The sequence below is a fragment of the Erythrolamprus reginae genome, chromosome 1 (assembly GCF_031021105.1).
Source record: "Erythrolamprus reginae isolate rEryReg1 chromosome 1, rEryReg1.hap1, whole genome shotgun sequence".
NCBI classification, from domain to species: Eukaryota; Metazoa; Chordata; class Lepidosauria; order Squamata; family Dipsadidae; genus Erythrolamprus; species Erythrolamprus reginae.
Window position 1 is genome coordinate 392,911,099 of NC_091950.1, and position 144,179 is coordinate 393,055,277.

At 42.1% G+C, this 144,179-nt stretch overlaps 2 protein-coding genes across 12 annotated transcripts in view; both read left to right on the forward strand.

Moving 5' to 3' along the window:
- The first annotated feature begins 6,972 nt into the window (after window positions 1–6,972).
- Window positions 6,973–83,936, forward strand: ASXL2 (ASXL transcriptional regulator 2). Its single transcript, XM_070734930.1, has 12 exons — window positions 6,973–7,120; window positions 44,153–44,235; window positions 50,706–50,814; window positions 54,476–54,629; window positions 68,233–68,348; window positions 70,870–70,984; window positions 72,490–72,630; window positions 73,830–73,993; window positions 76,631–76,727; window positions 77,500–77,605; window positions 79,224–79,875; window positions 81,373–83,936. Exons 1-12 carry the CDS (start codon window positions 7,064–7,066, stop codon window positions 83,689–83,691), a joined length of 4,113 nt encoding a protein of 1,370 aa, XP_070591031.1. The 5' UTR covers window positions 6,973–7,063; the 3' UTR covers window positions 83,692–83,936.
- A 27,387-nt stretch (window positions 83,937–111,323) lies between these two features.
- The window catches only part of DTNB (dystrobrevin beta), a 193,838-nt gene continuing 160,982 nt past the window's right edge, over window positions 111,324–144,179 (forward strand). For all 11 annotated transcript variants that reach the window (XM_070734931.1, XM_070734933.1, XM_070734932.1 and 8 more), the window contains exons 1-6: window positions 111,324–111,463; window positions 131,590–131,657; window positions 132,227–132,307; window positions 139,296–139,509; window positions 143,503–143,588; window positions 144,095–144,179. The exon at window positions 144,095–144,179 is cut by the window's right edge and continues 70 nt beyond it. In XM_070734931.1, coding sequence (XP_070591032.1) covers window positions 131,591–131,657; window positions 132,227–132,307; window positions 139,296–139,509; window positions 143,503–143,588; window positions 144,095–144,179 — 533 coding nt within the window. In that variant the 5' untranslated portion in view covers window positions 111,324–111,463; window position 131,590. The remainder of the gene's footprint in view (window positions 111,464–131,589; window positions 131,658–132,226; window positions 132,308–139,295; window positions 139,510–143,502; window positions 143,589–144,094) is intronic.

The window sequence follows — 144,179 nt, forward strand, 5'->3', positions numbered from 1 at the left end:
TTCCCATTATTGCTCATAAAATATTTTGCAAGCACAGTATTTTCTTATGTCTATTGTCTTGACATTAAGGAATGTCCCTTTTAGTTGAGCCCCTTTCTGACTAACATAATAATATATGTTCAGCATATATTTTCTCCAACTACCGGTATCTTAAAGCAACTAATATTTAACAAGTTCAAGCTGCAAGGGACCCTGCAGGTCATCCAGTCTAACCCCACTGCCCAAGCATAATTAAATCTTCTACCTTTCTATATAATTTCTATATACTTTTTATTTTTGAATTTTATCTCCTTCACTAGCTCAGCCCAAGCACGGATGTGCGCACCGGCCAGCTGATTTTCAGCTGGCCTCACCCACAACACCCCTCCCCTCCCAGTAGTCTACACGCAGCCCATTTTGGATGTCAGGTAAGTACAGAGCTTGCTTGAAGGCTTTGGAGGGCGTTTTTGGCCTCCCAAGGGTTTCCGGGGGGAGGTGGGAGAGGCTATTTTCGCCAGGCTCCAAGAAAGTCTCTGGGGTCTGGGGAGGGCGAAAAACAGGCCAACCAGGCCCACTGCAAGTTGGGAAATGGGCTGTTTCCGGCCTCTGGAGGCTTCAAAGAGGCCTGCTAGGCCCAAAACATGGTGCAGGGGGTTGTGCGAGCATGTGTGGGGAGCATGGGAGTGGCACATGTATGCACAGGGGGTGGAGTAGCACAAGGGGGGTCACATGCACATGCGCAGGGACATGGCGCATACATTGAATTATGGGTGTGGGCAGACACATGCGGTATTGTGCATATGCTTTCAGTACTTGAAGGGAAAAGGGTTCGCCATCATTGTCCTAGATCAGGGGTTGGCCAGGTTGGCTGTTCTATGTCTTGTGGACTTCAACTCCCAGAATTCCTGAGCCAATCAGGCTAGTTGAGGAATTCTGGGAATTGAAGTCCACATGTCTTACAACAGTGTTTCCCAACCTTGGCAACTTGAAGATATTTAGACTTCAACTCCCAGAATTCCCCAGCCAGCAAATGCTGGCTGGGGAATTCTGGGAGTTGAAGTCCAAATATCTTCAAGTTCCCAAGGTTGGGAAACACTGTCTTAGAAGAGCCAACTTGGCCTACCCCTGCCCTAGATGGTAGTGAAAGATAAATAAGTAAACTTTATTAAGACTTAGACAAGAGTTTTCCTTATCTCTTTGCTCCCATCTAGTGGTCATTGAAGTTAAAGTAGCTCTGATTTTGAATCTGCTCAACCACATACAGTGGTACCTCTACTTAAGAACTTAATTCGTTCCGTAACCAGGTTCTTCAGTAGAAAAGTTTGTAAGTAGAAGCAATTTTTCCCATAGGAATCAATGTAAAAGCAAATAATGCATGCAAACCCATTAGGAAAGAAATAAAAGCTCGGAATTTGGGTGCGAGGAAGAGGAGGAAGAAGAGGAGGAGGAGGACAGCTGCTGACGAAAGAAGAAGGTGAGGTGAGGGGAATTTAAAAAATCCAAAACTTTAAGGCTTAAAAAAAAAAGAGGGACCCTGAGACGGCGAGGAGGAGCACGCGCCTCCCATACACTGCGCCAGAGAGAGAAACCTAGGGGGAATGGCAGGAAACTGGCCGGGTCTTCGTACCGCTCTCAAATTTCCTGGGAATTTTTTCTGGACTTGGGTTCTTAAGTAGAAAATGGTTCTTAAGAGGCAGAAAAATTTTGAACACCCAGTTCTTATCTAGAAAATTTCTTAACTAGAGGCGTTCTTAAGTATAGGTCCCACTGTATATCAAAATAGTTATACAGATATACAGGGTAAATACATGGGATAAATAAACTGGAATCTAGATTTATCAGAAGTCTGAATGGATGTTCATGCACTGCCATTTGACTCTCTTCCACCTCACTGATTAATAAGATGCGAGGTTTATTGGGCTAAAATGACCCATTTTAATTTGTTCAAAAACTTTCAATATAAAACCAGTGACATTTTTGAATGTGAATTATTAAACAAAACTCATTTTGCTAAATGCAACATGTTACAAAATGGTGGTCACCAAGAGAGCGCTTTTTAAGGTTTAAAGTGCTGTGCAAACACAAGTTAAAGAAATCCAATCCATTCTTCATTGCAGCTCTCCTATGCAAGAGTTGAAGTAGGTAGGCTTCTCAGATTTCTCGGAAAACTGATAAAGGAATGGAATCTCATCTATAACAGAGACACAGAGGTTGGCAGATTAGCTGCTAAAGAAATGTACCTAAGGAGACAGCTAAAATTAGACAAAGTCTAGCAGAGAACCTGGAGGAATAAAGGAGAATTTTCAGTTTAATTTGTACCACTGCTAGACCTACACAATAACCAAAATGTAGCTGTTCCTTCTTTGAAGGAGCCCAATGGTTACAAGAAATGTAGTTCCAAATTCAGTATCTTAATGATTATTGGTTAGAAATACCATTCCTCATCTGAAAAAAGGAGTAATTAACCCATTGTGTAGGAAAACACAGCAAAGATTGCATAAAGAGTGTAAGTGAAAATGAAGTTACCTACCTATTATCGATGTACAGTATCTATTTATGGAAGTAGTCATTGAAATTTTGTCCTACTGGGATTACAGCAAGAAAAAACCCTGCTGTGAATACATATGCAGAAACTCCCAGTTTTAACAGCTTCCATTATACACTGTAGGATAAATGTAAGGCAGCTGCTTATAGAAACCAGATTCTTACCTAGTGGTCTGTTCAAACAATACTGTATGCTCAACCCATTCAGGAAGAGCAACAGACTCTATAACACAGTGGGCCCACACCAACAAAATGATGTTTAACATTAACAAGAGCAAAGTCCTTCACTTAGGCAGAAAAAACCCTGGATACACATACATCCTTGGAGAAACCCCTCTTAGCAGTAGCGACTGCGAAAGAGACCTCGGAGTCTTGGTGGACAATCAACTAAACATGAGCCAACAATGTGCAGCAGCAGTTAAAAAAGCCAACACAATCCTAAGCTGCATCAACAGGGGAATACACTCCAAGACCAGGGAAGTCTTAATACCACTCTACTACGCCCTGGTCCGACCACACCTGGAGTACTGTATCCAGTTCTGGTCACCACACTTCAAAAGAGACATTGAAACTCTGGAGAAAGTGCAAAAAAGAGCAACCAAGATGATTAAGGGATTGGAAGGGATAAGACTCACGAAGAGAGACTGAGGGAACTGGGCATGGATAGCCTAGAGAAAAGGAGGGCCAGAGTGGACATGATAGCAGTCTACAAGTATACGAGGGGATGTCACAGAGAGGAGGGGATGACTTTATTCTTCAGGGCACCAGAGGGCCGGACGAGGAACGGCTGGAAGCTGACCAAGGAGAGATTCAACATGGAGATAAGGAGGAACTTCCTGACGGTCAGAGCAATCAACCAATGGAACAACCTACCAGCGGACGTTGTGAACTCCAACACTGGACATTTTTAAGAGAAGATTGAACTGCCATTTGTCTGGTGTACTATAGGTTTCCTGCTTGGGCTTGATGGCCTTCATGGTCCCTTTCAACTCTAACAATAAATTAAAAAAAATTATTCTAGCATTCATCTTGGTTTTTTACTTAAGTGTGTTGTGAAAACCAAACTGCTTGGTTCAATAGCTCACTTTATGGTGCAAGAAAGGTTGATGTAGTGGTTAAGGCACTGGGCTAAAAATCAGGCGATACAAAATACACTCAAAAGATTGATTCATTCACTTTTGTGGGATTCTGCTCCTGTTTCTAAGAGGGAAGAACTTGGAAATAGATAATAAGTTAGAATGTACCTAAATCTAACCCCCCCCCCCCACAAATGCATAATAAAAATGCATAAAAATAAATTTGCAAAATAAAAAAAATGAGAGTGACATGTTGGCTGCATTCGCAAAACATACTTAATCTTCTTATGGAATTATGTCATTTTTCTGGCTTTGCAAGTACAGCAATATTCTCCTGTCCTACCCCCTAAAACCTACCCTCACACAGGATCAGAACTACGACAAAGTCATGTCATCAACTCTAACATAGTTGATGGTATAAAAAATTGCTTGTGTTCCATTTAATAGCACAAACAAACATAGTTTTCCTGTCATGACTCCTTAGGAATCAATTCTTTGTTCTTTGTGCCAGGACTTAGCCTGCAGCCAGCGTGAAAGAGATGCAGAAAATCGGTTTCATCCAAGAACTGTTATCTCCCATAATATGTAGGTCACCTTGGCAAGAAAATTTGACATGCTAAAGCTATTTAATATGAAATAGAGTGCTGGATAAAAAAGAGGGACAATGGTAGAAAGACAAATAAGCACTCTGGCCACATCTTCAAGGTGCATAAAAGAAACTGAGGCAATAACACAAAATGATGCACAGCAATATTCTCAATTCACATCCAACCTCTGCACGGTTACTCTCTACCCTTCTTTTCTCGATCCACATTAAAGTAGCGTTTTCCTGCTGTGCTAAGCAGTCTGTCTGCCATGCTTCATTCCACTGTCGGCAATGTTTCTGCTCCAATTAGTTCATGTGCTCTGTGCTGGGAATGCCCTTCCCCTCTAGTTCTTGCTCTGCGTGGGCAGTTCATCCTGATAGTCTATCTGTCAAGTGTTGTAAGGAATATCTTTCTGGGTTCTTGCCTCCAGAAGCTATGAATGTTCCTACACTGGAAGTTTTTAAGAAGAGATTTTTTTGAAATGGTATAGTGCAGTAATGGCAAACCTATGGCACGGGCGCCACAGGTGGCACGTAGAGCCACATCTGCTGACATGAGCCATTGCCCTAGCTCAGCTCCAACGTGCATGTGTGTGTCTCTGGGATCCAAAAATGCCCTCCCAGAGCCTCTGTTTGAGCTAAATATCAGCTGGTCGGGCAAAACATGAACCTACTGGGTCCATCAGAAGTTGGGAAACAGGCCGTTTCCAACCCACAGAGGGCCTTGGGGGATAGGGGAAGCTGTTTTCACCCTCCATAGGCATTGAATTATGGTGTGGGCACTCACACACGCACAATAGTGTGCACACAGACTCATTTGGCACTCAAGGGAAAAAAGGTTCGCCATCACTGGCATAGTTTTTCAGGGTGTCCAGGGAGAAAGCATTTTGAAATTCCCTGACATTCCCTTGTAACTTGCGACCTAGTTAAGGCGTGGTCATGGATGATGTCATACCAAACGGCTAAGCCGTGGAGAAATATCGGTAGATGAGGAAGCAAGTTGTTGCCACAGTTATGCTCATTTTTCCTTGACTCTGCCCGGCAGCATGATCCGTTGGTTTTTTTACATTATTTTCCCCTGACTTTTACACATTTTAATGCAGTTTGTTTTTACCCCGATTTATTTTGTTTTTTTCACAAATTCCCTGATAATTCCCTGATATTTCCCGAACTGCTGATTTCCCTGATAATTCCCTAATTTCCCTGTTTTCCAGGTTGCTGGACACCCTGTGTTTCCTGCCTGTGTGGGGGGCTGGACTAGAAGACCTCCAAGGTCCCTTCTGTTGTGTTTGGGCTTGGGCCAACTGTTATTACATTATTTATTTATTCGATTGTGAAACATGTACAGGATAGCAGGTATGGGTATAAACATAAACATAATAAATACATGTGAAGGAGGACAATAGGACAGAGACGGTAGGCATGCTGGTGCGCTTATGCATTTATAGTTGTTCTGTTCTATTCTACTGTATTCCAAGAAGATATGAATACTTTAATAGAATTCTTTATTGGCCAAGTGTAATTGGAGACACAAGGAATTTGTCTTGGTACATATGCTCTCAGTGTACATTAAAAAAAATTAGATTTGTCAAGAATCATGTGGTACAACACTTAATGATTGTCATAGGGGTAAGATAAGCAATGAAGAAACAATCAATATTAATAAAAATCTTAGGATAGTTTAATTTTAGGGGTTTTAAATGATATATTATATTGTTAGATTTATTTCTAGTACCCCACCCAGAGTCTGTAAGGAGTTGGGCGGCCTATAAATGTAATTAATTAAATTATTCTATTCTGTTCTATTCTAATTCTACTGCAGTTGTTCTATTCCATTCTATTCTCTTCTATTCTCAATAAAGATTTATCTATTCCTATTCCACTCCTATTCCCTTGCCATGGCAAATCAGTAATCCGCATGGGCCGAATCAATCGAATAAGCCACGCCCCAGCGATGCCCTGACATAACTGCGCGAAAAATTGCTGAATTGAGAGTCGATACGGACAGCCTAGCAACTGGAGCGCAGCCAATATCGAAGCGCCTCATTTCTGCCACCAACAGGAGAAATGGCCGGGCACTGAAGAGACCCTAGTAGAGAGCTCGCACGTAACACACGAGAGGCTCCGTTACTTAGGTTGCCACTGGGGCACGGGTAGGCAAAGTTGGCTCTTCTATGACTTGTGGACTTCAACTCCCAGAATTCCTGAGCCAGCATGACTGGCTCGGGAATTCTGGGAGTTGAAGTCCACAAGTCATAGAAGAGCCAACTTTGCCTACCCCTGCATTGGGGGTCCGTGTGCAACGACGCCTCCCCAGACGGTTGAAACGCGGCACAGGACGGCGCGCATGCGTAATATTAGCGAACTACCCTTAGGCAAGCCAAACCCTACGACATTGGGGTGGAAGGCCACGACTATGGCGTGGTTTTTATTTTTTTCCCTGTCACCCACCATGACGCATGCGCGCTTCTGTCCCCTGAACGCCGCCTTCCCCCCTCCGCTGCAGGGCGGAGCCGCCTGTCACGAATCCCTTTTGGCTCCACCTCCGCCCCGTTTCCTTACACTGGCAGCGGGGCGGGATTACGCGGTCAGTTGGCGGGCAGGCCGATGAGCGGGGCGGGCGGGGGAGAGGAGAGGTGGTGGCCCTGTCACGTGATCACTGTAGGCTTCCCAACATGGCGGCCGGGGTAGCTGCGGGCGTTGCAAGACTCAGGATTTAACTGGCGGCAGAGGCCGAGCTTGCCTTCTCTCCCGCGCCCCCCTACCTGCCGCGGCAGAGACCCCGCACCGGCCTCGGACACGCCCCCTCCCCTCGTGCCTTCATTCATTCATTCATCCCTCCCGTCGGCGGTTCAGCTCCTGCCAGTAGCCAGCTGCCATGAGGGAAAAGGGCCGCAAGAAGAAGGGCAGGACCTGGGCAGAGGCCGCCAGGACGGTACGCGGGGTTGGGCTGGGCGCGGTGCGGGGGAAGTGGGGGGACGGACGGTACGGGTGGCACCAAGTTTACTTTTCTGTCTCTTTGAGCGCCTTCGTCACTGTTTGAGGCGGTCTCTCCTCCAAGGCAGAGTGGCCTCTGAAGCTGCTTGGGTTTCAATTCCCACCGTCCTTTTAGCCTCCATGTTTTAGGCGCGGGTGATGGGAGTTGTAGTCCAGCCATTCTGGACGGTTGGGAAGATCGCAGTTAAATACAAGGAAGTCTTTCTCTTCACCCCCACATACACACCCATCATCATAATCTCCGCGCGCCGTCCTCAACTCTTTGTACTTACAACGAGTTTTTGAAGTGTAAAACTCATTAAATCCCCGCCTCTTTATTTCTGTGAATCTGACAGTTGGGATGGGAAACAGCTGTTGCAAAATATTCCACCTTCTCTGTAGAAACGGGTTATCTGTGGCTCACTGGGATGAAGACCACTCTTGTAAAAAAGTCACATTAGAATAGAGTAGAATAGAAATAGAATTATTTATTGGCCAGGTGTGATTGGACACACAAGGAATTCGTCTTTGGTGCATATGTTTTCAGTGTACATAAAAGAAAATATACATTTGCCACAAATCATGAGGTACAATTCTTAATGATTGTCATAGTGGTCAAGTAAGCCATCAGGAAACAATATTAATAAAAATCTTAAGAATACAAACAAGAAGTTACAGTCATAGGTGGGAGGAGATGGATGATAGGAATGAGAGAAAAAACTAGTAGTAATAGTAGTGGAGACTTAGTAAATAGTTTGACAGTGTTGAGGGAATTATTTGTTTAGCAGAATGATGACGTTTGGGGAAACTGTTCTTGTGTCTAGTTGTCTTGGTGTGCAGTGCTCTATAGTGAAGTTTTGAGTGTAGCAGTTGAAACAGTTTATGTCCAGATGTGAAGAGTCAGTAAATATTTCCTCAGCCCTCTTTTTGAGTTGTGCAGTATACAGGTCCTCAATGGAAGGCGGGTTGGCAGCAATTGTTTTTTCTGCAGTTCGGCAGTTTTTTCTGCAGTTTGCTTTCAAGACTGGAAAACATCTCTTAGCATGTGTTCAAATGGCTAATCTTTTGTGTTGGATATACCCATATTTCTCATTGTTTTCAAGTAAACCAAAGGCTATCTTAGTTGAAGTAGTTGCTGGAGAGATTAATACCAAAGTTTTTGAACACCCCTTCCCACCCACTATCTAGTGCAGCGATGGCAAACTTATGGCATGGCTGCCACAGGTGGCACGCGAGCCGTTGCTCAGCTCCAACGTGCATGTACGTGCAGGGCAGCTGATTTTTTACTTGCATAGAGGCTCTGGGAGGGCATTTTTTGGCTGGGGGGGGGTGATGGGGAGGGCGTTTTTACCCTCCCCCAGCTCCAGGGAAGCCATTGGAGCCTGGAGAGGGCAAAACATGAGCCTACTGGGCTCACCAGAAATTGGGAAACAGGCCGTTTCCAGCATCTAGAGGGCCTCCAGGAGGTGGTGGTGGGAACTGTTTTTGCCTTCTCCAGGTATTGAATTATAGATATGGGCACTCATGCACACAAGATAGTGTGTGCGCATGTTCTTTCAGCACACAAGGAAAAAAAGGTTCGCCATCACTGTTCTAGTGTATGATGGTGTTCAATACTTAGATTGATCTGGCAAGGCAGCTGTTGACTCCCGTGTCATTGAGATTACATCTGAAAGTGTGTATGTGTCATTATAAATGTGCACTATAGTAAAAGAGATGCTGTTTTGTGACTATATAAGAACATTAGAAATTCAGATGGCATGCCTTCTGAAATTCTAAGTATTTTGTAATGAATCGAGCAAGTAAAGGTTTCCCCCCCCATCTGAATTCACTAAATTCATCAAATTGGGAATCAATTTGATTCCTGATTTTTAAAAACAAGACTTTATACTTATTTCTGCAATCTATACAAACTTTATTTTAAACTTTAATCCTTTTGGCATGTCTGTCTGTCTGTCTGTCTGTCTGTCTACCTATCTAAAATTTTATTTATTTATTAAATCCATATGCCATCAACCTCATAATCAAATGATTCTCTGCAGTGATTTGTAGTTAATTCTGGGTAAAATAACTTTTTTGTTTCCAGTCTTGTTGATAATATAAAATGTCACATAAATCTCATTTTAGTAAACAATTCTTAATCAAAGAGTTTACATATACAGTTGAGAGAACAGTAGCTCATTGGCAGAAGATTTGCATTGGGTAGGGAAAATCCCAGATTCTATCTTCCATTGGCTGTTTTAACAAGGAGTTCTAGTCTTGAATAGCTATTGTTAGCATACATTGTGCTAATCTAAGTGGAGTAATTTTCAGCTGGTCTGCAAGCTGTTTGGATTCATTATTTTCTCTGTTATTCAGTTATTAATGAAAAAATATTTTAGCCCTATGCTCGCATGGGCTAAAAATGTAGGGCACAATATTCATCTAGCGGAATGGGAGAAATCATGGAATATAATTAGCAAAATAACACTATCTGTAGCCTATAAATAAATTTTTTATAAATTATTTTATAGATGGCACCTCTCCCCATCAAGAATTGCTAAAATTGACCCGAAACTCAATCCAATGTATTGGAAATGCAATAAAGATGTTGGTTCTTTCTACCACATGTGGTGGACTTGTCCTAAAATTAGTGTTATGGAAGAACGTATATAGGTGGCTGATGGACATCACAGAGATGGAGATAGAACTTACTCCTGAAGGTTTTTTACTTGGAATCTGGAGTAGGAATTATCCAAGACAAACATTATACCTATAATTACTGCAACTAGAATAATCTTGCCCAAAATTGGAAAAATCAAAACATCCCTTCAGAAGGCCAAATTATTGAAAAAGTATACAGATGTGCAGAAATGGATGAGATGACAAGGGATATTAAGGGAATAAAAGACAACAAAACTAATAAAATATGGGGAGAATGGTACAAATGGATCCAAAAAAGAAATAAGATAGAATTACATCCAATACCTGATTATACCGGTAGGAGTAATGCATGACAAAGAGAGTGCAGATAGGAAACTTTAAAAATATTGATATTTACAGTGGTACCTTGTCTTACGAACTTAATTAGTTCCGTGACGAGGTTCGTAAGTAGAAAAGTTCGTAAGAGGAATCAATGTTTCCCATAGGAATCAATGTAAAAGCGAATAATGTGTGCAATCCCAAAACTCATCCCTTTTGCCTTGCGCCGCTGGGAATCCCCACCTCCGAACTTCCATTGCCAGCTGAAGCGCCCGTTCTTGCACTGCTGGGATTTCCTTGAGGCTCCCCTCACTGGGATTCAAAGCAGCGCTGACAAAAATGAAGGGAATACCAGTGAGGGGAGCCTCAGGGGAATTCCAGCAGTGCAACAACGGGCGCTTTGGCTGGCAACGGAAGTCCAGAGGCAGGGATTCCCAGCAGTCTGGATAGTAGGGCCAGTATGTCCATGGGTTGGGGAGGCATGCCCGTTTGGGAGGATGGTAGGCTCCAAGGCTGTTGAAAATGGCTATAAGGTGGAGCCCAGGTCTGCTTCTGAGCTTGCTCCATCATTTTTTCCAGAGCCTTAATCCTCTTCTCAGCCTCTTTAAGGGACACCGAGGACTGAGAGAGTTTAGACTTTGGCTTCGGAGTAGGAGCCTTGTCCTTGGGTTTAACCACGGCTGGGAGCGAAATAGCTTCCTCTGCCCCTTGTTGTTTCTCTTTAGCCTCAGCCAATCAGGTAGTCGGAAAAAAACGTTTGTAAAATGAATCAAAAGAGACCAGGAAGCCGGGATTCGCTTTAAAAAGTCTCCGGCGGCTTGCGCATGCGCCCTCTAGTAACCCAGGTTACGATGATGAGGGCTCTTAAAATGGCAGCTCCCAGGCAGGCGAGAGGGACGCCATTAATGGCGCCGGCTCAAGCCGAGGGCGTCGGGAGCGCCGAACATCTGATCAGCGCAACGAGGGGAGGCGCAGCGTGAAATTCAAAACTGACAAAGAAGACGAATGGCGCCGTGGAAGCCTGTTCCAGGGATTTTGGAGGAGCTGCTTTTTTTTGTGCAGCGGAGAGACGAACCCTCACGGCTGCCTCGGTAAGCCCAGAAACAAGCAGGTGTTTAGGGTGTCGGTAATGTCCCCTGAGGACAGGGCCTTCCCGATGCAAAAAGACCAATCCAGCATCCATGAGCATGGCCCCGGAGGGCTAGGCTCCCATGCAGTGTTAAACAAGCCAAGCTCCTGGGTAGTATCCACTAAGGAAAGGGACCCATACGTTCTGTTCAAGGCAGTTCTTGCCGGTGGACCAGCTAACCAGCCAATTATAAAAATATTATAATATAATAACTTACCTTATCAGTCTGTTAGGAGAGTCCAACATGTGTAATGGAAGTCAGTCGAAGAGGATAAAAATTAACGTCCCTACTCTACGACTGAGTTTTAAAAACTGAGCCCTCTGTGGCAGGCAGGGGGCGTTGCCGAATTAATTATTTAAATTCAAACTCAGTCCCTACCAATAAGACTAGAGTATAACCTATGTTGGACTCTCCTAAGCAGCGCATTGGAGAACAGAAATGTTTCGAATCGCAGTGAAAATACAAATTATAGTGGTATCTCTACTTAAGAACGCCTCTACCTACGAACCTTTCTAGATAAGAACTGGGTATTCAAGATTTTTTTGCCTCTTCTTTAGAACCATTTTCTACTTAAGAACCCGAGCCTGGAATAAATTCCCAGGAAATTTGAGAGCGGCATGAAGGCCCGGCCAGTTTCCTGCCATTCCCCCTTTAATCCTGGCCATGAATGAACATGAATGACTGAGCACAGGGACTCCTGATCCAGGAAAGGCTGCAACTAGTGCACAACTATAAGTTGTGTAAATGCTCTCTTAGTCATGACTGCCTTCCCCGCAGTCCCGCCAGTCAACATTGGTCGTTGGGACATGTGAGGCAGAAAACGGTCCCATGAATAATCCGGTCCTAAGCCATGTAGGGCTTTATAGGTGATAACCAACACCTTAAATTGTGTTCGGAGACCGATTGGAAGCCAGTGCATCTCGTGGAGTGATGGAGTTATACGGGGGTATCTGGGTATATCCATAACAGCTCGCACGGCTGCATTCTGGACTAATTGAAGTCTCCAAACATTTCTTTAAGGGTAGCCCCAAGTAGAGCGCATTTCAGTAATCGAGCCTTGAGATGATGAAGGCGTGAGTGACTGAGAAGAGATTCCCTATCCAGATAGGGCCGCAATTGTGCCCCAGGCGAACGTGTGCAAAAGTCCCCCTAGCCGAAGCTGAGAGGTTTGCTCTAGTCTCAGCTGCAGATCTAGGAGGACTCCCAAGTTGCAGACCCGTTCTGAGGGGGGGGTCAAAGTTTCCCCTCCCAGAGTCATGGATGGACAGAAGGAATAGTCCTTGGGAGGCAAAATCCACAGACATCTGTCTTGTTGGGGTTGAGCTTGAGCCTGTTGACACCCATCCAGATCCTCACAGCCTCCAGGCACCTGCACATCACTTTCACTGCTTCACTGAATAGTTTAGACATTTTGTTCTTACTTGTTTCCAGTGATAGCTACCCCCTTAACTTATATGATGACCGGGGTGGCGCAGCGGTTGAAACCTCATCACCGGTTCAAGAGTCGACTGACAATGAGTCAGTCGAGGTGACTGGGGCACGTACTTGTCCACCTGTCTGGGAAGAGTTTGATCTGGTGACACCTGATGAAGTGGACAAGGTCATTGGAGCTGTGAGTTCCGCCACCTGTCTACTGGATCCGTGTCCCTCCTGGTTGGTCTCGGCCAGCAGGGAGGTGACACGGAGCTGGGCCCAGGAGATCACCAACGCTTCCTTGGGGAGGGGAGTTTTTCCAACACTCTATAAAGAAGCGCTTGTGCGCCCCCTCCTCAAGAAGCCTTCCCTGGACCCAGCCGTACTTAACAACTATCGTCCAGTCTCCAACCTTCCCTTTATGGGGAAGGTTGTTGAGAAGGTGGTGGCACTCCAGCTCCAGCGGTCCTTGGAAGAAGCTGATTATCTAGGTCCCCAGCAGTCGGGTTTCAGGCCCGGTTACAGCACGGAAACCGCTTTGGTCGCGTTGATGGATGATCTCTGGCGGGCCCGGGACAGGGGTTTATCCTCTGTCCTGGTGCTCCTCGATCTCTCAGCGGCTTTCGATACCATCGACCATGGTATCCTTCTGCACCGGTTGGAGGGGTTGGGGGTGGGAGGCACTGTGCTTCAGTGGTTCTCCTCCTACCTCTCTGGCCGGTCGCAGTCGGTGTTAGTGGGGGGTCAGAGGTCGGCTCCGAGGTCTCTCCCTTGTGGAGTGCCTCAGGGGTCGGTCCTCTCCCCCTTGCTATTTAACATCTACAGTGATCCCCCGATCATTGCGAGGGTTCCGTTCCAGGACCCCCCGCAACGAGCGGGTTTTCGCGAAGTAGCGCTGCGGAAGTAAAAACACCATCTGCGCATGCGCAGATGGTGTTTTTACTTCCCAGCAGCGAGGAGCCGAAGATTGGGGTTTCCCCGCCGCCCACGCGAACTCCTCGCTGCTGCCGCGCCCGCCGCTCACCCGCCCTGAAAGGGAAAGCCCCCCCAGGCCGGCTCTGATCCCCCCAGGCCGGCTCCGATCCCCCAGGCCGGCTCCGATCGTTTTAAAACAGGCGCGCCGCTTCTCCGCTGACTCCTGGCGAACTTCCCCGCTTTAGGAGTCAGCGGAGAAGCGGCGCGCCTGTTTTAAAACGATCGGAGCCGGCCTGGGGGGGCTTTCCAGCAACCCACGAGCCCGGGTTGGGGGCTCGTGGGTTGCTGGAAAGCCCCCCCCAGGCCGGCTCCGATCTTTTTCTATCTCTCCCCCTCTTGCTCTCGAGCGGCCGCCTAGCAGCTGATCTGCTCGGCAGCGCAGCACCAGCGAGGAGCCAAAGATCCGGGTTTCCCCACCCGGATCTTCGGCTCCTCGCTGGTCCCCAATTCCGCCAACATCAGGCTCGCCACACGCCCTTTCGCCGTAACATGAGAGCCTTCCGAAAACTCTTTCTGAGCGCCTCAGAGCAGCACCCCCACCCCTCTTTGATTCCCTCAACCCGCCCGGCCCCTCGCTCCCCTTTTCCACACGCGCCACCCAAGAAACGGTTCATCCCGTCTGGGCTTCCCCCCCTCCTCTCGCTCGCTCGCGCTCTCCCCCCCATCTGTGTGTGTATGTGCGCGCGCGCGCACCCAGGCGCCTCCATCCCGGCGGGGACCGCAGCTGCGGGGCTACCCGTCGTCGACCCCCCTCCGGCAGCTTCCTCCTGAGCCCCCACACACATACGACGGAGAAAGCGGCCACTTCAGTCTTTTTCCCGGGGGGTCGTCGTCAAGCTCACCTCCAACCGAGAGAGGAGTCCGCGCTGCTCCGGCTGCCGTGTCTCCTTCTCCCTCCTCCTCCTCTTCTTCCCCGCTCTTCCATCCTCCACCGCCGAGGTCGCCAGGAAGGGAGAAGAAGAGTCAATGAACGGCGCCAGCCGCCGCCTCGCCCAACGCAAAGCGCAAGAGCCCAGACCCGGAGGCAACCTGCTCGCTGTCCGCGGTGCTTCGAGTTTCTCCTCCCTCCGGGTCTGGGCTCTTGCAGTTTGCGTTGGGCGAGGCGGCGGCTGGCGCCGTTTATTGACTCTTCTTCTCCCTTCCTGGCGACCTCGGCGGCGAAGGATGGAAGAGCGGGGAAGAAGAGGAGGAGGAGGGAGAAGGAGACACGCCAGCCGCCGCCTCGCCCAACGCAAAGCGCGAGAGCCCAGACCCGGAGGCAACCCGCTCGCTGTCCACAGCGCTTCGAGTTTCTCCTCCCGGAGGCGCGCTCGGCGCTCGCTGCAGCCGAAGATCCGGGTTTCCCCTTTCCATGGGCAGCGGACGAAGGAACCTTCCCTGGGTCTTCCCCCGCTGCAGCGAGCGCCGAGCGCGCCTCCGGGAGGAGAAACTCGAAGCGCCGCAGACAGCGAGCGGGTTGCCTCTGGGTCTGGGCTCTTGCCCTTTGCGTTGGGCGAGGCGGCGGCTGGCGCCGTTCATTGACTCTTCTTCTCCCTTCCTGGCGACCTCGGCGGCGAAGGATGGAAGAGCGGGGAAGAAGAGGAGGAGGAGGGAGAAGGTGACACGGCCTGGGGGATCGGAGCCGGCCTGGGGGGGCTTTCCAGCAACCCACGAGTCCCCAACCCGGGCTCGTGGGTTGCTGGAAAGCGCCCCCAGGCCGGCTCCGATCTTTTAAAACAGGCGCGCCGCTTCTCCGCTGACTCCTGGCGAACTTCCCCGCTTTAGGAGTCAGGAGAAGACCCAGGGAAGCCGCCCAGCAGCTGATTTGCCCGGCGCCATCTACGCATGCGTGCCCATAGAAAAAAGGGCACGCATGCGCAGATGGTGTTTTGACTTCCGGGTTGAAAAATCGCAAATTAGCCTGTTCGCAATGGTCGGTAGCGCAATAACCGGGGGATCACTGTACATGAAACCGCAGGGTGAGATCATCCAATGACATGGGGTGAGGTATCATCAATATGCCGATGATACCCAGCTTTACATCTCCACCCCATGCCCAGTCAACGAAGCGGTGGAAGTGATGTGCCGGTGCCTGGAGGCTGTTGGGGCCTGGATGGGTGTCAACAGACTCAAACTCAACCCGGATAAGACGGAGTGGCTGTGGGTTCTGCCTCCCAAGGACAATCCCATCTGTCCGTCCATTACCCTGGGGGGGGGGGAATTACTGACCCCCTCAGAGAGGGTCCGCAACTTGGGCGTCCTCCTCGATCCACAGCTCACATTAGAAAACCATCTCTCAGCTGTGGCGAGGGGGGCGTTTGCCCAGGTTCGCCTGGTGCACCAGTTGCGGCCCTATCTGGACCGGGACTCATTGCTCACAGTCACTCATGCCCTCATCACCTCGAGGTTCGACTACTGTAATGCTCTCTACATGGGGCTACCTTTGAAAAGTGTTCGGAAACTTCAGATCGTGCAGAATGCAGCTGCGAGAGCAGTCATGGGCTTACCCAGGTATGCCCATGTTTCACCATCACTCCGCAGTCTGCATTGGCTGCCGATCAGTTTCCGGTCACAATTCAAAGTGTTGGTTATGACCTTTAAAGCCCTTCATGGCATCGGACCAGAATACCTCCAAGACCGACTTCTGCCGCACGAATCCCAGCGACCGATTAGGTCCCACAGAGTGGGCCTCCTCCGGGTCCCGTCAACTAAACAATGTCGGTTGGCGGGCCCCAGGGGGAGAGCCTTCTCTGTGGCGGCACCGACTCTGGAACCAACTCCCCCCGGAGATCAGAACTGCCCCTACTCTTCCTGCCTTCCGTAAACTCCTTAAAACCCACCTTTGCCGTCAGGCATGGGGGAACTAAACATCTCCCCCTGGGCACATTTAATTTATACATGGTATGCCTGTGTGTGTGTCTGTTAGTGTATGGGGTTTTTTAAATCTTTAAATATTTTAATTAATTGAATTATTTATGATTTGTTTTACACTTGTTGTGAGCCGCCCCGAGTCTTCGGAGAGGGGCGGCATACAAATCCAAATAATAAATGAATGAATAAATAAATAAATAAATAAATAAATAAATGAAGGTTGACTCAGCCTTCCATCCTTCCGAGGTGGGTAAAATGAGGACCCGGATTGTGGGGGCAATAGCCTAGCTCTGTTAAAAAGTGCTATTGCTAACATGTTGTAAGCCGCCCTGAGTCTAAGGAGATGGGCGGCATAAAAATCGAATAAATAAAACAAACAAACAAACAAACAAACAAACAAATAAATAAATAAATATAGGAAGTGATTTGATATACTGATCTTTTAGAATTTGCCAGGATGATAAATTAATCAATTTATTCCTGCCTCAGAGCTCCTTTGACTCCCAACTGTTTCATTGGTAATTAACTTTTTGCTATTTTGACAGTAAAATATACAAATAGTCACTCGTTTTAGCTAAGTAAAGCATGCACAAGAAATTATAGTTACATTTTTAAAAAATGCCAGGTCCAGGAAATGTGTAAAATATTTTTCTCTTGCAGTAGCCAGGAAGCTTCTCAGCGCAAATTAGTTCTTGGAATTGAGAAACATCTTTTCCCAGAAGGTTTTGCTATAGAACTGTTAATAGATCAGGAGATCTGGCTGCGCACCTGAGTCATTCTGGAAATCAGTGGCAGTAGAAAACAAACCCCAAATCTTTTATTTTGATATCTTTTATATATTTAGTTACAGGTATAAACTTATTTTCAGAAGAGCTAATGAACACCCACACCATCAATATGCTTTTAATAAAAGAAATTATTAAAAACCTTACTAAGCTCATCATGTGAACCTGAGATAAGTCATTGCTAATTTTTATGTAACAACAGTCTAAAATTCTAATGTACAAGTTCCCTCTGCGGTTTGTCACTGCTTTTTTCCAGGAAGTTCTCTCTCCCCTCCCTCTCCCCTCGCCAATTTCCCAGTCTACCATGCAGGCTTAGTATTCCCTGGAGGTCTTCCATTCAAACCTAACAAGCCCCAGGCTTAGGTTTACAGCCCAAGCATTCAAGTGTTGCCATGTTCAAAGATGATCTTGAGTTGCTGTATTTCACATCTTTGTTGTAGGAGATTCAAATGATTGTAATATGATAAACCCTTGAATCTCAGTGTTGACATTTTGTCTTTTCAGACTTAATGTACAACAGTTTCTTCCTTCCTAGAATTTGTAGCATTAGACTACTGTACACAGGAAATACAGTACAGTGATATCTTGTCTTACGAATGCCTCTTCATACGAACTTTTCGAGATATAAACCCGGTGTTTAAGATTTTTTTGTCTCTTCTTCCAAACTATTTTCACCTTACGAACCCAAGCCGCCGCCGCTGGGATGCCCCACCTCCAGACCTCCATTGCCAGACAAAGGCTCCCCTCGCTGGGAAACCCCACCTCCAGACTTCTGTTGCCAGCAAAGCGCCCGTTTTTGCACTGCTGGGATTCCCCTGAGGCTCGCCTCCCTGGGAAACCCCACCTCCGGACTTCCGTGTTTTTGCGATGCTGCGATTTCTCTGAGGCTCCCCTTACTGAGATTCCCTTCATTTTTGGCGGTGCTGCTTTGAATCCCAGCGAGGGGAGCCTCAGCGAAATCGCAGCATCGTAAAAACACGGAAGTCCGGAGGTGGGGTTTCGTGGCGACAAAGGTGAGTTTTCAATAACTTAGGAAAGGCAAGTAGAGTGGGGGAGGTTCTGATCTCCAGGGGGAGTTGGTTCCAGAGGGCATACTGGAGATTTTAAGAAGAGATTGGACAGCCATTTTTCCGGAATAGTATAGGTCTCCTGCTTGGGCAGGGGTTTGAACTAGAAGACCTTCAAGCCAATGGTGGGATTCAGTTTTTTTACTACTGGTTCTGTGGTGTGGCTTGGTGGGCATGGTATGGTTTGGTGGGTGTGGCTTGGGCGTGGCATGGGAAGGTTACTATAAAATCTTCATTCCCTCCCCACTTCAGGAGAAGGTTACTGTAAAATTCCCATTTCCTCCTGATCAGCTGTGACTTGGGAGGCATAGAATAGATGCGGGCAGGGCCCGCCAGAGGTGGAATTTACCGGTTCTCGAAACTATTCAAAATGTCTGTTACCAGTTCTCCAGAACTGGTCAGAACCTGCTGAATCCCACCTCTGCCCTAAGGCCCCTTCCAACTCCATTCCCTGTATTCTGTAAATAAAAATCTGGCTCTTTCGTTTCCTGAAAGGCTCTGCTGAATTTTGGTCCCTTACGAATGTGAAAGGAATTCTTCAGTTTACAGAGGATTAATATTTGATATTGCATGATTCTGAGTCTTTTTTTTTCTCTATGTTGTGCTGAGACCATGAAATAATGGAAGTATTTTTAAACGGTGATGGTAGAAAAGACAAACAGTACAAGTAGAAATGGAAATAGCAAAAATATTTTAGCATTTTCAAAACTAAGTAAAATATTCCCAACCAACCAAATGCAGTCTTCCCCCCAACATTTCCTTTTATTTAGAATAAAGCAGGTGCCAGAGCTACATAGTTGGATTTTCCATGCATGACTGGTGTTAGCACATATTATCAAAATTTGAGTGTTTGTGCAGTTGTCATTAAGTTCAGTCTGCCTTGATGGAACTTGGAGTTCTGCCGCAGAAACTCTGTGCCTGATTATGAGGGATCAAGCTGCCAGGCATGAGGACTAAAGACTTTTTGTTGTTGTCTTCTACTTGTGGAACTTTTTTCCACTTGAAATACTGTACATTCTCATTGAAGATGTTCACAAATGGGGTTTCTTATTTCTGAATTATTAAATTTTAGATTACTCTGAATATATTTCTACTATGATTTGCACATATGATTTTATTTTTCTGATAATGTGAATATTGTGAATATAGATAAGGAAAGCTGTTGCTGAAGATGTTAAGAGGCTGTCTACACATAATAAATAAAGGTGTGCTTCTTTGAAATAAGTTATTACAGTGGTATGCAATCTTCATTCCACACATGTTCTCTGGAGTCTTGTTTGTAGCCCGCAGAGCTTCTGAAAATTAGTTGCACTAATTTTTCAGTGGTGGACATTATAGAAATAAATATCAAAATACACTTAGGACCGTGATTGCGAACCTATGGCACGTATGCTACAAATGGCACACGGAGCCATAACGGCGGACACACGAGCTCAGGTCCAGCTGATTTTCAGGCCTTCCCAACTTGAAGCATGCCATTTCTGGCCTCTGAAGGGTGCCTCCCCAGGCTGCTAGAAAGGCTCTGAAGCCTGGGGAAATTTTAAAAATGGAACTTCCAGTTCAACCAGAAGTTGGGACCTCTGGTGGGATGGGGAAGACTCTGGAGCTTGGGGAGAGCAAAAAAACAGGCCTTTCAGTTCAACCGGAAGTTGACAATTGGGCCATTTTCTGTCTTTGGAGAGATTTAGATTAGATTAGATTAGATTTATTGGATTTATATGCCGCCCCTCTCCGAAAACTCGGGGCGGCTCACAGCAAGACAAAAACAATACATAATGACAATCCAATACCCACCAATCCAATGACAATTTTAAGCTAAAATTCATAAAAAACAACCCCAGAGTATTAAAACAAATAAACAAAACACGCATACAATCAATCTAATACCAAAACAACATGGGAAAGGGGGAGATGTTTCAGTTCCCCCATGCCTGACGGCAGAGGTGGGTTTTAAGAAGTTTGCGAAAGGCAAGGAGGGTGGGGGCAATCCTAATCTCAGGGGGGAGCTGGTTCCAGAGGGTCGGAGCCGCCACAGAGAAGGCTCTTCCCCTGGGTCCCGCCAGACAACATTGTTTAGTCGACGGGACCCGGAGAAGGCCAACTCTGTGGGACTGAACCGGTCGCTGGGATTCGTGCGGCAGAAGGCGGTCCCGAAGGTATTCTGGTCCGGTGCCATGAAGGGCTTTATAGGTCATAACCAACACTTTGAATTGTGACCGGAAACTGATCGGCAACCAATGCAGACTGCGGAGTGTTGGAGTGATATGGGCATACTTAGAGAAGCCCATAATTGCTCTCGCAGCTGCATTCTGCACGATCTGAAGTTTCCGAACACTTTTCAAAGGTAGCCCCATGTAGAGAGCGTTACAGTAGTCGAACCTCGAGGTGATGAGGGCATGAGTGACTGTGAGCAATGACTCCCGGTCCAAATAGGGCCGCAACTGGCGCACCAGGCGAACCTGGGCAAACGCCCCCCTCGCCACAGCTGAAAGATGTTTCTCTAATGTGAGCTGTGGATCGAGGAGGACGCCCAAGTTGCGGACCCTCTCTGAGGGGGTCAATAATTCCCCCCCCAGGGTAATGGATGGACAGATCGAGTTGTCCTTGGGAGGCAAGACCCACAGCCACTTCGTCTTGTCTGGATTGAGTTTGAGTTTGTTGACACCCATCCAGGCCCCAAGAGCCTCCAGGCACCGGCACATCACTTCCACTGCTTCGTTGACTGGGCATGGGGTGGAGATGTACAGCTGGGTATCATCGGCATATCGATGATACCTCACCCCATGTCCTTGGATGATCTCGCCCAGCGGTTTCATGTAGATATTAAATAGCAGGGGGGAGAGGACCGACCCCTGAGGCACACCACAAGGGAGAGACCTCGAGGTCGACCTCTGACCCCCCACTAACACCGACTGCGACCGACCGGAGAGGTAGGAGGAGAACCACTGGAGAACAGTGCCTCCCACTCCCAACCCCTCCAGCCGGCGCAGAAGGATACCATGGTCGATGGTATCGAAAGCCGCTGAGAGGTCAAGGAGCACCAGGACAGAGGACAAGCCCCTGTCCCGGGCCCGCCAGAGATCATCCATCAACGCGACCAAAGCAGTTTCCGTGCTGTAGCCGGGCCTGAATCCAGACTGCTGAGGACCTAGATAATCGGCTTCTTCCCAGGACCGCTGGAGTTGGAGTGCCACCACCTTCTCAACAACCTTCCCCATAAAGGGAAGGTTGGAGACTGGATGGTAGTTATTAAGCACGGCTGGGTCCAGGGAAGGCTTCTTGAGGAGGGGGCGCACAAGTGCCTCCTTATAAAGGGCCGGGAAGGACCCCCTCCCCAAGGAGGCGTTGACAATCTCCTGGACCCAGCTCCGTGTCACCTCCTGACTGGCCGAAACCAGCCAAGAGGGACACGGATCCAGTAAACAGGTGGCGGAACTCACAGCTCCAATGGCCTTGTCCACTTCATCAGGTGACACCAAGTCAAACTCCGCCCAGACAGGTGGACAAAGACGTTTAGCCCCAGTCACCTCAACTGACTCGTTGTCAGTCGACTCTGTTTTACGATTGGAGTCGAGTTCCGCCCGGATCCGAGCGATTTTATCAGCGAAAAACGTGTTAAAATCCTCAGCGCTGCTCTGCAAGGGCTCCCCAACTCCCCCCTGATTAAGAAGGGAGCGGGTTACCCTGAACAGAGCGGCCGGGCGGGATTCCGCTGATGCAATCAAGGCGGCATGGTACGCGCATCTTGCCGCCTTGAGCGCCACTTTGTAAGTCTTAATATGAGCTCTTACAAGTGTTCGATCGGATTCAGACTTACTCTTCCTCCATCGCTTCTCCAGACATCTCTTCTGGCGCTTCAACTCCTGGAGCTCCTCGTTGTACCATGGGGCTCTACGGGGTCTAGTGCCGCGGAGAGGTCGCAACGGCGCAATCCGATCAAGAGCCCCTACTGCAGCCTTGTTCCAGGCCTCAGCAAGAGACTCTGCCGAACTGTGAATGAGTGTATCTGGAATGACCCCAAGCGCCGTCTGAAAACCTTCTGGATCCATCAGGCGTCTGGGGCGGAACAACTTAATTGGTTCCGCCTCCCTGCGGGGAAGGATTGGGGCCAGGAAGTTAAGCCGCAGTAGGAAATGGTCTGACCATGACAAAGGCAACACTTCTAAGCCCCTTAGTTTCAGACCATTACTCAATTGCTCAGAGAGGAATATCATATCGGGTGCGTGCCCACCCTCGTGGGTCGGACCCTGAACTACTTGAGTCAGGTCCATGGCTGTCATGGTGGCCATGAACTCCTGTGCCAGTCCAGAGGAACCGCCGAGTGACGGCAGGTTGAAGTTCCCCAGGACAATAAGTCCGGGGAACTCCACCGCCAACCCGGCCACCTCCTCGAGCAGCACAGGCAGGGCTGTTGACACGCAGCTGGGAGGCAGGTACGTGAGTAACAAGCCCACCTGAACCCCTAAGTCCAACTTCACCAGAAGGGACTCGCAACCCGCAACCTCTGGAGCAATGAGCCTACGCAGGACTCTCCCTGGCTATAATAGCCACTCCTCCCCCCCTTCCCTGGAGTCGAGGTTGATGCCACACCCGAAACCCAGCTGGACAGATTTCCGAGAGAGGAACTCCTCCCTCTGGGCCCAGCCAGGTTTCAGTTACACATGCCAGGTCGGCCTCCTCATCCAGGATTAAATCCCGGATGAGGAGAGCTTTATTTACCACCGACCTGGCATTGAGCAGCAGCAACTTGAGAGCCTCCAGGTGAGGTGGGGAAGACCATTTTCACCCTCCCCAGGCTCCTAGAAAAGTGCTGAAGTCGGCGGAGAGTGAAAAACGAGTGTGCCATCGTGTTCTGGGAGTGGGGGAGGCCATGCGAACATGGACAGGGGGTGCATGGAATTATGGATGTGGCCGTGCAAATGCATGACCCCCGCGCGCTCCCCCCCTTTGGCATGCAAACCAAAAAAGGTTCGCCATCACTGACCTAGGGCTTCCCCCCCTTTTAAAAGAGTAACCTCCTAAGAAAACACACCGCCTGTGACCTTTGAAAGTCCTCAGAATTGTATGCCACTAAGTTTTCCAGAATCAGTACTCACCATATTTGAACACTGCTATTCTTTTTTTTCCATTCCACCATATCCTGTAAGATAACTAATTAGGAAGGAGGAACACTTTCTTGAACTGTACCGAGACATACACAGTCTGTAACTACTTTACATCATCTTCCCTCTTCCAGATCTTGATTCTAATTAAAGCTTTGAACAACATTGCCTAATCACAGTACTCTAGGTAAAAATTTAGTGCAGCAACATAATGTGCTTCACTTGACGAAATTGTTTTCATGTGCAAGAATCCCTTCCACTAATCATCCATGCAATATAATATTGTTTCTGATCCATTCATCTTCCTTGTTCAAAGTAGTGGGAGTCACGCACCCAGGAAAGAACCTGTGCATTGTTCAGTGACTTGCCACAGCTGTTTTCGGAGAGGGGCAGCATACAAATCTAATAAATTATTATTATTATTATTTAGACAGTCATAATTATTAAATGTATGTCACAGAGCCAGATGGAGCTTCTTGTATGTATGTATGTATGTATGTATGTATTCATTCATTCATTCATTCATTCATTCATTCATTCATTCATTCATTCATTCACAGTGATCCCCCGATTATCGCGAGGGTTCCGTTCCAAGACCCCGCGCGATAATCGTAAACTCGCGATGTAGCGGCACGGAAGTAAAAACACCATCTGCGCATGCGCGTCCTGTTTTCCATGGCCGCACATGCGCAGATGGTGGAGTTTGCGTGTGGGCGGCGGGGAAGACCCCTTCGGCCGCCCAACAGCTGATCTGCTCCGCAGCGCGGCAGCAGCGAGGAGCCGAAGATGGGGTTTCCCCATTGCCCAGGCAACGGGGAAACCCCAAGATCGCTTGCCGCTTGCCCGTTCGCCCGCCCGCCCGGCTCCTCGCTTGCAGCGCCGCAGCAGCGAGGAGCCGAAGATGAGGTTTCCCCATCGCTGGAGAGCAAGAGGGGGAGAGATAGAGAAAGAGAGAGAAGGAAAGAAAGAGATGAGAGAGGGAGGAAGAGAGTGTGAGAGAGGAAGAAGCAAGATAGAGAAAGAGAGAGAGAAAGAAAGATGAGAAAGGAAGGGAGTGACGTCATCGGGTGGAAAAATCACGATATAGCGATTCGCAATGATCAGGATCGCGAAACTCGGGGGATCACTGTACTTATTTATTTATTTATATTTCTGTGCTGCTATTCTCAACTGACTCAGGGCAGCTTACAACAGAATAAATACAAATACAAAAAGTGTAAGAAATCCAATATTAAAAATTCTAAAAATCCCATTTTTCTTAAAAACACAATCATCCACATTCATCCAACTGAATTCAACCATTCATAGAATTGGCTGAAGTTAGTTCTTTTTTAAAAAAAAAATTAAAATATTTTTTACTTTTAAATGCACAATACAAAAACTAAAATCAAAAACAGATATAAACACATCCAAAGAAAGAGGAATGTGTGAATGTGAAGTTAGTTCTTAACACGGCCACCATGCCTCCCAGCAAAGATGGGTGTTCAGGGCCTTATGAAAGGCCAGGAGGGTGAGGGCGGTACAAATCTCCGGAGTGAGTTGGTTCCAAAGGGCCAGAGCCGCCACAGAGAAGGCTCTTCCCATAGGCCCCGCCAGATGACATTGATTGGCCGACAGGACCTGAAGAAGGCATACCCTGTGGGATTTGACCGGCCGCTGGGATACATGAGATAAAAGACAGCCCCTTAGGTATTCTGGTCCTAAGCCATGTAAGGCTTTATAGGTCATAACCAACAGTTTGAATTGTGTCTGGAGACCAATCGGCAACTAACGCAGCTCGCGGAGTGATGATGAGATGTAGGCAGATCTTGGAAGACCCACAATAGCTCGTACGGCTGCATTTTGCACTATTTGCAATCTCCGAACACTCTTCAAAGGTAGCCCCATGTAGAGAGCATTGCAGTAGTCAAACCTCAAGGTGATAAAGGCATGAGTGACTGAGAAGAGACTCCCTATAGGGCTGCAACGGGTGAATCAAACACACCTGTGTGAACACCCCCACTATAGCCGAGAGATGGTCTTCTAAGCTCAGCTGCGAATCAAGGAGGATGCTCAAGTTGCGGACCCTCTCTGAGGGGGCCAAAACCTCCCCCCCCTGGAGTAATGAACGAACAGGTGGATTATCCTTGGGAGGCCAAACCCACAGTCACTCCGTCTTGTCAGGGTTGACTCTGAGCCCATTAACGACCATCCAAATCCTCACAGCCTCCAGACACCAGCACATTACTTCCACTGCTTCACTGAATTTACATGGGGTGGAGATGTAAAGCTGAGTATCATCAGCATACTGATGATCACTCACCCGTGCCATCGGATGATCTCACCCAGAGGTTTCATGTGAATATTAAACAACGGGCAAGAAGACCGACCCCTGAGGAACCCGACAGAGGAGGGACCTAGGAGTCAACCTCTGGTCTCCTGCCAGCACCAACTGTGATCAACCGGAGAGGTAGGAGGCAAACCACCATAAAACGGTGCCTCGGACTCCCAGCCCCTCCAGCCAGTGCAGAAGGATACCATGTTTGATGGTATCGAAAGCCGCTGAGAGGTCAAGGAGCAACAGGATAAAGGGATGACCTCTATCCTAGGCCTGCCAGAGATCATCCGTCAACGCGACCAAAGCAGTTTCAGTGCTCTAGCTTGGCCTGATACCAGACTGCTGAGGGCCCAGGTAATCATTTTATCCAAAGACCGTTGGAGCTTGGGCAACATCATGTTCTCAACAGCCTTCCCTATAAAGGGAAGGTTGGAGACAGGACTATAGCTGTTTAGAACAGCTGGGTCCAAGGAAAGCTTCTTGGGGAGCAGGTAGCCAGAAAGGACCCCTCCCTTGGAGAAGCGTTGACAATCACCTGGATTCAGCCCCCATTTCACCTCCCTGCTGGCCAAAACCAGCCAGGAGGGACACGGGTCCAATAAACAGATGGCGAAGCTCACAGCTCCCATGGCCTTGTCCACTTCATCAGGCATCACAAGATCAAACTCCTCCCACACAACAGGACAAGGTGAGCCTCTAACCTAAGCCAATAACCTAAAAAAGCATTTGTATATGAAAGAGAAAGAATGCACATGTACTGTTACCTTGGTTTTTCACTTCCTACAACATGTATTGAGAATGTGGGAGCAATTACATGCTACTAATTAATTAGAAATGGTGATCTTTAGTAGATGCAAAGGCTTATAAGAAGAAGATAGGATACTAGGAACCTTGTTGAAGTTCACTTTGGTTGTGGTCCCACACTATTACAATATTCAGTGTAATAGTGTGGGACGAGTCTACGGAGAGGGGCGGCATGCAAATCTAATTAATAATAATAATAATAATAATATAATAATAATAATAATAATAAATAATATGGCAATAATTTTACTCTGGTTTTATTTACGCATTAATATGCTATCTTTCTGCTTGTGTAAGCCGTGTCCTACAATAATTATAACAAAATGGAAATAAAACCTGACAAATGATTTTAGCATTTGTTCAACCAGTACTTTAATGCAGTTAAAATTAATTAACAGAAGCTAGGTGAAAGAATGAATTTTTGTTGTATTTCCAAATGCTGAGAGATTTGTTCGGGTGAGCGCAGGGTCAAATCAATTTTACAATGGATTATATATCAGCAGATATATTTCACAGTAGAGGTTTTCTAAGCTTGCCACTTGAGCATTATATGTGAAAAAGGAAATATATTCATGGATTACAGTTTCTGAAATTCTAGTTATTACTGTTATTGCCAAGATTCAATGCTTCTGTTGCCAAGGGAATTTGAATCTTAAAACGTTTGAAGGTTGCCTTTGAGGGTTGAATCTTAAAATGTTTGAAGGTTGAAGGAAAAATATATGGTTATTGAATGGTTGTATAATGATATGCATATCAAAGTTTAATTTACACATTCTTCCTTCTGGAGTCCTTTCCTTTTGAATGAAATTCTGTTATTTTGAATAACATTTTGTTATTCTGTTAATTCCTTAATTTTTTAGGCAATATACTGTTTTTCAAACCCATCATACTATTCTAGCTATTAAAGTCTCCTTGTACTAATTTTTCATCACTGTGATTGAACAGGAATTTATTTTAAAAAGTACATTTTCTGAATGTACTCCTTTTAGCACCTGTTCATCCAATATGCCAAAGGAGCATAGTACCTGGAGTTGCAAGGTCTATATGCTTTGTCTCTATTTTTGCTTAAATTTATAATATTCCCTTAAATTTATAATATTTACGTTTAGGTTGTCCTTGACTTAGAATCATATGAACCGTAGTGGTGCAGTGGTTAGAGTGCAATACTACAGGCTATTTCTGCTGACTGCCAGCTGCCTGCAGTTTGGCAATTCAAATCTCACCAGGCTTAAGGTTGACTCAGACTTCCATCCTTCCAAGGTAGGTAAAATGAGGATTCAAATTGTTGGGGGCAATATGCTGACTCTGTAAACCACATAGAGCGGGCTGTGAACCACTGTAAAGTGATATATAAGTCTAAGTGCTATTGCTATTTGTTCAGTGACCGTTTGAAGCTACAGTGACACTGAAAAAAGTGATTTATGATTGGTTCTCACACAACCATTGCAACATCCCAATGGTCACTGTTGTGGTTGGCTCTGGCCCAGCTCCTGCCCCAAGGAATGTGGAGGTGGATGCAGGGGAAACATCAACATGTCATAGGCCTGTTTTATTGCCGACAGAGGCAGGTAGTGCAGTTTCCTTGGATGAAGAAGAAGGTAGGGGTGACTTGGAAGAGGGGGCTTCGCACACAGCCCAGGAAGTCAATCTCCATTATCTTCAGTTGATTTGGATGAGGAAGTATTAGACCCACGCATGCGCAGAATTATGCATAGAAGAGACCAAGCAGAAATATTACAGGAGATAAGAGAGGCCACCTGTGTTTGGGTGGGGCTCCAGTAATTAGAGCTGCATGGTTTGGCCGTTGTGGAAGATTATCTGATCGTTGTTCTTCAGGACTGTGCCTTGCTGTTTCCGGCCTTTGTCTGTTGATTTTTCACAACTTTGAAACCAAAGCAGAACAAAGTGTGTGTGTGTTTCACTTCGTGGAAGAAGGAGGGCTGTGAGGGTTCTTCACAGCTGCTAGCTAAGTACTTAAAGACGGATTAAGGGGATTGTACAGGCTACCAGGTTGTTTTGGGACGAGTGCTCTTTGCAATACAAAAAGGGTGGCTTTGTTTCTTTTGAATTTTTGTGATAAAGAACATCGTTTTTGAACTTTCAAGCGTGTGTGTCTGAAATTTGTACCCTTGAATTTTCGGGAGACTCTTACCATAGAGCCAGGCAGAACAGTTGCGTGATCACAATTCAGGTGATCACCATTTGTAACCTTCCCAGCTGGCTTCCGAGAAGCAGAATCAGTGAGGAAAGCTGAGTTCACTCAATGACAGTGTGATTCACTTAAAAAACGCAGGGATTTATTTGACAACTATGGCCAAAAAAAGATCATAAAATGCGACAAAACTCACTTAACAACTGCCTTGCTTAGCATTGGAAATTTTGGGCTCAATTGTGATTGTTAAATTGAGGATTACCTGTATCGAATCTTGACCAGAAGTTATCAGTGCAGTCTCTTCATATAGCATGAAGTGACTGTTATCAAATGTTTACAATCTTGATTTGTTTTTTATATTAAGATCCTTGAAAAAACAGTAAGTAGACACATTCTGCAAGTGATATTTATTTGAATTAGAGCACTTTTTCCCTCCAAGCTATCCATCTCTGCCTTGTTTTCCAGAATAGATAATAAGGGTAGGGCTGTTCTGCCACCTACTTTTACTCCCTCCTACATCTGACTTGTTGGTAATTGAAATCCTCAGAGGAATTGCTGTCCTACTTTGTTTTATATTGGAAGCATTTTTAGCTGTCTTGGCTTTTGCAAAGCACCCCCCCCCCCCCCGTAACTCTTTCCCCTGATTCCAAGTTCTCTTGCACAATGAGCGACTGAGGATTTTTGGAAAATGTTAGAAGATTGCAAATATCTATGCCAAGCAGCTGACCTGATTTTTTTTCTTTAGTCTTAGTGATGCTTCTAGTGCTACATGAAAGGTACTGTTAGAATAGGTAATCACAGGAAAGAGACAAACCGCCCAAAGTCAAAACAGAATAGAAAATGGAACGCCAAGGATATGTTTTGCTCACCAGGTGCAGAAATTCAAAACATACAAATTTTGCAAGTACATTGGGATATTCTTAGCTATTCTTTTGCAAGGCAGTATCAAGGATTTTAATAAGGCAATTATGAAAATAAATGACTGAGTTGCTACCTTTTAAAGAAGGGGGTGGTGAATGCAGAAAATGGAAGAAGTGCATAGCATATACTCTGGTAACTGGGAATAAGGAACTTTTTTTCAATTGTAGAATAATTTCTGAATATTTTTTGTTGCTAAGGGTTTATTGGAGAATTCAGCACAGCTTTTGACTAGAGTTGACTCTCAGGATAAGCACATTTTTAGAGGGGGGTTTTCCAGGTATTCTTTATAATTGACAAAATTATTTTATAGGTGCATTAATTCCAGAGAGAAACATGGCAAATTATACTAAAAATCCAGTGTATTTGAAAGGAATGTTTATTTTTAGAAGGATAAATGTTTCTACCCATTCCCTTCTTTTTTTCCTTTTTCATTCTGGTTTTCTATGCCATCACTATTTTTTTATTATTGTGAGGGATAATGCCTTGGGGTGGTGGTGGAATGTGATAGACTACAGTGATCCCCCGCTCGTTGCGAGGGTTCCGTTCCAGGAGCCCCCGCAACGAGCGGGTTTTCGCGAAGTAGCGATGCGGAAGTAAAAACACCATCTGCGCATGTGCAGATGCTGTTTTTACTCCCACAGCGCTAGCGAGGAGCCGAAGATTGGGGGCGGCGCGGCTGTTTGCCGCCGGCATGGGGGGCTTCCTAGCAGCCCCCCAAACCCGGGTTGGGGGTCCGGGGGGCGCTGTCTCTCGGCGCTTTCGAGCTGAGTCCGGGAGCGAATTCGCTCCCGGACTCGGCTCGAAAGCGCCGAGAGACAGCGTGGACAGGCCCGTTCCTTGGCGCTGTCTCTCGGCGCTTTCGAGCCGAGTCCGGGAGCGAACTCGCTCCCGGACTCGGCTCGAAAGCGCCGAGAGACAGCGTGGACAGGCCCGTTCCTTGGCGCTGTCTCTCGGCGCTTTCGAGGAGCGAAAGCGCCGAGAGACAGTGTGGACAGGCCCGTTCCTTGGCGCTGTCTCTCGGCGCTTTCGAGGAGCGAAAGCGCCGAGAGACAGCGTGGACAGGCCCGTTCCTTGGCGCTGTCTCTCGGCGCTTTCGAGGAGCGAAAGCGCCGAGAGACAGCGTGGACAGGCCCGTTCCTTGGCGCTGTCTCTCGGCGCTTTCGCTCCTCGAAAGCGCCGAGAGACAGCGTGGACAGGCCCGTTCCTTGGCGCTGTCTCTCGGCGCTTTCGTGCTGAGTCCGGGAGCGAACTCGCTCCCGGACTCAGCACGAAAGCGCCGAGAGACAGCGTGGACAGGCCCGTTCCTTGGCGCTGTCTCTCGGCGCTTTCGAGCTGAGTCCGGGAGCGAACTCGCTCCCGGACTCAGCTCGAAAGCGCCGAGAGACAGCGTGGACAGGCCCGTGCGGCGAGAATGAACGGCGTGGGCGGGCGAAGGGCGGGCGGCAGCGAGGAGTTTGCGTGGGCGGTGGGGAAACTCCTCGCTGACGCCAGCAAGAGGGGGAAGACCCAGGAAAGCCGCCCAGCAGCTGATCTCCCGGTTGCCATCTACGGGCACGCATGCGTAGATGGTATTTTGACTTCCGGGTTGAAAAATAGCGAAGTACCCTGTTCGCAATGGTTGGGGACGCAATAAACGGGGGATCACTGTACAGCGAAACAGCAGTTTCCTAGGAAGGAGGAAGCCCAATCTACATAGAAACATAGAAACATAGAAGTCTGACGGCAGAAAAAGACGTCCTGGTCCATCTAGTCTGCTCTTATACTATTTTCTGTATTTTATCTTAGGATGGATATATGTTTATCCCAGGCATGTTTAAATTCAGTTACTGTGGATTTATCTACCACGTCTGCTGGAAGTTTGTTCCAAGGATCTACTACTCTTTCAGTAAAATAATATTTTCTCATGTTGCTTTTGATCCTTCCCCCAACTAACTTCAGATTGTGTCCCCTTGTTCTTGTGTTCACTTTCCTATTAAAAACACTTCCCTCCTGGACCTTATTTAACCCTTTAATATATTTAAATGTTAGATAAGATAGATAAGATAGATAGATAAAAATAGATAAGATAAGAGCCAGCCCAGCCCAGAGGAAAAGAGTGAGGATAGCCACTCTCTAGAATCTCTCAGGGTATGTTCATTGAGGTGAGAATAGTGAAGTTTAGTCTGGCAAGAATTTGTCTATTGTGTGTAAGCAAATAAAGATGTGAATTCTGGCTGGATTGTTTTGAGTCATTCTTGTGCTAAACCTGACAACAGTTCATCACTTTTTAAAATTAATTTATCAAATGTATGAGGCTGCCTATCTCACAGTAATTGACTCTGGGCTGCATACAACAATCCAATAAAACAATAAATATAAAATAAATGTTACCAAAAACCATTATAAATATTTACTAAAAAATTAAAAACTATAAAAACAGAACTAAACAAGAAAAGAAAAATAATAGAGCAGTGTCAGCAACAATAGAGCCATCTCACAATTTCACCTAGGCCAGTTGTGAGGTACCTTTGAAAGCTTAGAAGTAACGTGAACTATCTCATCAGTTAGGGAGAGAAGATTGCACAATGTGGGTACCCCAGCAGAAAAGACTTGCTTAAGTCAATCCTGAAGGATATCATGATCAGTGGTATTGAAAGCCCTTAAGACAGTGGTTCTCAACCTGGGGGTGGGGACCCATTTGGGGGTTGAATGACCGTTTCACAGGGGTCGCCTAAGACCATGGGAAAAGACAAATTTCCCATGGTGTTAGGAACCAAAGCTTCTATTCTGTCGCCTTGGAAAATATTTTTACAATCTGACCAATCACGTGTTTACAGTGGAGGTGTCCCTCTGACCTTCCTGTCAATCAGCATAAAGCTCTGTTGGGGGAATTGGTGCTAGACTTATGGTTGGGGGTCACCACAACATGAGGAACTGTATTAAGGGGTCGCAGCATTAGAAAGGTTGAGGACCACTGCCCTAAGAGATCAAGTAAGGCACAGATAGATGCACCATCACCATCCTGCCCACACGAAAGATCATCCAAAACCATGAGCAATGCTGTTTCTGTTCCATAGCTGTCTGAAACTTGATGAAGGGTCCAGATGATCCACTTTTTCCAAAGTCCTATGAAGCTGTTGTGAAATCATCTTCTTGATCAATCTCCCCCCAAAACAGGAAGGTGGATATTGGTCATTAGTTGTCCAGCATCAAGAGGTTCAGCCATGGTTTCTTGAGAAGAGGGTGAACTATAGTCTTCAGAAATGAAGGGACAGACTGTCCCCCCACTCAAAGAACAATTAAGAATTAAGTATTGCTAGGATCCACTCAAATGACAACCTTTTCCCCCCAGGCTGCTTTCACAAGTCAAGAGGTGCATGAGTCTAAAGCAGTGTTTCCCAAACTTTTTTGAGCCGTGGCACATTATTCATATTTTCAAAATCCTGGGGAACATTGAAAGGGGCGGGGGGCGGGGGGGGGGGCAGGCTAAAGAAAAGTTTGGACAAAAAAACCCTCTCTCTTCCTTTCGCTCTATTTCTCCCTCTTTCTCTCTTTTCCTACCTTCCTTCCCTTCTTTCTTTCTCTCCATCCCTCTTTCTTCCTCTCTTTTTTGCTCTCTTTCTCCCTCCTTCCCTTCCTCTATGTCTTTCTCTCTCCCTTACTCTCTCTCTCTTGCTATCTCTTTCTTGCTTTTTTCTCTCTTTCTTGCTCTCTCTCTCTCTCTTTCACTGTCTCTTGCTATATGTCTCTTTCTTTCTCTTTGCCTCTCTTTCTCTCTCTCTTTCTCTCTCTCTGTCTCTCTTGCTATGTCTCTCTTTCTTTCTCTTTCTCTCTGCCTCTCTTGCTAAGTCTCTCTTTCTCTCTTGCTATGTCTCTCTTTCTTTTTCTCTCTCTCTGCCTCTCTTGCTATGTCTCTTTCTCTCTTTCTCTATCTCTCTTTCTCTGCCTCTCTTGCTGTCTCTCTTTCTCGCTCTCTGCCTCTCTTATATGTCTCTCTTTCTTTCTTTCTTTCTTTCTTTCTTTCTTTCTTTCTCTCTCAGCTGACTGCAAGCGGGAGCCCTGATGGCGGCAGCTGGACGTGCTGCTGGACGCCGTGTATGCCAGGCCCGCAGCGCCAGCATGTACGGCGTCCAGCAGCACGTCCAACCGCCACCGTCAGGGCTTCCGCTTGCAGTCAGCTGAGAGAGAGAGAGCTCCCTCTCGCCGCCGCCTGGAGCTCCCTCTCGCCGCCGCCATCTCCCTGCGACTGCCTGCGGCCGCTGCAGCCACACACCCCCTCGCCGGGCCCCAAAGGACACTTGCCGCGGATGCCAGGGAAGCTCCAGTTGGGCTCGGCGCTGCCGGTGCCTCCGATCTGGGACTCCCACTCACAGCTGCCCCCCGGCTACTGCCTGATGGCGCTCTCCTGCTGGGCCCCAAAGAAGGAAGGCGGGAAAAGGCGCGAAGAATGAAGCTCTCCTTCTTCCTGCCTTCCTTCTTTGGGGCCCAGCAGGAGAGCGCCGAAAACCGCAGCATTGAGCAGAAGCCGGGGGACAGCTGTGAGCGGGAGCTCCAGGTCGGCACCAGCACCGCCCCGCCCAGCTGGACCTTCCCTAGGAGCTTGGCAGCACACCTGGCCGTGTCTCGCGGCACACTAGTGTGCCGCGGCACACCGGTTGGGAAACACTGGTCTAAAGGACAGGTGGCTGGGCTCAGTTCTAAGGATCCTGTTCAGTTTTTCAGGTCCCATAGATTCAAACTGTTCCTAGATAACCAGGTAAGATTCCACCCTAGGCATCTCCTTTGGACCTACAATTAGGCCAGCATCCAACTGTGAGCAAATCTAAGTGATTTTAATTGATTTGAACAAATTCTTCTACATGTCCCTTCAGAAGATTCTCTGACTCTATTTACTCAAGAGGGCTGTGTCATCTGAAATGGGGGAGGCAGTTTGTGGTTTCAATAAGAGTGGAGAATTATTGCCATTTTGTCACCCTGTCTCTACAAGGTAGGCTTAATAGCAGCTCTAAGCTGTGTTTGGTTAGGTTCATTATTATTATTATTATTCATTAGATTTGTATGCCGCCCCTCTCCGTAGACTCGGGGCGGCTTACAGCAATGATAAAAACAATATATAATGACAAATCTAATAGTTAGAATCTAAAATAACAATAATACATTTTAAAAGTCTAAAAAACAAGAAACCCCAATATATAAAAACATACATACAGTCATATCATACACAAAAAACTACATAGGCAGGGGGAGATGTTTCAGTTCCCCCACGCTTGACGGCAGAGGTGGGTTTTAAGGAGTTTACGAAAGGCAAGGAGAGTGGGGGCAGTTCTAATCTCTGGAGGGAGCTGATTCCAGAGGGTCAGAGCCGCCACAGAGAAGGCTCTTCCCCTGGGTCCCGCCAAACGACATTGTTTAGTTGACGGGACCAGGAGGAGACCAACTCATCCTTGGTTGAGCGCCAGTGGCCCTCTGAATGTCTCTTCTTTAATTTCCCTCATTCCCTCTGTAAACCACAGAGGGTGAAGACATCCACAAGAAAGGAGAGGTCACATACAATAGGTGTGATCCAATCCAGTGCCTAAATTGCCTTTAATTTCAAGTTGCAAAAAAGGCCTTGGAAGGACTGCACAACAGATCATTAGGAACAAACCCCAGCTCCCTCTGAAACCTGTCACTGGGAGTGCCCCATACTGATGGGTCCAGCCTCAGTGCAGTGCATTGCAGTGCCAGAAAATCCATAGTAATCAGGATATGATTTGATTATAACAAGGGGGACACTGAATACTTCTGCAGACAAAGATCACATAGCCATTGCTCTCTCAGGAACATCAGATCTAGTGTGTGGCCCATGATGGGCACTGAATGACCATAGGTCCATGGCCATAAACTCCTACTCCTGGGAGGACCCAGATTGAAGTCTCCGAAACCTGGGAAATTCCATTGCCGGCATGGTGATGGGGTCAAGAAGCTCAGGCAGGGAAATTGTCATGGAGCAAGGAGGATGGTACAATAAGCAACAGTCCCAACTGATTCTCAAAGTCCAGCTTAAATGAAGAGAGTCTCACATTCACTGATCTGTGGAGCAGCACGTCTGAACGCTATAAGTGATTTTCAGATGACAATCACCACTCTACCAAATTACTCTTTTGTCGATTTGAAGTTATAGACTATGCAGCGTGCTTTGCCTCTTCTCAATTTCCCCCCCTTACTGGATCTATGTGAATGTATGTTGGCCATTAAAACCTCTGCACAGTTGCATTAGAAAATGAATTCAGCTGTGATAGGAAGATTAGAAATATTTTTGAAGATGAGTTACCAGTGATGTCCTTTCTCTTTAAGATACTTGACCTACATTTTATTCAAAGAAGAATCACAAGAAGTAAGATTAATACTCTGTCCATCATAGGCACCAAAGAAACTTAAGAACTTTGTGTTAAGAAGCTGCTGATGTTCCAGAATGTCAAAATCACAAAATTCTTTTAGTTGTTGTTTCTGATAATGCCAGCCCTTTGAAGTATAGTTGGCAAGTTCAATAAATAGAAGTGGCAGGAATTCCAGAATGCTCTGGAGTGATGTAAGGTGGAATAACAGAATTGTAGCATGATCAAATAACCGAATCTTGAAAGTCTGTCCAACTTTCTGTTCTCTATTTCTAAGGTCAGGTCTATATTCCTTCACGGTACTTATAGCTTGATAACAGTAGCCTGTATAGCAACTTGCATTATATTGTTGACAGCATGGAATATAAAATCTATTTTATATTTCCTGCTCTTAGTTACATCAAAGTTACATCATATTTATTTTATCAGGATTAAATCAGTTGTTGTTGTAAATTGTGCTTGTCAGAGACCGTACCTATATTTCTTTCTTTGGTATGGTAGATTTATCATCTAAAACAGAAGTAAATTTCAAAATATTTACTTTAAATATTCCCTCACAATGAATAAACAGAATTACTGTGTTTATAAACTATCCATGTTTTCTATTGGAAGCATTCATGGATATAGATATACAGTCAGGGGTGGGCAGCAGGCAGGACAGGGTGGGAGGCAGTTCCACTGGCGGAAATGAAGCTGCATGCCCAGCTCCAGCTGACCAGTGGCAGTCATTTCCGGGATTACCGGTCTCGGCTGGGCTCTCCTTTTTCCCCCTGCTGCTGCGTCTCCTCACTTTTTTCCTCTTTCCTCCTTCCTGGCCTCGGATGAGCTTCCCTCTCTCCTGCCCGGCTCCCCTCCATCCTCACAGGGCCTCCTGGCCTCCCAAGGCCAGGAAGGAGGAAAGAGGAAAAATGTGACAAGCATGCAGCAGCAGTAGCAGCAGCAGCAGCAGGAGGGAACAAAAGGATAGCTGAGCCAAGCCACACCAAAGCAGTCTGGGCTGTGGTCTTTTTCCCCTTGCAAAGCCCTCACTCCACTCACAGCTGAAATGAAAAGACATTGTGCGGCAGTAATAACCATGTAACTCTCCCTCTGCTTTCCAATATTTTTAAATCCCCTCCTCCACTCCTCCTCCTCCTCCTCCTCGGAAAGCGGCAGGGGAACCAGCACCGGCAGGAGTTGCAGGGGGCCCTTTTCCTCCCTCCTCTTTTGTCAACAGCTGATCGGCACCTGTTTGCCTAGCTACCCAGCCTGTGGCAGGGGGCAACCCAGGAAGGAGAGCAGGGGAAACACAAAGCAAATTGTCACCCCAGCGAACGACACTGGTGAGCTTGTAAGTCGAGGACTTAACAGTTCACTTGAATGATGATGATCATTCAAGCCACTCCCACCTGCTCACATGGTCAGCAAGCCACTCCTACCCATTCACATGACCATCAAGCCACACCCACAAAATAAGCTACACCCACAGTGTGGCAGTAAAATTTTTGGCAGCCCATTACTGTATACAGTATATAATCAATGGTGCCTATGTCTCTTTTCAGACCATCAAATACACTAGTAACATACACAAGTTTTTGTTACTATAGTATAGGACAGTGATGGTGAACTTATGGCATGGGTGCCACAGGTGGCATGCGGAGCCACATCTGCTGGCACGCGAGCTGTTGCCCTAGCTCAGCTCCAGCATGTACACACTTGCCAGCTGATTTTCGATTCACATTTTGACTTCCGGAGGGCCTCCAAGGGGATGGGGAAGGGCGTTTTTCCCTTCCCCAGTCTCCAGGGAAACCTCTGGAGCCTGGGGAGGGTGAAAAATGGGTCTACTGTGCCCAGCAGAAGTTGGGAAATGGGCTGCATCTAGCCTCCAGAGGGCCTCGGGGGGGGGGGGGGCAGAGAGGCAATTTTCACCCTTCCCAGGCATTGAATTATGGGTGTGGGCACTCACACAAGTGTGATAGTGAATGCACACATGCTTTCGGCAGCCGAGGGAAAAAAGGTTTGCCATCACTGGTATAGGACCATAGTAGAACTTTTAAATTTTTTAAAATTTTCTAATTAAAGCAGGAATGGGGACCATGGACTAAATATTGTGCTTAGGAATTATAATGTAGTGAGTATTTGTGTCTTTAGCTACTATCTTTCAGCTAATTAACTTAATTACTCCAGAAGTTGCTATCACAAACATATTTGCCTACTTTCAGCTTCATTCCATAATTTGTGTGTTTGGGAAAGGAAATAATTTTTTGAAGGGAGTAAAAGAAAAGTGTAGTTTTGTTTTGTCCATGCCTGCATTACAAAAAAAAAAAAAAAGAGGGGGGGAGGAAGCCTGTCTATAATTCTTCTGTCTGAATTAACATCATATTTAGGAAACATCTTTAAGCAAATAGTTTTGATGAATGTAGAGATTTTTGGTCATGAATGCATCCGTTTCAATGTATTAGAGGATTTTAATTTTAAGACCAGCTTTGCCCAGAACAGCATCCCAGAGGGGCTCTGCAGCTTTTAGATGTTTGTAAAATACTCTAGTTACTACAGCTGTGAGAATATACCAGGAGCAAATGCAAATTATTACATTTCAATAAATATGTCTGTATACAATTCATTGGCAGATTCTCTTGCTCAGGTTTACCTGAAATGAATGGAAATCTCAGAGGAATCGTATTTGTATCAATCCCATTCATCCCTACGAAGCTTCTACAGGAAACGTTCTCACTTTCTCTTTTGATCATTATTTGTTCTAGGCTCATCTATAATTTGTAAAATTTGATGAATATAGTTATATTAATTTTCATTCAATTGAATAATAGTAATGTGCATTCTCCATAGTGGGTGGAGCTAACATCCAAGGATAGGATGACACCGTCCATTCAGCCAGTGTATGTATGTATATGTATGTATGTATGTATGCATGCACCAGACCCATTCTATATTATTATTATTATTATTATTATTATTATTATTATTATTATTTATTAGATTTGTATGCCGCCCCTCTCCGCGGACTCAGCCGCTCACAACAAGAAAAAAACCCAGTACAAATCTAATATTAAAAAAAAACAGTTTAAAACCCTTAACATAAAAACAATCATACATCTCATGTAGACTATACATAAAGTGGAGACGGCTCAGGGGAATCAATTTTCTTGTGTGCTTGTTTTTTATATATATTGGGATTGTTTTAGGAAATTACTAATTTTAAATTGTAATTAGATTGGTGGGCATTGGATTTTTATTATGTACTGTTTTTTATTATTGTTGTGAGCCGCCCCGAGTTTGCGGAGAGGGGCGGCATATAAATCCAATAAATCTAATCTAATCTAATCTTATGCCTGACCTCAGAGGTGGAGTTTGAGGTGTTTGCGAAAGGCAAGGAGGGTGGGGGCAGTCCTAATCTCTGGGGGGAGTTGATTCCAGAGGGTCGGGGCTGCCACAGAGAAGGCTTTTCCCCTGGGTCCCGCCAGATGACATTGTTTCATTGACGGGACTCGGAGAAGGCCAACTCTGTGGGACCTAACCGGTCGCTGGGATTCGTGCGGCAGAAGGTGGTCCCGGAGATATTCTGGTCCGATGCCATGAAGGACTTTATAGGTCATAACCAACATTTTGAAATGTGACCGGAAACTGATCGGCAACCAATGCAGACTGCGGAGTGTTGGTGTAACATGGGCATACCTAGGGAAGCCCATGATTGCTCTTGCAGCTGCATTCTGCACGATCTGAAGTTTCCGAACACTCTTCAAAGGTAGCCCCATGTAGAGAGCATTACAGTAGTCGAACCTCGAAGTGATGAGGGCATGAGTGACTGTGAGTAGTGAGTCCCGGTCCAGGTAGGACTGCAACTGGTGCACCAGGCGAACCTGGGCAAACGCCCCCCTCGCCACAGCTGAAAGATGGTTCTCTAATGTAAGCTGTGAATCGAGGAGGATGCCCAAGTTGCGGACCCTCTCTGAGGGGGTCAATAATTCCCCCCCCCCAGGGTAATGGACGGACAGATGGACGAAACAGTTGAGCTAGTAGGTCCCTTCCTATACAGTTGGATCTGGCCATCCTCTCCTAGGATGAGGGAATCACTCCAGAGCCAGTGTATGTATTTCAAAGGTAACAATGTATGTATGTATTGAAGTACTACAGCTTTAAGAGGTTGTGTTGCAAATTGCCATAAGAGGGAGCCAGAAGCATGATTCTCTCTCTCTCTGCTCTCTCTGTTCTTTCTGCTGATTCACTGTGTCTCATGTAGTAAGATTTGGATTTGTAAGCTGTAGTGTATGTCTGATATGTAAGACAAAGACAGACTTGTAATATTATTATTGTATTGAGAGTTACTGACTGATTTGAATGTGTATGACCGGACTTTTTAACTTGACTGCTATTTCTAAAAGTAAACACTATTTTACACATTTTATCTGTTTTGTATGACTGAATAAATACTCATAACTCCTGGATATCTGCTGGAATCCCACCTTTTTCCTCTGCGCATATGCTTGATAACTCAAGGGCCATTACATTTCTCTAAAGTTAAAGCATGCTCATTCTCCAGCTTTTTACCATGTTTTAAATAATATATGCTTTTAGAATAGAATTAGGAATAGGAATAGAATAGAATAAGGAATAGAAATAGAATAGAATTGAATTGAATAGAATAGAATTCTTTATTGGCCAAGTGTGATTGGACATTCAAGGAATTTGACTTTGGTTCATATGCTCTCAATGTACATTAAAGACAAGATACTGTACATTTATCAAGACTCATAAGGTACAACACTTAATTTAATTTATTCAACTTCTATGCCGCCAAATCCTGTAGGACTCAGGGCAGCTTACAACAATAAAAAAACAATACAACAGTACAATAATAAAAAAGTCGAACAGGAACAATAAACCCCATGACTAACAAAGCCATTATAACCCCCCCAAACCCCAATCCAACGCTTAGGAACACGACGGAGGTATTGGTACAAGTGTCAGGTAGTATGTGCATCTCGCAGTAGGTGCAATTTGAAGGTACAGGTCAGGCGGGGTGGGCCATGAGACGCGCATTGGTGGAGAGTTGGGGGGTGCGAAATGTTTACTTCTTCCTAGGGGGGTGGTAACAGAAAATAATTGAGAAGCACTGCTATGTCATATCATGCAGTTCTTTAGTAAACAGCCTAAGGGAATTGGGAATTAGTCCAGGACTTTTCACTTAAAACCAGAAATAAAATATTATATACAGTAGCTCTCATTATCAGACGTTACCTATCAGTCTATTGCAGACACACTATTTTTCTGGTATCCTAATAAGCATTCTTCTATGCTGCCTTTTTCAGGCAAGTAGATATTTCCAAGCATAGGACAGAAAAATCCTTTTTCTTTTGAGAAAACATCTCATTATTTGCCTTCTTGCTTTTTAAAGCAGGAAAAAAACCCCAATAAGAACCCGAGAGCTGGAAGACAGCTGTCTGATGCTCACAGGTGCTATGAAGCCTGTGATACCACTAGATGGTGCCCACTGCCTCCAAAATTATACATTGTTTTGGATTATATTTAATTTGTACTTACCAGTATTTAATTTTAAAATGCCCAATTTTATAAGGGGAAAAAAACCCTAGCTCATATTCCTCCATAAATCTTTTTAATGCTGGCTGGGGAATTCTGGGAGTTAAAGTCCAAATATCTTCAAGTTGCCAAGGTTGGGAAACACTGCCCTATACAACATGCACGCGTGCCCACACCCATAATTCAAGGCTTGGGGTGGGCAAAAACAGCTTCCCCTACTCACTGGAGACCCTCTGGAAGCTGGAAATGGCCCAGTAGGCTTGTGTTTTGCCCTCCCCAGGCTCCAAAGGCTTCCCCCTCCCCACAGAGGCTTTCTGGAAGCCAAAACCACCGTGAGCCAAAAATCAGCTGACTAGCACACACACATGCACGTTGGAGCTGAACTAGGGCAATGGCTCATGTGCCAGCAAATATGGCTCTGCGTGCTACCTGTGGCGCTCGTGCCATAGGTTCTCCATCACTATCATATAGCAATGTCTATCCTGACTCCTAATATGTACGTAGGCAGAATACTCATCTAGTCCTGAAGGTAACATCTAGAACTTTAGGAAAATTGTTTTACTCCTCCAAGTGATGGAACTTTGACTTTGGTTATAGAGTCTAGAGAACTGTTATACAATCTAGAACAGGGGTGTCCAACCTCTTGGCTTGCTTGAGCCATATTATGTGAAAAAGAATTGTCTTGAGCCACATATAAAATATATATTATAGTCAAGGTACATAAATCACATAATGTTTAAAGTTTACGGTCTATTTGGGACCACATTACTGTACTAGCTATCCGGGCTGCATGCAACTCATGGACCCCAGGTTGGACACACCTGAACTCAAGTTACTTGATGCAACTTAGCAATTTGTCTCAAAATGTAACAGCTATTTTCTTTTATACATTTCTTCATTATTGTAAGTTTTCCATTAGTGGCAGTCCTATAGGAATAACTACTAGGGTTTACATTTTAAAAGAAGAGCAGCTATTGCTTCCATTTTTGAGAATTGCTTTGGGGCAATTACCCTTTTTTTACATGAAGTACAAATTCTCCAACTTGGTTAAAAAGATCTTAAATTGCAGTCTTCTGACTTAATATTCCATAAGAATACTGTCATGCCAACATTTTTCATCAGCTTTTCCCTCCTTATGTTTTTCTGATATTAAATTGATAACTGCTTGACTATTATGTACCATCAAATTGTTTTTGACTCCTAGTGACTACAATGCTCCATGACAATCTAGCCCTGACCTGTTTTTTAAAAGTCTCCCAATGGTATCCTTGTTGCCATTGTAAGTCTATGGAGAGGGGTGGCATACAAATCTAATTAATAATAATAATAATAATAATAATAATAATAATAATAATAATTATTATTATTATTATTATTATTATTATTATTATTATTATTATTATTATTATGTCCATCCACCTTTCTGTTCTTCTTCTCTTTCCCTCAACCTTTCCCAGCATTACAGTTGGGTCTTTGCATACTGTGTCTGAAATACGATAATTTGTGCCTTGTTATTTTTGCCCCAAATGAGAACTCTAGTTATTTGATAAGCCATTGATTTGTTTTCTTCATTTCCATGTCTTAAAGAACGGAATTGATTGCCAGCAATCAATTATAAAAGGCACTGTAAAGAGTGGAGATAATGACATCATGTATGACATGTGGCATTGCTGGTATCTTACTATAACATTTATTTTATAGATATATAAAATATATAATATTTACAATCCCAATGTCAAAGGAGTTCAGTGCTAATAAGGAGATTGAAATCAAAGTACCAAATAATACAAGGAAAAATTGTCAGTCACCTAGAATCATATTTATGAGATGAACAGCCATGTAAATTTTATTAAATATATAAAAAATAAATATCTGTAATAGCCATGCAGAATAAAATTTTAGCAAAGCATGGACTGATATGTATTGTATTGGGATTGTACCATTTAGCATCACATAAGTTCAATTTTAGGTAGGCTATTCTGTATGTAACATTTCTAAGACAAATGTCACATCTTATTGTGCAATTTTATTTTATCAAATTTATTTGCCACCCATTTTACAGTTTAAGTCAACCCTGCATGATGAATGCCAAGAGACGGTATTGAAGTCAAATTGACAAGTCCACTATGAACATTTATTTCACTAATTATGGGGTTAAACATATAAACATTCCCTTTCTCTTTGTTTGTTTGTTTTAATCTTGATATTGCATCCATGCAAATATAATTAAATGTACACTTTACTGTGTTTTGTAGATATGTCAATAGGAAATGAGCATTAGAATTAGTTACACAAATCATCTGCCATTGTAATGAGATTTTAGTTGTTTTGTTAATGACAACCATAATCTATAGAGTTGCCAGGGGTCAGACATAACAGAATGGTTGATGACAGTGAGGCTAATGATAAGAATGAAAAAATAAGCTGAAGGTACCACCTGCCAACATATTGTGCAATACCTGTTTACTACCGGTAGCTCAAACTGGGGGAATAAATGTTTGGAAGAATTGATTAAAAGCCACTGGGCAGGCAAGTAGATATAAGATAGAAAAAAGATTGAAGCCAGATGCTATTTCTAAAGTAAGGCAAGGAAATTGATTCAAACCTTTTTTTTTCTTACAAGGTTTTAGAAAAAAATCCTAACAGACCAATGAGCCATAAAGAGATTCTTCAAGTTATCCAAAAAGAAGGGTTAAAAGAGATTAGGTGAGTATGAATTATTATACTGCTTGCTATTCCTAATGTAAACAGATATATTTTCCAACTGTAGATTTTATAAGTATTGCAGGTACAAATAGTTGACCAAGGCAGCATATGCATTCGTCTGATGTTCATTTTGTGTTGCCAAACTTTCTTTCAGATGTTTTGTTTCTAGATTGAAGTTCATTTTTTTGTGCGTATTTATGAAAACACTGAATAGGGAACTAATACTACTTGGTAATGGACAAAAAGGAGTTTTGTTCATGAACTAGAGGGCAACTTCCTGGTTGGAGTAGTTTCATCTTGATGTCATGTGCCTTAAAGTTTATTTTTCAGATCTGCTTGGGGGAGGAGACTGAGTCGTTAATCATTAAATCATTAGTTATTTCACTCTTAAGAACTGGACTAAGTTAAACTTCTGAGTACTGTATCACTATTATGCTATCTATTGCATGCTTGTTCCAATTTCCTCTGAGAAATCAAGGCAACTTTTAGAAAGATCTCCCTTAATTTTATCCTAATAACAATTTTAAGAGGTTGGTTCAGCCGAGAGGTGATAACAATTTTAAAAGGAACTCCATAGTTTGGATGAACTTGATGTTGTCCATTCAAATCTGGCACATTAAATACCATATTCAAATATCTGCCATTTATCTAACATTTAACACTATCATTTATTTATCACTTTAAAATTTGTGGCAAGCTCTTGTAACTCTGTATGACTCTGGGAACTTCTAGAACAAGAGGGCTTGAGATTGTTTATTTCTTGCTTGCATAGACGAATCTGACTTAAAATATTGTTTCCTTTACCCACAAGAGTTTGAGAGGAGTTTTTTTTTCCTTTGCTCCCTCTTTTCTGATATTCTGCCACTGACTGGAGCTGTTGCATTTTCCAGAGATTTGCCTTTTTAAAATGTCTAATTTTGATGATTATTCTTGCTTTACTGGGTTAAAATTGTATTATTTATTTTGATTAATTATTAATTGAACTAAACCAACCCAGATGTTTCTTTTGGAAATGCAAAAAGAATAAAAGAAATATAAAACTTTTTAAGAAGTTAGAAAAATTACCAGTAGTAAGAACATCATATTACAGTACATTTCAGAATTTAATTGAATGGATCTGTTTTGGTACTTTAAAATATAAGCTATTCTCTTTCTTCAATACTTTACATAAAAATAAGGTAGTCAGGCATGTTTTTCTTAAAGGCATGTTTTTTTAAAAAAAGGAGATTTATTGAAAAATTCTTATATGGACATTGTAGCTTAAGCTTCAGAATTGGAAGTTGTCAGAAAAATAGTGCAAGGCTGTATCCAATGACACATAATGCTATATTTCTTCAGAATTAACTTGATAGGTGACTTCCTGGCTCTGGTTCCAGTCTGGATCAGATGCTAGAATGAATTAAATTATGCTCAGTGGTCTCTCCCAAATGTCAGATGCTTGCTCTTGATAACTTTTCTGCTTTATAAATCTCTTGATCATAGATCTTTTAAGCTATTTGTTTCTAAGAAGCATGATTTCTGTGTAACAATATGGGCCTTTCCCCCCCTAGCCACAGTAATAAATAAATAGAAATAAAATAATTTCCAGGTTCAATAAAGGGTCATGAAGTATTTTAAGCACATATATTTTATTAAGTCACGCAACCAACCCACGAGAGATGTTTATTACATTGGGAGGAATATGTTTGTAAAATGAATGTGGAACATGTAATTCTCAGTTGAAATCTGTAATAATGGAGCAGTTTCAGTAATATTCTTTGCTCCTACTAGAGGTAGCATTGATTCTGCAACCTTTTATATTAATATTTGTTATCCTCAGTGTGATTTGGACTTGAATGCCAAAGTAGTATCTTTTATTTATACTACCAAGACTCTTCCTTGAGACTTGCATAGCCTGTTTCATGAATTTGTCCCATTTCTGTCCCCTTCGTTCTCTATAATCTAAGGAAAATGTCTGGTATGAATTGTGTGGGTGGTCATTGGAAATATATGAAAATATTGTTTTACTGACATACTTACATTTTTATCTTGTTTCCCCATTCCCATCGTCTCTTTCCATTTGTTTTGGGGTTTCTTGGATTTCCATCTTTTCCAGAAGGTAAGAGCCACAATTAATGAATAAATTCCTTTGCACATAAGTAATGCTACATTTATTTAGCTTGCTTTGCATAGAGGCTTAGCAATAATTTCATTGCTATTGGGATGAAGAATCATTTCTCTGTGTATCTAAAGCTTGTTTGTGGGAGGCTATGGCTAGCCAGCTGAGGTGGGAAGGGCTGACATTTGCCAGTCGCGTCTTTGTTCTCTTTGACCTTGAATGAAAGAAGCTTGGCATTGGGCTCTTCTACTTGGGTGATTGACTTGGCAGGGTTTTCTGAACCATCTTGGTGTTTACTCTAGGAACTTCTGAATGTTGAATTAATTAAAGCAAAACTGGGGGTCCTTTCTTGGCCCAAAGGCGGCAATCATTTAAAACCTTCCAGGGTCATGCCAGGGAGCTGTACGGAGTAAGACCATTCGCTTCCTTCTTATGCTTCCTTTATTTATTTATTGTTAGAGTTGGAAGGGACCATGCAGGTCATCAAGTCCAACCCCCTGCCTAAGCAGGAACCCTATAGCATCCCAGCCAAATGGCAGTCCAATTTCCTCTTAAAAATGTCCAGAGTATTGTAGTTCACAACGTCCACTGGTAGGTTGTTCCACTGGTTGATCGTTCTGACCATCAGGAAGTTCTTCCTTATTTCCAGGTTGAATCTCTCCTTGGTCAGCTTCCAGCCGTTGTTCCTCGTCCGGCCCTCCGGTGCCCAGGAAAATAATGTGATCCCCTCCTCTCTGTGGCAACCCCTTGTATACCTGTAGACTGCTATCATGTCCGCTCTGGCCCACCTTTTCTCTAGGCTATCCATGCCCAGTTCCCACAGTCTCTCTTCGTAAGTCTTGGTTTCTAGACCCCCTGATGATCTTGGTTGCTCTTTCTCCCATAGCTTTTCACATAAACTGTTCCCTTCAGAGTCCCATTTCCACAGTTGAACACACACACACACCTTTCTTATAACAATTTAAACTTTTAAGATGCCTGAACTGCTCTAAGGAAAGGAAGGAATTATTTTTCTAGAGTGATTCCGGAGGATGTGGCATGGAATTTAAGTTCAATTGGATTTGTATGCCGCCCATCTCCAAGGACTCAGGGCGGCTCACAACATATACAAAGAAACAATAGTAAATCAATCCAATTATTATACATAAAAACAATCCTTAAAAATTCTAATTTTAAAAAACTTCCATTAACATGGAAGTTAACATTCCATTCCATTAACATTCTTTAAACAATCATATTAAAAAACATATGTTGGTCAGGGGGAGGATCTAGTAACCCCAGGCCTGGCGACAAATACCTGGCCGCAACTGGTGCACCAGGTGGACCCGGGCAAACGCCCTGCTCGCCACACAACCACAAGATGATGTTCTAAAGTCAGCTGTGGATTGAAGAGGACGCTCAAGTGGCGAACCCTCTCTGAGGGGGTCAATAATCCCCCACCCAGGGTAATGGACGGACAGATGGACGTGTCCTTGGGAAGCAGTACCCACAGCCACTCCATCTCCGGAGGTTTAATTGATCTCCATTTTATCCTTGTGCCGCAGTTCACATATTTGAAATATTCTTCATTGGCATCACTAAAACAGTAATTGCTATATAGAGGGGTGGGGTCAGTTGAAATGACAAGGGGAGTCCAGCAATATACCTCTGGCTAGTGTTTTCCTATTCAGACTACTGGCACATCTACATTGTGTTTTTTTAGCTACAACACACTTCTAGAAATATAAGATGCATCCCTGAGAAAGGTTGTGATTTCCACACAATGAGTTAATGAACTTACTTCTGAAACCATTATAAAAATCATTATTGGCTTTGCAACTTCTCCCTCACCTATGAAGAGAAGTCACACTGAAACCACTATCAGAAGCAGATGCATTTCCTGAGTCCATTTAAACAAGCTCTTTGCATTTATTTACTGGCAATTTGTTCCTTGCACTGTTTTTTGGCACCATCTTTCTGTATTCTAGTTTTAGAGTAAAGATGAGCTGCCTATGGCTTTTTGGGACCTGGAACCCCTTTTTAACTAGAATCCCAGAAAAGTGGTGGCGTGATTTTGTACTGTTGGAGACAAGAGCTACATGAAAAATATTGTTTGAATCTTCAAATGCTTTAAAATGAGAGAGAGAAAATGAAACAGAGATCAACACTCCAAAATCCAAGGGGGAAAAGTTAGTGCTATATCCATATTATGTACCATCACGTTCTCTTCTCTTCAGCTCTCAGGTTCTTTCTAGATGTGAAACATGGTCTTATTTGACTAAATGTTGCCCACTGCTTATGTACAAACAGAAAAAAAGGTTTCTGTTTGTACATAAGCAAAGGAAATGAACTGATATCTCATTGGTATTACAAGCCAAAGTAAATTAAGTTAATTGTTTTATGGGAGTAAAAGTTAGCCAGCGCTTTTCTTATGACTTTGGTTTCAGACTAGTCTTGTGTTTAATTTAAATTCACACTTTTTGACATATTGGGGTTACAGTTTGTGCATCTAGATTTCATGTTTGGCAAGCTTAATGCATTGTTCATAAATGAAAGTGATTGGTTTATGAGTATATTAGTTGCTTTTTACTGGGTGTTGAACTCTAAACAAGCACACATTGGAAGCAACTTGGAAGAATAAAAAGACTGAACATATTATCCCACTTTATTCTGGAATGCTGCTTCTCAGCTTTATTATGGATGCACAACAGACACTGGAATTTGCAGTTGAATTAAAAGCAATTCTTATTTTTGAAAATACTGTGAAATTGATGCATTTTATTCTCAATCCATCATATTTTAATGGTTTTTAATCCCAGTATGTCTGAAGCAAAGAAAACTCTGGAGTCATTCCCAGAAATGCTGCCCAGAGTCTGCAAGGAGTTGGGTGGCTTATAAATGTAATAAATTAAATTAAATTAAATTAAATATTAAAACTATTTTCTTAACATTTTGGTTGTCAGGGTTACAGAAAGGTCTAATATTTCTGCTGCATTTTTTAACATACAGTATTGCCTGGCACTTATGTTTGGGAATATGACAGACTATGTATGAAATGACTGAAGAAATTTCTTTCCCTTCTGGGAATTCTCTGAATAGGAAGAGCAGTTTCTCTTTTATAATTAATGTGCATATGAACTTTTGGTGCTATATTTTGCAGTATATGCTTGCTTATAGAGAATTTACCTGTGTTGTCTCTAAAATTTCCCTTAAGTGCCACGGACTGCATCTATATCAGTGATGGCAAACCTATGGCACACGTGCCACAGGTGGCACATGGAGCCTTATCTGCTGGCATGTTAGCTGTTGCCCTACCTCAGCTCCAGTGCACATGTGCGCTCTGGCCAGATGATTTTCAGCTCACATGGAGGCTCTGGGAGGTATTTTCAGCTTCCAGAGGGCCTCCAAGGGGGGTAGGGCAGGGCATTTTTGCAGCCCTACCTCTCCAGTTCCAGGTAAACCTTTGGAACCTGGAGAGGATGAAAAACGGGCCTATCGGCCCCAGCAGAAATTGGGAAATGAGCCATTTCCAGCCTCCAGAAGTCCTCTGGTGGGGGGCGAGGCCATTTTCGCCCTCCCCGGGCATTGAGTTATGGGCACTTGCACATGCACAATAGTGCATGCACACAGTGCTTTCGGCATCTGAGGGGGAAAACAAAAAAGCTCTACAGAGAATTGTTAAAACTGCCCAGAACATCATTGGGCTCCAGCTACCTGCCCTGGATGACATCTTCACATCTCGCTGCTCTAGGAAGGTGCATACTATTCTCAAAGACTCTTCTCATCCTGCTTACAATCTTTTTGAACTGTTGCCTTCTGGCACAAGATACAGAACAACTAGAACTCGGACCACACATTTCCTGAATAGTTTTTATCCCAGAGCTATACTCGCACTTAACAACGAACTAAAGGGTCACCATCAGTGAACTGTTGGTAATACTGTATTACTTGGTTTGTCATGTAGATGGTTGAGTGGTTTAGGATGGGGAATTTGTAGTGGGTGGGACATTTTATTCTATTTTTTAATTCTATTTTTTATTCTATTTTTAAATTTACCTATTCTAATTTTATGTATGGCGGGACTGGTCTCTGGGTGTCACACGACTTTCGTTGCCAATGACAATTCGTTGTTTTGACAATGACAATAAATTTATTATTTAAAAAAAAGGTTTGCCATCACTGATCTATGTCAAGTCTTTATTTATTAAAAAATGTTAATTTGCAAATACTGAAGAAATGTTTAGAACTTAGTTGGACTTGCGCTCAAAATAAATAAAGTTGGGCAAGACATTTCTTGGATCATTTATTTTACCCTCCTGTAATTCCTGCAGACACAAAGTGTGATAGTTGCGCTCTGTATCACTAGTGGCTCATTCTGAATTTCTATTTCCAGTGGAACTTCTCCGCTTGCATGCCTGAATGCTATGCTGCACACCAACTCTCGTGGAGAGGAAGGAATATTCTATAAGGTTCCTGGGAGAATGGGAGTCTATACACTGAAAGTAAGTGAGTGCACCATCTTTTAACATTAAATTATATTTCACCTTTTATTTTTATTTTTATTGGTTATATACATTAAAAACAGGGTACAGAAAAGTAAAGGGAGTATATATAATGTATATTCTAGCAATTATAGTTTACTTATATAGCATGCGTGATTGGGGAAGGAGAGGGAGGAAAAGGGATTTAGAAAGAAAGGAAAGAAATACAAGAGGAGGAAGAATAGAAAAATAAAGCAAGAAAAGAGTAGCAAGAGGAGTGTGGGGGACCAGCGTTAGAGCTGGGGCTTCTTTGTTTTGCAGCCTGTAGTTTCAGTGATTTATAAATTTATTCATTCAGTTTCTTTGTAGTTCAAAATTTGTGTCGATCGATGTTTACATTTTATCGTTTCAATTTAATATTATGATTCATGTCGTTATTTACTGGTTTTACATGCTGTTTTAGTTGTACAGTACATTTTTCTTGATGTATAATTTTTAAGTAATTTCTTTTTTTTAACCAATGGTACCATTTGTCCCATGCTTTATAGAAATCTGTCTCATCCTTGTTTTGCAATTCCATTGTTAGCTTGGACATTTCTGCACATTCCATTATTTTAATCAAAAGGGATAGAACGGTTGGGTTTTTTTCCTGTTTCCAGTATTGTGCATATAGAATTCTTGCGGCTGTAATAATGTGAATTATAATACAGTGAACCCTCGAGTTTCGCGTCCTCAAGGATCGCGAAAGGGCTATTTCGCGAGTTTTCAACCCGGAAGTAAACTCCACCATCTACGCATGCGTGCCCTTCCACGCATGCGTAGATGGTGGAGTTTCCCCGCCGGGCAGAGGCTTCCCTGGGTCTTCCCCCTCTTGCCCCCGTAAGACCCCAGCGGCGGCGCGAGCAACGGCGTGGGCGGGCGGGCGGCACGCGCGGGGACACCCCAGCTCGGCTCCCCAGCTGGGAAGCGGCCCCAGCAACAGCGTGGGCGGGCGGGCGGTGCCCGCGCGCTTGGGGACATCGCAGCTCGCTCCCCAGCTGGGGAGCCGAGCTAGGGAGTCCGGACCGCGCGCGCGTTGCTGGGGAAAGCGCGCGCGCTTGGGGAATCCCTAGCTCGGCTCCCCAGCTGGGGAGCGGAGCTAGGGATTCCCCAAGCGCGCGCGCTTTCCCCAGCAACGCGCGCGCGGTCCGGACTCCCTAGCTCGGCTCCCCAGCTGGGAAGCGGCCCCAGCAACAGCGTGGGCGGGCGGGCGGTGCCCGCGCGCTTGGGGACATCGCAGCTCGCTCCCCAGCTGGGGAGCCGAGCTAGGGAGTCCGGACCGCGCGCGCGTTGCTGGGGAAAGCGCGCGCGCTTGGGGAATCCCTAGCTCCGCTCCCCAGCTGGGGAGCCGAGCTAGGGATTCCCCAAGCGCGCGCGCTTTCCCCAGCAACGCGCGCGCGGTCCGGACTCCCTAGCTCGGCTCCCCAGCTGGGGAGCGGAGCTAGGGATTCCCCAAGCGCGCGCGCTTTCCCCAGCAACGCGCGGGCGGTCGGGACTCCCTAGCTCGGCTCCCCAGCTGGGAAGCGGCCCCAGCAACAGCGTGAGCAATGGGGTGGGCGGGCGCGAGCAACGGGGTGGGCGGGCGAAGGGCGGGCGGCAGTGGAAGCAAAAACACCATCTGCGCAAGCGCAGATGGTGTTTTTACTTCCGCACCGCTACTTCGCTAAAAATCGATCATCGCGTGGGGTCCTGGAACGGAACCCTCGCGATGATCGAGGGTTCACTGTATATCTGTTTTCTTTATTGAAGTTTTGTCTTATGATTCCTAATAAAATTGTTCGGGTTTTGCATGGATGGTCTGGGAGGTGATTTGTTCTAGCATAATTTTGATTTTATACCAATATTTTTGGGTGGTTTCACATGTCCACCAGATGTGGTAATATGTACCTAGTTTTTCCCTGCACTTCCAACATAGTGGTGATAAATTTGGATACATTTTTGCAAGTCTAGCAGGTGGCAGGTGCCATCTGTAGAACATTTTGTAATGATTTTCCTTATATGAAGTTGCCATCGTTAGTTTGTAGTGGCACATGGAACCTTATCTGCTGGCACGTTAGCTGTTGCCCTACCTTAGCTCCAGTGCGCATGTGCGCTCTGCCCAGATGATTTTCAGCTCACATGGAGGCTCTGGGAGGTATTTTCAGCTTCCAGAGGGCCTCCAAAGGGGGTAGGGCAGGGCATTATATTTCAATCCACAAACTACCAGTTAAAAAAAATGATGCAGAAGTTTTAAAGAAAATTTCCCAATTGGGCATAAGATAGTAGTGACAATATGTGGTGCATGGATTTGGCAATGTTCCTGCATTGACCCTTATGACTGATTAGATCATAAACCAATTGTTACCTATTAACTGAAAATCTTAATTAACTTAACAGGAAGTTCATTGAATCAAATCCATACAATTCATAGTTAGGTGTTTGAGAAGCTGTTAAAAATAAACGAAACCTATTGATTTACACCATTGATTAATTTAGTCCAATATTATTAACACTGGCAATAGCTCTCCAAGCTTTCAGACATGGCTTTACATTCTTGATCGAATCTAGAACTTCTGCATGTTCTGTCACTGAGCCGTGTGTGTGTGTGTGTGTGTGTTTCTCTGAGAATGTAAATATATTAGCATAGGGAAAGTATATTGGTGGATGCAAACCGATATATTGGTTATTGTAAACATGGGGGAACGTTACCCTTATATGTTTGTCTGTCTTGTTTATGTATGTGTTTTATGTGTATATAATTTAAAAAATTGTAGAATGTACTGATGAAAATGTATTATCATGAAGATTGTTTTCCAAGAATTATATTTTTTACAAACTAAAGAAACTAAGTAAAGAAAATGTTAAATATGATTGTACTAATAATTTGAGGTGTTTTGAGGTACACAAAAGTACAGATGTATGGTAGTCTCCATTCCTTGGAACTTTCGCAGGCATCTTTTGGGAATACTGAGAAATGTTAATAGTCTTTTTGGACTGGGGGGTATGAGATCCACTTTTCCTCTGGAGCTGTCAACCTAACCTGTATCCATCTATGTAAAAAAAGCAGGAAATTGCTCTTGAGTGTAAGGCCTTGTGAATTCAGAGACACATTTATTTAATTCTCTTGTTAGCCGCCCCGAGTCTACGGAGAGGGGCGGCATACATACAAACAAACAAACAAACAAACACATACATACATACATACATACATACATACATACATACATATATCATATCATATCATATCATATTGGTTTACTACTATCTTATTTATTTATTTATTGTTTGCTTGTTTGTTTGAAATTTCCAGTCCTGTTCTGGAATTTTCTTGAAGTCTCACATTCAAGTACTAATCAGATCCAAATGTGCTTAGTTTTCTTAAATACCAAAGTTAAACAGATGCTTCCACCTAAATGGTCCCATCCATATTAGCTATCTGCAGATAAGGTCTGTGCCATCTTTTAGAATTGCCTTTAATTTTAATGGAGCTTAGATCCATGATATTCATGGAAGATCATGTTCTTTCATTTTTGAATTAGTGCCATCCACTTGTTTTAGAATTTAATTCTCCTTTATGCTAAATTGAAATATGAAAGTACACATTACACATTAGATTCTTCTGCCTGTGGGTTTGTATAATTCTTTCTCTGTTTCTCATTTGCAGAAAGATGTTCCTGATGGGCTGAAGGACTTATCTGAAGACTCAGAAGAAAGCAGTGATATACAATCAGATTCCCCCACTTCAGAGAGCAGCAGTAGCAGTAGCAGTGACCAGAGTAGCAACAAGGAAGGAAGAAAAAGCAGGTGGCAAAGGAAAGGTAGATAATCCTAAAAATATATCTTCTTCCACCTCATCTCCATGTCCTTCCTCTCCATTGGTTTTTATTGCAAAATCAATCGAGATGTTTTATTAATTGCAGTTGTTCATGAATTTTGTAGTTGGTTATGCAGCAGATTAGAGCCTAGGAGCTGAGATGGACATTGAAGCTTTTATGGATTGTCCTCGTAGTGCTCTAGATCAGTGTTTCCCAACCTTGGCAACTTGAAGATATCTGGACTTCAACTCCCAGAATTCCCCATCCAGCATTTGCTGGCTGGGGAATTCTGGGAGTTGAAGTCCAAATATCTTCAAGTTGCCAAGGTTGGGAAACACTGCTCTAGATTACTATTTCTTAACCTTTTTCTCCCTTGAATCACTTCCCACTTTTAAAAATTATGGAAGGCCTCAAAGGAACTTCATTTGCATGGGTTGTATTTATTGATACTATATTTAAAATTAGAACAGATACATTTGCTGCCCAAAATGCTTCTTACAATTATTTGATGGGACCTTAATACAGTATTGTATTATTATTTTTTTAAACATAGGCAGGCAATTTTGACTTTTCCAATCTCTGGGAGGGACTTGCGGAAACACCAAGGATCCTAGGACCAGTTTTTAAGAAACGTTAACTCTAGACCGGGGGTGTCAAACTCAATTTCACTGATGTTATGTTTGACTTTGGTGGGCTGGAGTGGGTGTGGCTAGGGTGGGCGTGGCTACCTCAAAGTCAATTGTGCCGGAGGTGCCTGTGGTGGCCCGAGTGCTCTTCCAGTGAAAATAGGTTCTCCTGCTTTTTTTTTGGCTACAACGGCTTCCTGCAACCCTCTGCCAGAGAAAACGGAGCTGGGTAGGGCTGCCTACAGCCCTTCTGAGCTCCATTTTCATTGGCAGAAGCACTGCAGGCTGGTCCTTTGCTGTTTCCAGGGTGGCCCTGCAGGTCAGATCCGGTCCCCAGGCTATGGAGTTTGGCACCCCTACAGATACCGAGTTGGTCCAGATCTCAATGCATATTAGGTCTTTTTAGAATAAACCCCTCTTCTGCTGACACAACAGAATGTCACTTTTCTCCCGACTGACAGCAGAGTGGGTTATGATGTTGTCCTTTCTGCCCAGAGACCGAGTCAGATTGGAGCCATGCCCCGTTGCCTCTCTCCATTGTCCCAGTTTTTGACTTGGTCTTTCCTTATAGAGACTTTTTTTTTTTTTTTGCCTTCCGGACATTCTTGGACTCTCCTTTGGTATTCAAGCCGATCTGGATTTTGACAGCAGCAGGAGCTTGCTCTGCATTTCCGCGAATCTCTTGGCTGCCTCCACATGCTGGCCATGCCAGTTCACGCCACACTAGGTCCCCTGACCGGGGTGGGGGGGGGGGGGTCATGGCAACATGCTGGTTAGTCCAGGCTTCTGGCAGCCAACCCTTGTTACAGCTGATCATTGCTGGGATGCAGGATGCTTTGCAGGGACTCTTTAAGTGGATCCTCTGTCTGCAGAATTCAGTGTGACAACGTGCCGAAGATCCAGTAAGGTGACCCAAGGCTGCAGTGGTTTAAAAGAGGCACCTTTAGCGATTTCATCTGTTTAGCAGTCTAGCATTATTTTTTATTTATTTATTTAACCTGCCTGCCTTTCAGGCAATATCAATAAACGAGATTATCTCTTTTGTCAGAACGATGATAAGCTAAGGGAGAATTAGTGGTGGAGTGTATATCAAGCATACTATACTGTATCCTGTGGCATGCATGATTCTAATGTGTTTTTACAGGCAGTCCCCAACTTACAACCACTGTTGAGACTGGAATTTCTGTCCTGTCGTAAATAATTGTAGTTGTATGTTAAGTCATACCCAATTTTAAAATAATTTATTGTTGTGATTGTTAAACAAATTATCATGTTTCTAAAGTGAATTGTGGTTTTTAAGCAAATCATGTGGTCATTAAGCAAATCCAGTTTCCCCAACCATGGCAAGAAAGGTAGTACAGTATATTGCAATCTTGTGACCGCAAGAAACCAGTCATGAATGCTTGCCAAATTCCCCTGTTGTGATCACGTGACCCTGGGGGTGATGCAATTATCATAAATGTGAGTACAGTTTGTATCACTTTTTCCATTGTAACTTTGAACAAACAAGTCCAAGACCACCTGTATATCCTACAGATATATGCAGCATCACATACAAAGAGCAGCATCAGAGGAACTGTTTGGTCCCACAGTGGGTTCTGAATGCCAGTAGCATTTTTTAAAAAACTGTTGAAGATTACCGTTAATTTGCCTTAAACCACACCTTCTTTCTCTCACTTAGTACAATAAGCTGAATTTTAGCTCCTCTGAGTTGCAACCACATGTCCAGTGCTGAGATAAAAGGGAAATGCATTGAAGTTCTAAAATATTGTGCAAAAGGCATTTTGTTATGTGGAGAAGCTAGGTCTTACAGATTGTATAAAATCAAGTTACTGAAAGAATTATGTAAATAACCCATTTGAGCAAATTTATTTCATTTATACTGCTACACTAGAGTATTTTAAACACCATGGTTTCATCTCAGACCTATTCTGATATTTAACTGAAGATTGTTGAAAGTTCAAAGGGGATGTAATTAATACAGGAAGAAGTATCAGCAGATTACATGACTTTCAAGTTAGCATGTGTCTCTGGAGGGGATTGCTTTATTGAGTCTTGCTTCAGCTACAGATTGCTGACTGTTTTGAGGCTTGGTAATAAAATTAAGGTGCCAAATGCTCTTTTATTAGAATGGGATTTCTTCCAACATGTGCCAAAAAGGCCTCAAAATTATTTATTTTCTCAACAAGAGTATACTTGATAGTTTGTCTTCCCTGACCCAAATAGCTTGTAGTTGTCAAGGAAACCATTTTGACATTCATAACTTGGAGGTAAATGAAAAGTGCATGAAGGACTTTTCACACCTATTGTGTTCAATATTCCAAACACTATAATTGCAATTGCAGTACTGCTAAGCTATGCAGATCAATAATGGCAATTATTGTTTAGCTGGAGGTTTGGTGTAATTCTTTCAGTAGCACACCCATGCAAGAAATATATTTATGGATCATCATACAATCCAATAAAACATAATAACTCCAGGACTCGGGAAATATTTGTATTCCCCTTGTAACATATTTTAAAAGTTGCTAGATAGATTTGGATCTCCACTATATAGCCTCCACCTGAATGCATGGAATGAAAAGAAGTTTACAATCACTTGATAATTGGAGTATTGAGATATGTTCACAGTTGCCCTGATTTTTTTACATATAGTTTTACACTTCAGTGTTGTTTTAGGAATATTGTATGGAATTTACATCTGGCCTTCATGCAATTCAAGAGTATCTAGAAAGCTGTTAAACCCATGGCTCACAACCCTTCTACTATATTGGACTTTTACATGAAGACTTAATAGATGAATAGAGAGGAGGGAAAAGTAAGATACTTCATTCTTTAGTTCTATGGAATTTCCAATATATTCACTAAAGACAACATGATGGTGAAAATTCATGTACTGGGATTGAGTCATGTACAGTTCTTTTAATTAAGCCGAAGTGGAGAACCTTTAACTTCCTGAGAGTCACATTCCATTCCAGGAGCAAACGTCTATGGCAAGTTACTGCTTGTTTTTGAGAAGATAACTTATAACTGTATATCAGCATTTTCAAAATGATAGCAGTTTAAACCTGTCAGTTCATAACCCTGAACAGCAAAGCTGCTGTTAAATATGCCTTCTAGCCAAAAACGTTGAGTATGCTGCTCTATTTGTAGTAGCAGAAGGATGGGGGTGGAGTGGGGGTTAAATTGTAGAGTTTTAACTGTAGATTTTTAATGCTGTATTCTATTCTAATTCTGTGTGAGTTGGGCAACTATATAAAATTGCTTAATAAGTACATTTGCTGTTTGAACAGAGGCTACGTGAGCCTCAACAACAGAAGTCTGAAGTAGCTAAAGTAGTTTGAATAAAAAGTCAGATTCCTTATTTTGTCCTTTGATAAATGATCTTCACTCTCTTGGGTTGTTTAGAGTGTTGCGGTGGCCTAGAGGTGAAGATGCTTGCCTCGCATTTGTAAGATTGAGAGTTCAATCCTAGGCAGCGACAGATATTTCTCTATCAGGGTACAAAGAAAAAATATCTGCTGTGAACTTCGCATAGGCATCAGGAAGGGCATGTGGTCAGTAAACACTCCGCTCCATTCAGTTGCCCCCTACTCTATTCTGATAAAAGGGATTACAGGGTCATAAAAATAAATTAAAAATTTCAAATATGAACTCCTGATGAGCAGTGTAACATTGATATGGCAAATAATACTGACTACTTTTACATTTTTATAACATTTTCCTCGAGTTTGCTAAAGTTTTGCCTTCCTAGGCAGAGCATGAAATGATAACTGGAACATCGTATAAAGTCATCTGGGATTTGTTTCAGTTTGTAGATGAAATGGGTAGGATGCCTTTCATTATGAGCTCCAACACATGGCTTATTATCTATTCTATACTTTCCTTGGCTCCTTCAACTGGATCTAAGAAGTCAGTGCTTTCTTAGGGGAAGATGTACTAGATGACTTCAAGGAGGAAAGGATCTATCTTTCTTCTGAAAACACCTTCCTTGGATCTTCCCTTCTTAGGGATAGTTGTAGAGAAAGGTGTGGCTTCAATTATAAGTGCACTAGTGTATTATCTGGGTCCTTTTCAGGTGCTAAATAGAACAGAAATGGATAGATGACTATGGTGGATTATCTCATAACATGGATAGAAAGACTGTGCCATTCTTATCATCCCTTAAGTGACTTTTGATAGCTTTAATTATGATATCCTTTTGGATGAGCTGTGAGAGTAGGATACATGTTTTACAGTGCTTCCTTTTTCCTAAATAGACACTACTGAAAGCAGTAGTGAAAGAAGTTGAACTGAAGTGTTCTCTGTCTTAATTCCTAATGTTTAACATGTATACAAAAAGACGCAGGAGAAGTATGATGTCGATACCAAACTGAATCTTCTTTGACAAAGCCAAAGGTGCAGAATAATTCTTGACCCAGTGTAGGGAGGTTCTGATACCTTGGTTGGAAGAAACAAGCTGGATGAACCATTTGTCTAAAAATAAATCTGGCATTGTGTTTGCTCAGGTTGTAACCATGAGTGGTGTTCCATCCTCACTGAAGGAGTAATAATAATAATAATTAATAATAATAATAATAATTTATTAGATTTGTATGCCGCCCCTCTCCGAACACTCGGGGCGGCTCACAACAACGATAAAAACAATATTATACTGGCACAAATCTAATATTAAAAAAAAACTAAAAACCCTATCATAATATACATACCAAACATAAATTATAATAAGCCTGGGGGAAAGGTGTCTCAAATCCCCCATGCCTGGCGGTATAGGTGGGTCTTAAGTAGTTTACGGAAGACAAGGAGGGTGGGAGCAGTTCTAATCTCCGAGGGGAGTTGATTCCAGAGGGCCGGGGCCGCCACAGAGAAGGCTCTTCCCCTGGGGCCCGCCAGACGACATTGTTTAGTCGACGGGGCCCGGAGAAGGCCAACTCTGTGGGACCTTATTGGCCGCTGGGATTCATGCGGTAGTAGTTTTGTGAGTTGCATGTCCTCTTGTCTAATTTGCAGATAGAGGCTGTAACCTTTGCACAACTTCAACTGATAGGCCCCCAGCTGCAGACATTCCTGGAGCAGGAGCCCTAGCAACAATAACCCATGTTTTCCTCATCACAGGATGCACTGCTGGAGCATGGTGTACTTGGGGCTTCCTTTGAAGACTAACCAGAAACTGCAGCTAGTACAAATGCTGGCAAGTGAGACCTGCTGCAGCCATTCAGCAATAGAGTTACAAATACTATTCAAAGCAGTGGCCTGCAAGAGAAGATACTTGTGGGATGACCCTCTCCAGAAAGAACTATTACCTGTTCCATATGTTCATCCCAGTTGGGGATGCTAAAGGTTCCCCATATACCGGTAGGAGAGATGAGCCTGGATATTTTTGTGTAGCACAGAGTAGTCCAGTTTGTACCAACTCTGGTACATTTTTTCTAAAACTGCCAAGACCGACCTTTTCGGCAGTACATTTGATGGGCTGGCACCAGCATATTCAAAACTATTTACAGTGCTCCCTCGATTTTCACGGGGGATGTGTTCCGAGACCACCCGCGAAAGTCGAATTTCCGCAAAGTAAAGATGCGGAAGTAAATACTGTACACCATTTTTGGCTATGGACAGTATCACAAGCCATCCCTTAAGACTTTAAACCCCTAAATTACCATTTCCCATTCCCTTAACAACCATTTACTCATCATTATTACTGATACTCACCATTGAATAAGACACTTAGTGATCCTGATATTTATAAACATAATTATTTATTAACAATAATATTTTTTTGTTATTTATTTGCAAAAATTATTAGTTTGGCGATGACATATGACGTCATCTGGCGGGAAAAACCGTGGTATAGAAAAAAACCTGCAAAGTATTTTTTTAATTAATTTTTTTTAAAAACCCAGTGGTATAGGCTATTTGCGAAGTTCGAACCCACGAAAATTGAGGGAACACTGTATTACCAATTTTAAGTACTTAATTGCACTTCCGATGTTTTAATTGCATTATTTTATTTTTAATGCTATGTTCAATTGCCATGAATTGTGAGATTCAATAGTGTATAAGCAAATATGAATAATTTCCAATGAAGTACTAGGTAAGGACTTGCATGACAATATAATATTAAAGGGGAGTCTACACAATAGTAAAATTTCCTTTGAGTCAAATTTGCCTCTGGTGACTTCATGGATATATCCATATACAGTGATCCCTCGATTAGCGCGGGGGTTACGTTCCAAGACCTCCCGCGCTAATCGATTTTCCGTGTTATAGTGGTGCGGAAGTAAAAACACCATCTGCGCATGCGCGCCCTTTTTTCCCCATGGCCGCACATGCGCAGATGGTGGAGTTTGCGTGTGGGCAGCGGGGAAGACCCAGGGAAGTTTCCTTTGGCCGCCCAACAGCTGATCTGCTCCGCAGCGCGGAAGCAGCAAGGAGCCGAAGATGGAGTTTCCCCGTTGCCCAGGCAAAGGGGAAACCCCATCTTCGGCTCCTCGCTGCTGCCGCGCTGCGGAGCAGATCAGCTGTTGGGCGGCCAAAGGAACCTTCCCTGGGTCTTCCTGCTGCCCAGGCAAAGGGGAAACCCCAAGAGAGCCAAAAGAGCACCGGGCCGGTTGGTTCCCAACCAAAAGAGTTTACCCCGATTGTCCTCGGTGGGGGAAAACAGCGCGTCGCCAGGCTCCCCATCTTCAAGAGAGGCGCGACGGCTAGCCAGGATCCACGCAGGGGAGAAAAGGCGCGCGCTCCCAGCCGCTGCGCCCCGCTTGGAGAGCAGCGGCGAGCAGAGCACAGAAGACGACGAGGCTTTCGAAGGCTCCAAGGTGGGCGGCGGCGCGTCCTTCGAGCACGCCGGCGGCGACCCCAAGCTGAAGGCAGCCACCACACACACACACGCCGCCGCCACCATCCACCCCGCCGGGTTCCCCGCTTGCTACCTCTTCGCCTTCTCCCGCCTCCGAGGCCGACCAGCCCAAGCCGCAACAGACACACACACACATACACGCACTCCCTCTCTCGCGCTCACACAGACGCACTCAGACAGAAAAGAAAAAAAATCCCCAAAAGAGAGGGACAAGAGGCAGACACAAAGCGGGGGCACAAGGGGAGCTGCCCGGCAGAGGTTGCTTTTTTTCTTCTCGTGGGCAAGTGGAGGGGGGGAGAGAGAAGGAAAGAGAGAGAAGGAAAGAAAGAGATGAGAGAGGGAGGAAGAGAGTGTGAGAGAGGAAGAAAGAGAGAGAGAAATGATAGAAAAAAGGGGAGAAAAAAAGAGAAATGAGAAAATGATTGAAGCAGAGAATGACAGGAAAGAAAGAGAAAGAGACAGAGAAGTGACTCTTGGTGATGACGTATGACGTCATCGGGTGGGAAAAACCGTGGTATAGCAAAAAAACCGTGGAGTATTTTTTAATTAATATTTTTTGAAAAACCGTGTTGTAGCGTTTCGCACTAATCGAGACCGTGCTAATCGAGGGATCACTGTAGCTTTCTTTGCAACAAAACAGAAGTGGTCTCTCATAACTATATTGGGGAGATTTGGGGGAGAAACTGAAATCTCCCAGAAGCAGCTACCCTGTTTCCCTGAAAATAAGTCACCCCCAAAAGTAAGACATAGGAGAGGTTTCGTAGAATTGCCTAATATAAGGCATCCCCCGAAAGTAAGACGTAGGAGACGTTTCGTTTCGCAGCATTTCCGAACAGAACATGTATAACACGGCTGTCCATAAATTGCATCCCAAAACGCTGCATCAATCAAATTTAAAACACATCCAACACGGTAGTAGTACATAACGGTACGATAGTAGTAAGAAATTCTTGATAGGATTCACAGTTTGTCTGGTTATGCTGGTTTGGGATGACAACTACTGTACAGTCTATATTAAAGGTTCGTTTTCCTTGTTCAGCAATAATTATGAATTTTTCTTCATTGAAAAAAAATAAGATATCCCTTGAAAATAAGACGTAGCACATCTTTGGGAGCAAAAATTAATATAAGACACTGTCTTATTTTCGGGGAAACAGGGTATCTTTGAAAATACATATTAGGGGTTTGGCAGGCTACAATGGAAACTAAATTTCCAAAAGCATATCTTATTGGTTGCAAATACTCATGAGAAGATGTTGCAAAGAAATGAAGAAAACTGGCTACTCTTTCGAGTTTCTTTAGAAGCTGGATCTTTCAATCCAGTGGCAAGTTAACAAGAAGTCCTGTTAAATGACAAGTTCTAGGAAAAAAGATTTGCTGCCCTTTCCATTATTAACCAAGGTCTTTAAAAATAGTAAAAATAATGTAATATGAGCTTCATAGAATTATGCTCATAGTAGCTGTTACTCACAAGTTGTTCTTATTGTTAGAAAAATTGCACAAAATGTCTGAAGAAAGCTCCAAGTACATCTCCTAATGTGTCCTCTGCATATTTGCATTTGGTGCAAAACCTGTATAAGTCACCGAGACCTCTCAAATATTGGTTTGGTAGTTCAAAAACTATAGTAAAATTGGCTTCACAGAGTAAAAAAATACAGAGATTGGCAAAAAGAATGGCTGTTTTTGTCCTTTTATTCCATTCAAAAATTCCAAAGAAAAATACTCTGACTTCACCTGCTTGTTGTTACAAAAATAATCTTGAAAGTTATTTTGCTCCTTTGGAACTGTTACAACTATTACATCCCCTTTTTGTACTTTTAAGGTGTAATACAGCTCTTAAATGTGTGGATATCTGTGGTTGGATGCAGTTAAAATCTTGCATAATTTTAAGTGCTCGAGCAGAGGTCAAGAAGCAAACCTAAAAGGCTAAGTCCTGACAAACTTGGATTGTCTTTCAAATACGTTTATTTTTTGACTGGGAAGAAGTGGAACCAAAGTATCTACCCTTTAAATTTTGTACCCTTTGGGGGAAGATGACTGAGCTTTGCAATTTAGCTTAATGCATCATCATCGTTATGTATTGTATATGTACAAAACAGGAAGTCCTTTCAGATCATATCAGCAATCTACTTCCTTATGTACAAAAATAAAGTTTTCTGAAACAGCAAAGGCAAAAATTTGATACAACATAGGCAAGCCCTGTATTTTTTGGCCTATCCAATCGTCGGGCCGAGGGAGTTTAATAGCTAAGATTGCAATTTCGTTTGTGTGTGTGTTTATGTTCCTGCAAGACCCCAAAGCAGGTACAAGTCCAGATCGTACGTTTTTTCTGGGTGCTGTAACCATGTCCACAAATGAAATTCTTTTGCAAGGTAAGACTACGTTTCCGTATCTTGAAGTGAACTTAGATCATTTTTCTCATGATATGTTTCAGTGAATGTTGTTCGTATTGGAAGGAACAGGAGGTTCTTTATGATTCCAGGAAAAGCTTATGCTTGTTTAATTGAAGATCTGGTCTTTATCACAGGCTAGCAACTCTCGGTACAGCTTCAGGCTAACTTAACATTAGAGAAGAGAGAGAATCCAAGCGTGGGATTGTTTTCCTGAGTCGGTTACTGATATGGGTTGTGGCCAGTCTATAGTTGATCAATGGAGAGTTTTCCAAATTTCAGAAATCTAGTAGAAAGGCTTTTGTTCACCATAACTGCCATTTGTTTTAATGGGGCTACAACTCTGGATCTAGACAGTCAAATGTTTTACAGCCTGCTTTGCAGCCAGAAGTTCATGGGTCATGGAAAGTCTTTGGACTGTTCACAAAAGGGTTGTTCCTGGGTCATGTATCCATATGCAGCTGGAAGGTTGGAAGAATAGTGCAATCCAAAGCAGAAAATATGAATTGTTAATTGTTGAATAGATGTTGCATAAACTGGAATATGTAGATTTTGAACTGGGTAGTCAGATGATGAGTCTGGACTATACTCTGTTTTATGTTGGTGTTTCAGATGAGCCCCTAGAGCAGTGATGGCGAACCTTTTTTTCCTCGGGTGCCGAAAGACCGTGCATGCACGCTATCGTCCATGCACAAGTGCCCACACCCATAATTCAATGTCTGGGGAGGGCGAAAACAGCTTCCACACCTCCCAGAGGTCCTCTGGGGAATGGAAATGGCCTGTTTCCCAACTTTTGGTGGGCCCAATAGGCTCGTGTTTTGCCCTCCCCAGGTTCCAAAGATTTCCCTGGAGCCGGGAGAGGGTAAAAAGTGCCCACCCCCATCCCACCGGAGGCTCTCTGGAATCCAAAAACGCCCTCCCAGAGCCTCTGTGCAAGCCAAAAATCATCAACTTGAAAAATCGGGTGGTTATTTACCCTATGTATCTGGAATAGAAGTGATGGGAGCTGGACTTGTTGCCAGGTGACCTCCAGAGTACAAGCCAAGGTTATGTGATAACTATCTTTTCCATGTGGAATCTGCCCATCCAGTGAGAACCAAGGAGATGGGGGTGGGTCTTTGGAGGTATTTTCAAAAAACTTTCTTATCCCTAGAGCTGAATTCTTCTATTACTATCCTGGATAATTACTTGATTGGCTACCGATTGGTCTCCGGTCGCAATTCAAGATGTTGGTTATTATCTATAAAGCCCTACATGGCTTAGGGCCAGACTATTTACAGGGCTGCCTCCTGCCGTATGCCTCCCAGAGACCAATAAGTTCGCATAGGGTTGGCCTTCTCCAGGTCCCGTCAACTATGCAATGCAGGTTGGCGGGGCTGCGGGGAAGGCCTTCTCTGTCGCCGCCTCGGCTCTGGGGTTCTGACTCCCCCCCCCAATGTCCGTTCTTCTCCCTCCCTGCTGCCTTACCAAAGGCTATGAAGACCTGGCTTTGCCAAGAGGCCTGGGGGCCATGAATTGTACATCTTTCGTGGCCAAATTGTATTGAACGATATGTACGTCTTGATTGGATTGCTGAATTGTGGGTTTTAACGGGGTTATTGTTTTAATTTTGTACTTGACTTTTTAAAATTGTTAACTGTACTTTTTTATATTATTGTAAGCCGCCCTGAATCCTTCAGGATTGGCGGCATAGAAGTCGAATAAATAAATAAATATTCTAAAGATCTTGCTCTTTAAAGGAGCCTATGGAGAAGGATGAATGTTCTATGAATGTTCTCCCAAAGAAATGATTAGTGGAGGTGTATGATTGAAATTATTGGGGGTCTTTGTTTGTTTTGGTAGGGGTGGGGATTGTATCTCTGCATGTGCTATGTCATATACTTGTAATAATCTTACTTAAAATACTAAGGTTTCTTAAGCAGCCAATCAACAGATTGCAGGAGCATAGAAACTTTTGTAATAAATGACTAATTCAGTATAATGGGGAAAAACTAAAGACGAGTGGCTCTGTGACGGGCTAGTCTACTGTCCAAATTCCAGTAACTAGTAGACAACTTCAGAACATTAGTTCTGCTTTCTTATAGTCTTATGAGTGAGAGGGAATATGATTCTACTGGACTTCTTGGAATTATGGAAATTAGATATAAAATGATTTAAAACAATGGACCGTACGACATCTTATTCTCAAATAATTTCTAGTTTCTCCTTGCTCTTGCTTCATTACAATAATAGGCCAATTATTTGTCATAAAGAAAATATGTACTTCTTTATTGCCTTTGTTAATTTGTTTATTTAATTATAAATGATATTTATAGTTTTCAAAACTCTAGACTAGAAACAAAAAAAGCATACACATAAAGGAAAAAGAAGAAGCACGCAGCCTTTACATAGTTATAAACCCTAATACCCTAAGGGAAAATCTCATAGGTGCTCCAGGATTGAAATGGCTTTGAGGACTAGTCTGGTGAATCATCCCCACTTTATGGTAGAGGTGATCCATATCTTTAGTGGCAGAGTGTTTCAGAGAAGGGAGACTGCTATTGAATAGATGTCCCATGTAACTCTCAAAGGACCTGCCACAGATTTTCTTGAACACTGAATGGGCAGATGCAATTCTTTGCGGCACCCTGAGATCAAATTAGAACGGACAGATTTTAGGGATGAAGTTGGGGAGATTTGAAGGGCAGGGATAGAAGTTGTTTGACTCTGGGAAGCTGCTTTTTCTGTCCTAAAACCTGTAATAAATGCCCTCCAAATTTTTTATATTTATGAGATAAATTTTACTGAATCTGCAGAGTGTCAGAAAACCATATAGTGGTTCCCAGTCCTTCAAATATTGTCCACATATGGCTAAATATAATTCTTAAAATAATATTAAGATACGTTTAAAAGACAAACCCAGTAAAGAGCACAAATATTTCTATTTTTTAAGAGTAGAGTAGAGTAGAATTGAATTGAATTGAATTCTTTATTGGCCAAGTGTGATTGGACACACAAGGAATTTGACTTGGTGCATATGCTCTCAATGTACATAAAAGAAAAGATTCATTTGTCAAGAATTATGTGGTACAATACTTAATGATAGTCATAGGGGTCAAATAAGCAATGAAGAAACAATCAATATTAATAAAAATCTCAAGGATACAAGCAACAAGTTACAATCATACAGTCCTAAGTGGGAGAAAATGGGTAATAGGAACGATGAGGAAAAACTAGTAGAAATAGTAGTGCAGACTTAGTAAATAGTTTGACAGTGTTGAGGGAATTATTTGTTTAGTAGAGTGATGGCGTTCGGGAAAAAACTGTTCTTGTGTCCAGTTGTCTTGGTGTGCAGTGCTCTGTAGCGACATTTTGAGGGTAGGAGTTGAAACAGTTTGTGTCCAGGGTGCGAGGTCCTGCCCGTTATTCCTCTTCCTCAAACCTGTTAAGCCCTTGAGCACCTGTTGCCATTCTTCATGAAATTGGCCCTATGACGTTTTCCATGAAGCGATGCTCTTTAAGAGGACATTGTGGCCAATGACAGGAAGGGTCTCCTTGGGTACCTTATGTATGATTTTTTTTTTTGAACAGTTGAGAATTATGATTCATGACTCTCAAGTACTCAGAGTTTATTCCAAAGCTCCAGAGTCCAGCATTATATTTGCAGGTATCTGTTTTTCCATGCTTACAATAAATGGTTGTATTTGTGGCATGCTTGTTTATCATCTTTTCATCTTCTGTTCTTGCTTCTTCAGTGTCAGCCAGACTTACACAAGTGTCCTCCCCACAGCCAGGCTGCCCATCTCCTTCTATCCCACCAGGTAAAATAATCTCTTCATCTCAGAAGCACAGCAAAAAGGCACTTAAACAAGTAAGTGGGATGAGCGTACTGATTCGTTTATCTGACCTTTTAATTTGTGCTTATGTGCCCTAGTTTTACATTTGGCACTAAAAACCTAACCTAACTTTATGTTACATTTGCTCTGCACCTTGCTCCAATTTGCATTTACACTCTGCTAAAGATTCTACATAATTGAGCACCTGGATAACAAGGATAAAAATGAATTAAAATATATGTAATAAAATAAAGCTTCTATTCAAACTGTCCTCATGGAAGAACCACCAGTGTTTCTTAGGATTTTTTTTTCCATAAAAATTTAAATCACTTTTCTTATGGCAATGACAACCATTAAGATGCTAGATTTCTTTGTGTTACAGTCTTTATATATGGCAGAAAAGAACTTAGTAGTCTCTAGCTTTTAGCCACTTAGCTTGAGGGGACTGAGCTAGCTAATTGATGTCTCATTCAGTTGCAAAATAGCCATAAAGTAATAATTATTGCTTTATCCTTGGCTCTTACGGGTTTTCCCAAATAAAAATAAATTATATTATAATTGCCCTTCATTTATTTATTGCTTAATTTCAGTGGCCCTGTTTACTTTTTGTCTCATGCATCAGCTCCGTATGTTTTTCCTTTCAGACAGGAAGTATTCCTCTGGCAACTGTGTTTGTTCTGGCTCAAAATGCGCCAGCATTTTCTTCACATTGGTCATCCCCCACATTCTAGTATTTCCTTCACAGTGATTATCTACTCAAGATCATCACATTTCCAATATAATTTGATAACTGTTTTTCTTAACCTTTAAAATTGGCTTACATTTTTTTCTCTAGAGGATATTTTATGTTTGGACTTTGATTTCTCCTAGACATTCTTTCCGTTCGTTTACTTGATGCTTTGCAGTTGTTTTTCTTTTAGGAGGATGTCTCCTTCTGTCAGTGCAATACAGTGTCCCCTCGCTTTTCGCTGGGGATGCGTTCCGAGACCGCCTGCGAAAGTCGAATTTCCGCGAAGTAGAGATGCGGAAGTAAATACACTATTCTTGGCTATGAACAGTATCACAAGCCTTCCCTTAACACTTTAAACCCCTAAACTGCAGTTTTCCATTCCCTTAGCAACCATTCAGATTATTACTCACCATGTTTATTTATTAAAGTTTATTAAAAAAAAAAATTATTAAAGGCAGACGAACGTTTGGCGATGACATATGACATCATCGGGCAGGAAAAACCGTGATATGGGGGGGGGGAAATCGCAAAGTATTTTTTTAATTAATATTTTTGAAAAACAGTTGTATAGACTTTCCGTGAAGTTCGAACCCGCGAAAATCGAGGGAACACTGTACTTTTCTTTTAGCTACCAGGATATATTTTCTTTCTGTATCTCTAATCACAGAATAGAATAGAGTAATAGAGTTGGAAGGGACCTTGGAGGAGATGCTATGCCAGTAACGGCAAACCTTTTTTCTCTCGTGTGCCGAAAGCACGTGCATGCATGCTACTGCTTGCACGTGTGTGCCCACACCTATACTTCAGTGCCACCATACACCCTGCCCCCTGTGCATGTGACCACCTCCCCATGCTTCCCCATCCCCACGCATGCACACACGACACCCCCCCATTTCCTGACCTCTGGTAGGCCCGTTTTTCACCCTCCCCAGGCTCCAGAAGCTTTCCCCATCCCTCTGGAGGCCGAAAATGCCCTCCCAGAGCTCACCGGTGCACACATGCACACTGACGCTAAGCTAGGGCAACAGCACGGATGCCGGTAGATATAGCTCCGCGTGCCACATTTGCCATCATGGCACTATGCCATTTCAGGCAAATGGCCCGCCCAATCTCATCGTAAAAACTGTGACATTGGAGCAGTCTCAACACTGAGTTTTTGTCATAATTATGAATTAATCGTATTTGTTGTAGGGTCTATATAATATAATGTAAATTATATATAATGTCATATATTATATTACATTCCCATGGAGCAACTGCTCTATGTCTCTATGGATCCGATTTGTTCATACTTTCTAGAAGATATCTATGTTTTGAGAAAGGTCTTTGTAATTATGTAATTTGTAATTATGATAATGCCTTGGGTATTATCTGGATACTGGGAAATTATTTGGGTAGTGCTCATTAATCATTAATGAAATCACATTCCCCTTTACTCTTGCAACACCATAAGATGAAATATTTTGCCTGGTATCAAGGAAGGAAAAACTCCCCACTTCTAAATATTTAACATAGGCATTAATTGGAGAATATCTTTGATAGCAAGGTCAAATCTGTTGTCCGCAAATCTGTATGTCAAAATTTTTTTGCAATCTTCTATCTCATTTGTTATATGAAAATGAATCTGTAGGAAACGGAAAAATCCATCTTCAGTAATATTTAATAATTGGTAATATTTAATAATTGGTAATAGAACAGTAATGTCAGCCACCCATTTCTACATCTTTGCTGGCTTTCCTGAACAAGGAATTTTGCACTACTGTGTAGAGTAGACTGTTCAGCTTAAGAAACTCCTGGATAATGAATCGCTTTCACTTTCTCATTAGGCCTTGAAGCAAAAGCAAAGGAAGCAGCATCATTGCCGAACCAGTGTGCCTGTATCAACTAATCACCACCTCCTACAGCAACATGTAAAGATTGCTAACCATCCTGCAAAAGCCGGTATGGGCCCTTGTCATATTGCTAATTATTTTCCTCAACTTATCAGCTCATCACCTTTGACCTCCGATGACAGCAAGAGGGCCCAAGATTGGTTTATATTTAATTAGCCTGCTTCCGGGGTCCCCAAACCTCTAAACATTAAGACTTGTAAACTTCAACTTTCAGAGTTGAAGTCTCCATGCTATGAAGTCTCCATGCTCTATGCTGGCTGGAGAATTCTGGGAGTTAAAGTCCACAAGTCTTTAAAGTTGCCAAATTTGAAGACCTCTGGCCTACTTTGACCAGAAGACTCGAGAACGAGAACAAGGGGACACAATCTGAAGTTAGTTGGGGGAAAAATCAGAAGTAACGTGAGAAAATATTATTTTACTGAAAGAGTAGTAGATCCTTGGAACAAACTTCCAGCAGACGTGGTTGGTAAATCCACAGTAACTGAATTTAAACATGCCTGGGATAAACATATGTCCATCCTAAGATAAAATACAGGAAATAGTATAAGGGCAGACTAGATAGACCATGAGGTCTTTTTCTGCTGTCAGTCTTCTATGTTTCTATGTTTCTAGAAAAAAAGACAGTAGTTAAATTCTTTTTGAATGAAACTCTCCTTCCTTTCTTCTTTTAGGCCATTTAGTTCAGTATTAAGTTTCCACAATTGGTATTATATATTGATAATTGATAATATTACATTTTAATATTGATAATATTACATTTTTTAAGTTAATATCTTTATATGTGTCAGCAGCAGATTGTAAGTTCTCTTGTTGAACTATGTGCTGTATATAGAATCCAGTGCAGTATACAGTATGTGTGTGTGTGTGTGTGTGTGTTTGTTTGTTTGGATTTATATGCCGCCCCTCTCCGAGGACTCGGGGCGGCTAACTCAGGGTAGCTAACTGAACAAGCCTTTCGTAAACTCCTTAAAACCCACCTCTGTCGTCAAGCGTGGGGGAACTGAAACATCTCCCCCTGCCTATGTAGTTTTTTGTGTATGATATGACTGTATGTATGTTTTTATATATTGGGGTTTCTTGTTTTTTAGACTTTTTAAATGTATTATTGTTATTTTAGATTCTAACTATTAGATTTGTCATTATATATTGTTTTTACCATTGCTGTAAGCCGCCCCGAGTCTATGGAGAGGGGTGGCATACAAATTAAATAATAATAATAATAATAATAATAATAATAATAATAATAATAATAATAATAACAACTTCTAAGACTGATCAGACTTCTTGTCAAGCAGAGACTTCATGAAAACTTCCCATTCAATCTTTACGACTAATAGCACATGCACTTAGAAACCACAAATAATTTGTTATCTACCTCTGATCGTTTTATTGTTGTGGCCTTGCATAGTGCTACAATCTATATTTCATATAAATAACCAGTCGAAATCTAAGGTTTCCAAAAATTTGACAGAAAACATGAGCTGTTGAACAATTAAAGATAGATAGTGTTTCGTTTGATTAAAACAATTATGTTAATTATTCTTTTCTTTGCAGCTTGGGAAGGAAAGCAATCAGATGGACATTCAAGTAGCCCACAGAATTCTACTTCTAGTTCTTCTCCCTCTATTAAAACTGAACCTTCCTTGCCGGTGCTTGGGAAGAAACCATTCCAGAGATCTGAGAGGCTCCATGCAAGTAAGACAACAGCTTTTTTCTATTAAAAAAAACAACCCTGCCTGATATTTTATCAGGATCTGTAACTTAGAAATATTTTATTTATTGTTATTTTAAATAAAATAAAATAAATACAATATATTTATGAAATGTATTTCATAATTCATTTTTAAATTTTAATGCTTTGGGTTATTCAAGAAAAAACAAAACTGGATTGGACAGAGTTACAAAAAAGGTCTTTCTTTCTGTTTATGTGGGTGTTTTCTTAGTTTTCTATTTTCTGCTAGAAGAGTAGCTGCTAAATGAACAGCAAGAGTTTTTATTTCATTGGGTTTACTTCACATGGGTCTCTGTTTGAGATATCATTGCTATACAGCTTGTCTAAAAGCAGTGAATTTTACTGTATATTCTGGATGAAGCTAGAAGCAGTCAATACCTTTAAATATGTATCATAATACATTTAAATATGTACAGTATTTTAAAACAGCCGGGGGGCTTCTCGGCGGCCTCCCGAACCCGAACTTTTGCCAAACTTCCAGGTTCGGCGTTCGGGAGGCCGCTGGGAAGTCCCGCCGCCCGGCTGTCGTCTTTTGAAACAGCCGGGGGGCTTCTCGGCGGCCTCCCAAACGCCGAACCCGGAAGTTCGGGTTTGGCGTTCGGGTTCAGGAGGACGCTGGGAAGCCCCCTGGCTGTTTCAAAAAGCGACAGCCGGGCAGCGGGGCTTCTCGGCGGCGGCAGCAGTGGTTTCGTAAGAAGGAAAAAGTTCGTAAGAAGAGGCAAAAAATTTCTGAACCCCGGGTTCGTATCAGGTACCATTGTATTTGTAGACTGCTATCATGTCCCCCCTGGACTAACCATGCCCAGTTCCTGCAACCTATCCTCATATGTTTTAGTTTCCAGTCCCTTTATCATTCTGGTTGCTCTCTTCTGCACTTTCTCTAGAGTATCAATGTCTCTTTTGTAGTGTGGTGACCAAAGCCTCCCTTGAGATTTCAAACTTAGTTGTGGACTTTGAGGTGTGCCATCCATCTTATTTCCTTTAATGTTCTTTCTGTGTAGTTGAAAGAAAGCTGTCCTGTAACATGTAAGATTTGTCAAATGGAGTGGATTTCCAGCCTTGTATCAGTCTCAGGGCCTTTCCCATTCTTTGTGAGAAGTAGACGCAGAGCGGGTAGACCATTTCTTCCCAGTCATGACCTTTGGTTTCTTTTTTTTCTTAGGGCAGCTGAAGAGGACAAAATGTGCTGAAATTGATGTAGAAACTCCGGAATCCATCTTGGTGAATACCAACCTGCGAGCTCTAATCAACAAGCATACATTCATGGGACTACCGGTTGAATGTCAACAGAAGCTGCTCCTGCTCCTGCCAGAGGTGGACAGGCAGGTATGTGTCCATGGAGGGAGGGGAGAAAAAAGGTCAAGGGAGGGTCAACTTTTTCCCACAGTTTTTATAACAAGGCTATTGTGCAGTCGGCATAAACTTAAATGGACTAGTTGGGATGGTAGAGGACAGGAAAGCCTGGAGGAATTAGAATAGCCCCCACCCTCCTCACCTTTTGTAAGCTCCTTAAAACCCACCTCTGCCGTCAGGCATGGGGGAATTGAGATATTCTTTTCCCCTAGGCTTCTACAATTTATGCATGGTATGTTTGTATGTATGATTGGTTTTATAACAAGGGTTTTTAGCTGTTTTAGTATTGGATTGCCACATGCTGTTTTTACCACTGTTGTTAGCCGCCCCGAGTTCACGGAGAGGGGCGGCATACAAATCAAATACAGTGGTACCTCATCATACGAACTTAATTGGTTCCAGGAGGAGGTTCGTAAGGTGAAAAGTTCGTAAGATGAAACAGTGTTTTCCATAGGAATCAATGTAAAAGCAAATACTGTAATGCGTGCAAATCCTTCAGGAAAATTCCAAACTTTAGAAGGGAGGCGAACAGAGGGCAGGGAGGAGCAGCTAAAGGGGGCAGGTGGAAGAAGCAAGGCTAGGCTAAAGGGTGAGTGGGAAGGAAGAAAGGCAAGGGGGGCGCCCCTCCCTTTTCTTTCTTCAAAAGACACCCTTTCAGTGCCTGTGCAAGCATGCAAAATCTTTACTCCACCAAGCTGCCCCTCCCTTTTCTTTCTTAAAAAGACACCGTTTCAGTGCTTTTGCAAGCATGCAAAATCTTTACTCCTCCAAGCTGCCCCTCCCTTTTCTTTCTTAAAAAGACACCGTTTCAGTGCTTTTGCAAGCATGCAAAATCTTTACTCCTCCAAGCTGCCCCTCCCTTTTCTTTCTTAAAAAGACACCGTTTCAGTGCTTTTGCAAGCATGCAAAATCTTTACTCCTCCAAGCTGCCCCTCCCTTTTCTTTCTTAAAAAGACACCGTTTCAGTGCTTTTGCAAGCATGCAAAATCTTTACTCCTCCAAGCTGCCCCTCCCTTTTCTTTCTTAAAAAGACACCGTTTCAGTGCTTTTGCAAGCATGCAAAATCTTTACTCCTCCAAGCTGCCCCTCCCTTTTCTTTCTTCAAAAAAGGGGAAAAAAAGAAACCCCTTCATCCCAGCAGCAGCTGCTAAGGTGAAAATAGTTCGGAAGAAGAGGCAAAAATATCTTAAACACCGGGTTCGTATCTTGAAAAGTTCGTTAGAAGAGGCGTTCGTAAGATGAGGTACCACTGTAAATCAAATTAAATCAAATTGTCCATGGAGTCATGATGGATCAGACACGACTTCACAACTAACAATGACAAATTGTGCAGAACCTAGGCTGTATAACAGTAAGAGCCCAAGGTTCCCAGTATCCAATAAATTGATCATCAATTGGGTATTCAGTTTGTGAAATTACCTTATTTTCTGCTTCCTCAGCTCAAAATTAAAACCGTCCCTTTTCTTATTGTTGATGTATCAGCAAGAATTGAGTCTCTATCGGGTCCCTGTGGTAATGTAGAGTTCTATAAAAGGGAACTGTCTTTTTTTAGGGCCTTGGTGCTCTAATCTTGGCATTTTTAATGAGAGTAAAAGTCTTAACCTTCAATGCTTTTACTGTGGTTTGATTGTGGCATTTAGTGCAAAGAAGTGCAAGGCTACATTTGAAAGGCTTGCCATTAAGCTATTTCTATGGGTATCCATCTCCAAATATTTTAATAGAACATCCAGGCCTTCATGGGGAACGCCTGATGCTCTTAGGACAGATGGGGCCAGGCTTTCATTTCTTATATGTATACAGCTGTTAAACCAATTTTTCCCAGTTCTCACAAAAGAAAAATCATTCTCAAACCATTTATAATGACCTATAAAGCCCTACATGGCATCGGCCCAGAATGCCTTCGGGATCGTCTTCTGCTGCATGAATCCCAGCAGCCGATTAGGTCCTACAGAGTTGGCCTTCTCCGGGTCCCGTCAACGAAACAATGTCGTCTGGCGGGCCCCAGGGGAAGAGCCTTCTCTGTGGCGGCCCCGGCCCTCTTGAATCAACTCCCCCCGGAGATTAGAACCGCCCCCACCCTCCTTGCCTTTCGTATGTTGCTGAAAACCCACCTATGTCACCAGGCATGGGAGAATTGAGGTATCCCCTTGCTAATATGGTTTATGTATGGTGTGATTGAGTTGTATGGTTATTTTAATGATATGGGTTTTTAGATGTCTTTTTAAGTATTGGTTTTGTTTACATTGTTCACTATTGTTGTGAGCCGCTCCGAGTCTTCGGAGAGGGGCGGCATACAAATCAAATAAATTATTATTATTATTATTATTATTATTATTATTATTATTATTATTATTAAATTAATTATTTATAAGGTGGAAAAAGCTAAAAAGTGGCCTATCAGAGACCATCTTACCATAGAAAGATAAACTGCAAGTTCCCTCTTTTTGGCCTCTCTAGAGGGCCGGCATACAAATCTAATAAATTATTATTAATTATTATTATTATTATTAACCCCTCACTTTATCTGTCTGGTTTCATGAATTCCTGAGGAAAGTAGAATACTTGGCAGCATATTTTTTTAAAATTTACCCTACCCCATTTGTCTTTCAGATTGGAATGGATGGCTTGATGAAGCTTAGCAGTTCTGCCCTCAACAACGAATTCTTCAATTCTGCTGCGCAAGGATGGAAGGAGCGACTGTCGGAAGGTGAGGACCTCCAGGGGCAGTTCTCTAAGTTTCTGAGGATGTTGCAGAGGTGTTGGTGAGAATGAACAGATTTTTACTGGAAGAATTACTTGCGCAAAGCAGCACGAGACCAGAGCTACACATGAAATAAAAATAAGCACCTTTGCCGTTTCTAAAGGGCAAATATTGGTGACTTTTGAAAAGATTGGCGGCATGCTCGGGAAAGTCAGTGCAGCAAAGAAAAGGCATTGGTTGCACATCGGTTTTCGGTCACAATTCAAAGTGTTGGTTATGACCTATAAAGCCCTTCATGGCATCGGACCAGAATATCTCCGGGACCGCCTTCTGCCGCACGAATCCTAGCGACTGGTTAGGTCCCACAGAGTTGGCCTTCTCCAGGTCCCGTCGACTAAACAATGCCGTCTGGCGGGACCCAGGGAAAGAGCCTTCTCTGTGGTGGCCCCGACCCTCTGGAACCAACTCCCCCCAGAGATCAGAGTTGCCCCCACCCTCCTTGCCTTTCGTAAGCTCCTTAAAACCCACCTCTGTTGTCAGGCATGGGGGAATTGAGATATCCCCTCCCCCTAGGCTTATAAAATTTATGCATGGTATGTCTGTGTGTATGATTGGTTTCTTAAATAAGGGTTTTTTAAATTAACTTAAATATTAGAATTTGTTCATATTGTTTCACTATTGTTGTTAGCCACCCCGAGTCTGTGGAGAGGAGCGGCATACAAATCTAATAAATAAATAAATCTTACTAACTTCTTTCCTTCTACTCTGTGTGTGGCAGGGGAGTTCACTCCAGAGATGCAACTAAGACTACGGCAGGAATTAGAAAAGGAGAAGAAAGTAGAACTTTGGAAAGAGCGCTTCTTTGAGAGCTACTATGGTCAAAGGTAAGGATTTAACTCGCCTTGCCTGATGAACATGCCATTTTCTTTCTGAGCCTTTTGAGCTGGTGGTATGTTGGCCTGGATTCTGAAACTATACCACTGCACCGAAGGCTGCTTTGGAGGAATGCTTTGTTTTGTGTTGCACCATTCAGAAATGAATTATCCAAATAGTCAAAGTATTTTAAATATTTGATTCCAGAAATATTTTAAATAATTTTGGAAAGGTGCCTGATAAGGATTGAAAAGCAGTCTGTCCATAACTGAGAATATACTAGAACTGGAACTTCTCTGTTCACAAAATTTTTCTATTGGCTAGTGCAATGCAGATCTTTGTTGTATTGTTTTAATAAGGTAACTTATAACTTATAGGCGGCACAGTGATTAGAATGCAGCACTACAGGCTACTTCAGCTGACTGCTAGCTGCAGTTCCACAGTTCAAATCTCACCGGCTCAAGGTTGATTCAGATTTCCATCCTTCCCAGGTTGATAAAATGAGGACCTAGATTGTTGGGGGCAGTATGCTGATTCTGTTAAACACTTAGAGAGGGCTATAAAAGCACTATGAAGTGATATATAATATAAGTCTACATGGTTCCCAAAATTTGAGCTCTTCCTGCCATTTCACCTCCAGAAGAAAGGAAGAAAGAACTTAGAGCCATTTTAAAGGAAGAGGTCTCCACTGTATGCCTTAAGACCACGATTAGTTTCCTTTAATCTACTATGTCAGATCCTCCTCAGTTACTGCTTTTTCACAGTGAAAAAAATATCCTTTTTCTTGACAATCAATTGAGATGTTCCATTATGCTGATTCATTTTTTTCATTCTGTCACTCTGTAACTATTCATTGCTAACCTAGCTATTGCTTTTACCCATTCCCTGGATTTCATGTCATCCCAATAACATATTAACCCACAATACAAAAACTAGCCAAGATTAACATAAATCAAGCTTATCAACCAGATTATCTCAGAGACCGCCTTCTGCTGCACGAATCCCAGCGACCAGTTAGGTCCCACAGAGTGGGCCTTCTCCGGGTCCCGTCAACTAAACAATGTCATTTGGCGGGGCCCAGGGGAAGAGCCTTCTCTGTGGTGGCCCCGGCCCTCTGGAACCAACTCCCCCCGGAGATTAGAATTGCCCCCACCCTCCTCGCCTTTCGTAAGCTCCTTAAAACCCACCTCTGCCGTCAGGCATGGGGGAACTGAGATACTCTTTCCCCCTAGACCTTTACAATTTATGCATGGTATGTTTGCTTGTAGGTATGATTGGTTTTAAAATAAGGGTTTTTTAGTTGTTGTAGTATTGGATTTACATGCTGTTTTTATTATTGTTGTTAGCCGCCCCGAGTCTATGGAGAGGGGCGGCATACAAATCCAATAAATAATAATAATAAAAAAATAATTATCATGTCATGTAAATGTACCTATTAGGCATTTATTTGAACAAGAACCAACCCATTCCTATTGTGACAGGCTTCAAGACTTGAATACTTGTTGCTTCCCTGTGAAAAGTTGGCACTTCCAAAGGTTTTCCTGATTGAATGACACACTCTGCTTGTTGAGAAGGGAAGAATTGCCCTGTATCTTACCAATGTCTCTGCTTTCTCTTTCTTTCTTCTAGTTCTGGGCTAAGCCTTGAAGAGTCCAAACAACTGACATCTTGTATTCCTGCTGTTCAGAATCAAGCACGGACTGGGAATCTAGCACCTCAGTTACAGAAATGTATAGTGGTCCATAAAGCAGCACCTGACAAAGAACAGACCAATTCTCTGGTGGGTCCAAAGGTACAGGTCCTCCCAGCTGTAATAGCAGCCCCTAAAAGAGAGGAGATTGAACAGCCCAAGGTCTTGAAGCCAGAAGAACTTATAAATTCTTCTGGCAACAGTGCGTCCTTCCAGAGTAGCAGCCAGATTCCTCAGAAGACTTCCAAGAGGGTTGAGGAGCTAGAAAAGGTGACACCACAGCCTGCTTGCCTGGACTCTGTGGCGAGACAAAATCCAAGCAAACCAAAGAATGCAGCCATTGCTGGCACGAAACCAAGACCAGAAGTAGAATCTCAGGAGATTTCTGCAAAGGGGGCTCCTGCCACTTGCACAGAACAAATGGACACTGGAATCCGGGCTTTCAAGAGGAAATCAGAGATTCCTGAAGAGGCACAGATGACACCTGAAAAGCAGCTCCACGTGACAGAAAAGTGCCCCACCAGGCCGCCTTTTCAGGCCCCACAGCAGTGCTTTCCCATCGCGCCTACACCAAAAGTCCCTCCTCTCAGGGTAAAGGAACCATACGTGTTAAGCGCATTCTGTTATGACTTCTGTAGGCTGCTGTAGTCCTTTGTCAGAATCCCAGCATTGTTCTAGAGGTCCATTTTTGAAAGCGAAAGAACACTTGTCCCTGCTGGTTGCTGGCTGGCTGAATGTTTGCAAGCAAATGAGAGTGAGTTTGGGCAGTTCTGGTTAGGGGGATTCAGCCCAAGAGTGTTTGAATGACATCCTAATTTTCACCACTGATAATCTCACTTTAAGAATAGAATAGAATAGAATTTTTTATTGGCCAATTGTGATTGGACACACAAGGAATTTGTCTTGGTGCATATGCTCTCAACGTACATAAAATAAAATATACATTTGTCAAGAATCATGTGGTACAACAATGATTGTCATAGGGGTCAAATAAGCAATGAAGAAGCAATATTAATAAAAATCTTAGGATACGAGCAACAAGTTACAGTCATACAGCCAACATGGGAGGAAATGGGTGAAAGGAATTATGAGAAAAACTAGTAGAATAGAAGTGCAGATTTAGTAGAAAGTCTGACAGTGTTGAGGGAATTATTTGTTTAGTAGAATGATGGCATTCGGGAAAAACCTGTTCTTGTGTCTAGTTGTCTTGGTGTGTAGTGCTCTGTAGCGACATTTTGAGGGTAGGAGTTGAAACAATTTGTGTCCAGGATGTGAGGGGTCAGAGGGATCCCGTAGATCAGGGGTTCTCAACCTGAGGGTTGGGACCCCTTTGGCATTTACAGTGGGGGTGTCCCTCTGACCTCTCTGCCAATCAGCTTAAAGCTCTGTTGGGAGAATTGGGGCTAGACTTATGATTGGCCGTCACCATAACATAAGAGGTCACGGCATTAGAAAGGTTGAGAACCACTGCCATAGATAAGAGGAAGGCATCTAAATCTTGTTCTTAAGCCAAAGCATTTGTGTTGCTTCATTTACTTCAGGAATTCTCTGTGTAGTGATGATGATGATGATGATAATGATGACGATGATGATGATGATAATAATAATAATAATAATAATAATAATAATAATAATAATAATAATTTATTAGACTTGTATGCCACCCCTGTCCGGAGACTTGGAGACTTGTGTTTCATACACAAAGAATGAATACACAAAGAATGAACGAATGAATGAATGAATGAATGAATGAATGAAGTGAGAGAATGAACAAACAAACTAAATACTGGGACGTTATCAGCACTGAGGTTGATGAATTAGTAGTCTAAATGTTTGGCTACTGCACCTCCTTTTTTTCAGGAGGAGGCACTTACTATTCAGTTCCGCAGCCTCTTGAAAGAATAGGTGGGGATGGGAGAGTTCAGTGTATTCCACTTGATGTGTCTGCCAACCAGATGGGATGAGTGTTTTCCTGGGAACTCATCAGACCCATTTTGCCTTGAGTCTCTTGCTTTGTTCCAAGATAAGAAACAGGAGCGAAAGGTGCTTTACCTTCCATGTTTATTGATGCTTTCCCCTCTTTTCCAGATCCACGTCTCCAGAATCCAAGGATCTCCAGCGTTACTGTCTGCTAGCCAGGTCTCTCCCAGGGCCCCCTTCCCAATCATCAGGAGAACAGGGGCCAGGACTTTGGCCGACGTCAAAGCCAGGGCCAGAATGGCCAGGGCCCAGCGAGCAGCGGCTGCAGCCGAAGCCGCCGCCGCAGCCTCCCTTGCTGCTCCTTCTGCCTCCATTGTGGAAGCCATCCCAGGCCCAGGGCCGGGAGGGGGGAAAGGAGACGACAAGAGCAGTCCACTCTCAGGGAGGCCTCATGGAGCTGCATTGGACCTGGCAGGCTCTGGAAGCAGGACAAGTCCCAAAAGGGGCTTCCTCTCTTGCCCAGCCTCTTTCTCCCCAGCGGACCCCCCAGCTCCGAAACCAGCAGTCACAAGCGGTGCTGCTAGAGCACAACTACAGCCGGCTCCCCCAGCACAATCCAGAACAGCGAGCAGCAACCCAGAGAGGGAGAGGGCGTCGAGCTCACAAACAGCAATAGGGAGTGTCGGCCGTACAAATCCCAGGCTTTTGACTGTGCCTGCTGCTCAGAGTGTCACAGCTCCTTTGGGCTCAACAGTTGATCCTGCTTCCGTGAAGGAGAAACTTCGAAATAACCCTGTTGCTCCGAACCAGGTTACAAGAACATCCTGTGGCTTCCAGCCTGGAGCGAACTACAAAAGTGTATTGAAATCCGCTTCTACCAGCAGCACAGGTGTTCCGGGTGACAAAGCCAAGGCCTTGCTTTCTGGATCTCCTGTGTTGGTTGGACCCTTTAAGGCACCCTCTCCCCTATCTTCTTCACGTGGCACTCTGCCCATGTCCACTTTACCTTCTCCTCCCCGTAATACTTTGCTGGTGGACCCTAGTCCTAACGTCCCCCCAAGCTCCTCAGGTTCAAGTGGAAGTACCTCTGCAGTAAAGGCCAGCTCCAGCATCCCTGCTAATAACCCTCTGGTGACTCAGCTGCTGCAAGGTAAAGAAGTCCCAATGGAGCAGATCCTCCCAAAGCCTCTGACGAGAGTGGAGATTAAGACTGTGGCGCTGCCTGTGAAGGAAGGCAAAGCCACCCCAATTGTTTCCAGGCCTGGCCCTCCAAGGGAAGGGGAAGGGCAGCTGCACGTCACTTTCCCAGCAAGTGGGAACCCAAGCCTTAGTCACTGTGGACAATCCCAAGGCCCCCCACCCTTATCCTCTTCATCAGGGCAGGACTTGTGGAGCAAACCTACAGACCTCCACAGCAGCCGGGAAACATTGGGCGAGAGTGCCCAAGAGCATATTCTCCAGGCTGCCAGGCAGAAGGTCCCCGTGGAGAGCCTCCTGGCTGCTCCTTCTCCCCCTCCACGTCTCCCCCTCCTCCCCCCGCATTTCCCAGTAGAGAACAGCTCCACCAGCCAAAGTTTCACACTGGGATTCATAGGGAGAAGGACATTCAAGCCTGCCATGTCTGGCCATTACCTCCTGAATGTCTCCACCTATGGACGATGCCCAGAGAACCTAAGAAGAAACCTTGCCCAGCCCCCGGAGAGCCACCCATGCTCAGATGAGCCACCGAAGACATTGGAGGAACAGAAGCATACCTGTAGAGATGACAGCAACGTTAGCGGTGGCGAAGAGGAAGGGGACCCCAATGGCAACGTCACAGACCACGCAACGGCACATCTCAAGGTTAAAGAGGAATCTCTGGCTCCAGGAAGAGGAGGAGGAAGGCAGGCGGCTTCAAAGGTAAAGCTGGAGCAGGCAGCAATAAGCCACAAGGATGGAAACATTTGCTTCTTCCCAGCGGGTCAAGGCAACGCGGCAAAAGATTTTATCCAGGCAGCCCAAGTGGCTCAGACAACCAGAGGAGAAAGGAGACCTTGCAGTCGGGAACTTCAGACTGGTCCTCCAGGAAATGTCACCCCCCAGCGGCCCCTCCTGCTCTCCCCGTCGCCCTCTCAGCTCTTTGGAAACCCTACTCCCACGCAACTCATTGGACCAGGCTACAGCGGCACGATTAACGTTTCCACTTCCCCAAACATGCATCAGGATGCTCTCCTGACGGGACTGTCCGACCCCAGCCGCATGGGGGACGTGGTGTCCTTCTCTGTAACTGTGACAGCTATCCCTGCTAGCCACTCAGCAAACACTGGTAGCCACGGGCAGTCTCTCCGTGGCCAGGCTTTTGCAGAAGATGGTGGCTTGGAGGACTTGCCCTCAAAGTGCTACTGTCGCTTGAAAGCCATGATTGTGTGCAAGGGCTGCGGGGCCTTCTGCCATGATGACTGTATTGGCCCCTCCAAGCTCTGTGTCTCCTGTCTCGTCGTGCGGTAGCAGGTTTTTGTCAGATCTCACCTAGGGAGCAGGAAGGGCATGCTGCTGAGTCAAGAGTCCCTGTCCTTATCCCGCCCCATATCTACTTGGTTTCCTTGAGAATGAAGACAAGCACCTTGGATGAATGGCTAAACCCAGTGGGGACAAGTGTGTGCACTTAAGGAATCATGTAAATATGTTGCATTGTTTTGTCTTAAAAGATTTATTTTTTTCCAACCTTGAGATAAATTTGTGGATGTGAACCTCATGCTCATTTTGCCTCTTGTCCTATAGTAGCAGAATTCTGGCCCAATAAGTCCCACTTCACCCTTAGTGCCCCTGTTCCCATAGGGCCTGATTTGCCTCCAACTTGCTAGCGTTGTGGCCTCCGTGTTTTTCTTTGAATGGACTTGCCAAATGTCCTAGCGAAACACAGTAGTTGAGACTATTACATCAGCAGCTGTAAGCAACAGGAGATACCTACCGCCCAGTTGAATTTTGTTGCATTGCTGTTTACAGTAAACCATTTTTCTTAACTCTATAAATTCACCTTGAGGAGAGGCAGAAGCAGCGTACTGCAGATCATCAGAATTTGCAAGGCAGAATGGGGCTTGGGTACAATCAGTTTATAGCTCTGAATTAACCACTGGCAGCAATGATGATTTTTATTTTGTTATATGAATGGGTATGCTTGGCCTTTGAATTTCAATCAAGATACAGCAGTGCTAACTCCTTTGGTCCCAGGCTCTAGATTCCCATTTTTCAAGAAGAAAAATGTCTCAGTGAGATAAATGCTGTAGAATAGAGTGGAAGAAATGTGTCAGGGTTTTTTTTTAACATCAAGCCATAATTTTGGGTCAGCTTCTGGAATCATTTCTGACTCCAATAATTGAAGATTTCAAGCTGGAAAAAAAATAGTGAGGCCTTGTTCAATTGCACACCAAAGTTGTGGAGCATTATACTTAGAAGCAGAATTGATCCCGCTCAGAATCACCATATTTAAAAGAAAATTGAGTTTCTGGGCATGGATTTCACTTATAAAAAGAAGGGCATTTCCTTGGAACAAATTTGTAAGAAGCCATGCCAATGATGGATGGAACTTAAGCATTACGGATGCAACCTGAGACATACAAAATTTGTTCTACTCTTTCTGACACCTTTATTTTTTTTGTACTCCCCTTGCCCTCCCCTACTCCTATTCATTTCTATGCCAGAGACTCAAACTAATGGCTTATAAAGACCTTTTAAGATTGGACAGTAATCAGGTTCCATACTCTTGATTTGTACAATGTACAAAGCCGTCTTTTGCTTTTTATTGGCCTTGTCAGGTTTGTACCAAGATAGCACTCAAAACATGGCAGAATTTCCAGTGTCTCCTTCACTGGACTATTTAGGAAAAAATTAAATTATGGAAAGTTTGAGGAAATGAGCATAATTTGTTCCAGCTCCAGATTCTACTTTTTGGGAGGCTGATTTACACTGAGTTAGAGATACTTAGAGCCTCTGCAGCTCTGTTTAAGATTTCCACTTTAGTTTGGTAGCTTGTTGTACTTGGCCATTTGGGTTCCAGTCCCCAGTTAATGTGCAAGTTTTTACAATACCACACACTGAGTAATAGGAAAAGCTGTCAGGTCAGAGATAAATGAAGAGTAGAATAAGCTTTAGAAGGGTTAACTTTCATCGAATAGTTTCCTTTTGATAAATAGGAGTAGGAAAAGATAGTTTAGCCACGGTATGTTCACGCAAGTTGAACCAGTTTCCATCCTTCAGTCTAGATAAAAGTCAATATTGATGTTTATGGATTGACTCAGTTGCACCATTATCCTTTTGAAAAATGTCTTAAGGTGCCAGACTAGAAATCAGGAAAGTAGTGCTAGTCCCGCCTTAGACATGAAAGCAAGAGGGTGGCCATGGGCCTGTCATACACACTTGGCCCATTCACCTTGTTGTACTGAAAATAGGAAGAGGGAGTTTTATATACGTCCCCTCGCTTAAGTTATTTACAGAAATAATAAACGTGGAATTTTTTAAAAAGAGAGAGAATGGCTTGGAAGAAAGCCAAGGACTATATTACCCATTTCAGCAAGCATTACTCATTACTCATCATGGAAACACAGTGATACCTTGTCTTACAAACTTAATTGGTTCCAGGACGAGATTCTTAAGGTGAAAAGTTTGTAAGATGAAACAATGTTTCCCATAGGAATCAATGGAAAAGCGATTAATGCGTGCAAGTCCAAAATTCACCCCTTTTGCCAGCCGAAGCGCCCGTTTTTGCACTGCTGGGATTCCCCTGAGGCTCCCCTCCATGGGAAACCCCACCTCCAGACTTCTGTGTTTTTGCGATGCTGCAGGGGAATCCCAGCAGGGGCTTCCCAGTGAAGGGAGCATCAGTGAAATTGCAGCATCACTGAGGCTCTCCTCTCTGGGAAACCCCACCTCCAGACTTCTGTTGCCAGCGAAGCACCCATTTTTGCACCGCTGCGATTCCCCTGCAGCATCACAAAAACACAGAAGTCTGGAGGTGGTGTTTCCCATGGAGGGGAGCATCAGGGGAATCCCAGTCGTGCAAAAATGGGTGCTTCGCTGGCAACAGAAGTCCAGAGGCGGGGCATCCCAGTGGCGGCAGCTTGGGTTTGTAAGGTGAAAATAGTTTGTAAGAAGAGGCAAAAAAATCTTAAACCCCAGGTTTGTATCTTGAAAAGTTTGTATGATGAGGCGTTTGTAAGACGAGGTATCACTGTACCACATTACAATGGCTGCTATAGGAATTGGATCACTTTTTTCTCATGATTTGATTTCTCATGATCTGGCCTTCTGTTTTCAATAATAATGGCCTGCCCGATATTTCCCAGGAGCCTATTGACAGACTATAGAAAGAACTTGTCTTTCAAGTTGCATGGGCCCTCCAAGCAGCAACTGTTGGGTAGGCTTCTTTGCTTCCATGAATTTGTATTATACCTTGAAGAAGGTATCCAAGGCAGTATCAAATTTTGTATTGATCTGTCCTATAAGTTAGCATTTTTTTCATGTTCTACATCTACAGTATTTATACAGCAATATCAGTGTGTATTGTTCTTTGACGCATGGGTAAAAACACATCAGTGTGTTTGGGACTCTACATAGGTAAAAGAGTGCTCAACGTACAAGAAACAGAATTTTTAATAAAGTCAATAAGAAACCAGGAAGAGAACCAAATTTAGGTAAATTCAATTACACAAGACGTCTTTATATTAATTATTAAAGTAAATACGTTAGAGGGCATGAATTTCTAGTGTTTATTCTTTATCCCTTTTAAGGTATAACTGGTATCAGAATCCTTTCATTCTTTAGCTGCTTCTGCTTCTAAGCCAGTGGTCTGCAACCATAAATACTCAAAGAGTCACTTGAGCCCGTTTCCCACAGAAAATGAAGCAACAGGAGCCATAAAACCTGGGTGAGCATGGCCAACTGAACATCACTCACTCCTACCCAGTCCCATGAGCTCCCCCAGCCACCCCTACCCAGGTTTTGTGGCTCCCCAGGTCTTGTTTTCTATGGGAAATAGATATCTCCCTCTCTCTGTCCCCCCCCCCCATGTTTATCTCTCTCATCTCTCTTTTTTTATCTCCCTCCCTCTCATATTTCTCTTTCTCTCTGTCTTTTTTCTCTTCATCTCCCTATCACCCTCTCTCTCTTTTTCTCTCTCTCATCTCTTTCTTTTTGTCTCCCCCTTTGCATGTCTATGTCTGTCTGTTTATCTATCTGTCTCTCTGTGTATGCATGTATATTGCTTTTTCTCTCAGCCTCTATGTCTCTTCACACTCTCTCAGAAAGCTCTGCCTGTTCTCCTAGGGGCTTTTCACTACCTGTTTTTCTTTCTGTTTGGGAATCTGGGCTGGCTGAGGAATGAATGCAACCACAATGGATGTTTCCCTCCTCCATCCCTTTCTCTAGTGCATACCCTTCCAGGCCCGCCACAGCCAGCCAGGATGTCACGGGAGGAGGAGGGAAGCTTCCTCTTTGAGTTGCGCTCCTTCGTCAGCCAGCCTGTATTCCCAAAAGGAAGAAAGAAAAACAGGTAGTGAAGAGCCTGAGAGCATGCAGGGCTTTCCGAGAGAGTGAGAAGAGACACAGAGACAGGGAGTGAGATACAAGAGAGTGAGAGAGAGGGTTGGCTGATGGGTGAGCGTCTTTGGGGAGGGCCAATTCCAGCCGAATCTCTTTCTCCCCTCCCTCTCTCTCCCTGGTGGGAAACGGGGGGGGGGGGGGCAGCTACTTCTGGGTTTGCTCTCCACTGAGAGAGAGAGAGAGAGAGAGTTGTCGGGGTGAGTGGGGCAAGGAATGGGCTCCAGGAGGAGGAGGGGACCAGGTCTCCCCCATTCTGAAGCATACTAGCTTTCACTGTGCTGTGCAAGGCACTTCAAGACCAGTGAACAGGCTATGTAGGGCGTATTGGGTCTGCCTCCTGCCCCATGCCAAAGGAAAGCCAGCTGGGCTTCTTCCCTCCTATCCTTCCCCCTGCTCCCTTCTCCCCACTCAATCCTACTTTGGGACAGAGCAACACACTGGAAACGCATGTTGGGGTGACATCAGAGTGCGTCTTCTGACCCTCCAGCACTCACCTGCAACTCTCCACTCTCCTCCAGGCCTAACTTGCTGAGGAGGGTGGAGCAGCCCCGATGCCTCTGCTTCCCCCTCCCCACAGCCCTGGCCATTGCTGCCTGGGGAAAGAACAGGAAAGAAAGTGGCGCCTTTCAAAGGTGGCAAACAGCATTCCCCTGCAAGAGCCGGGCCAGATCTCTCTGCCGTCCAACTTACCAATGCAGCCGCTTCTACTGGGCCATTTCCACCCCCTCCCGCTGGGCTGTTGTGCTTGGTGTTCGGTGGGGGGAGTGGAGCACTTCCCCATGCTTACCCTTTCTTTCTCTTGGCCCTGCCGACAAAGGAGGAAGGCAGGGGTGGATTGCTTTTACCACCGCTACCGGTGTGCTGCACATGTAGCTTCGATGGATGTGCATGAGTGTGCATGCGCCCCAGTGTATTTTTGCTTCCACGCATGCACTGAAATCTTGCAAGGGGACGTGTGCGCACATGATATTTCAGCAAATTTTTTACCTCGGCGCATTTGCGGAAGCAAAAAAAATCAACAAAATCTCACACGCACCTGCGTCCCCTCACAGGTTTTTGCTCCTGCAAAAAATATGAAAATTTGAATTAAAAAGATGGCGGCACCCATAGGACTGTCGCTGGAACGGTCACGTGAAAATTGCACAATCTGGCGGCTGCTACTGGTGCACAGTCCACTTCCGCACCGGTAGCAACTCCCTACTGGAGGAAGGCCGGGCTTAGGGGATGGCCCCCACCCCACAAGATATGCCCCCACCATTCTCTCCCAGCCCTCTTTGCTAGCGGCAACAGCAAATGTACCATAACGAAGGTGGAATGTTGTTGCTGTGCAAACGCAAGTAGAGGGGCGCTTCACTCCCTCACTAAGTCTCTGGCCGCACCACTGCCGTGACAGGATGATGGCTCTTTCATCCCTCTGCTGCGATGGGGCGACAGGGAGCTGCAGCAGAGGGCCCAAAGAGCCGCATGCAGCTTCGGAGCTGCAGGTTGCAGACCCCTGTTCTAAGCAAACAATCCATGTTTTTAAGATTTCATAGCAAGCGGAAAACTTTAGCCTTTTGGTACTTTGTCTATTTGGCATCCTTCATGGCACCTAAAACATCCAGATGAGGGCACACTAAATTATCATGGACCTACCCTTCATTTCAGACCTTTTCCTAATATCTAATTAGCTTCTCTTCATAACTGATGTACAGTTTTTGCATTTTCATTAAGCTATCAGGATGACCTTGGGATAGTTTTTTCCACTTAGATTTTATCTTATCAGATTCTATCAGACTCTCTTACAAAAGGGTATTTTTAATCATTATTTTTGCTTTCTGCCCCGTAGCCATTTTTTAGCTTATTAAAGCTACATTTTTTTAAATCTCCGGAATTTTTTGGTATTATTAAAAACTCAAGCAATTTACTCTTCAGCCATAACTAATCAGGAAAACAAATGCAGGTTATATAAGGACATATTAAAAAGTGCAAATTTTATTCACATTCTTCAAATTTGTTTATCCTTACTGTCTGCTTCCTGATCTTTTACCGAATATTAATCCACTAACAAGATCTTACTTGTGATTATTGACTTTTTCAGCCCTTCATTTTTATATGCAGAAGACCTCTGCTATCCAGATACTGGTGCTTTTCAACACTCCAAATATTAGTAAAATGGACATTCCTTTTCAGGAACCATGCTTATTCTTCCTCTGCAATTTTTTATTAGTGTATCTAGTAGTGCAAGTTTTCATAATTATCTGGAGGAAATGTTAGGCAAATACAGTGTTCCCTCGATTTTCGCGGGTTTGAACTTCGCGGAAAGTGTATACCACGGTTTTTCAAAAATATTAATTAAAAAATACTTTGCGGGTTTTCCCCCTATACCACGGTTTTTCCCACCCGATGATGTCATATGTCATCGCCAAACTTTCGTCTGCCTTTAATAAATATTTTTTAAAATAAACTTTAATAAATAAACATGGTGAGTAATAATCTGAATGGTTGCTAAGGGAATGGGAAATTGCAATTTAGGGATTTAAAGTGTTAAGGGAAGGCTTGGGATACTGTTCATAGCCAAAAATAGTGTATTTACTTCCGCATCTCTACTTCGCGGAAATTTGACTTTCGCCGCCGGTCTCGGAACACATCCCCCGCGAAAAGTGAGGGAACACTGTATGTTTATTTTATTTTTCCGCTCTTTTAAAAATACAATGGTATTACTTTGTCTACCTTTTCATATTCTATTAAGGAGACTAAGTTCAATAATGATTTGCCGTGTCGCTAAAATTTTATTGTGATGGACCAGCGGAATAATAACCCCTGCCTTCCAATCCCTATAGCACCAATCCTGTCTGACTTCAATTTCTGTTGAAGCCTTCACTGCATTTCATGATCATTCTACCTTTCCAGTAATGAATATTCATTTCTGTTATTGTCCTCATAGCAACCTCTCAAATTTACACTATAGCACATTAAAGGGTGAATTCTATAACTAGAATAGGTTTTCTGGTTCCCATTGAGTTTTACAGAACACAAGTGAGGGATCAAAATTCCTTTCTCATATATTAAAATAATTAATAGCAGATTTGTTCTTTCCCTTTCACAATGGTGCCTGAGAATTGTTTCCTCTTTCTGTTAGGGGGAATTACGATTATAGTAATATTCATGTGCCTGAATTCTCCAGAATCCTTCAGCAGGGACATTTTACCTTCAAACATGCAGAAGCACATTTCATAATTGGAGCTATAGATTCCTGCATCGTAGTTAATTTATTTTTAAATTATTAACATAATTTATATACCATGATAAAAACTTAAAACTATGTTCCCCCCAAAAAAATAAAAGTTACTTCCTGTAGTACATTATCATAGCAATGATCTTTTACTAAGCAGAAAGAACATCAATGGCCCAATCGTCCAGAGTCCTTCAAGGGTTGGGCGGCATATAAATAAAATAAAATTAATTAATTAAAAAGGAAGGTCTTGGGAGATTCCCTAAACACCAAGAGTGAGAAAGTCAAGCATATCTCCAAGGGTAGCCCATTCAACAGCATGGGGCCTGCCTTCTGTCCCATACCTATCTGTTTTCATATAGGTTCTGATCTTAAGGAGGAACTCCTTTGATCTGGTGAATAAAGAAAAGAATTTGGGGTAAGGAAATCCCTGAGACAGTCCAATCATCCACTGGATTAAAAGCCTCTTACTAGCAATAAATTACAAACTGGATTGATTAGAAGATCGGTAGAAAATTTGTAAAAGGCCCTTATGCAGTTAAGCATAATAATAAGTATAAAAAGCTAAGAATATTTTTCTAGGCTCCAAAGTTCTGAAGGAGTGCTATAACTTTTGGCCAATGGTTTCCCAAAAGTTAAATCCACATAACTGCAATCTATAAGGGTTTTAAGGATATTATATATGCTTATCATATGTCTAATGATTGCTTAGCATATGGAACAGCAGATTGTATAACCACATTCCCCTTAGTTTAGCAGAGCTTCATCAATGGAATATAGCAATGTTGACAAAAAATTTAACTGATTCAACCACCTCATTCAAGCTGAGCAATATTCATCTGATGGGAAGGAGAAAACTTTCCCTTTTGGCTAACGTAAGAGTTAAACTGTTTCTGTATCTACTTTTACTTTTCATCCATGCAGTTATTAGAACAAGATGGATCTACCTTTATGGTATAAAATAAGTCAATCTGGGGCTGTTGTTTTTGGCTCAACTCATGACATGACACGACGTAGTTGTTAAATTTCTCATGGCTGAAACACCATGTACAGTGGTACTTCTATTACAAATTTAATTCGTTCCATGACCAGATTCTAAAGTAGAAAAGTTTGTAAGAAGCAATTTTTCCCATAGGAATCAATGTAAAAGCAAATAATATGTGCAATTGAGGAAACCGCAGGGAGGGTGGAGGCCATGTTTCCTCCCAGGAGATTCCTAGAGAGGCCCCATGGAGGCTTCTCCTCACCTTTTCCGGCTCTGTTTCCTCCCAGGAGATTCCTAGAGAGGCCCCACGGAGGCTTCTCCCTGCCTTTTCTGGTTACAGTTTCAGAGGCTCGGATTTGTAAGTGGAAAATGGTTCTTGAGAAGAGGCAAAAAACTCTTGAACACCCGCTTCTTATCTAGAATAGTCTGTAAGTTCTTAGGTAGAGGTACCACTGTATGTTTGGTTGTCTCCTTATGAGTGCAACTGATGAGGCCTGAGATCCGAAAGCCCTAAGTGTTCAACAATTAAATGGGACATTTATATCTTTGACCTCGTTGGTAGGGAATAATTGGTTGTATTTTTGGAAATGGTAGATTGGGTAAATCTGGAAAGTTCTGCATAAGCCTTTCTAAACTGAACAGCAACGTCAGCATGTAGAATTTTCTAGGCTATATCTAAGCAGCATCTGAAATTTTCCTTTTGCGAAAGCCTTTTCCCTTTCTGGTATTTGTAATGATGACTCTGGAATCTCGGTAAATATTTTCTTAAGTAGAACTCCTGAAGAATATATACAGGACTACTCATGTGGAAGTTCAAGTAGAAACCAAACTCGGCACTTTCTGTCAACAGAAAGCTCACGCAAAGCAAATTTGCACTGAAATGTGCTTTTTTGACAGGGTGCTTGGGTGAAGGGCAAGGAATATGGACAATGCTTCTAACAGCTGAAAGGATGGGACTTTGCTGTAAACACTAATACACACAAGGCAGAGATGGGTTCCTACTGGTGCAGTACAGTGCGGTAGTCCAGTACTGCACATGCGCAAAAGCAATATTGCTTGAGGGGACGCTCAGGGACACAGCATATTTGGCTATTTTTTTGCTGCTGCGCATGCACAGACACAAAATCGTGTGAGGGAATGCTCGCGAGTGGCCAGGTTTTGGCAAATTTTTGCTTCTGCGTATGCGTGGAAGCAAAATCGTGTGAGGAAATGCTCGTGAGTGCCTGGATTTTGGCAATTTTTGGCTTCTGTGCATGTGCGGAAGCAAAATCGTGTGAAGGAATGCTTGCGAGTGCCCAGTTTTTGGCAATTTTTTGCTTCTGTGCATGCGCGGAAGCAAAATTGTGTGAGGGAATGCTCGTGAGTGCCTGGATTTTGGCAGTTTTTTGCTTCTGCACATGTGCGGAAGCAAAATCGTCTGAGGGAATACTCGCGAGTGCCTGGTTTTTTGCTTCTGTGCATGTGCGGAAGCAAAATTGTGTGAGGAAATGCACACAAGTGCACAGTTTTTGGTAATTTTTGGCTTCTGTGCATTCGCAGAAGCAAAATCGTCTGAGGGAATACTCGCGAGTGCCTGGTTTTTGGAGGTTTTTTGCTTCTGTGCATGGGCGGAAGCAAAATCGTGTGAGGAAATGCACACGAGTGCCCAGTTTTTGGCAATTTTTTGCTTCTGTGCATGCGCGGAAGCAAAATCGTGTAAAGGAATGTTTGCGAGTGCCTGGATTTTGGCAGTTTTTTGCTTCTACGCATGTGCGGAAGCAAAATCGTGTGAGGGAGTGCCCGGGTTTGGGCAATTTTTTGCTTCTGTGCATGTGCGGAAACAAAATGGTGTGAGGGAGTGCTCGCGAGTGCCCGGTTTTTGGAAATTTTTTGCTTCTGTGCATGCGCGGAAGCAAAATCGTGTGAGGAAATGTTCGCAAGTGCCTGAATTTTGGCAGTTTTTTGCTTCTACACATGCGCGGAAGCAAAATCACGAGGGGACGCACACACGCAAATGTAGCGAGCACATGCAAAATGTCACAATGTTCATGCAGCACACCGGTACGGAGGCAAGAGGAATCGCCCCTGACGCAAGGTTAAAAAAAGAAGATGGGAACATCCTTTATTTTGAAAAAAGTTGAGGTGGGATTTCTGAGTGGGTGATTATAAGCTTAGCAGACCATGTTTTCTAGCTGGCCCATTAAATTGCACTACAGGTGGCTGTTGACTATGTTACTGGTTCTTTGATCCCATCCTCAGATTATAAATCCTAGGACATGGAGACGTCCATTTTTTTTAATCGAATTAAGGTGATTTAATGATGTGACTCCTGTTCGAATTGTGGGAGTGAATCTGCTATCACTCAACATACAGTCATCCCAAATTAATACCCTGGCAAATATTGAGGTGTACAACTGCATTTCAGAAAGGAAAGCCCACGTGCCTTTGTAACACAACATACATTAGTCATCTCTATCTTCTGATGTCAGGTACTGCAGCTTTTAGAAGCCATTAACCATTCCCAGGCATTTTGCATTTTCCGTCAGTTGTATTTTTGGGTACAACCCCCAGGACCATTTTTCATATTCCACCAGTGGGCCATTTTGCTTGCTCGCAGTATTACTTTTAACAGGCCAATGATGTGTGCTTATTTTGAGCCTGGTGGAGCAGAAATCTTTTGTAAGAATGTAAAGAATGAAATTGAAGCATTTAGTCTGTCTTAACCGTACGGTGATTTCAGTGCTTTTTCACCAACGTGAAAAAATAGAAGGTATTTTCTGCAATGAAGGCAAATTATCTGATACCCAAATTTCACAGCCATGCTGGTCCCACCTTTGAGGCATGCTACTAGGGAGGCGTAAGATTGATAGCACACACGAGTTACAGGAGACGTGGCCATGAAGAACCTTCATTTCTGTCAAGATTCATTTACAGAAACTGGTGTTTAAGCTACAGTGGTGTGTATATGTCTTTCCCTGTGTGTATGTGTGAGAGAGACATAGACAAAGTAAAGGGCACTATGTCTTTCTGTTAGAACAGAGGTCTTCAAACTTGGCAACTTTAAGACTTGTAGACTTCAAGTCCCAGAATTCTCCGGGCAGCATAGCATAGCTCAGGGGTAGGCAAAGTTGACTCTTCTATGACACGTGGACTTCAACTCCTAGAATTCCTGAGCTAGCATGACTGGCTGGTGAATTCTGGGAGTTGAAGTCCACAAGTCATAGAAGAACCAACTTTGCCTACCCCTGGCATAGCTGGCTGGTGAATTCTGGGAGTTGAAGTCCACAAGTCTTAAAGTTGCCAAGTTTGAGGACCCGTGTTAGAATGACTGAAAGACACTTCTCTGACTTCCACATTGTATTCTGCAGGAATCACACACAGCCATTTTGGTAAATTAAGAGATTTTGGCAGGGAAAATATATATTTTTTCCTTCTTTCTTCCCCCCCTCCCCACGCAATACGTTTGATATGATTGAAAAACAATTTTAAGAGCTTATAAGTAATATATTTTAATTAATATATATTTTAATACCTCTATTTCAAGAATGGTAAAAAGATTTGTGAAGTTGATGTGTGTATGTGTATGTATGCAATTTTGAACGTGTTTTCCTCCCCGTTAAGGGACCTGGCAAGCACCCCAAGTTGCAATAAAAATTGAAGAACTGTTAAAAAACAAGGTTTCCCAGGAACTGTTTCATTTTTATAAGCCAAGAAGTGAGTAAAGATACCTTAGAGTGTACTAAACTTTTAATTGTTGCCTTTTAAAAACGAAACTTAAATTGGAATTGAGAATATAGAGTCAGGTTGAGACCATTGGAAAAGTCATATTTTTTCACAAATGATATAGAAAAATATTTTACTTAAAATTTTAAGTATTTGAAATAAATATAGGTATGTAAATATACTGTATGTACTTCATATATTCTTTTATTTTACAATTTATTGTAAACAGATGGATATTAAAATTCTTTGAACTGGTTTGGTTGTAGATTCCAACTTTTGCTAAAGTAATGGTCAATTCTGTGGATAATGGCAACATCACAGGTATTTTCACCCATAAGTTTTTCCAATATGCTCCCCTTTTCCATTTTCTCTTTTGTTCAGAATCTTAAATGACCCTGTGAAGATTAATTTTAAGAAATATAATTAAAGGTACACCAAAAAGATATTGACAAAATTGAACGGGTCCAAAGACGGGCTACAAGAATGGTGGAAGGTCTTAAGCATAAAACGTATCAGGAAAGACTTAATGAACTCAATCTGTATAGTCTGGAGGACAGAAGGAAAAGGGGGGACATGATCGAAACATTTAAATATGTTAAAGGGTTAAATAAGGTCCAGGAGGGAAGTGTTTTTAATAGGAAAGTGAACACAAGAGCAAGGGGACACAATCTGAAGTTAGTTGGGGGAAAGATCAAAAGCAACGTGAGAAAATATTATTTCACTGAAAGAGTAGTAGATCCTTGGAACAAACTTCCAGCAGACGTGGTTGGTAAATCCACAGTAACTGAATTTAAACATGCCTGGGATAAACATATATCCATTGTAAGATAAAATACAGGAAATAGTATAAGGGCAGACTAGATGGACCATGAGGTCTTTTTCTGCCGTCAGTCTTCTATGTTTCTATGTAAAAGCTTCAAAATTGAGTGAACTTCATCTGGATTGAGGATAACATCAGTAATGGATATGTTTGGAAAATGCTTATTGTGTGCTAAGTAACTTAAACTGTAATGTTTTTGTTGGCTGCAATTTTTGGATAATTGTTAAATCTATGAATGCATAGGGTACTAAGGCAAAACAATCCCTCTTCAGAACAATTGGTAGCTACCACGCTAGTCCAAAGTTTGCCTCGAGACATTTTCTAACCTCTGCAATCACTGCATTTTCTTCTCAAGCTCAGGTATGGCTCCCTTGTCCACAAGATTTCAGAAGGATTTATCTCTACTATGTTTGCCATCATGCAGCCCATCACTGTATCAGGATTTAAGTCTCAATTGTGCACAGCCACATCTGGCTCAAATGTAACAAATATATTTTTAAATACGTGAGGGAGAAAATGGCTCCTTGTAGAATCCTGCTGCATAACTGCCAAAAGACTAAACCACAACCTCTCAATGCCTTTGTCACCTTGCAGCTGTATTATTACAACATGTTCTAAACTGAAGATCGTTCAGTCGAAGTTTGTTGGTATAGCACCAGTATTACCGAAACTGCAATGGTTTCCAGTTAGCTTTTGGAATTGAATTGGTTATAACTTATAACCTAAAGCCTTAAATGTGTCAGAGCCTAGGTCAGTGATGGCGAACCTTTTTTTCATCAGGTGCCGAAAGAGCGTAAGCATGCACTATTGTGCATGCGCGAGTGCCCACATCCATAATTCAATGCCTGGGGTGGGCGAAAACAGCTTCCCCCTCCCACTGGAGGCCAGAAATGGCCTGTTTCCCAACTTCTGGTGGGCCCAGTAGGCTCGTGTTTCACCCTCCTCAGGCTCCAAAGGCTTCCCTGGAGCCAGGGGAGGGTAAAAAGGCCCTCTCCCCCCCGGAGGCTCTCTGGAAGCCAAAAACACCCTCCCAGAGCCTCTGTGCAAAAACCTGCTGGCTGGCACACACATGCACACTGGAGCTGAGCTAGGACAACAGCTTGCATGCCAGCAGATGTGGCTCCGCGTGCCACCTGTGGTACCCGTGCCATAGGTTCGCCATCACTGGCCTAGATTGTTCAGTGACCACCAACCTTGAGCTGAATCTGCTCAACCAGTGAGGTCTGCAAAAGCAAAGGAGATGCCATAAAAATATGGCTGTTCAGAAGGCAACTGGGGACAGGTAAAAGCATTCTACTCTCATGATGGCATATCAAAAAGATCGATTACAATAGGACTTTAAAAATAATATTGTATGTTGCTCAGAGCCTCCAGAAAAAGAGCGGTGTACTGTATAGAATTTATAAGTAAATAAGACTTGTTTTCTTCTGTAATTATCAACAGTCACTCCAGCTTAGAGGAATGTAGCCATTTCAACCCTTGTTTCATAGAGCTAATACTGAAATGTACCATGAAGGTTTTCAGAGATACGAATTGAAGGTTTAATATTCTTTGTCCCTTTCTTGGCAGTACCAATCAAAATGAACAAGTTTATTTTGAAACTTGGCCTCAGTCCCTTTGAAATGTTGACCATCATCTCCTTTACAAATACAAAACAATGTTCACATGAAAGTACATTCAGGAATGATTGTAAAGCAAAGCATGGAGTTGAGTGAGAAATTAAAGTGTCTTTGAAATAGAATACACTAAGAAGTTTTAAAGTCCAATTATGCATTGGGATATTGGTACCCAATTCATTCCTGCTGAATGTGTGCTTTAAGTTGAATATTTGATATTTATTTATTTATTTGATTTTTTAATGCCGCCCTTCTCCTTAGACTCAGGGCGGCTTACAACATGTTAGCAATAGCACTTTTTAACAGAGCCAGCATATTGCCCCCACAATCTGGGTCCTCATTTTACCCACCTCGGAAGGATGGAAGGCTGAGTCAACCTTGAGCCGATGATGAGATTTGAACCGCTGACCTGCAGATCTACAGTCAGCTTTGGTGGCCTGCAGTACTGCACTCTACCTGCTGCGCCACCTCGGCTTCTCTATACATCACACTTTTCCTCTAGCAAGCATCTGTAGCACTCTGCCTTCTCTGTTTCCCCCTATAACAATCATGTGAGTTAGATTGGGATAAGAGACAGTGCCAGGCCAAAGTCACACTCTGAATGTCCATGACTGAGGGTAAACATCAATCTTGGCCTTCTACGTCTTTGTTCAGCATTTAAAATTATTATATTATTCTGGTGCATTGTTCTACCTTAGATTTTGGGCTTCAAAATGTATTTCATAGTATCCAAGGAACACTATTTTGTGTAAATGAAATTTTATCTTTCTGTTCCAGTGAAGGGCTACTACCACACTGTGGGTGTGGTTTATTTTGTGGGTGTGGCTTGCTGAACATGTGACCAGATGGGAGTGGCTTGATTATCGTGACTGGGGGTGGCTTAAAAGTCATGTGACTGGTTTAAAGGTGGCCAACTTGATGTCATTCACGTCAAGGGTTAGGGTTAGGGTGCCTGGCCTCTCCTCACCTCAAAGAGGTACAATTTCCCTATCTATTTACTATCACTGAACATCCAAAATATATTATTTAATTCTATGTATATATGGCGTGTGTGTACATACATATTACACACAGGCACACAAAAATACACATTATCTACTAGATAAACTATATGTGTATGTACACACGCATGCACCACTCTTCTGAAATTATTCACATTCAACCTCATTTACTGCAATAGGAAAAACATACCCAGAGCCCAGAAGGGGAGAAAAGAAAAAAATGCAACATTTTTCTACCGGTTCTGCATACCTGACCAAAGTTTTTCTACTGGTTCTGTGTACCTGACTGTACCTGTAGGAGCCCATCACTGCTCTATTCTCTTAATATGTTTACACCATCAAACTTCAACAATTTTGAAAATATTTCCTTATTTGTGTATTTTAAGCACTGGGTGAAGGATGCAAGGGTCTGTCAGGAGGCCAGAAACTCATTGGCCTTTTATACACACACACTGATTATATGCAAACACATGATAGGTGAGGATGGTTACCTTTAATAGCCATTCACACCCCGTTGTGTCAACCTTTGTGCAAGTTATCAGGTCAAAATCACCAGGGTATGTAAACTTGTGATCAGGGTCATTTTGGGTAGTTTCTGTTGTCATTAAGATTGTAAAAGAGTAAGCACAGTTGATAGATAATAAATGGCTTCAGCCAAACACTAACCATGAGTGACAGACATGTTATCATTCATATTATCTGAACCCATAAATTCCACCAGGGTATGTAAACTTATGAGCACAACTGTAAGGGATCAGAATAAACACCTGTAAAACTTAATCGTGTCAACAAAAGAAATAGCATATCGTTTTTTAATCTATCCTTGCCTAATCTCCCTCATCTTTATCTGAGTTCCATTTTAAAGTACAGTGGTACCTCTGCTTACGAACTTAATTCGTTCCGTGACCAGGTTCTTAAATCGAAAAGTTTGTAAGAAGCAATTTTTCCCATAGGAATCAATGTAAAAGCAAATAATGTGTGCGATTGGGAGGGTGGAGACACTGTTCCCTCCCAGGAGATTCCTAGAGAGGCCCCACGGAGACTTCTCCCCGCCTTTTCCGGCCCTGTTTCCTCCCAGGAGATTCCTAGAGAGGCCCCATGGAGGCTTCTCCCCGCCTTTTCCAGTCCTGTATCCTCCCAGGAGATTCTTAGAGAGGCCCCACGGAGGCTTCTCCCTGCCTTTTCTGGTTACAGTTTCGAAGGCTCGGGTTTGTAAGTGGGAAATGGTTCTTGAGAAGAGGCAAAAAAATCTTGAACACCCGGTTCTTATCTAGAAATGTTCGTAAGTAGAGGCGTTCTTAGGTAGAGGTGCCACTGTATACGTTTTTAGGATCAGAATCCTTCTAAATAATATAAGACATCACAAGTATTAGGCAGCAAGTGTCCATTGGCACCATAGCCACTCTCTTGGGCACTTTGCCAAACTTTCAAAAAGCCCCCTCAAATTCTTTTCAAATCCTTTAAAAAAAAAGTGAAGTCAAAGAGCTTTTCACAATATCATAGTACAGTCATATTTGGTACTCGACTGCTTTGAAACTTGTCAAATTTGGTACTCAAAGTATTTTGACAAGAAAGTTTTGTCCCAATATTCATAGTTTGATTGGTACTTGATGTGCAAGCTAGAACTTGTTGGTTGCCTTGTAACTCACTATCACAAACATTTTATATATTTTAGCACTTTTTTCCTTACCAGTACAGGTAAAGTGAATTTTTTATTTTACTTAATCTATTAATCTTTATTTCTCATGTAGAATAATGATACACAACACCACGTTTGTACACATTGCCTTAAAATGTACATTGTCTTTGGTTTGGGAATATTTATTTATATTATTCCTTACTGGGAAACATTTGTTTGGTACTTGCTATTTTTGGTACTTTTCGTGCCTCCTGGAGCCAGTTAATGAGGCACCACTGTACTTTGTCTATCAGAAAGGAAATACTAGCATTTCCCAAAACACTCTACTACCATTCTGCTAATGAAAAAGATATTTCAGAAATACTTTTCACTCTTGTTTTGCCAACATTTAGGTTAAGGAAAAAAAGAACCATTGATCTACATTTTCCCCTTGATCTTTTATTTTTTCCAACCATGTGGAAGGCTTGAAAGGAATTAGGTAAAATGGGTCAGGACACACTGTCTGTACATCAGCACAATTACTCAAAAACTAAAAGGGACTGAATGAGGTATAGAAGGGAGAAGCTGAGATGCAAAATGTGCCATATCTAACTGGAGGTTATGAAAGACATAAAAAACCTTAATTCCCACTGTGTATGTCCCTACTCAGTGTTACCCAGTATACATACGCGGACCAGAGGTGGGTTGCTCCCGGTTCAGACCAGTACTATAGAACTGGTGGCGGTAATTTCCCCTCGCTCACCAAACCAGGAGCAATGACCGACCAGCCACGCGCCGGAACCAGTTCTCTTGGTGGCTCCATAGTGGGCGCCATTTTGTTTTTGGCTCCGGCGCATGTGCAGAAATGTTTTTGCTTCTGCAATGTGCAGAAGCCGAGTTTTCAGCCCTGCACATGGATGCATATGAATGCTGGCGTGGTGCACGAGGGGCATGCACCCACATGGCAAGGGAGCCAGTGAACCGGAGGCAAGGTAAGGTAGAACCCACCCCTGCACAGACACAACATGAAGATAGAGCAGGTACATCAATAAACACTTTACTTCAATACACAGGAAAAGAAAAGAAAGACTCTTGCTGGTAAAGATATTGTAGAAAGAACTCCAAAAGCCAGTGAAGGGCTACCAAAGTTTTTACTACCACACTGTGGCCGTGGTTTATGCAGGATGCCCTACATTTTCTTTCAACATCTTTCAGTGCAAATTGGGAGCCCTGGGATAGAGCTCCATTTTCACTTCCCCACTGTGTTTAGCCCCCGCTACATCCGGGCAGTAGCCCCCTCCCCGCCCCCCGCCAAAAGCTATGTGTCATGTCCCGTGCAGCTGGGCAAAATCAAAAAGCAAGAATTGGGGACATTTCAGTAGAGTATATTTAATGGTAGTCTAGGTGGAAGAGAAATTACCTGCTTAGAAAAATTGCAGGTAACTTTTTATCCAGCAGCAGCATGACAGAGTTGACAAAAAAAGATGCAATCTTGAAGCAAGTGTGCACATTTTGGAAAGTCTGCAGATACCAACAAACAGAAAAATTGCAGCCAATTAAAAAGAAGGTAGTTTTCCTTCAAAGATAATGGATGATCCAGAGGAAAAAGAAGTATAAATGCACCAGGGAAAGGTTCAAGTACTTTATATGCTTGCCATTGACCGAGAAAATCAAAATAAGAAGCAATCTCAGAGAGAGAAGAATTAAGGGAAAAGGCAGAATAAGATGTCTAAGAAGAAGAAAATACTGTCAGTAATTCTATAGTGTGTAGTATAGTAATAGTGATGAGGAAATATTGCAATTGTAGAATACTTATACTGCAGAGCATATAGTGCAGAGGAAATATTGTAACAGTAATTGTATTAGAAACATAGAAACATAGAAGACTGACGGCAGAAAAAGACCTCATGGTCCATCTAATCTGCCCTTATACTATTTCCTGTATTTTATCTTAAAATTGATATATGTTTATCCCAGGCATGTTTAAATTCGGTTACTGTGGATTTACCGACCACGTCTGCTGGAAGTTTGTTCCAAGGATCTACTACTCTTTCAGTAAAATAATATTTTCTCATGTTGCCCTTGATCTTTCCCCCAACTAACCTCAGATTGTGTCCCCTTGTTCTTGTGTTCACTTTCCTATTAAAAACACTTCCCTCCTGAACCCTATTTAACCCTTTGACATATTTAAATGTTTCGATCATGTCCCCCCTTTTCCTTCTGTCTTCCAGACTATACAGATTGAGTTCATTTAGTCTTTCCTGATACGTTTTATGCTTAAGACCTTCCACCATTCTTGTAGCCCGTCTTTGGCCCTTTTCAATTTTGTCAATATCTTTTTGTAGGTGATATCTCCAGAACTGAACACAGTATTCCAAATGTGGTCTCACCAGCGCTCTGTATAAGGGGATCACAATCTCCCTCTTCCTGCTTGTTATACCTCTAGCTATGCAGCCAAGCATCCTACTTGCCTTTCCTACCGCCTGACCACACTGCTCACCCATTTTGAGACTGTCAGAAATCACTACCCCTAAATCCTTCTCTTCTGAAGTTTTTGCTAACACAGAATTGCCAATGCAATACTCAGATTGAGGATTCCTTTTCCCCAAGTGCATTATTTTACATTTGGAAACATTAAACTGCAGTTTCCATTGCTTTGACCATTTATCTAGTAAAGCTAAATCATTTACCATATTACAGACCCCTCCAGGAATATCAACCCTATTGCACACTTTAGAGTCATCGGCAAATAGGCAAACCTTCCCTACCAGACCTTCCCCTATGTCACTCACAAACATGTTAAAAAGAATAGGACCCAGAACAGACCCTTGTGGCACACCGCTTGTAACCTGACTCTGCTCAGAATACTCGCCATTAACAATAACTCTCTGATGTCTATGCTTCAGCCAGCTTGAAATCCACTGAACTATTCAGGGATTAAGTCCAATCTTCACTAATTTATCCATCAGCTCTTTATGTGGAACCGTATCAAAGGCTTTGCTGAAGTCCAGATAGGCAATATCCACGGCACCACCTTGATCCAACACCTTTGTGACATAGTCAAAGAAATCAATGAGATTAGTCTGACATGATTTGCCTTCAGTAAAGCCATGCTGATTTGGGTCCAATAAGTTATTGTTTTTTAGGTGCTGATTTATCCTCTTTTTGAGTAGAGTCTCCATCATTTTAACTACAACTGATGTCAAGCTAACTGGCCTGTAGTTGCCAGCTTCTTCTCTACTGCCCTTCTTGTGGATAGGCACAACACTGGCCATTCTCCAATCCTCAGGAACATCTCCTGTTAACAGGGATTAGTTAAACAAATCAGTAAGGGGGGTAGCAATGACAGATCTGAGTTCTTTAAGAACTCTGGGGTGGATGCCATCTGGACCCATTGCCTTATTTATCTTTAATCGTTCAAGTTCTTCTAAGACATCGGCTTCTAAGATCACTGGAGCTGAATCAGTACAGCTGGAAGCAATGCTATATCCCCCTATAGTATTATTTTGTAAGGTGTCTTTTGAGAAAACTGAACAGAAGTAGCTATTGAAATGGTCAGCGATCTCCTTATTCCCATCAATGCATGTATTATTCCCGGTACTAAGCTTCGTGATGCTGCAGTTTTTCTTCTTCCTATCACTAATATATCTGAAGAAGGTTTTATCCCCTTTCTTTACAGATTTTGCAATTTCTTCCTCTTTTGAGGCTTTAGCAGCATATATTATCTGTTTCGCCTCCTTCTGTCTCATTTTATACACCTCTCTATCAGCTATACTTCCAGACTCTTTATACCTCCTATAGGCAGCCTTTTTTTCATTGACTATAGCCCTTACATCATTGCTAAACCATAGCGGTTTCTTCTTCCTTTTACCTTTAGTTATTTGCTTTACATAAAGTCTTGTGGCTTTTAAGATGGCCTTTTTTAATACAGTCCACTGGGTGCTCGCTCCTGCCATTTTATCCCTCCCCTTTAATTCATTATTTAAATATTCCCCCATTGCATTAAAATTTGTTTTTCTGAAATCTAATACTTTGGTTGCAGTGTAGGATTGCTCACAATCAGTTTTTACATCAAACCACAAACATAGATTAGTATAATAATTTTTATAATAATAATAATTAGCAGGATAATACAGAAAAATAGAATATAATACAGGAAAAAACCCACTCTACTATATTTTTTGTAAATTTCCCATTTTTGTTTTTGGGTATGAACTTCCCACTTTAACTAACATGCATCTAGTGCTTTTTAAAATTCAGAGAGGCTTCGTCCCACCACTAAATACAAAATCCCACCACTAGATACAAAATCAATAATCCTACTTTTCTTAAATATTGGTTTGCCCTTTATCACTACTAATTCCCTTTCCATCAGTATTCTGCCAAATACCTTCTTAGAAACATTTAGCAAACTATTCCCCTTATTATTTTCACGTTCTCTCTTGCTGTCTTTCTGCCTGTACAAGAGAAACAGTTCAGCATTATTCAAATAGGTACAGAAACTTTCATACATAAACAAGTTACACAGCATATCCATAAACAATATTCACGCATCCATAGTATGGCTTATTTTAAGTAATTCTAAATGAATGACAAATTATAAACTTAGACAAGGTCATGTTGTTACAGAAAAAAGGTTGATTGTTCCTTTGGAATTGATTAGCAAGCTGAAACTACTGTATTTGGGGCATGTTCAGTGATGGGCTCCTATGGGAACGGTCAGGAACGCAGTTCCGGTAGCGAAATTTGGAGCTCCACCCCAGAGCACCCAATTTGCACTGAAAGTCGTTGAAACAAAATGCATAAGCCACGCCCACAGTGGTAGTAAAAATTTTGGTAGCCCATCACTGGGCATGTTATATGAATATATAATGCTTGGTAAAAATGAATGAAATTGTAGAAGTCCGCGGAGAGGGGCAGCATAGAAATCCAATTAATAAAATAATAAAATAAAGAAATAATGACATACTGTGGATAGACGGAATCAAATGAATTTTTAGAATGCCCATGGAAGAGTGCCAAATTATTACTAGAGGCAGGTGAAAAATGACATTTGTTGATACTGTCACTAGAAGTAAAAATCCAATTTAATGCACCTATTTCATTGTTAATCTGAATAGACCCAGGAGCTACCTAAAGTTTATATCAGGAGGCTTAGTAATAATTTTGGCAAGGTACCTACATTGAACAGGTTTATCACTGACAGCTTTATCTGTTGCTTGGCAAACATTTTGAGATGGTGAAAGGAAATCTACCGTCAATTGCACATTTGTTTGTTTGGTTCACTAATTTCAAGGGAAATATTTTTTCTCAATAAAATGATTGCCGGTAGATGTACAAAATAGTTCAGGTGTGCTTTTTAAGATGTGTATGTGGATTTTAAGTAAAGTTTGTTATTGAGATGCATCTGATTTTGAAATTAAACTAAAGCTGAGATTTAATTGTACACATCTAAATAAAAATAATAATAATTATTATTATTACTATTATTATCATCATCATCATCATTATTATTAGGCATCTGCTTTTCTTTCCCTCCAACCCAGCCAACAAATCCTGGATTTTCTAGATGTAGTTGCCTTTATTAACATTCTATTTCCAGTTGCCCCATTAAATTAAGTGCAGCAAAACAAACAAACAAAGAAGCAATCAAACAGCTCCTGAGAGACTAACTTTATTTTTGCTAGCTGTTGCCTGTAGCTCACTGATTGGTCAAATTGTCTGTGGGGGTTCTATATATTGCTTACTTCCTATGTCGCTTTATCATACTGCTGCTTGTGATCATAATTTACAACCATTGAGACTTTTTTTTGCTCTAAACCATTAAGTTCTCACAATAGATCAACAATCTTATCTTCCTGCTATAGTTAATGGTTCTTTATAACTTTGTCTTGATTAGTCTAATTTATCCTCCCTCTCAAAACTGCTTTTACTGGATCTTTGTCAATTGAGATTTCAATTATACAGTACTAAATGGCCATTATATATATATACATGCATACATACTTTCATTCATACATACATACATACATATCTCTCTATATATACTGTATATCAGCAGTGATAAACCTCTCTTTCTGTCTGAACTCTTCTTTACATTTATCACTTTTCTCTCTCCATAGTCCTCTTTCAATATTTATATTTATGATATATGCCCCAACTTTCTACCACAGAGTTTTCAATGTTAAATATAAATGGTGCATCTATAAATAGGTTTCTCAGAATGGATTTTTCAGCCTTGTAATCAAGCATAGTAATATACACTATAATGAAACTAATGCTTCAGCTCAAGAAGATGCTTTCAACAGTATTTTTTTTAAGTATAATTGAAAAGTCTACATAGGATACAACAATAATTATGTTGGATCAAACAATATTTATATCAGTATGAGTTATATCTCTATATCAATTAGAAATAGCCCTCATGACCCCCACCAAAGCGGAGGCAGTAATCAAGGCGTTATAGAGACTTTTCTCCATGCACAGCCTGCCCGATGTTCTGGTTTCAGACAATGGGCTCCAATTTACTGCCTAACAATTTGAAATTTATTATAACAGGGGATCAGACATGCCCTTTGCTCACCATTTCATCCTTCCCGCAACAGTCAAGTGGAGAGAATGATGAGATCAGCAAAAGAAGCCCTTTCACACAGGGGCCCAGGCGATTGGCAACCCCGAATTGATAACTTTTTATTAGTGCAGCATATCACTCCTAGTGCCACCACTGAAGTCCTTCTGAACTTCTAATGGGTCGCCGACTATGATCCCACCTAGATCGGCTACACCCTAACTGCTCTGCCGAGGCTCCAGTCTCCCATAGTCAGCTCTGACCCTTTAGTTTTGGGGATCCTCTCTGGGTTCCTGCCACAGTCACAGGGATCACTGCCCCTCACTCTTACTGAGTAGAGCTCGAGGACAGTAGAAGCTGGAGGCAGCATGTTGACCAATTCCAAGGCCAACTCAGTTGCTCCATTCTTAGACTATCAGAACTAACATCTGAGACAACTGCCTAACCAACAAGAACAATCATTCCAGTGATGAGTTCATACCGGTGTGCTAGGATGTCACAATTCAAAGTGTTGGTAATGACCTTTAAAGCCCTACATGGCATTGGGCCAGAATACATCTGGAACCGCCTTCTACTGCACAAATCCCAGCGGCCAATAAGGTCCCACAGAGTTGGCCTTCTCCGGGTCCCGTCGACCAAACAATGTCGTTTGGCAGGCCCCAGGGGAAGAGCCTTCTCTGTGGTGGCCCCGGCCCTCTGGAATCAACTCCCCCCAGAGATTAGAACGGCCCCCACCCTCTTTGTCTTTCGCAAATTACTCAAGACCCACCTTTATCGCCAAGCATGGGGGAGTTAAGATATTCTTTCTCCCTAGGCCATTACAAGTTATGCATGGTATGTTTGTGTGTATGTTTGGTTTTAATATAAGGGTTTTTAGTTGTTTTATTAATTGGATTGTTACATGCTGTTTTTTTATCATTGTTGTTAGCCGCCCCGAGTTTGCGGAGAGGGGCGGCATACAAATCCAATAAATAATAATAATAATAATAATAATAATAATAATAATAATAATGATGATGATGATGTGCCATTCTGGTAGTGGCCTACCAATTGCACAATTTGCATGTGAGGGCTCCAATGCTGTCTTTGTTGGTCTGTTGCACAGCACCATCTTTTTTTAGAATTGTTGGCCTTTTTTGGCTTCCTGCGCAGAAGCAAAATCTCATGAGAGAACCCTCACATGTGTCAGATTTGGGCGCATGTGCAGAAGCAAAAAAATCACCAAAATTGCATGTGCGCAAACATCCTCTCAAGAGATTTTGGCGCTTTTTTGCTTCCTGCACATGCATGGAAGAAAAATTGCGCGAGGGGTGGCTGCCCCTGGTGATCTTGGGAGTCTTCTCCAACATCAATGTTCAAAAAGATCAGGTTTGCTGATGACGCTAAATTGCTCCTGGACATAAAACAAAAGATCTGAAAAGGAATTTACTGTAAAAAAAGAAGTGACATGTTAGGACTAATAAGAAACAGTACTGAAAGTAGAAAAAGTAGAGATGCCAATATCATGATGTCCTTATAAATAATAATTGTGCAACTGCATCTGGAATATTGTGTGCAATTATGGTTACTATACCTCAAAAAGGATATGAATAGTGCTGGACAGAAACCATGTGGGCTGGCATTTGCCACCTAATAGAATTTCAAAAATGTTCCCCAGCAAATCACCTAACTGTTGGAAGTGTAAAAAAGAAATAGGCATATATTATCATTTATGGTGGACTTGTCCAAAAGCAAAGAGTTATTGGAATATGGTGGAAAGATAGTTAAGAGAAATTACACAACAAGAAATCAAGAAGACTCCAGAATTTTTTCTATTAGGTATTTCAAATAATAAATACAAAAAAGAAATATATTACTTAATAATTCATATATTAGTAGCGGCTAGGATTGTTTTTGCACAAAGATGGAAAGAAATGGAAACACCGAAAGAAGAAGAAGTACTTAGGAAAATTATCAAATGTGCAGAGCTAGATATGATGACGAGGCGGTTAAATAACCAAGAAGAATCTGAATTTTATAATATATAGCAGATGGTATATATCTGGTGAGATAAAAAAATGTATAAGAATGTTGAAATATAAAGTCAAAGAGTTAAACTTACTAGAAAGAACAAGTTATGTAGAGATGCTTTACATTAGAACTTATTTATCTGATTTGATCTAACTTATAATTAGTTTTTCCTTTTTGTATAAAGAAGACTTCTACTTTTGAGCCGAGCAACTGTAGCTCCTTTTCATGTTATTTGTTTTGTTTTTTAATGTTTGTTTGTAATGTCTTGTTTTCACAAAATAATAAAAATATTTTTTTTTAGAAAAGAAACCATGTGGGCTGGCCAGTGTCTCATTTTTGTTGTAAATGCAAAACAGATGCAACTGAATGCTAGAAAATGGTTACATTAAATGAACAATAAAACCAGAGATGGTAATCTCGTCTTCAGTAATTGTAAATAGATAGGGAAATTGTATCTCTTTGAGGGGAGGGGAGGCCAGGCACCTTAACCCAAACCCAAACCCTTGACATGAGTGAAGTCAAGTTGGTCACCTTTATGCAGTCACATGACCTTTAAGCCACCCCCCCCTCGCATGATCGTCAAGGCCCTCCCACCTGGTCATATGGTGTGGTAGTAATATTTTTCACAGCCCTTCATTGACTCTATCATTCATGTCTCTAGAGCAGTGATGGCGAACCTATGGCACGGGTGTCACAGGTGGCACGCAGAGCCATATCTGCTGGCACGCGAGCTGTTGACCTAGCTCAGCTCCAACATGCATGTGAGTGCCTGCTAGCTGATTTTTGGCTTACACAAGAGGCTCTGGGAGGACATTTTTGGCTTCCAGAGAGCCTCTGGCGGGTGGAGAAGGGCATTTTTTCCCTACCCCAGCTCCAGGGAAGCCTTTGGAGCCTGGGGAGGGCAAAACACGAACCTACTGGGCCCAACAGAAGTTGAGAAACAGGCTATTTCCAGCCTCCAGAGGGCCTCCAGGAGGAAAGGGAACCTGTTTTCATCCTTCCCAGGCATCGTATTATGGGTGTGGGCACTCACACATGTGTGATAGCGCACACCCACGCTCTTTCTGCACTCGAGGAAAAAAAGGTTCACCATCATTGCTCTAGAGTCTAGATTCTGAATAGTTTTGTTTGTGGCAAAGAGTCATATATAACTACAGAGATAAAGCCAGCCCAATCCTATAGTGTTTAGTTTGTCAGGTGTAGGCAAAGTTGGCTCTTGTATGGCATGTGAACTTCAACTCCCAGAATTCCTGAACTAGCATGATTGGCTCAGGAATTCTGGGAGTTGAAGTCCACAAGTCATAGAAGAGTCAACTTTGCCTATCCCTGGTGTGACAGAAGGAAGATGTATCTCTCCAAGCAGGAAAATGAGGACTGATTTCAGGAGAGGACTAAAAAAAAACATCAAGCCGCTCGGACGGGAGACGAAGCTCAAAAGGCCGCAGGCGCAAGCTTCCTCATCACCATAGCAACGTACGGAGGTTGCGTACGCCCGGACGGGGGGGGGGAAGGACGGCGTAGCAAACGAGCAATTGTTGACGCGCGCGACTGAAAAAAAATCGTGACGCGCGCAAGAATAAACGAGGCCTATTGGGTAGATTCACGTACGCGTGCGCCAATTCCTGCCCGTGGGACATTGTGCGGCTGAAAGGGAGGGGAGACAAAAAATAATTGAACGCGTTTTCCTTCTCCGGTTTCTGATTGGCTTAACCATCACGTGGTCAACGCTGGGAGGGCGGGACTTTTGCGGGTGCTTCTGCCTTTTTTTTTTTTTTGGTTATTGGCGAAACTCTTGGCTAAGTCCCAAGAAGGCTGTGAAGACGTCCCTCGGGTTGGTTGCTCACTTAACCCCTCCCCTTTTTGTGTCCTTCCTTCCCCTCCCTATTTTTGCAATCGCTGTCGGGATTGGACAGGTTGAAAAGAGGCGGGACCTCCGCGACCGAGGGCTTAAACCGGGTTGGTTGGATGGTCGGCGGCGGCTTGCGAGCGGAGCGCCTGTGGGGAACGGAGGAGAGCGGCGGGGTTGTGAGGGGGGGCGCTAGCGCTGGCGCGCGCGCAAGCGGAGGAAGGGAGGCGAGGATAGGTTGGTTGGCTGGCCCGGTCAGCCGTTCCCTCCGCCCTCCCGCGGAGAAGAGGGCCCGGTGGAAAAGTAAGTGCCCGGGTTTCGGCGCGGGAGGGTCCGCGAGAGAGCCGGGCGGGGAGGGTAGTGAAGGGGGTCTCTCCACCTTTAGCCGGTTGATTCGCCACTCTGCCGGGAAGCTCCATCTGCATGGAGAGGGCGCAGAGGGGGGGGGAGGTTCTTGCGCCCCGGGAGCGGGTGGCCGCCCGCACAACGTCAACCGGGCGTAAGGTTTGCGCGGGGGGTGCCAACCGAGCCGTGCTCTCTATGGGCGCGCATATGCTCAGTTTGGCCACGGTGCAGGTAATGCTCGCTGCAGCAGCAGCAGCAGCGCTCCAACCCGGTGTGCAAAAAGAAAAGGACGGGAATAATAATCCCTTGGGCTGGAGTTTGCCTTTCCCCTGGAGGAAGGAATTTCAGAACGCTGGAATATTTATGTGGATTCCGTAGATGTGCTCTGGTGTATATTGCGGTCGGGATCTTATTCAAGCTTGCACGAGGACCTTTTTCAGGTCCATCGTTAAGTGACCATTAGCACTTCTTTAAAAATTCGTGTAGTGGAGCTCAGCGTTTTAACGGAAAGAGCAGAATGCAGAGTTGGAAGGGACCTTGGAAGTCATCTAGTCGTTTTAATGTATAATTTTATGTACACCGAGAGCATATGCACCAAGACAAATTCCTTGTGTGTCCAATATGGTCAATGAAAATTCTATTTGTATTCCATTCCATCCCTGGTCCTATCCTATTCTTTCCTATTCTATTCCTCTTCTATTCTATTCTTCCCTATTCTATTCTTTCCTATTCTATTCTTCCCTATTCTATTCTTTCCTATTCTATTCTATTTCTATTCTATTCTTTCCTATTCTATTCTATTTCTATTCTATTCTTTCCTATTCTATTTTATTCCTATTCTATTCTATTCTATTATATTTCTGTTCTATTCTTTCCTATTCTATTCCTGTTCTATTCTTTCCTATTCTATTCTTTCTTATTCTATTCCAATTCTGTTCTATTCTGTTCAGTCCTGATTTCATTCAGTAACTTTTTGTGACCAGTTTCACATCATTTTTAGATCTGCTAGAGATGTAGTATGACCCATGGTACCATGTTTTCCCGAAATTAAGACCCTGTCTTATATTTTTTTTGAACCCTGAAACAAGCACTTGGCCTTGTTGCCATGCACTCCAAAGCCCAATTGGGTTTATTATCAGGAGATATCTTATTTTGGGGAAAATAGGGTAGTTGTAATGTACCAATGGGAAAAGGAATCTTCTGTGGAATTGTAGGGCTGAAGTTATAGGCCTCAATGGATTAACATATTTTGTTAAGATGTAATTCCTTTAATAATGGTTTACTCATTAAACCATATTATGAGGGGCTCATAATATTATTAACCATATTATGAGGGACTCATAATATTATTAACCATATTAGGGGCTTATAATATTATTAACCATATTATGAGCGGCTCATGAGAGGTTAAATGATTAATCACGATTTACAAATCACAGGGATGCATTTGACAGAACACACAAAATTAGAACAAAAGAAACCTTCCCATGGTTTAACATCCTATAATGTGTAGTTTAGCCTGTACATGACAGTTTTTAAACTTGTCAAACTAAAAATGTTTCTAATGCTCTTTTTATTATTTCTAAATCCTGTGGGATAATGAGATTGAAACAGAAATAATGTAAACAGTACATCTCTTCTGTTCATTCTCTGGTGTAACAACCCAAGAAGGCAAGATGCTTCTTTACTACACGGTAACTAATAAAGTAACTTTTAATTAGATGGCTATTAGAAAAACTGCAAATCTCAAGAGGAGCAAGGCAAGTGCATAATATATTAAAATATCTGGCTTTCTTTTGGTGCAGTCTAAATTCCACGGCCTGGTCTGTGATGAAAAAAGCTGATCATCACACCTTTGCTGAGAAGGAATTTATCACATGAAGAATCTCTGCTGAGAATTATATTACTAAAAGACATCCATCTTGCATGATTATTTTTTGGTTGGTGTTGGCAGGAACTCCAGTTTGAGCTGCAAAATGGAAGTCAACCATAGGGCAAAACTCTGCCTGAGCCATGCTCCTTGGTTATTACTTGGGTAAATCAGCACCAGTTGCTGATGGACAGCACAATACATGGCTTATTACGGTACTTTTGCCTTTAGGAAACGCTTTCCCTTTGGGAATAAAGTGGACGGTACCTGTAAATAAGAGAGTTTTTATTTTTGTCTTTTTGTAATTGGAGCATGGCCTTGAAAGGCGTAACTTGAAACACAATTATTTGAAAGACTGCTTATACGTATATTAAATGGCCTAGGGCCCTAGGCCTAAGGGCCACAATGAAGATCTTGCTCATATATCTGCTAAATAGAACAATGAAGTTGGCAAGAACAATTAAGATTACCATTTTGCTAATACAGTAGCTACAAAATAGAAATGGTTGCATGCAATATTGTATGTGCCCAGTTTTCTTATTATTTCTTAATTTAAATAGTTCCACCTACCAACACTTTGTTTTGGGTTAATGAATTTAATTCTTATTTGAGTATATATTTGAATGTGTTGTGCTATTTTCAACTTTAAAATAATTTTTTAAAACCAAATTGTAAGATAGCTGTATAATATTTGAATGGCTCTAAAAGATGAAATATTGATAGAAAAAATAAGAAATAGAATCAAACTTTGAGAACTGATTTTACCACTTCTTAATTATGAAAAATAGGATGTAGATTAATTGATCCAAGCAGATATTAAAGCTATCTGTAGGACTTACAGATAAAACGATAGCTATGTGTTGTGTTGTGCTATTGAAGCTGGAATATTGAATTGTTCAGGGGGCAGGATAGTTTATAGCCAAGACTTTTTTAAAAAAAATAATAAAAGAAAAATAAAAGATTGATCTCTGGACAAGACCAATTGATTGAGGTGAGAGCCTGAGACTTTAAAACAAGAAGATCTAATAACAAGGAGAATAAAGAAAATGTGTGGAGTCAGCAGTGGAAGTGAAAGAGAGGAATTGAAGGGGAACTAAGGTGAAGGCCAAAAGAGTGGGAGGACTTTAGGAAAGTCCTAAGAAAGAGGTATGATAGGAAGGATGGACAAGATGATGTTAATTTTTTTTAAAAAAGGAAATGGAACAATGTGATGGCTTAATGATATATAGAGAATCAAAGACACTTGATCAAAAAACATTTTGATTGCTGCCCTGCATGATGTGAGAGTAGAAGGCTGGTAGTGCTGAGTCAAAAACCTAAAATGGCATAACATTTCTAGATCATAAAATTTTACTGGTTAAGGTTCTACTTGTTGGGACTAGGTGTTCAGTGCGTTTATTTAATATCATGTAGAGGTTATAATTCTGGACAACTACTTGTTCATTATCTTAGCTAGAAAAATGAGCTTTGTTTTACCTTTGTTCAGAGCTATTCTGGGATATTTTATTGTTATATTTGTTTGTATTAATATCCTACCTTTTGCATGTTTATTCCACCCTTTCTGTGAAAGCTCAAGGCAGTTTACACAAGGGGATCCTTAATTATAAACATCATAAAAGCCTAAAAGGTAGATTGATCTAAAGAGACAGGTTGACTCAAATTCAAGCAAGAAACCTTGTGAATGAGTGGGAGTCTGAACGTGGGTCTTTCTAGCAAAGGCATCCACAGCAAACCAAAATTAGATCTGCATAGTAACATCACGATGCAAATCCCACTATTATGCACTTGTGTCCTGACACATCTTCCTTTTACATAAATTGTGTTATTCACTACTGGTATTTGCTAGACAGTTTTAAGAAATGCCTATAACCTATATTTACACACACACACGTACACGCCTGTCCTCCATAAGGATGTTTGTGTGAGATATTTTATATACAAAAGATCAATTTTAATAGGGATGTGTATTGTTTGAAATAGTCCTTGTTTTTCATTAGTTCTCAATAATTATACAGTTTTCTTAAGTGTTCACCTTGTTACAAATATTTGAACTTATTATTTCACCGATATAGCTAATTTTCTAATCTAGAGGATAAATTATAGTACAATGGTACAAAAAGGCATGGATAATGTGTTTGTAATGGTATGAAAATAAGCATGCATCTCCTATCGGTGATAGGCAAGATTTGCTTTTAAGGTAGTATTGATCAGACTCTTGGAAGTTTGAACTTATTATTGAAACTGAAATCTTTTCTATCTTTACAGTCTTTTTCATTTGACTGTTTAAAAATGGGTCCATATCTATACTAATTAACGAGAATTTATTTGTAAGAAGGTGTTGAAAATTGTATTGAAATACATCTTGTGAACATTTGGTTGCCTTTGTTCATATCCTTGAAAAATGATGAATCATTTTAAAAGTTATTTAGAATGCAGAGGAAAAGGTTGGATATTGGCAAAAGTTAATATAATGTATACATTCTGTTAATTTTTTTCATTGTTAAAATTATTTTGTTTTCATTAATTTTACACCACTGCAGACATGCATATGAGCACATATAGTATACAATATTAAATACAATTATTTAATAAAAAATAGTAAATGTAGTTCCAACTTTGACTAACAATAGTTTCAACACATGTCCATCAGGATTCCAGTTAATGTGCAGCCTGTGAGCTATGGGCTGCTTGCAGCCCAAATATAATGCAATGCAATGCAATATAGTACAATACATATGATAGAAATTTGTTATTTATATGCATTATCTACGGTATATTATAAATTCCTATTCAGGCCAAAACAATGCCTCTTTATGGCCCCAGCAGGCAAACATTGAACACCCATGAATTATCTGCTTTCCTACTTTAGAGCAGTTTTTCCCAACCTTGGCAACTTGAAGGTATCTGGACTTCAACTCTCAGAATTCCCCAGCCAGCGAATTTTGGGAGTTGAAGTCCAAATACTTTCAAGTTGCCAAGGTTGGGAAACACTGCTTTAGAGAATAGAAAATTGTACTGAAGTGACCAATTGAGTTTCCCACTTCCTTATTTCAACCACAGTTGAAAGTTACATACATAGACTGATTTTTAAATAAAAAAATAAGGGATTGTGGGATAAGTAGGTAGGTTGGTAGGTAGATAGGTAGATAGATAGATTGATTGATTGATTGATTGATTGATTGATTGAAGGAAATGTATGGCACTTTCTACCCTCTGAGTTCAGAAACAATGTTGGAACTGGTAACTCCTTTGTATGTTGATTCTCCTATTTTACAACATAAGCTTTACAAGCACCAAAGCTTCTAAAGAGGATACTAACTGCAACTACTGTACAATTGGGGCAGATGTGGATATTTAAGGTAGGACACCCACTTCTAAAGAAATGTTTTAATTCTATGGAGAATAAGCTCAGTAAGTCAAATGAGAAGTATTGTTTGGAGCTGTACAAATGGTTTGGATTACAAAGAGTGGGAATAATGGTGCATTTTGTGTTGAAAGGTCAAGAGTAGATTTGCCCATGGCTGTCTCCCACGCAATTGCAACCCATAGGAAAGGACTTTAAGTTATTTGTTGGCAGCATATCTTCGAACCTCTATAAATTTCCATTGCTTCCATTTTCTGAGCACAAGCATCACTTCAATATAGTTCTGTGTTTACTCTGCCCTATGTTTTATACTTTTTAATCCAACCCACACCCACAACCAAGAAGGCTTATAAAAGAATAGGAAACATGGCTTTCCAAGATTTACTGAATTTTTCACCCTTTACTATTGATTTGATTTTGATATGATTGAGCTTGTACTTGCTGGAAACATAGACATCCAATGGGAGCAAGAGGTGACAAAACACAGTAACAGATTGACAGAGTTTGAAGGGACCTTGCAGGTCATCTAGTCCAGAGGTCCCCAACCTTTTTTGCACCAGGGACCGGCTTTAAGCTAGACCAGTTTTCCATGGCCCGGTGGGGGGGGGGAGCTAGCTGTCAGCGGCGCCGTAAAAGGGGCGATCAAGAGAGGAATGGGTGAATGAATGGACGGAGGGTGGGAAGGAAGGAAGGAAAGAGGGAAGGGACAGGAACAGAAGAAGGGTGCAAAGGAAGCAAGGAAAGGTGTGAAAGGGGAGAGTAAGAGAGGAAGGAGTGAAAGAAGGGAATGAAGGAGGAAAGAAGGGAGGAAGGAAAAGGAAAGCAAGAAATGGAGGGAGGAAAGGAAGGAAGGAAAGAAAGAAAGAAGGGGGGAAGGGACAGGAACAGAGGAAGGAAGCAAGGAAACTTATGAAAGGGGAGAGTAAGGGAAGAAGGTAGGAAGGAGAAAGAAAAGAAGAAATAGAGGAAGGGAAGGTAAAAGAGAGAAAGAAAAAGAGCAAGAAAGAAAGCAAGAAAGAGAAAGAAAGAAAGAAAGAAAGAAAGAAAGAAAGAAAGGCAACTTCAAAGAAAGGCTCACTGAGCATCTCTCACTCTCTCTTTCTATCCCTCTTTCTTTCTTTCTCTTCCTTTCTCTCTCTCCTCTTCCTTTATCTCCTCTCTCTCTCCCTCTCTCTTTCTCTCCCCCCTCTCTCCCCTTTCCCTCTCTCTTTCTCTCTCTCCCTCTCTTGCTATCTCTCCCCCCTTTCCCTCTCTCTTTCTCTCTCTCCCTCTCTTGCTATCTCTCCCCCCTCTCCCTCTCTCTTTCTCCCTCTCCCTCTCTTTCTCTCTCTCTTCCCCTCTTTCTCTCTCTTCTTCTCACTTTCTCTCTCTTGTTTTCTTTCTGTCTCTTTTGCTTTCTCTCTCTCTCACTCTTTCTTGTTTTCTTTCTCACGCTCTTTCTCTCTCTTGTTCTCTCTCTTGCTATCTCTTTCTCCCCCCCTTTCTCTCACTCTCTCTTTCTCACTTTCTCTCTATCTTGATGTCTGTTGCTATCACTCACTCTCGTTCTCCGTTCTTCTCAGTGGTGACGCGCGCACGCCCTGCCCGCCTCACCTTTGCGAGAGCACTTTCGCCCCGGGCTCTCAGCAAGGGGGTTTGCAGGAGAGGTGGGGCCGGTGAAGGTGATATTCAATGTCGGGGGCGCACAGGCGGTTGCACGCGCTCCCTATCTCCCTGCTAGCCCACTCGGAATATTCAAAATAAGAAAAGCCTTCGCCGGCAAAGGTTTTTCTTATTTTGAATACTCCGAGTGGGCTAGCAGGGAGATAGGGAGCGCGTGCAACCGCCCGTGCGCCCCCGACATTGAAGACCTCCGCTGAGAAAAGCCTTTGCCGGCATTTCCTCTTGGCGTCAAGGAGGCGCAGCGGCGGGCGGAGAGAGGGAAGGGGGGACAGCAGCGTCCCTCCTGGCCTTGGCGGGCCGCCCGACCCTCCCCACCTCCTGCAAACGCGGCGGGCGGCGGGGGGAGAGCGAGGAGCCGGTTCCGGCGGGCGCGGGGCTTGGCTGGCTGGCGGGGGGAGCGCCGCTGGTGGTGCGGAAAGGCCAAGGGGGCCCTGGCGCCGCGGACCGGCTGAAAACCCCCAACGGCCCGGTGCCGGTCCGTGGACCGGCGGTTGGGGACCTCTGATCTAGTCCAACCCCCTGCCCAAGCAGCAGACCCTCCATCTGCCTCTACCTAGGATTGAACTCACAACCTCCTGATTATGAGGCAAGAGCTCCACCTCTAGGCCACCACAGCCTTATGTCACACGCATCACAATGTCATGAAAACTGCATGACTTTGTATTTGTGCCTAATTCCACAATGCAAATAATATTCGCCAGAGTTTGCCATGATGTCACAATGCCAATTTCATCATCTTTTCCTCATTGCAGTTTGTAGCCAATGCCTATATGAGTTGTAGTTCAGCACTGTCTGTTTACCACAAATTCTCACAGAGAATAACACGTAGATGAATGGGACTCTTAGAGAAGGCTATAATTAGCTTAATTTAGATTCAGAGTCTTAAACATACGAAAGGTGGAATGAAAACTAATTGCTTAGGTTTTCACATCATGCAGAAAATGTTAAGATATTCTGTGTATACTTTCTGCAATTTACTGCAGAAGTAGTCATTCAATTTACTGCAGTGGCAGCCAAATTCGTTTGGAAGAAAACAAGAAAGCAAAGAACTAATAACTACTCCTGATTTAAATTTGCAAAGCCTACTCTGAGCATCACATCGCAACTCAGTCATAAAAATAACTGAAGCAATGTTTTATCTAGTGCAGTATCCTTTTTTTTCCATAGTGGCTAGCCAGTTATTGTTAAGAATCCCCCAAATTAAATATGGGAGCAATATTTCTTATCCACTGCATTATAACTGTTGAGCAGATACAAGAGTCCTGAATTCTTAAAAACCAGTGAAGCTTTAAAGCTGTTTACTGAAGGCTGTTTGTACAAAGTTTTGTCAGTGTACATCATGCAGAGTCAACATGTGATTTTATTGATCTCATTAATCAGAAATACAGTCTTTTTGTCACAATGTTGCTGCTTCACTCTTTCTCCTGGTCCTGAAGAGAAATCCCCCTCACCATTTTTATGGGACCCAGACTATAAATTATTTGTAACTATTTCAACCAATTCTGTTCAGTACCTATTGTAAAATGTGGTCTATATTAGGTTTATCCAATTTTTCCATGCAAAAGGAGTTTGGGAACAGCTGGGATATGTTATTACATTAGCATTTATAAAGGACATAGATTTTGTAAGTTTGGAGTATAAAACAGACATTATTCTACACATATTTGGCATTACAGTATTTATAATATACAAATATCACTACAGTATTACAAAAGCCGGAACCGCCTTCTACCGCACGAATCCCAGCGGCCGATAAGGTCCCACAGAGTTGGCCTTCTCTGGGTCCCATTAACCAAATTATGTTGTTTGGCGGGCCCCAAGGGAAGAGCCTTATCTGTGGCGGCCCCGGCCCTCTGGAATCAACTCCCCCCGGAGATTAGAACAGCCCCCACACTCCTTGTCTTTCACAAGTTACTCAAGACCCACCTATATCGCCAGGCATGGGGGAACTAAGACATCTCCCCCAGGCTTTCTTATATTTTATGTTTGGTATGTATGTGTTGTATGGTTTTTAACAGTTGGGGTTTTTTAATATAATTTTTATTATTAGATTTGTTCCATTGTTATACTGTTTTTATTACTGTTGTGAGCCGCCCCGAGTCTTTGGAGAGGGGCGGCTTACAAATCTAATAAATTATTATTATTATTATTATTATTATTATTATTATTATTATTATTATTAATTGGTTGAAATTGGGAAGCAGAGGCTACTGCTTCCTAAAAACCGACAATTTATGTTTCTTCATAACAGTAGCAAAAAAATGCAGGAAACGTGTCCTGAATTCTGCTAGCATAGTCTCTCGCAACTGTTCATTTTTTAAAAAGTGTGCTGAAGTAGACTATTATAAAATGAAAGAGCCTGACCCAGTACCAGATTTTTCTGAGGCATAGATTTTTGATGCCCTTGTTTTAGAATTCTCAGTGGAATGCAAAATATTTTCTTCGAACAGCAGCCATGAAATTTGTGAAAAATACAATATGTCTTGGGCTGTGCACCTCATAGGAAGAACAATACAGGAGGTACAGCATGTCGCTTGGCGGGACCCAGGGGAAGAGCCTTCTCTGTGGCGGCCCCGGCCCTCTGGAACCAACTCCCAACAAAGATTAGAATTGCCCCCACCCTCCTTGCCTTTCGTAAGCTAGTTAAAACCCACCTCTGCCGTCAGGCATGGGGGAATTGAGATCCTCTTTCCCCCTAGGCCTTTGCAATTCTATGCATGATATGTATGTATGTATATCTGGTTTTTATATTAATGGGTTTTTAATCGTTTTTAGTATTAGATTACTATTGTACACTGTTTTATTGTTGCTGTTAGCCGCTCCGAGTCTCCGGAGAGGGGCGGCATACAAATCCAATAAATAAATAAATAAAAAAATCCAATAAATAAATAAATGTAGCATGCTGACTGCCAGTGATAATTTGCCGGTCCTCATTCAGCAATATTGTTGAATCTTCACTATACAAAATAATCCTCAGCCTTTTTGTGTTCATATATTACGTGAAACCATAAAGCAGATTGTTTGCCCTAGAGTCAATTTAATGTGTGACTGCGACTGTTGTGCTTATAAAGCATGATGTATACCTTGCAATAAGCCAAAGATAGCTTATCCAACAAATCTTGTTTAATTAAACCATAACTTTTAATGCAATATAGTCTCTGAAGGAATGAACTCTTTAAGAATTTCGCTTGTTCTGAAAAGCAGTATTGAAGAGGGCTTTTAAAACCGTGTACTCCTCTCCTCAGCAGTATTTCCATTTACATATATATCTTAGGAACAAACTTTCATGTTTACCTAACAGATTTCCAGTGAGATACAATCCTGGTAACTGGGATTTGGGGAATGCATGCTACATGGTACACCATGACCATATTAACTACTAAATATATTCTTCAGAATTAATTAAGAAGAAATTAATATGCACAATTGAATCCAGGAACTCTTGAAATTAAGATGAAAAGGTTTATTGCAAAGCAAACTTGATTGATTGGTTAATTAGGTGCCATCAAGTTGATGTTGAGTCTTAATGATTAGATGGACTTTCTCCAGATGCTTTCTGGCCCTTTAGGTCCAGTGTATCCATTAATACTGTAATTGACTCCATCCAACTTCCTGCTCCTCATCTTCTCTTTCCATCCTTCTCAAGATTATGGACAAGGGAGCTGGATTTTTACGTAATGTGTGTAAAATTCCTTGAATACGGATTGATTTGTTCTATTATTGATTTGTTTTTCTTAGCTATCCGTGGTATTTTCAGGAGACTTTTAATTACAATAATTCCAAAGCATCAGTACAGTATTCTTCTGCCATCCTTGTTTGAAGTCCAGCTTTCACTTCCATGGCATGTCTCAGGGAAAAAACACTACTCCACAGATACAGAAGTTTCCCTGAACCATCCAGAGTGCAAAAAAACAGCCCAAAGGGCAAATCGGAAGTGCATTTTCCGAACTTCCAGTTTATCTATTGGTCTGTTTTTTGTACCCCGGGGCTTCAGGAAGTTTCCCTGAACCTTTTGGAGTGCAAAAAATAGCACAACGGGCAAACCGGAAGTCCGTTTTTCCAAACTTCTGGTGTGCCTGTTTTAACACTGTCCCAGGCTTTAGTGAGGCCTGTGTGCATGCCCGGGGATGGGGAGGGGATTGTGGGCATGCGTGCGGGGGAGGGAAGGGTTTGGGCATGGCACGCACGGTACTATATTCACACACCTCCTTTTGGCACTTGAACCAAAAAAAGGTGCGCCATCACTGGTATTTGTGTATGTGTGTGTGTATATACACACATACACACATATGTTTTTGTAGATTTTCACGGGTACAGATATGAAGGTCTTGGCATATTCGGGTTTCTTCCCGTGTAGGTTTCAGAGATTTCTGGCGACGTTTCAACCAGGTCCCACTCGTCATCTTCAGGCTGGTGCTTTTGTCCTTGTGCTGAACACAGTGTTCGCCCTAGCACAAGGACAAAAGCACCAGCCTGAAGATGACGAGTAGGACCTCGTCGAAACGTCACCAGAAATATCTGAAACTTACATGGGAAGAAACCCGAATATGCCAAGACCTTCATACCTGTACCCATGAAAATCTACAAAAACACACACACACATACACAGATCACAATGGCTGTTGCCTCTTCATTTATACACATATATCAAGAATTGTTCTAAAATGGCAATGGCTGTTGCCTCTTTATATATACTATATAGTATACTATATAGTATATCTTTACTATACTATTCTATACTATACTATACTATATAGTATATATATACTATACTATATAGTATATATATATATATAGTATATACATACCTATTCCTATGTTTATATACTATATAGTACATATATAGTATGTCTTCGGAGAGGGGCGGCATACAAATCTAATAAATTATTATTATTATTATTATTATTATTATTATTATTATTATTATTATATATATAGTATTCTACGGAGAGGGGCGGCATAAACATCTAATAATAATAATAATAATAATAATAAATAATAATAATAATAATAATTCCTATGTTTATGTTTCTTATGTCTTCTGTTACCACTCTGTTAGTTTTGTACCTTCCGATTTTATTTTCCTGCATGGCAACATCAGCAACTAGATTTCTTTAATATAACTGTAACATAAATGCTATTGGTATTTTGAAGGATCTTTCTTAGTAACAAGTCACATTGCTCAATTGAAATTCTTGCCAGTGACATTTACTTTTTAAATATGGTGCAGTTGAAAATGGAGCAAGAACATGTCTAAGAGGCTGTCTAAGTGCATGGCTAGGAAGAGTAGTATTCCGTTTGTATTGTAAGGTAGAATATCATCTCCAAGCCTATATTTTAGGTAATTGGTTTTTAAAAATACAATAAAAATTCAAACAATTGCAAATGACAATATTATTCCTTGCGTGTCCAAATGAAAGATGGTTTTTAATGAATTCTTGAACATCTGACAGAAATTTGAAATTTGATTATTTTAGCTGCGGTTTATTACCATTTGATCTTTCATTAAAACGCATGCATACTTTTCTGGAGGAAGATAACCGCATTCAGATTTTGGATATCATATTCTGGTTTCAGTCAGTCACAGAAAATAAAATAAATAAATATTATTATTATTATTATTACTATTATTATTATTAATTAGATTTGTATGCCACTCCTCTCTGAAGATATGTTTGATTTAAGACCGTTGAGGGCATTTTTATTGCTTTTGACTCTTGAATAACAATTCAGAATCATTCACTGATATAAATTGAAATATTCTTTTAAAGTAATCTTCCATTCTGAAGATTATACTTTAGTTGCTTTCCAGGAAATACAATAATCTGACAGGCAGTTTTGGGCTGGTCAGTTTTACAATAACATTTTCAGCAGGCTGTGTGAATAAACTCTGAAGTTGTTTCTTTCCGATCTCTTTCCAAATGAATACTTTCTGTTCTGTACTGAGGCAGAATTGGGGTGGGGACTCTGTAGCTCTTCAATTCCCCCCCCCCAACTGTTTTGGGTGTTTCTTTGGCACATATATATACAACATTGAAATAACTTTTTTCGAGCTGCGGACTCGTGATAAAAAAGCAGGATTAATTTCTGCATAGATAGATTTAGAATTAAATACATGCACTATGCACATTTGAATCCAGATATTTTCAGCAAAATTCCTGCCATATCCAAAGAACTTGATGCATTTGGTTGCTGTATTTTCTGAATTTGAAGAAGATAGTAAGTAGCCGTGCTTTTACAACCATAAAAAAGGGAGAAACACTGTTTGAAAAAAAAGAATTGTCTTGCTTCTTCATTTTTGCAGATCAGAACAATGTCAGAAATTAATTTGGTTAGAAAACTGTTTGGTTAGTTTAATGTTTCCAAATGTAAAACAATGCACTTGGGGAAAAGGAATCCTCAATCTGAGTATTGTATTAGCAGTTCTGTGTTAGCAAAAAATTCAGAAGAAAAGGATTTAGGGGTAGTGATTTCTGACAGTCTCAAAATGGGTGAACAGTGTGGTCGGGCGATAGGAAAAGCAAGTAGGATGCTTGTCTGCATAGTATAACAAGCAGGAAGAGGGAGATTATGATCCTGCTATATAGAGCGCTGGTGAGACCACATTTGGAATACTGTGTTCAGTTCTGGAGACCTCACCTACAAAAAGATATTGACAAAATTGAACGGGTCCAAAGATGGGCTACAAGTATGGTGGAAGGTCTTAAGCATAAAATGTATCAGGAAAGACTTAATGAACTCAATCTGTATAGTCTGGAGGACAGAAGGAAAAGGGGGGACATGATCGAAACATTTAAATATGTTAAAGGGTTAAATAAGGTCCAGGAGGGAAGTGTTTTTAATAGGAAAGTGAACACAAGAACAAGGGGACACAATTTGAAGCTAGTTGGGGGAAAGATCAAACGCAACATGAGAAAATATTATTTTACTGAAAGAGTAGTAAATCCTTGGAATAAACTTCCAGCACACGTGGTAGATAAATCCACAGTAACTGAATTTAAACATGCATGGGGTAAACATATATCCATCCTAAGATAAAATACAGAAAATAGTATAAGGGCAGACTAGATGGACCATGAGGTCTTTTTCTGCCGTCAGACTTCTATGTTTCTATGGTAGTGGAAAGACTTTATTTGGAAAAACCCTGCAGTAGAATAAGTTGGCTCATATTGTTATATAAGAACTAAAAACAAAGCAGTACAGTAGTTGTATTCCAGCTCTATATTCAGTTACTGTACTTGTTTAAGAAGGTCTAATAAGATCTCTAGAAAAACTTATTTTTTTTCCCCTTCTGTTCAATCACATCTGATTTTCAGAGACTGAAATTTGCTTGGCAAGATTTTTCAGACGTGGCTTTCCATTGCCTCCTTCCTAGGGCTAAAGGAAAGTGACTGGCCTAAAGGCAAGAATAGAATTCAGAGTCTCTTGGTTTGTAGCCTTAACCATTATACCAAACTGGCTCTCAAGAGCAGATACATGGGTGAATATCATCTAAAAGTAAACTATCAGCTTCCATCACTGTTAATTAGTTTGAAAGAGGAGTAATTTTACCTGTGGGAAGAAAATTGAACAGTAGTAGTTTTATAAGGGCGAATGGTTATAAGTCAACTAATGTGTAGTTCTCAACCTACAGGTTGTGTAGGAGAATAAATGGCAAACTGTACTTAAGAGTATTGTAAAATATATTTTAAAAAAGCAATTTAGTCACGCAGCAGTTAGTGTTCTATAAACTCAGATGGTATAATTAAGATTATACATCCTACACGGACTAAACTGTTTGCTGTTCTAAAACAAATAAACAACCTCAAAAAGAATCAAGTACATTTGTATCTGTGTAGAACAAGGCAACAGAAGTACAGTTTTAAGTAGTATTAAAGCTCTCCAAAGTTTGTCCAAACCAGGATTTGTTCCTTCTTTTTCTTATTGTAAATCAAAATTTGAACCCATGATTTATGATTTCTCTTAAAGATTGAATGATTAGTATAAAAGTTAGTTTACAAAATGCATATTCTGCTATTCAGTTCAAAATTTACCAGGTGATTTGCAGATATGTAAACTCAATTACATATAATGTACAGTGGTACCTCTACTTACGAACACCTCTACTGATGAACTTTTCGAGATATGAACCCGGTGTTTAAGATTTTTTTTGCCTCTACTTGTGAACCATTTTCCACTTATGAACCCGAGTCGTCGCCGCTGGGATGCCCCGCCTCCAGACTTCCGTTGCCAGCCGAAGTGCATCTCCTTGCACTGCTGGGATTCCCCTGAGCCTCCCCTCACTGGGATCCCTTCATTTTTGCCACCATTGCTTTGAATCCCAGCGAGGGGAGGCTCAGGGGAATCCCAGCAGTGTAAGAACGGGTGCTTTGGGTGGCAGCGGAAGTCCGGAGGCAGGGATTCCCAGCGGTGCAAGGCAAAAGGGGCATCTCTAGGAATCTCCTGGGAGGAAACAGGGCCGGAAAAGGCAGGGAGAAGCCTCCGAGGGGCCTCTCTAGGAATCTCCTGGGAGGAAACAGGGCCTCCACCCTCCCTGTGGTTTCCCCAATCACACATATTATTTGCTTTTACATTGATTCCTATGGGAAAAATTGCTTCTTCTTACAAACTTTTCTACTTAAGAACCTGGGCATGGAACGAATTAAGTTCGTAAGTAGAGGTAGTACTGTATATTGTGTGAAAAAAGCACTTCAGTTACTTGTCTTAAATCTTCCACCACTCAGCTTCATTTGATGATTTGGATTTATAATATTTCTCCTCAGTATGTAATTCAGTCCCTCTAGTACAGTGATGGTGAACCTATGGCATGTGTGCCACAGGTGGCACGCGGAGCCGTATCTGAGGGCATGCAAGGTGTTGCCCTGTGTCTGCTCCTGGGTGCAATTTCACACTGGCCAGCTTATTTTCGGCCTTTCCGGCCATTTGCTCTCCTCAGGGTTCAGGAAAGCCCCCTGAACCCAGGAGACAGTGAAAAACGGCCCAGTGGGCCAACCAACAAACTTCCGGTTGGCCTCTTGGGCCGTTTTTCGCCGTCCCTAGATTTCAGAAAAGCATACAACAGGCCTACTCGAAGCTTCAGTGGAGGGGTGTGTGTGCGTGCAGTGCTGTGTGTTCATGTATATGCATATGTACAGGGGCCAGCACGAGGTTGTGGGCATGTGCAGAGAGAGAGCATTGCCTTATAGGTGTGGGCACATGCCCATACTCTTGGCATCCGAAAAAGGTTCGCCATCCCTGCTCTAATAGAATTTAAAAAAAAAAAAGATGTGGGAAATTATTTCTATCTATGCATATGAGAAGGTGGATTTTAGCTATACAGTGTTCCCTCACTTTTAACGGGGGATGCGTTCTGAGACTGCCCACGAAAGTCGAATTTCCGTGAAGTAGAGATGCGGAAGTAAATACACTATTTTTGGCTATGAACAGTATCACAAACCTTCCCTTAACACTTTAAACCCCTAAATTGTGATTTCCCATTCCTTTAGCAACCACTTATATTATTACTCACCATATTTATTAAAGTTCATTAAAAAAATATTTATTAAAGGCAGACGAATGTTTGGCAGTGACATGACGTCATCAGGCGGGAAAACCCGTATATAGGGGAAAAAACTGTGAAGTATATTTTAATTAATATTTTTGAAAAACCGTGGTATAGACTTTTTGCGAAGTTCGAACCCATGAAAATTGAGGGAACACTGTATTGGGTCGAAACAGGTTTAGCTTTGTAGATTACAAATTGTGTCCAGAATAGGCGTTGGTTTATAATTGATAGTGACTGCAACGACTCACTACTAAAAATAGTCCTCATTTTACGACCATTCATTGTTCAAAGTTACAACAGTACTGAAAAAAACAGATTTATGACTGGTCCTTTCACTTACAACGATCCCAGCAGTCACAGGGTAGTAATTTGTGAATACTGTTTGTGACCTTCTTAGCTGATTTCTAACAAGTATAGTCAATGGGGGAGGCTGACTTGCTTAATGACCATATCACTTAGCAACAGACTTTCCAGTCCCAATTATGGCAGTAACTTGAGGACTACCTGAATTTATTAAAAATAAAAGAAAATATTATTTTACTGAAAGAGTAGTAGATCCTTGGAACAAACTTCCAGCAGACGTGGTAGATAAATCCACAGTAACTGAATTTAAACATGCCTGGGATAAACATATATCCATCCTAAGATAAAATACAGAAAATAGTATAAGGGCAGACTAGATGGACCATGGGGTCTTTTTCTGCCGTCAGACTTCTATGTTTCTATGTTTCTATGTAAAAATACAGTAAGTCCTTTTTTAAAAAAAGCTTCTGTGTGAATAGGAAGGTGAGCTGTTTTAGGGAACCAATGAAAGTTAAAGTGGATTTTAAAGCAGACACGATTTTTTCAGGCTCATATGGAATTTTTTCTTGGGAACTGTTGACAATTGTTAGCTTAAATCCTGAAAACGTGCTTGTCTCATGTTGCAATATGATTTGGTATTGGAACACATGAATTTAGATCTAGAGATTAAATCACTGTCTTTGAATTTATTTTCCAAAAATATTACAAAATAGGCCGTTACCTACAGCTGATGAGCTCCAAAAAGAGCGAAACCTGTTAAAATAGGTCCTGTAGTATTGGCCTTAATAAGTACTGTAGTTATTTGCATGGTCATATCTACAACTCCCTTTTAAAATTCTTCACAAATGAGCAAAGCAGATTAAATTCTAAATGCAGCCTGGAATATACTGTTACTCAGTGCTGGAGTTTATTAGGACTTTACCTGGCATTCCTGTTCCTAAGTAATAATAATAATAGTAGTAGTAGTAGTAGTAGTAGTAGTAGTAGTAATAATAATAATAATAATAATAATAATAATAATAATAATAATAACAACAACAACAACAACAACAACAACAATCTGGTTTTCTGAGCATTTTTCTATTTTTCTTCATCACAGCATCTACTTTTCTGCATCATGTTTTCCTGTTTTAATGTACAATATATATTTTCCTGATTTCTCCTAAGAAAAGAAATGAGATGAAGAAAGTTAAATGGCATTTAAAAAATTTAATATTCCCAAAAATACAATTGGCCTATCTGTGAAAAATTTGGACAGATACTGCTGGTTTGGCATAATTGTTCAGGTAGTCCTTAAGTTGCAGCCATTTATTTGGACCATAGCATTCAAAATTAAAACAGCACTGAAAAAAAGTGACTTGCAACTTTTTTTACTATATAACTACTATACAACTTGTTTTACTATATAATAATAATATATAATAATAATATTTTACTATATAATAGTAAAGAGTATAGAATCTTTGGAGAGGGGCGGCATACAAATCGAATAATAATTTAATAATTTAATAATTTAATAATAATTTATTAGATTTGTATGCCGCCCCTCTCCGAAGACTACATATGTTAATGTAGTGTATATTGGAGGTGGTGACCCTTTGAGAGCTGTATGGAACGAAATTTCATTTTAATATATGCCAATTAGTGTACATTCAAAGTAACAATACAGTTGTTCTAAGTCTAAAGACCTTTCACCTACAACTGTTGCAGCATCTGTGATCAAAATCTGGATGCTTGGCAAACAACATGCATTTACAACTGTTACTGCCTCTCCAAGTTGTGTGATTTGCCATTTTTTAACTTTCCCAACCGGCTTCTGACAAGCAAAGTCAGGGAGGAACTCTGATTCTCTTTAACGACTGCGTGATTAACTTAACTGGTAAAAAAGGGGCATAAAATAGGTCATAATTCATTTAACTATCTTGCTTAGCAACAGGCATTCTGTTCCCAATTATGGTTGTAAGTTGAGGACCACTTGCATTATGTATAAATAAATAAATACTATTACACGTGCCTTGCCTGCGGAGGTTGTGAGAGCTCCAACACTTGAAATTTTCAAAGGGGGATTAGACTGCCATTTGACCGAAATGGTGTAGGAACTCCTGCTTGAACGGGGGTGTGGTGGGTGGGGTTAGACTAGATCAGGAGTAGGCAAAGTTAGCTCTTCTATGACATGTGGACTTCAACTCCCAGAATTCCTGAGATAGCATGATTGGCTCAGGAATTCTGGGAGTTGAAGTCCACAAGTCATAGAAGAGTCAACTTTGTCTACCCCTGGAATAGATGACCTACGAGGTCCCTTCCAACTCTAATAATAATCTAATCTAAATTGCTCTTGAATTCCTGGGTTTTTTAAAAATAAAAAGTAAAAATCAATGTGATAGTAAATACGTTCTTAACTATACTTAAGGAATATCATATAACTCAGTCTTGATACTCTTTCTTAAACGTATCAGGAAAGACTTAATGAACTCAATCTGTATAGTCTGGAGGACAGAAGGAAAAGGGGGGACATGATCGAAACATTTAAATATGTTAAAGGGTTAAATAAGGTCCAGGAGGGAAGTGTTTTTAATAGGAAAGAAGTGACACAATCTGAGGTTAGTTGGGGGAAAGATCAAAAGCAACATGAGAAAATATTATTTTACTGAAAGAGTAGTAGATCCTTGGAACAAACTTCCAGCAGACGTGGTTGGTAAATCCATAGTAACTGAATTTAAACATGCCTTGGATAAACATATATCCATCCTAAGATAAAATACAGAAAACAGTATAAGGGCAGACTAGATGGACCATGAGGTCTTTTTCTGCCATCAGTCTTCTATGTTTCTAACTGATTTAATAATGAAGCCAACAGGAAAGGATCAACCATCTGTTCATAGCTACAGGATATCCCCCCCCCCCAAGAATACCCTCCCCATGAAAATTATAATTGCACCATTAGGGATTATATTTAACAGAACAGTTTCTAATAATAAAGAATAGCTTGTGCTCTGGTGCAGTGTAGGATGAAGCACATATTTCCCCTTTCGAATCTCCCAACCCAACAGTAAATTAACTGTTCTTCAAGCTTATTTGCTGGTGGTTACCGGGGAAAGTTAATTATTATGGATCTTTATTAAAACAGAGGTGTAGAAGTGTTTTTGAACTTCTGGTATTTGCTTCCTGCTCTGCATAGTTTAACTCAGTGAATATATATAGTAGTCTACATTTCCCTACTTTTGGTTGTTTATTTGGCTGTTTTCTGCCATAACAGATGAGTAATGAAAGAGTTTGTGAATTTCTTCTTGGTATCTAAATTCTCTCTGAACAGCCTGCTAAAATTCTACATTTATTTTTAGGATGATTGAAGAAAGTGGAAAGAGGAGGAGGACAATGGCAGAGAAAAGACAGCTCTTCATGGAAATGAGTAAGTAAAAGGCTTAAAAGTTTGAAACTTCATTTAAAAATGTGTTGCAGCCTCTTCAAAGAATGTAATCAGACCCTGTTTCTCCTAAAATTATTACATTGAAATTACAGGGTGTTGTTTCTTGAGAGTTGATGCCCTAGCATCAGTCTTTAAATACGTTTTAGTGGTGACCTTGTATTACCTATTCCCATTCCACTCTTATTTCTCACTGTGATGGTAAATTTGGATTCTACAATGTACTAATTCATACTCCTTATGCAATGCATAAAAAAGTGAAATTTTGCATAAATGCAAAGTGATTGCAAAATGCAAAAATGCCACAGATAAATGTTATTTTTAATATCATAGTTAACCATACATTGTACATATTTGTATGGTGGAATAATTGAACACACATGAGAGAGGGTGGAGTATGATTGCAGAATTAGAACAGTCCAGATAAAAGTTTACAACTCCTTAAGGATTAAGTTTCTAATGTAGTTGCAGTTGTAGTTGGGCTGCATAAAAGTCCTCTTTTCATTTAAAAATTGAAATACATGTGGGAAAAGCTCTTTGCTTTTAATTTGTAGGGGCTCAGAATTTTGATGTCATCCGACTGTCAACATATCGGACTGCCTGCAAACTCAGATTTGTGCAAAAAAGATGTAATTGTAAGTAGAAAACATGACTTTGGAGGGAGGGTAGAACTTGATAAAGGCGTGTTCCAAATTAACAGTTCAAACTAATTTTTCAATCATGATGGAAAATGTGAACGTTTTGAAATGAAACTGGGGAAAAAATCCTACTCTTTCTGTTTAGTTTAGCCTTCCATCCTTCCGAGGTGGGTACAATGAGGACCCAGATGCCTTGGGGGCAATATGCTTATTCTGTAAACTTCTTAGAGAGGGCTGTAAAAGCATTATGGAGCAGTATGTCAGTCTAAAGGGGCGTACATAAGCGCACTAGAGTGCCTTCCATCCCCTGTCCTATAGTCTCGTATTTCTTCTCTACTATATCCTCTATAACCTTCATTGTGTATTATTGTGTATTGGATAAAATAAAATAAATAAAATGAAATAAATAAAATGAAATAAATAAAATGAAATAAATAAATAAAATAAATAAAATAAAATAAAATAAAAATAAAAAATAAAATAAAATAAAATAAAATAAAAATAAAAAATAAAATAAAATAAATAAAATAAATAAAATAAAATAATAAAATAAAATAATAAAATGAAATGAAATAAATAAAATAAAATATTAAATAAAATAAAATAAATAAATAAAATAAAATAAAATAAATAAAAAAGAATAAAAAAGAATAAAAATAAATAAATGCTCATATAGCCTCCATTCATAGGCAGCCTCCACTGACCCCATCCAGGCTCTCTTCTAACTCATGCATGACCTGCAAGTCCTTCCCAACCTCCCTCAACTCTCTTGATTCCGGTGCGACTTGTGCAGTCCATCCAGGGCCTACACTGGCCCTACCCCCCCCCCCCCCTCCAAGCATTCTCTCATTCCTTTCTTGGGACCCCTGCTACTTCCTGCTTAACAAGCTGTGCATCTCATGATTTTGATGACAACCAGGACTTCTGGGATTGCCATCCCTAAGCAATGTGATCATGTGGCACTGCAGTGTATGACTGTAGCACTTATCCCAATGCCATTATAACTCAAAGATAGGGGAGGGTTCCACTTACCTTTGCTACTGCTCATGCGCATGTCCCTTCATGCAATTTCCAGAGAGGGGAGGCATAAAAGTCTAATAAATAATAATAATAATTTCACTTCCTCGCATGCTCAGAAGGTGGTGTCAGCCCAAAACACAGCTGAGGAGCTTCTCAGGTGTGCTTTGGGTGAAGAAATAAAGGTCAATATTAATCCGAGGGTGGGCAGGAGGGATTTTTTTTCAAAGCAGGTGACAAGGAGAAGCCATCCAAATAATGAAAACATTGCAGTGCAGCTCTATTTTCACTACTGGTACGGAGTGTGGCCCGTACCGGCTAGCAAGCCATTACTTCTGGTCAGTGTAGATATTGTGGGTCCTTCATATGCAATCCAGAAGACCTTCTACACTTTCCACACTGACCGCTATCAAATGATGGTGATGTGGAAGTTAGAGAAAATCCTCAATTTATGTTCTTGAAAGCAAATGTGCCTGAATAAAGGAAAAATGCTGTGGCAGTAGAGAACATTTTGCCTTTCATGAAATAGAAGGTAGTGTTCAATGAGGATTGTGTAGCCCATAATTCTTGAAAGACCTAAAGCTGAGAGGCAGGAGAATGACCATCTCCCATCCAAGTCTGTACAGAGGATGATTCACGAAACTGGCCTTTCTCCCTGGTTCTTATACAATTTTGTACAATTTTGAAGTTACAGTATGCCGAAAGGCAGGGCAGGAAAAATGTGTTAGGAGGAAGTATGTTTAAATTATAATTGCATTAAGTGGTACAGAGCAAATTCCTGTTACTCGTTAAAAACAAGAAGAGGGTGTATTAAACGAATACATAATAATATAACATCAAGAAATTGAAGATGATGGAGAGCTCATGTTGGCATAGCCAACTTGAGTGTGCTCACTGGACCAAAAGAAACTGTTCCCTTTAGTTAATTATTAACGTTTAGAGCACAGCCTGACAGTTTCATTCATGAAGTCACAAAATTCTAAGGCTCATGGCACTGGGAATTTTTGAATGCTTATTTTAAGAAGTTCATAGGTAAAGTTCTCAGGGACCGCCTTCTGCTGCACGAATCCCAGCGACCAGTTAGGTCCCACAGAGTGGATTTTCTCTGGGTCCCGTTAACTAAACAATGTCGCTTGGCACGACCCAGGGGAAGAGCCTTCTCTGTGGCGGCCCCAGCCCTCTGGAACCAACTCCCCCCAGAGATTAGAATTGCCCCCACCCTCCTTGCCTTTCGTAAGCTACTTAAAACCCACCTCTGCTGTCAGGCATGGGGGAATTGAGATCCTCTTTCCCCCTAGGTCTTTACAATTCTATGCATGGTATGTATGTATGTATGTTTGGTTTTTATATTAATGGGTTTTTAATCGTTTTTAGTATTAAATTACTATTGTACACTGTTTTATTGTTGCTGTTAGCCGCCCGAGTCTCCGGAGAGGGGCAGCATACAAATCCAATAAATGAATGAATGAATGAATAAATAAATAAAAGTTATTTTTATGAAGAAAATCTCTGTAGTTTTTATTATTATAATATTCTTTCAAATTGTATTGATTTTTTATAATAATAATAATAATAATAATAATAATAATAATAATAATAATATAATAATAATAATTTATTAGATTTGTATGCCGCCCCTCTCTGAAAACTCGGCGCGGCTCACAACAATAACAAAAACAATATAATAGTAATACAAATCTAATATTAAAAAAAAAAGTATATATAAAACCCCAACAATTAAAACCATACAACACATGCATACCAAACATAAAATATAAAAGCCTGGGGGAGGTGTCTCAGTTCCCCCATGCCTGGCGATATAGGTGGGTCTTGAGTAATTTGCGGAAGACAAGGAGGGTGGGGGCCGTTCTAATCTCCGGGGGGAGTTGATTCCAGAGGGCCGGGGCCGCCACAGAGAAGGCTCTTCCCTTGGGGCCCACCAAATGACATTGTTTTGTCAACGGGACCCGGAGAAGGCCAACTCTGTAGGACCTAATCAGCCGCTGGGATTAGTGCGGTAGAAGGCGGTTCCAGAGGTATAAACAAATACAACACAAAACAGTGCACAGTGATATGTGCCTCCGCCACCCAACAACAATCATTCAGTCCCTCCACCAAATAAGGCAAACTGATTTATAATATTTTAAAACCAGGAAGATCAATATATTTACACAATGTAGAGTGATTCCAACTTGTTCTTTGTAGCTCGGTCTCGAATTTTACTAGCCATAAAACCTCTGACCCTGTCCCATCTTCCCATCCCATCTTTTCCACTTTATTTTCATTGATCGTATTCATTTTAATTTCCATAATTTCAAATTGAATGTGTTCCACCATGTACATATATATATATATATATATATATATACACACACACACACACACACACACACACACACATACATACAGTGGTACCTCATCTTACGAACGCCTCTTCTAACGAACTTTTCAAGATACGAACCCGGTGTTTAAGATTTTTTTGCCTCTTCTTCCAAACTATTTTCACCTTACAAACCCAAGCCGCTGCTGCTGGGATGAAGGGGTTTCTTTTTCCCCCTTTTTTGAAGAAAGAAAAGGGAGGGGCAGCTTGGAGGAGTGAAGATTTTGCATGCTTGCAAAGGCACTGAAACGGTGTCTTTTGAAAAAAGAAAAGGGAGGGGCGCCCCCCTTGCCTTTCTTCCTTCCCACTCACCCTTTAGCCTACCCTTGCTTCTTCCACTCGCCCGCTTTAGGTGCTCCTCCCTGCCCTCTGTTCGCCTCCCTTCCAAAGTTTGGGATTTTCCTGAAGGATTTGCACGCATTATTTGCTTTTACATTGATTCCTATGGGAAACATTGTTTCGTCTTACGAACTTTTCACCTTACGAACCTCCTCCTAGAACCAATTAAGTTCGTATGATGAGGTACCACTGTACAGTGGTACCTCAAGATACAAACCCCTCGTCTTACGAACAACTCGTGATACGAACCCGGGGTTCAGAAAAATTTTGCCTCTTCTTACGAACTTTTTTCGAGTTACGAACCGGCGTTCGGGAGGCTGCTGGGAAGCCCCCCGGCTGTTTTAAAAGGTGACAGCCGGGCGGCGGGGCTTCCCAGCAGCCTCCCGAACGCCGGTTCGTAACTCGAAAAAAGTTCGTAAGAAGAGGCAAAATTTTTCTGAACCCCGGGTTCGGTTCGGGAGGCTGCTGGGAAGCCCCCCAGCCCGGCTGCGACCTTTTAAAACAGCCGCGCGGCTTTCCAGCAGCCTCCAAACGCCGAACACGGAAGTTCGGGTTTGGCGTTCGGCTTCGGGAGACGGCTGGGAAGCCGCCCGGCTGTTTTAAAAGGTCACAGCCGGGCTGGGGGGCTTCCCAGCAACCTCCCGAACCCCGAACCCGGAAGTTTGGCAAAAGTTCGGGGTTCAGGAGGTTGCTGGGGAGCCCCCCAGCCCGGCTGTGACCTTTTAAAACAGCCGGGCGGCTTCCCAGCCGTCTCCCGAAGCCGAACGCCAAACCCGAACTTCCGCGTTCGGCGTTCAGAGGCTGCTGGGAAGCCCCGCCGCCCGGCTGTCACCTTTTAAAACAGCCTGGGGGCTTCTCGGCGGCCTCCCGAACGGCGAACCCGGAAGTTCGGGTTTGGCGTTAGGCGTTCGGGAGGTCGCTGAGAAGCCCCCAGGCTGTTTTAAAAGGTGACAGCCGGGCGGCAGCGTTTTTTTGCGGGGGTTTTTTTTGGGTTGCACGGATTAATTGACTTTACATTGTTTCCTATGGGAAACAATGTTTTGTCTTACGAACCTTTCGTCTTACGAACCTCCCCCTGGAACTAATTAGGTTCGTAAGACGAGGTATGACTGTATATATAATTCTTTTATTGAAGAATTTCCTTTTAAAAAAATATATAGCTAGGATTGTAACAAAGGGTGTATTAGTAGCTATAAAACCATAGAAATGAAAGAGGCTGTTTAGCCCTGGAGTCCAAGTTCTGGCTTACAGCAGGAGTTAATTATTAAAGCATCTTTAACAGATGGTTTTTTCCGGCCTCTGCTTGAACATGTGAAAAGGAGCCCATCACCGCCCTGGATAATTGGCACCACTGCCAAGCTGTTTTTATAGTTAGCATGCTTTTTTCCTAATATTCAGCCAGAAACCGAATATTTATTCTTGTAACCCAGGAATGTGCAAAATTTACTGATTTGATATAGTGAAATATTCTGGAGAACTTTCTCCTGTATCATGCCCTTCTGGAACATCATGTCTGGAACACTTCAAATTGCTTCTGATTTGTAAGATTTCCTTCTGGAAATCGCTAAATTATTTAGTACGGAAGATCAGAGAGAGAACGGAATGTTCTGTAGTTGGGTTTTTGTTTTAAATAAATCAGTTTATTTAATTTACTGAGACATACAGGTTGTGCCTATCTCAAACAGCTTACTGTCCCTACTTTATTATTTATTAATCCATGAAATAATGGGATGACAGAGGGCAGATCTTGACTATATGTATGACCCTCCTGTAATCTCTCTCCCCCCCCCCAAGGCTAGACATTTCCAGTTCTTTCTATTTCTTGTAAGTTTCCATGCTATGATTCTCCTATTCTACCCAGTTTCTTTGCATCTTCCTGAAATAATGGTACTCAGAAGTGGATAAATACATATGATAGCCTCAGACAAATGCAGAATATAGTATACTGCTCAAAAAATAATAATATTTATTTATTTATTGGATTTGTATGCCGCCCCTCTCTGGAGACTCGGGGTGGCTAACAGCAATAATAAGACAGTGTATAACAATAATCCAATACTAAAAACAATTAAAACCCATTATAATAAAAAACCAAACAGACATACCATGCATAAAATTGTAAAGGCCTAGGGGGAAAGGGTATCTCAATTCCCCCATGCCTGGCGGCAGAGGTGGGTTTTAAGTAGCTTACGAAAGGCAAGGAGGGTGGGGGCAATTCTAATCTCTGGGGGGAGTTGGTTCCAGAGGGCCGGGGCCGCTACAGAGAAGGCTCTTCCCCTGGGTCCCGCCAAAATAAAGGGAACACTCAAATAACACATCCTAGTTATGAATGAATGAAAGATTCTCATTGAATACGTTGTTCTGTACAAAGTTGAATGTGCACAACAGCATGTGAAATTGATTGTCAATCAGTGTTGCTTCCTAAGTGGATAGTTTGATTTCACAGAGGTTTGATTTGCTTGGAGTTATATTGTTGCCTTTATTTTTAAATCACAGAAAATAAATATTATTTTCTGTGATTTAGAAACTATACTTCTATTGAGGCATCAAAAAGCCTCTATTTGTTTTTTTAATACAGTAATTAAGTCACACTGATTACTCTTTCAGCTATAATTCTGATCCCCCCCCCACATTTTATAACCAAGACAGGTATTCCCCATGCGGTATTCTTCCTTCCTTCCTTCCTTCCTTCCTTCCTTCCTTCCTTCCTTCCTTCCTTCCTTCCTTCCTTCCTTCCTTCCTTCCTTCCTTCCTCCCTCCCTCCCTCCCTCCCTTCCCTCCTTCCCTCCTTCCCTCCTTTCTTTCTTTCTTTTTTTCTTTCTATCTCCTGATTTTATTTATGACACCTTACATCACTTGGGGCTTATATATGATGTCTATTCTAGATAGAATTTGCTTGCCTGGCACACGTAAACAGGAAATGTTCCACTTATTGTAAGGTGTGGCAGCAAAATTACATGGAGGTGAACATTTTCAGTGAGCTCCCCCTTAGGTGAAAGTAACCCCCAAGCTTATGGTTATTCGGAAACTTTTAAAATGTAGTTTTTCTAGATAGTTTTTGGAATTTGGTTTTGGTCTGAGCCAGACATGGCACCAGAAATGTTGTTCATTGTTGTTGTTCTTACTTTTGATTGTTGTACATATTGTATAATCTCTTAATTGCCTACTACTTAGAGTCCATAGATTGATGCAATATAGAAACATTACAATTATTTTTATATAATATTTGTAATATTTTTGTTTTTCCAGTACATCTTGTGGATATCTGGAATATGATCGAAGCCTTCAGAGATAATGGCCTTAACACATTGGACCATAATACAGAGATCAACGTATCTCGACTAGAAACTATAATTTCCTCCATTTACTATCAGCTGAACAAACGCCTTCCGTCTACTCACCAGATCAGTGTGGAACAATCCATCAGCCTTCTCCTCAACTTCATGATAGCAGCATATGATAGGCAAGTGGTTTTGTTATTGAAGCAATCCATATTTATTCTTTTGACCAAAAACTAGGTGTCATGGAGTAAAGCTGAGATCTGTAGAACTCAAGTTGGAGCCTGGATCAGTAGAGGCAATCTTAGCTTTTCTAACTATGGTTTGTTGAATTGGTTGAATAGTCAGTAGTCAAAAGTGAAGTTTTTAAGACAAGAATTTTCTTAGAGGTAGTCCTCGGTCAACAACAATAGTTGGGACAGAATTTCTGCCGCTAAATGATACAGTCACATAATTGTGTTGCTTAGGGATGGCAGTTGCAACACTTCCTAGTTGTTGTCATTAAGCAGCAACTGAGCCATCTTTAAGTGAGGTCGTCAAATGGTCACTGTTTGTGAACTTCTGCCTTCCCCATTGACTTTGCCTGTAAAAAGTTGGCAAAGAAGGTTGTAGATGATGACCAGGTGATGCAGATGGTGACCTCAGAGATGCTGCAATGGCCAGAACTTCAAGAACTGATCATAAGTACAGTGGTACCTCTACTTAAAAACATCTCTACTTAAGAACTTTTCTAGATAAGAACCGGGTGATCAAGATTATTTGGCCTCTACTTAAGAACCATTTTCTACTTAAGAACCCGAACCCGGAAAAATTTCCCAGGAAATTTGAGAGTGGTACGAAGGCCCGGCCAGTTTCCTGCCATTCCCCCTTTAATCCTGGCCATCTCGGGGTTTTCTGGGCTGCCAGAGGAGCCTTCCAGTGGCGCTTAAGGAGGCTTTGGCGGCCCAGAGCGAACGGAGCGTTTTCCTTTCTCTGGGCGTCGCCTCAGAGTCCCTCCTTTTTTTTTTAAAGCCTTAAAGTTTTGGATTTTTTTGATTCCCCTCACCACACCTTCTTCCTTCAGCAGCGACACTCCTCCTCTTTTTCCTCTTCCTCCTCTCACCCAAATTCCGAGCTGTTATTTCTTTCCTAATGGGTTTGCACGCATTATTTGCTTTTACATTGATTCCTATGGGAAAAATTGCTTCTTCTTAAGAACATTTCCACTTAAGAACCTGGTCATGGAACAAATTAAGTTCTTAAGTAGAGGTACCACTGTACTATGTTTCTTTATTGAGAAGCCTTCCATTTAAAACATCAAATTATGTATGTACTTGGTAGCCAATACATTTTTTCCTATTAGTCATTGCCCGAAGAGGGTATCTTTCCTTTTTCACTGAGCAACTGGCAATCTTTCCCCTCACATAAGGGAGAAGACCAGTAATGGTCTGCCGCTCCCACAGGGTGTGTGTGTGTGCAGTGGGGGTGGTAAGTTTATGCACTATTTATTGAATACTTAATAGTTTTTTAAATCTCCTTCCTTCTCTAGTATCTTAGTACAGTGTTTCCCAACCTTGGCAACTTGAAGGTATCTGGACTTCAACTCCCAGAATTCCCCAGCCAGCGAATGCTGGCTGGGGAATTCTGGGAGTTGAAGTCCAGATACCTTCAAGTTGCCAAGGTTGGGAAACACTGCCTTAGTATGATCCTTAATTATTTTTAAAATAGGAAATAATTAGATTGAATGTTTTTACCCATAAACGCTTTAATCATTTTAATCATTATCTAGAACTGAACTTTTATGGCAATTAAAGAAAATTGAGCTCTTGCCTAATCTGTTATCATACTGAACCTTGTGCGTTCAGTACAAAACCTTAAAATGTTACTGTGCTCCTCAACAAATAATGCTGTCTACCATTTGTCCTTTTTGTGGCTATTCAAATAATGTGACATAATCAATTGAAAAAGAATCCAAGCACCTATCTGAAAACTTATCTTGTCGGCAAGCCACTCCCCACCCAGTCACATGACCTTTAAGGCACCTCGGTCACACGATGTCAAGCCACTCCCACCTGGTCACATGGCTGGCAAATCACCCCACCCGGTCACATGACCATCAAGCCACACCCACACAAGCCACACCCACAGTGTGGTAGTAAAAAATTTTTGCAGCCCTTCACTGGAGAAGACCAAGTAGAGGAAACAGCATTGTTCTGTAAAAGTTTTAAGTCCTTTATATGATTTAAAAAAAAAGAAAATTAAACATCTTCGCCTCTCTAAGAAACATTATTGTGAGCTTCTGTTTTGAAAGCTGGGTTAAAAATGCCAGGAAATTATACATTTTTCTTGATCTTTGATCCTAGTCTGCAAATGCAAGTTTAGAGACAGGCTTTTGACTTTTCACTTGTTGCTCTAGCTTTCAGATGTTAAAAGAGAACAGCTTTGATTTGGTTTCTTGGATTTATTGATTTATTTTGGGTGGAGGTGGAAGCTGAAAGAAATAAAAATTTTCAATTCCTGCAGAAGGAAGGACTGTGAACAACTGAAGGAAATAAAAAGCAGTTTATTTACAAAGCAAACGTGTTTAAAATGAATTTGTAGTTAGTTTGAAGCAGAATAGGAATTTATTGACTGGGAATAATTTGGAAAGATTCATTTGCACAGGCAGGAAAAGATGCTAAGACAAAATTTATTCAGCAGCTATATTTAATTCAAGAAAGAGGAAAAAAGCAAAAAGAGATTGGTTGGATTGAGTCATCATATTTGGTCACTTTGTTTTAGCCATAAATAACCGCTGATTAAGCCCATCCGAATATGAAAACACTTATCCAAAAACTTCTTACAAGCTTTTTTTGTTACTGTGATATGTAGCAACCTGAACATACTCTTATATACTAAGCACTCATCTATAGTCTCTTGGTTTGGCAAAGATATAAGTAGCACCATGCATATAATACTTACCGTAAATTGCCATTGATTGAAAATGTGCTGTTTTGATATTGATATAGAAAATGACAATATTGGTGAGTCCTCGGAGAGGGGCGGCATACAAATCTAATAAATAATAATAATAATTGATAGCTTTCCAGATGTACACACATCCAGCTAATAAGTCAAAATGTCTTTGTAAATACAGTAGCTTTACACTAAGGCAATCGAGAACTACAAACAGAATCTACCACAGAATTAACACAAATACCGCTGTAGAATTAAAATCCCATAAAAATATTGTATACGCAGAATTATTTTTTCAGATAGAAGATATTTATTTATTTATTTATTTATTAATCAGATTTGTATGCCGCCCCTCTCGGCAGACTCGGGGTGGCTAACAACAATAATAATACAATGTAAACAAATCTAATAATTAAGTTAATTTTAAAAACCCCAATTTAAAAACCAATCATACATACTGACATCCAAGCAAAGCTGAATAGCTGGCGCAATAAAGATTTTTTATATATATAAAAGATTTTATTGAGATATTTAACACACGTATACAAACTTCACATATACATAATCATTTATTTATTCATTTATTTTATTTATTAGATTTGTATGCCGCCCCTCTCCGAAGACTCGGGGCGGCTAACAACAATAAAGAAAACAATGTAACAAATCTAATATTAAAAAGTAATCTAAAAAAACCCAATTTAAGAGACCAATCACACAAACAAGCATACCATGTATAAATTTTATAAGCCTAGGGGGAAGGGAAAGTCTCAATTCCCCCATGCCTGACGACAGAGGTGGGTTTTAAGGACCTTACGAAAGGCAAGGAGGGTGGGGGAAACTCTGATATCTGGGGGGAATTGGTTCCAAAGGGTTGGGGCCGCCACAGAGAAGGCTCTTCCCCTGGTCCCCGCCAAACAACATTGTTTAGTTGACGGGACCCGGAGAAGGCCAACTCTGTGAGACCTAACTGTGAGATATGTACATTCTAGGTATCTGATCTTGATTTAACAATCCCAGAAACTGTTTGTGTTGTACAGTATAGTAGATGAGCTGAATTCCTCTTCAGTTCAGTTCGTTCTCTTTCCCCATAATATTTTTTTCCTAGCAGAAAACTAGCTTTTTGGACAAATATTGTTACAGGTTGTCCTGTTGAATAGAATGGTAGGTGTCCATAAATAGATGCTTTCGCACTCCAGCAGTAATTTAAAATTTCTTACGTAGTTTGTATGGCTTATCTTTTACAGTGAAGGTCATGGAAAATTGACAGTGTTTTCCATAAAGGCAATGTTGGCAACTATGTGTGGTGGAAAAATTCTGGACAAGTTAAGATGTGAGTATTTTGAATATTTTGAGCTAATAATCTATTATTAAAATTTTATGGTTAAACACCAACTTAGTGGCATTTAAAATGCTTACTTTCATAATTGCTTTTTTGATGTGGGATAGAATAAAACGAGATAGCAATACCAATAGCATTTGACCTATATACCACTTCATGATGCTTTACAGCCCCATCTAAGCAATTTACAGAGTCAGCATATTGCCCCAACAATCTGATTTTACCAACCTCAGAAGCATGGACGACTGAGTTAAGACTTGAGCAGGTGGGAATTGAACAGCTGGCAATCAGCAGAATTAGCTTGCAGTACTGCATTCTAACCACCACAGTTCCTATTATTATCCTTTACTTTTTTTCTTTTATTCAGGGAATATATTTATTTGCAAAACAGTAAGACTTTACAACAAATGAATTGCCTGCTAAATGCTAGGATTTAAATATTAAATACAGTGTCTTGTGAGCCGTGTTTTCATATCTGCCTTTAATTTGCATTTTAGATAGTTTCTCTCAAATGTCAGATTCCAACGGACTGATGATATTTTCAAAATTTGACCAGTTTCTAAGAGAAATTCTAAAACTTCC

Coding starts and splice junctions, on each gene's coding strand:
- ASXL2 (XM_070734930.1), top strand. CDS start 7,064: ATGAGGGAAAAGGGCCGCAAGAAGAAGGGCAGGACCTGGGCAGAGGCC. Junction 50,815..54,475: donor TGGGAGTCTATACACTGAAA/GTAAGTGAGTGC, acceptor TCTCATTTGCAG/AAAGATGTTCCTGATGGGCT. Junction 68,349..70,869: donor GCAAAAAGGCACTTAAACAA/GTAAGTGGGATG, acceptor CTTTCTCATTAG/GCCTTGAAGCAAAAGCAAAG.